At 42.2% G+C, this 144179-nt stretch overlaps 1 protein-coding gene across 1 annotated transcript; it reads left to right on the top strand.

Annotated features, from left to right (window-relative positions):
• The first annotated feature begins 65230 nt into the window (after positions 1-65230).
• HRS1 (Histidyl-tRNA synthetase 1) lies at positions 65231-128425 on the top strand. The gene is made up of 12 exons (XM_087382496.1): positions 65231-65463; positions 65541-65734; positions 65897-65992; positions 91467-91555; positions 92358-92487; positions 96648-96740; positions 96824-96898; positions 97207-97324; positions 105777-105919; positions 127411-127539; positions 127720-127883; positions 128024-128425. The coding sequence occupies exons 1-12, from the start codon at positions 65283-65285 to the stop codon at positions 128175-128177; spliced, it is 1566 nt and encodes a 521-aa protein (XP_087238622.1). The 5' UTR covers positions 65231-65282; the 3' UTR covers positions 128178-128425.
• Positions 128426-144179: the final 15754 nt, after the last annotated feature.

Raw genomic sequence — 144179 nt, 5'->3', positions numbered from 1 at the left:
ATGGATGCATCCATGCACACCAGCATCTGTATATATGTGTGATAAAAAACTCAATCCTTTGTGTATATATGTGTGATACAAAATTCAATCTTTTGTGTGTGTGAGGAAAAACTCGATCGTTCGACACCTTTATACTATGACTATATGATACTTATGTAAAACCTTGCATGCATGGATGCCTTTGTACACATTGTACTTGACCCTTCAATATTTTCCTTATTTTGTAGGAGGTCGATTCTCCATTGCTTTACCTTCCCCTAACACGAGATGAAGACCAAAAGAGCTCTCTAAAGTTAACAACCCTCTCCAAGTTTATCTTTCAAGAAGTCATGTATTGATGTTGCTTTGTTACTACCATATTAAGGTCGACGGGCCCAAGGTACTAACTACACCCATTTGGATTATGTCGATTATCATGAATATGTGGAAAGTGACTGATTCACAAGACCATTGCTCAGGTAAACATTCATAGTCATAATCACACATACTTTCTTAGGGATATGCATGGGTAGTGTCTCATGATCTATGTATGCAAATGTTAATGCTCTCATGTAATAGTAATTGAAACAAAATCATGATCATTTCCACCTTAAGACAATGATTTGATACATGGCTTCCCATGTAATAAGGAAAAGACTTCATAAATGTTATTGAATTGTAATATAGAAGGAAAATCTTGAAACGCATGCAAAAATATAATTAACCATGGTGCACAATATGGGGCCCAAATGGGGGGAACCACCCAACAAAACTTAAGTTTACTTTCCAAGGAAACATCGACTTAAATCCCTTGATCACCCATCAAGGCAACATACCCACAACATACCCATGAATCCCTCATAATCTTGTATGGTTTCCCATTCCATCATCCATGTCTCATGCTTCTTTCAATCCAAGAAACACACAAAGGGAAATAACTATTTCAACATCTAGATGGTCATCTAGAACTCAAGGTAGCTTCAACGTGCAAATAACAAGAAGAAAACACTATGACAAGGAAATATCTTTATCCTTTATTGAAGAGTTCATCTTAGTCTCTAAAAATAGAGGAGACAATACATTGTGAAACCATTATCAATATGCAAAATATTGCACCTATGATATTTGGCACTCTCAAGGTCAAGTATATAACATTGTGCCACATCGCCGATACACAACTCATTTTACTATAATATTAAGATACAAGGAACTCTAGAGTCATTCAACAAAAGAGAACAAAATTAGAGCTCTCCATAAAGGACACTCAAATTCTTCAGCAAGCAATCCATTGAAGGTGATCTTACCAATTGGGGATTATAATAGGTAGAGAATCCTTCTAACTTTTTCATATGTGCAATACATGACTGAATCCCTCAAGGGAGAAGACTAAGGGAAGTTATGGGAAGTTGTAATCTCAAGGGTCCATTCACACCCCTTCATATCCCCCCATGTGACTACTCCCTAACCTTATTCTAAGTGCCTAGTTATCCCCTACCAAGGATCTAATAGCCAACCAACCTTCCAGGTCCCTTTCATGATAAATTCTTATGCTTGAGGAGGTGGAATGCATTCTAGTTAATTCTAGCAATGCTTAGGAAGAATTTGGGGACATTTAAGTTGATATAGTTTGGAAAAATTAAACTCCTCATGTGATAGATAAAATTGTTTGTTGAAATTCATTTTAATTCAGAGTCATCATAAATGTATTGCATATGTATTTCTAATAGATGAACTTTAAATGTACATACAGCATTGATGTTTCTTGCCACCCATATTGTATCATTGATGATTTTTTCAAGTTAGTTTCGTTAAGAAGCTAAAATTTTATATTGGCGTCGAAAGTTTGTATGCCCTAATAAAAATAAATCTTGAAACATTCGCCAGAATTTGAAACTTTTATGCAAAAAAATGTAAAGTTTCGCCAGGATTTAGATTTTTTCCTTCAAAATTCCAAATAATATATATATAAAAGTACTACATTCTACTAATATTGTGAAACTAAAAAAATAATCTTGAAAACTTTCGCCAAGATTTTATATTAATATATAAGCATAACTTCGATAAAAACATCCTTGTATTGTATATAATCTAAAATTGAATATATCCAATAGTGTTGTTTTCCCAAATACACATTTGCTAGTGTTATAAGACCTAATGCACCTTCGTTGTCACCCACCTTGTATATAATATAAAACTGAATAAATCTAATATTTTTACATTTCTCAAGCATATGTTGGCTCATGGGTGATGAGCAAAAAGATAGTATAAAAATTGCTTAGGCTAGTGTCCATCCCTTGGCCTATGATGGAAATATCAAGCCACAAGTGATCATGGTTTAGCACATTGACAATGGCAAATTTCCACCATGATTCAAACAAAGAGGGAAATCGATGCAAGCAAACTTAGAATACAAAAGGTCAGCACTACACCCATTCCCAAGGCTTCAACTTTGCTCATGTGATGGAGATCTAAAAGCCATTATTTGCACACATTCATTATAAAACCACCAGTATAAGCATTATAACTATAAAATTATCCAACCTTGACATATTTTGAAAAACAAGGGTTATAAAACCATAACTATGACCATTCCATCTATTATTTTTTATACCATTCATATTTTTTGAGGAATATTCTTATATCTTATCATTGTTTTCTTGTAACATACTACATTCAAATATTACAAAAGTTACCATTTATAATTTATGAATGTTGCATGACCCAACCTCTTATATATAACAAGTAAAGGTTTGCACTATAAGCTACCCCAATAAGTAAAATGTCATAAAATTCATGTTTCTTTGGAGCATAGCAAGTAGTCAAAGCTTCTAGCTTTCTTAATTTCACAAGACACACCAAGTAAAGTTGGTGCTTGCATGGCAAATAATGATACTTCATGGTAGTATTGAAGCATTTTATATGTGTGACACACCACTCCAACATTGTGGTACATAATGGGCACAAGAAGGGAGGAGTCCTTTCTAATAGCTATGACCATGAAGTCAAGATCAATATCACCAATTATGCCACCCATATTTGACATGATGAAGGGCTCTTTGCACATCTACTATTTATACATGCTTATTCTCAAAGAAAGCTCTATATGTTGACTTTCTCTTAGCTATCTAAGTAATGAGTTTAGGCATTGAATCTCTTGAGATCGTCTGTTATCCACTACCTCAATGGATTGATATTTGAAAATTGCATGATCAATGGTGATGAGAGGAAAGGTGAGCTCTCCCTTGAGTGCCCTTGGCCATTGCAATCCTTCTCCCTCATCCACTCCCACAAAGAGAACTCAACACATACACACACACACACACACATGTATATATTATATATGTGTGTGTGTGTGTGTGTGTGTGTGTGTGTGTGTGTGTGTGTGGAAGACTTGACAACACCCCTTTGGAGAGTGAGAAGACAAAAGAGTGAAGGTAGACAATGGAATAGACATAGAAACTTATTAAAGGAAAGGTTTGTACACATCAGTGAACCTCTATTAAAATAAAAACCAACAGTGGGCACTTTTGAAAAAAATGATTTTGTGTAAACCGCATAGAATTTGAGCTTGGATAAATTGTAGCAAGCATCACTTTTATTGAAGAGGGGAGTCTGCATACCTACCACCATCCAACAAGAAAACATGGTAAGAACTAATTTAACTTTAATTGGGAAGACAGGTGTCATAAACACCCCTCCCTTGTTATCAGGGTCACAATAGAATTGGCACTTAACCACAGAATTAAATAGCTCAATGTGGCACTAAAGGTGTAAACAAGATGGGTTTATATTTTGTGGAGTGGGGTGAACCACCTTGAGGTGAATGTGGTGGGGTGAATCAACTTGAGGAAAATATGGAGGGGGAAGGGAAAGTGTACTAGAAAAAAATAATGAGAACAAGGAGAGTTAGAGATTTTAAGAGGAGTTTATAAAGGGAAGCAACACAAGGAGACAATAAAGGAAACTTATATGCATAGAGAACAGGAGAAAAGAGAAAAAATAAAGAAGGAGAAGGGAGAATATAGAGTGAAAAAAATATAAAGAAATCTAAAAATAGAGTGAAGCCTGGGGCCCAAAAAGATTGGGGAGGGGAGTTTTAAAAAAATAAAAAATAGATAAATTAAATGTAAAGGGAACGAAATGAGAAGGGAGAGGGGGGAGGGGGGTTTAAAGAGAGGTAGATGAAAAAATTAATTAAGGGGGAAGAGAGGGGGGGGTGATTAAAGAGAGGTAGATAAAAAATTAAAGGGGAAAAGTGGGGAGAGAGGGGGGGGTGTTAGTAAATTTAATTGAAAAGCAAGGACATGCGAGTTCATTGTAGTCAAAGAGGCCCCTTGGGACTCAAAAAACACTCTTCAATGTACACGGGCGGTGGGTTGTAGGATGGATTGCATTGAGAGGAGGAACAATGCTTGACAAGGAAGCGCAAAACATGGAGGAGAGCATGGGTGAACTGGTGAAGGGTAGGTGAATGAGCTATAGCACTACATGCACAGAGGCACGGCCGCACGTAAGGGAGACTAGAAGCCATGCATTGTAGGAACATAATGGAGATCATGGTAGAGGCAGAGATTACATGAGATAGAAGCAAAGGCAAGAGCCATGTATTCATGAATAGAGGGCCATTATATAGGCACCATGTTATAGCCAGTGTACATCATATGTGATGTCACAACAAAAGCCACCAAGATCCTATGATCAAGCCACCACCTCCATGAATCTCTCAATCACACACGACACACCTAGATTCACTCAATCACACCTACTGACACCTAACCATGCACACACACACACACTCCTAGTATAGGACTCCTAGCCCTTAGGCACACACCCATACATCAATTTGACTCTACATACCCCCCCACAAATTGATGATCTCATCCCTCGGCAATAGTACATGGGATGCTCCATGATAGCCCCTACCAATACCTCACTCCTCTCTTGGTAGTAGTATCTGGGATGCTTCAAGTCATGGCCCCAACTAGTACTCACTCCTAGGACTCTTGGTTTCTTATATATCTTGGGGTTTCCTTGGTAAATTGACTAAGGGTATAGACCTAGGACCTAGACATCTTATAAACACTCAAAAACCCAATACAATCATTTTAGGAGGACTATCCATGGCAGAGAACCATTATTGACCACACACACATAAATATTCCTAATTTGAATATATGGGGAAAATTCCCCCCTTGATGGAAGTGCTTTTGCATCTTCGTTTCCATGCCACCATTGTATCAATCCCATTGTGCTTGTCCCTTATCTTGTTGTCCTCCTCATCCATATTCTTGGAGCTATAGTCTTTCTTCCTTGTCTTGGACCCTTTGCAATTGTCCTTGATTAAGGTCTTCATGATCTTCTTGAATTGACCATGCCTTTTCTTAGGCACCCAATCTTGTAACTCCTCATGATCACTCATCAAAACTATCATTACATCATCTCCATATAGATGCAAAGAAGACATGATATGAGCATATGATCAAAATAAAAAGTAAAAAATGCATAATAAGGAAACTTTTGCTCAAAGACACATAGGCTATAGATGAAGTCGGCTATAGAGATTTGTCACGACACTTCTGTACACAACATGCCCCATTGTCTAAAACAAATCACCACCACTTCGATTGTAGTGGATCAATTCCTCCATGTGGCATCTCGGTTGCACACTCCTCTTCTATTGCTTGCTTACAAGAAATCCGCATCAGGGATTTGATTCAGATGAGACAGCACTACCAAGCTTTCAAGCGGGTAGATCCAGAAATGTTGCACGGCTATACTCGGGAGAACTCCTTCAAGCTAAACTGAAAAAATGATTATATCTCCCTCGTTTCTCTACCAAACGCCTTGCAAAGTGGCTCATTTTGTTCGTCTTGTAGCCCAGCTTCTAGAGAATTTGGACAATGGTTCAACCAGCCAAGAGAATGACGAGGTAGAATGACAAGGAGAGATGAATGGTGGACTGAGGTGCTGGCATGGGCTATTGAGCTACGTGGGCAGCAGCACTGCTTTCAACAGAGCTACATTTGGAGCATAGCTACATAGAGCTGATAGTCTCTTGTAGATCACGGGTGTAGCATGCAAAATCAGGGTGGAATGGTGACTAGTAGAAGGAACGCCAGTATGAAGAGGTTGCTGGAAGGAATGTCACAGTGAAAGAGATGTAGGCTGAGGACTTTCTCCACAAGGATGGCAGGCTGAAGAAATTGAATGGCGGGTTGTTGTAGGTAGGTAGCTCAAACTACGGGTTCCTTCCAAGGAGAAGGAAGGATGGAGGAGAAGAGCTCAAGGTGCATAGGCTGAGGATTGAGCAAGGCTATGGAGGGTAGTATGGCTCTGATACCACTTGTAGGAACATAATGGAGATCATGGTAGAGGCAGAGAGTACACGAGATAGAAGCAAAGGCAAGAGCCATGTATTCATGAATAGAGGGCCATTATATAGGCACCATGTTATAGCCAGTGTATGTCATATGTGATGTTACAACAAAAGCCACCAGGATCCTATAATCAAGCCACCACCTCCATGAATCTCTCAATCACACACCACACCTAGATTCACTCAATCACACCTACTAACACCTAACCATGCACACATACACACACCCTCCTAGCATAGGACTCCTAGCCCTTAGGTACACACCCATACATCAATTTGACTCTACATGCATACGTCACATAGTATCTAGTTATGAGGACACTTCAGACCATGGATGAGTAAGAAGAACACTGCAGAGGCAAAAAATAAGGGCACACGGGAAGTAATGAAAGCAAGGGCAAAGCAAGGGCAGAACAAGGGCAAGCAAGCAGAGGTATAAGGGAAGCTATGATGCAGTTGATAGGTTAAGGTGGGGAGAGTAATACGACGAGGTAGGCAGAGATTGAGGGCAATGTGTGTGAGGAGGAGATTATGGCTATTTATAGGTGAGGTAGTCGGGTTGGGAGAGGATTAGAAGGGTTTAATTAGTCATGGGAGTGGGAAAGTCAGTCGGTTAGGGGAGTAGGTGGGGGGGGGAGTTAAAGGAAAAATTTAGAGGAAATTAGGGAGTTGGGGGGGGGATAGGAGGGGGGAAATGATTTATTAGGAAAAGACTACATTAGGGAAAAATAGAAAATTAAAAGGAAAAAAAGTAAAGAAGGAAAAAGTAAGTAAGAGTCAAAAATCTAGGAATAAAAGGAAATTATAATGAAAAACCAGGTAGGAGAAAAAATAAGAAATAATTAAAAAAGGTGAAAATTTAAGAAAAAACGTGAACCAATAGGAAAAAATTAGGGAAGAATAGGAGAATTAGGAAAATAAAGAGAATTAGGGGAAAGAAAGGTCAACAAAACAAATTAGGAAAAATTTTAGGAAAATTTATTTAAGTACAAATAGGCATAAAATAGGGAGAAATAATTAGGAAAAATTTAGAGGTAGTATAGTAAGGTAGGGATTGAAAAGGAAAAAAATTGGAGTATAAAAAATTAAGAGAAATTTATGAAAGTTAAGAAACAATTAAGGTAGAATATACAAAGCTAGAGTAGGAAAAAGAGAGGGAATAAATTGGGAAAGGGAGAGGTTTTAAGGAGAAATTAGGTAAAGGAGGAGGAAGAAGGGTAGAGAGAGAGTGGGGAGAATTTTGAGAGAGAAAGAGGGGAGAGGTAGTTTAAAAAGGGTTATCAAAGGATTTTTTAAGGGAAGAAAAGTAATCTGCAAGGTTGAAAGAAAATATGGGAATAGTGTGCGTGTGTGTGTGTGTGTGTGTGTGTGTGTGTGTGTGTGTGTGTGTGTGTGTGTGTGCTCATGCGCGCATGTGTGTATGTGTGTGTGTGTTTTTTTAAAAATAAAACCTTTTAACAACACGGCACACAAAGCTTAAATAAGGGTGGATAAAAAATTAAATATTATATGGGTGTCCATAAAACAAAATTTGGTACAAAAGTGTCGAATCCATCAGGTAGTCCAAGTTCCAAGGTCAGGGTCCACTTACCTACCACCATCCAAGAAAAACTAGGTGTTAGAACATCATAGTTTTAGTTGGGTAGATAGGTAATGCATGTATTCCCTGGTGTGTTATTGCTTTACCTAGGAACAAAGACATCTGTCTAGATTCAAAAATACCACAATTTTGCAAATATTATGTTATACGTATAATCAATGTCCCAAATCCATCATGAAGGGATTAGTCTATCACCAAAGTGTCTAAGAGAATAAGGGGGTAGTCCCCACTCTTAAAAAAATTGAAGTGGGGGGTAATCCACTCCCTTAGGTTAGTCAATCTCAACTAATTAATTGATAAACTAAAGAGAAAAAATAAAATAACAAATTAAAACGACAAGTCTACATCAATTAATAAAAAATCAATACTAGAATCACCAAGATATGAATCACTTTCTTAATAAAATAGAGTGCAATTGTTGGGGGTAATCCACACCCAAAGTAGACTATTAATTATAAACCCTTAAATAATGAAAGTAGTTGTAATAAAATCAAACTTAGTATAAAGAAAATGAAAGCCAAGTCTAAGGTACAATCAAACTGTGTGTCAAATTATTTATGATATATTTCAATATCAATTAATTTACTTAAAGGTGAATATTTCTGACATCTGGCTATAAACATCTAATCACAAATTTTTCCCTTAATTTAAGTTTAGAACTTGGAGCTTTTGGGTGGAAAAGAAGGGGGAGAAAGGGTTTCGAGTGAAGGAACCCACAAGAGGTAGCCAAGACTTCAAACGGAGAGAAGATTACTTAAACAAAGTACATTGATTAAAGAAAGAAATTAATTAAATGCAAGGGCAAAAAGGGGTTAAAACTGTTGGAGCAAAAATCAAATTAAGAAGACAAAGAGGACTAAAAGTTAATTAAGGAGATATATATATGAATATATATTTAAGTATGTATCAAAATACAAGAGCAAAAGAGAGAGTCTACTTAACTAAATAGCTAGGGGATAAAAATAGCATAAACCAAGCCAAGCCAAAAAGTGAAGAGCCATACCAAAAGGTAAAGAGAGAATAAAAGGTAGGGGAGAGGGGGGGAAGAGAGAGAGAGAGAGAGATAAAGAGAGAGAGAGAGAGAGAGAACAACGTCCTAAGAAACTTAAACCCTAAACCGAACTAACTAACTAAACCAAACTAAATAACTACCACTTACCCTAAACTAACTAACTACCCTAAAGCGAACAAGCTAACTACCACTTACCCACTTACCTAAAACTTAAACTCTAACTACCTAACACTAACCAACTAGCAGACACTAACCGACAAATAACAAAACATACTAACTCTAACTACTACTAAGACAAACTAAAAGGCGAACTAACCAAAAACTGCAAAAGCAACGCCGAACTACAAAAGAGCAAGGTTGTGGCTCATAAGTGAAGCTAGCCAACAAAGATGAAATGTATGTAAACATAATTACCTTTAGAGTCCATCTTGGCTATTATGGTGTAGTAGAGCTCGTGGAACGTGCGAAAGATGAAGGCGCAACAATGACATTCGAGGCCATCCTTATGTGTGGAAAGCGGAGCTCCATGCTTGGGCAACCCAGCAATCGAGGTATAGCATAGTAGCATCCATGCAATAGAGCCAGCAGATGAGGCAGGGGGCCATGGGGGATCGGGGGTCGCTAGTCTGCACTATGCAGAGCTAGTATGTAGAGACTAGGGAGTAGGGAGCACTAGAGAGATCCGCATGGGAGGGCTTGATTGTACAGGACAGTGCACAATCTGAAGAAGGTAGCCATCATCCGACTAGGGAAATAAGGAGGCTATGCGCATAATATGTAGTAGCAATTAGATGAGCAACGAGACTAGACATAGCTTAGAGCTCTTAAATAGGCTAGGAGTTAGTAGTCAAGGGAAGGGTGTCGGTTCAAAGAGGCGGGGAGAGGAGAATTAGCCTATCACATAGGCTAGGGAGTGGTTTAGTAGAGGGTTACATTTTTAAATGGGTTTAGTTAGTTTAATTTAATTCTTTAGAGAAATTAGAAAAAATACTTTTTATCTTTATAGCGTAAGAGTTTAAAATAAAAATATTAGGTACTAAAACCTAGCGCTCAGAAATTAGCAAAAAGTTTGGAGGAGATATTAACCATAAAAAAGGGGGAATTAAAATAAACATAAAAAGAGATTTTTTTGTTGGGAAAATCTTTATATATATATATATATAGAAATTTGTGATTAAGGGAGGTAGATGTGGTAGGGGAATTTTTAGGAGATTTCTTTTTTAAAAAAACGGGAGACAATTGTTAAAGTATTGAGCATAATATAAATAAAAAGCAGGAGGTCAACTAGAAACTGGGACAAATAAAGGGAAGTAGTTGTGGAGGAGATAGAAAAAGGGAGGGGGGTGGGAAGAGGCAGGGGGGGGTTTTAAGGAAGTGTTTGTGTGGGGGGGGGGGGGGGGGGGGGGGGCGGGGGGTTAGGTGGGAAGACAAGGGGCCAAGATCTTTAAAAAAGGGGAGGTATAGGAAGTGTGTGTGTGTGTGTACCCACCATTACCCGAGGGGACACCACATGATGGGGACAGGACACCCATCAAGTAGTGTCTTGCCTCGCACCCAAAAAGTCCAAAGAGGAAGCCTCTTATCAGTATTTGTAAAAAGGGATTATATCATAAGTGTTTCCAAGTGGTTATTTCTTTTGTGATCCACAAGTCTGTTCAATGTAATTTGATGCATACCGAAATTACCATAACTATCTTGAAACAATCACGCACTAGGCATAACGATTGCATAGTTATGACAATTCTGAAAAAAAGTAAAACCTGAAAGGCATAAGTCTTACCTCAAGAAGAGTTGTACAAGAATCTCATCCCTGGACAACTTGATAAAAGTTTAGCAAGCAATGTGGTACGAGGCATGTGCCATGCGGCAAACTCGACCAAGGGTTACCAATGTGGCACATGGTTAACCCAACCAAGGGTTAACAAGGTTTGGGTGTGTGTGTGTGTGTTTAAAAAAATAAAACCTTTCAACAACATAGCACACAAAGCTCAAATAAGGGTGGATAAAAAATTAAATATTATATGGGTGTCCATAAAACAAAAATTGGTACAAAAGTGTCAAATCTGTCCGGTAGTCCAAGTTTTAAGGTTAGGGTCCACTTACCTACCACCATCCAAGAAAAACTAGGTGTTAGAACATCATAGTTTTAGTTGGATAGACAGGTAATGCCTGTATTCCCTGGTGTGTTATTGCTTTACCTAGGAACAAAGACATCTGTCTAGATTCAGAAATACCACAATTTTGCCCTTTGAGCAACTTCCACCAGATTATTGAAATCATTTGCTCCAGATCTTCTTTCTACCCTTTGAACAGCTTCCACCAAATTATTGAAATCATTTGCTTCAGCAAGTTGGTCATGGCCTGCTACTATGGTCGGGTCACGTTTGCTTGGGTGTAGCCAATCGCAAAACTATTTTTGAAGCCATTTTGGGGCCACGACGTGATGTGCTTCTAGGTGAATATTTGAATTTTGCACAGACCCGCGCTCTCACCAGAAATTTTTGCGACATCATGAACGTGCACTGGTGTAATAATGAGACACAACCTAATAGCGCAGTGCTTGACATAAGGCACTATATGCATTTACTCATGAGCATAGAGACTGTTGCTCTGCCTCTGGCCTGATTACATCGGCCTGATTACATCACGTAGCCTTTGCCTTGCCATGTTTGCTTGCGCAGCTTTGCCATCTATCAATGTGTAACATGATCTTTTGCTACGCTGACCACCATGCTGGCTCGAGGACAACCACATTGGCCTGACAACAGCACCAAAATTTTGCCTTGCCACCTGTCATTATGCAACTTTGCCATCTATCGCTACGCAACACAATCTTTTGATGCACTGACCACCGTGCTGGTTCAAGCAATGATGTTGGCATAGAGAGACCACCATGTTGGCATGAAGACACTGTGGCATGTCAATCTCTAACGAGACCCCTCAAGTTCCATATCCGCAACTACCATGCTGGATGTCGAAGCTATTTTAGTTCTAAACCAAGGAAAATAGTGTTATTTAAGAGATATTTTAGTTGTATTACTCCTTATGCAACAATTTCTCAACCACGGCACACATTCTTGGAGCTTTTTCAGTTCCAAGCCAAGGAGGATGTAGCACTTACAATTTAGTATAGTTTCCTTGCAACCACCGCGCTGGTTATTGGAGTTATCATAGTTCTAAAGCACCGCGCTGGTTATTGGAACCATTTTCACTACAGTAAGAATAATTTTTTCAACAATTTCTTGTGCAACAATCCCTATGGTTAAAGTAAAATGTAAACGAGGGCAGAAATATGCCATTTGTTCTTCATTAGAGCCACTTTCACTACCGAAGTAACATCCAACAATAGTTTTGGCGATAATCATACTACATTGAAATTAAAACAAAAGAAATTACATCTAAGATTTTTTGCAATAATAGTATTACATCAAAATTGAAACAAAATAAACAAAACAGATTACATACAAAGATGCTAGCACTTTGTTTTTGTGCTACTTCTTTAAGCACTTGTCAACACCACCACTGTGGTAGGACTAGGTGTCACTTTTTGCACTTGTTAGCACTTTCATACACTTTTGACCTGGTGCTTTGTATGTAGGGGACAATACAAGCACCTCATAGTGCTATCCTAGGTAGGACTTTCTTACAATTTTGACCTGGAACTCCTCATACATAGGGGATAATACAAGCACCTCATAATTGAAATAACCTTTTTCATAGCAACTTTAGAAGTCAAGGCACTGGAAAAGGAAACTCAACTTGGAGGTGAGCTCGATTGAGCACAACATTTGACAGTGGTGAATAGGAAACTCAATATGGTGGTGACCTCCAGCACACTCACGCATGCTCTCAGTGCATTAGAGTTGCCCACCAAGTTGAGTTCCTTCCCCAGTGCAGAAGGTTGTGCACAATTACGAGAGGCTCAACACCAAGTTGAGTTCTCTCCGAGTGCCTCACGAAACAACGACTTGTTTCCCTTAGCTCCCCATCCTGCAACATGGTTGGTCATGAGGTTTTTCTTTCAAGTCTTTCAAGGAATTGCCTTCATCATAGCAACTTCTTTCTTGAGGAACTGGTGGAGTTATCAAAGAATTGCTTCTTTCAAGGCACCACGGGCAGAGAGAACTTAACAACGACCAGTTTCCCTTGGCTCACCATCCTGCAACTCCCTTGGTCATGTCTATGGCTGGTGGAATGTTGCAGGATGGAGAGCCAAGGCAAAAAATGGATCCCATGACTTGGGTAGCATTATGAATGGGCATCAAGGTTGCAGCAGAAGATTCATCATAGGGGTAGAAAGGGGCTTGGAGAAAGCGTGGAAGGCGGTAGGAGAGAAATTTTCCTAGGTGCGGTGAATTATTTCTCTACCCTTAAGGCCTTTATATAGCTAGACTTGCCGCCCTCCCACTCTTTCCCCCTTTATTTCTTGTGTTAGTTGTGTGACTCTGGGTGCCTATCGCTACTAAGAACACACAATCCATCAGCTGGATTTTGCTGGTAGCCCAACCTAGCGTAGGCAGTCATCTACATCATCGTCTAGCCATGACAACGTGCGATTAGATGGTTGCCATGCTAGAATTTCTTGGTCATAGGATCTAAGATCTTATGTTAGTTGTGTGACTCTAGGTGCCTATCATTGATAAGAGCACACAATCCACCAGCTGGATTTTGTTGGTAGCTCAGCCTAGTGTGGGCAGTCATCTACATCATCGTCTAGCCATGACATGTGATTGGATGGTTGCCATGCTAGAATTTCTTAGTCATCGGAGCCAAGATCATGATAATTCAATAGGATGAGGGGGGAGGAGCGATGGCACATACACCCAGCTTCGTTGGTAACCCAGCTTAGCATAGGCAGTCATATACATCATCAACTAACCATGATGTGCGATTAGATGGTTGCCATGGGAGAATTTCTTGGTCATCGGAGCAAAGATCATAATAATTCAATGGGATGAGGGGGGAGGAGTGGTGGCACATACACTTAGCTTTGATGATAGCCCAGCCTAGCATAGGCAATCATATGCATCATCATCTAGCCATGACATGCGATAAGATGGTTGCCATGGGAGAATTTCTTGGTCATCGGAGCCAAGATCATAATAATTCAATGGGATGAGGGGGGAGGAGCGGTAATGCATACACCCAGCTTTGTTGCTGGCCTAGCCTAGCATAGGCTACTATATACATCATCGTCTAGCTATGATGTGCAATTAGATGGTTGCCATGGGAGAATTTTTCGATTATCAAAAATTGCTAATCTGGGCAGCTTGTGAACTAGATGCCTTAGGCTATAATAACAACAATAGTTCTCATTCTAAACTATTGTAATTATATCATGATACACCGATTGAATGCTAATGTAAGCTTGTGAACTCGATGTTCCCCCATGCAAAGTCATTGTTATTACAGTTTGATTCCACCTCAATGCTAATTTGAGCCTGTGAATTAGATGGTCCCTCATGCACAATCATTGTTATTACAGTCTAATTCCAACTGAATGCTAATCTGAACCTATGAATTAGTCAGTCCCTCATGCACAGTTATTATCACTAAAACAAGCTCAGTAGCTATTTGGGATTAGTATACTGTTTGGGATTTATATTTTCCCTTGTTTAGGATTTATTGATTGGGATTTATTAAAACAAGCGCGGTGTTGTTTGGCATTTACTAAAGATTATATTTTGTGGGGTAGCAGTTAATCCTAAACCAACAAAAATACATTTCATTGCCATTGCCTACCTCCTCTAGCCTCAACTATCATACAACTAACCTTTCATATTCATCAATGTAATGTGTGGTGAATCTATTGGTACATGGGTCTTCAAAGATGGCAAATATCTCACTGGATTACATCGTTGAGCATGTCAAGATGGCTTGATTTGACAGATTAGAATATGTGAACAATTACATCTTGGATAGCAGGAGAGCAAACTAGTTTAAAAACCCAACAGGTCTCAAGTGAAGGAACAGCAGAGGAACAGAGATGGAAAGCCATGGAGGCAATGACATTTTTCCTACCGCTTGTCCTGAGCTTGATGAAGCCATTTCGCAAGGGGTCCCTCAACAACCCAAGATTATCGTAGATGAGATTGATCGCTTGGTGGAGGAACATAGAGTGATGGTCATATTGCATGAGGAACTGTGGGAATGCCTTCAATACTATAAGAACCCATAGTTTGTGAAGTATGTTGCTGAAGGCTCCCACTTTGCAAAGTGTCGAGCTTGCGTCCTGGAATCCTTGTGTAAATATAAAGTCCTTCAAAGATCTCAAACTTTATCTCTTGTAATCTTGGATATATATTACCCAGGAGTTTTTTAGGGGTTACCGCCCCTCTAATATAGTCGACTTTTCAATAGAACTTGAGTTAAGTAGTAAATTGTCTTCTTTGAAAAAAAATAGTAAATAGTCTTTGTATTTATCCATATTTAGATACAATGCTGGTCTCTTTTCAAGAGTAAAACTTGGTTGTATACTACCTGGGTATATAACTTTAGGGGCTGACTATACATTTGGCTTTTCTATATAACTTGAGTTTTAAAGAATTAATTTGCCACTTATACGTCCTTGGATACGATTGCTTCACTTAGGTGGACCTTATAATTTGAAAATGTTGCATTTAGTTGGATTCAAAGGTTTTATTTTCTTATGACTACTTTACTCATGACATGTGATTAGATGGTTATTCTAACCATGTGATGTGTTCTTATAGTCTATCTCATCTTAATGCTAGTTCTCATTCTAAACTATTGTTATTACAGCCTGATAAACTGACTGAATGCTAATCTAAGCTTGTGAATAGATGCAAAGTCATTATTATCACAGTCTGATTCCGGCTCAATGCTAAGCTAAGCTTGTGAATTAGATGGTCCCTCATGCATAGTCATTATTATTACAATCTGATTCCGACTGAATGCTAATCTGAAACTATGGTCCCTCATGCACAACTAAAACAAGCTCAATCGTTGTGAGATCGTTGTTTGGGATTTACATTTTCCCTTGTTTGGCATTTAACAATTGGGATTTACTAAAACAAGCACAGTGGTTGTTTGGGATTTACTAAAGATTATATTTTGTGGGGGTTGTAGTAATCCTAAACCAACAAAAATACATTTCGTTGCCAGTGCCTACCTCCTCTAGCCTTAACTAGTGTTTGAGCTGACCCAATCACGATTGCATGATGTTCCAACCACCGAGCTAGTTTAGGACAAGCACATTAAGTCCAGCCTGGTTCTGAGGTTTGAGCTGAACCAGCCACACAGTTGCATGATGTTCCAACCACCGGGTTGGTTTAAGATAATCACATAATTGGTCTTTGAGCTGATCCAACCACGATTGCATGATGTTCCAACCACCGAGCTGGTTTAGGACAATCACATTAAGTTCAAGCCAGCCTGGTTCTAGTGTTTGAGCTGAACAGCCACATGGTTGCATGATATTCCAACCACTGGGCTAGTTTAGGACAATCACATTAAGTCCAGGCCAGCCTAGTAAACTATCCAAAAGCTCAATCACAAACAACCACCGGGTTGGTTTAGGCAACCATTGACCTGTATTGTATCAAGAAATGAAACAAGTAAACTATCCCAAAGCTCAATCACAAGCAACCACTGGGATGGTTTAGGCAACCACTAACCTGCATTGTATCAAGCATGTGTATGATGTGCTCATCAAACATCTTGTATCCCGTCTACTTTCTACAGATGTCCTTGTTATTTGAAGAAACTCGGGAGAGATGCACAAAGAGTGGAATCAATGCCTGATTATCCCGATCCAAGTAGTCTATGGGCTTCAACAGAATGCAAGAAAAGGAGAGACAACCTAAGTGCAGAAGTGATTACAATAGTGGTGACGTTTTGGCACAAAAATACAAGGTGTTGGTAGGGTTGTCACTCTATGAACTTTAGAGTGCAGGCTAAATCTTATGAAGACTTGAGAATGGTATTTACCTAAATGGCCTGATGTTGCTTCCTCAAATGCTACCACCAATCATGACATCACAGCTTGTTTTCTTCACTTTGATGGCAATGATCAAATGCATGCATTTGCAACAACTTCTTCCTGCTACTACTTTGCAAGGAGTCTTCTATTCCTTGTGCCTTGATCAAGCTTTTCAGCTTTTCTATCTCACAACTTCTGTTTTGTAAGCCATGGCAAGCTGCATGTTGCCATGGTGATGATCAATGAAAGACAATAATGCCAAACCAAAATAGAGAGAAGCTAGCTGGTGAGGCAAGCAAACAATAGAAGACAACTTATCCGAAATAAGACAATGGCAAACCAAAGTCTGCGCAAGGTCACGTCAAGGTGCATGCGGTTTATAGGGCATTTGCACGGCGGGGGCAGGTTGCAGGTATTTAACGTTGGAGTTGCAAGAAGGATTGAGCAAGTGAAAAAAAAAGAGAGTGTTTATTCAAGAGAGACAGGCCCAATATATAGGCTCCAGTTACATCCAGTAGTGACATCACATGTGAGCTTAGTAGAGCATCTAGATCCACAAATTTCTCAATCAGTTCCATGATACTCTCAATCACATACCACACACCTAGATTCACTCAATCACACCTACTGACACCTATATCCAGGCACACCATGTGTTCACACACTCACAACCTTAGACCTTAGGACTCTAGATCCCATTACATCAATTTGTCCTTCATTCCCCCCCACAAATTGATGACCTCAACCCTAGCAGTAGTCCATGGGAAACTTCATGGCTTGCCCACCTCTAATGTGTGGGGGTTAAAGGTCACTGTGCCTTTACCCCGGTTACATACAATACTCAAATGCATATATAAATGAATGAAAAAGAAGATTAGGGTGTTCTACACCCACCAAAACTTGTGTGGCTCTCTGTCTCTCTCTCTCCCTCTTCCATTCTTGCTTCCGTTGAGAGCACTCTCAACTGGTATCAAAGCCCGGATGATCTAGCTGAGCGTGCGTGAATGCTTGGAAGCTCAGCAGCTTTGTGGGAGGAAGGAGAAGCTCCGTGGGAAGCTTTATGGGTGACTTTACTTGCATCCTAGTGTGTAGAGACCTTGGAGGAACCTTTGGAAAAGTCACTTTGGCTTTGCGAAGTGGTTTTGAGAGCTTGTTAAGTGTTTTCAAAGAAAAAGTCATTTTTTTGAGCTTTTCCCTGTTCCGTTCGATGACAGAGACTCCGTATTGACTTGTAGATGCAACTATTGCTTGCTTTTAGTGTCCACTTCACTTTAGGAGCTTGGAAACACCTTCATTCTTGAATCTCGAATCATTTCATTGGATTTCTGACTCACTGTGTCAGTTCCTACGTTTTTCTGCCCGAGTGTTGGAACTCAAGTTTGGAGCAACCATTTGCAGATCTGTCAGTTTTGGTGGACTCAGGAGGTCCTAAAACTTCTACGTTGCTCATCATTCACACTCCGATGGAGTTTACAAACAGCTCTGTTTCCAAAAACGTTTTTCAGTCGGTGTGTTGGACCCAATGATTGAGACCATGATTTCTAAAACCGTCTGTCCCATTGCATTCCGGATGCCCAAAAACTCCTACTTGTCAGTTCTTGCACGACTCGGTGGAGTATTTTTAGAGTTATAGATCTCTGTGTATTCGATTTCGTCTCTCTGTTATGCATTTTTCATTCTAAGGTTTTGAAACCTTACATTTATGCCATATGGCAGTGGATAAGTGTTGACTCCCATTTCTCACTCATCGGTTGGGATTTTGGAGTTCCGGCAGAAGAGAGATATTTGCAAATTTTCTTGTTGAATCTGATAATGCAATGGCGCCCATGTTTTGAGGCATCTCAGGTTCTATTTTCAGTAGCGGCCCTTTTCAGGGGGACCATGATTTCTTGAGCATACCTTATGCAGATCACTTTGGTTGTAGTTTGAGCCATGTGCGCTCATTCATGGTGTGCATTGGGTTGCAGTGGATTATTTATAGGCCATTTTGGATGCATTACGATCCTTATTGGATGCACTGATAGGCCTAGATTGCCTTGTGGGATGCTATTTTTATGGACGCTTTGCACATGGATGCTATATTATGCTGAGGGACAGCTTTGACACATTGCAATGGATGCACTGATAGTGTTATGCTCTCTTGGATGAGATATTATTGATGCGTATGCCCATGAACGGTGTTTATGCTTGAGCCATTTGGCACTTATTGGCATTTTGGATTGCCATTGCAGTTGGCATTTTCTTTTGGGCCAGATTTGCTCATATGGATGCATAGTACATGCACATGAGTCAATTGCATCTTTTGATGCTTTAAGCTTTGAGCTTTGGTGATATTTCAGTCTATTGTGGCATACACATTTGGGTGCACCTGGTATTTGGTGTGATTCTCTCTTACAGGCACTAGCATTTGGGATTTCACTTCATTTGCATCATGGCATCCTCTTCCATGTTTGAAAAGGAGTTTTTCAACATTAAAAAGTTTGATGGGACAAACTTTTCTTTGTGGAAAGAACAGATAAGGGATGTGCTTATTCAAAAGAAGTAGATTAAACCCCTGGCAAGGATTGATGAAGCTAAGCCTGCAAATATGTCTGAGGATGCTTGTAATGAGTTGGATGCATTAGCAAAGTCTACTATTAGACTTCATTTTGCAAAGTCAGTTTATTTCACAGTAGTAAATGAGCAGACTTCAGAAGATTTGTGGAAGAAACTATGTGCCATTTATGAGAAGGAAACTGCCTCTAATAAAGTTTACCTCATGAAGAGGTTGTTTGAGCTATAGATGAAGGAAGGGGTCTCCATTGCTTCTCACTTGAATGAATTTAATATTATTTTCAGCCAGCTTCAAGCTCAGAAGATGAATTTTGATGCAGAGACTAAGGCAATATTTCTCTTACATTCATTGCCATCCTCATGAGATACCTTCCGTACAGCTATCAGTAACTCTGCACCTGGTGGAGTACTGAAATTTGATAATGTTGTGGGTAGCTTATTGGCCGAGGAGATTCCACAGAAGTCTATGGATGGCAACAAGCAGGATGCAGCCTTAAATGTGCAAAGGGGCAGATCACAGTTCAGGGGGAAGTCCCAAGAAAGAGGGAAGTCTCATAGCAAAATCTAGGGCACAGAACATTGAGTGCTATCACTATGGCAAGAAGGGCCATATGAAAAAGGATTGCTACAAGATGAAAAGAGAGAAAAAGGATAAGAAAAAGAATGCAAATTGGGGTGCAAATCATAAGGAAGAGAGTCCAAGGGAGGACAAAGGAAAAGTGAAGATCAAGGAGATCAATGCAGTCACACATGATACTAACCATGATGTTCTCTTCATGTCTACTTTATCTGCAGAGTTCCTTACCACTTTAGATGATGCATATTCCCAGGATTAGATTTTGGATTTTGGTGCTTCATTCCATGTTACTCCCCATAGGGAATGGTTCTCCACTTATGACAGTGGAAAGACAGGTTGTGTGCATCTTGGAAATGACTATGCATGTGACATAGTGGGAGTAGGTGACATAAAGTTTTCTTTTGCAAATGGGTTTCCATTTATTTTGAAACTTGTGAGACATGTGCCTAGGTTGACCAAGAGTCTTATTTCAATGGGTCAGCTAGATGATGCTGGTTTTCACACCACTTTTGGCTTTCAGAGTTGGAAAATTTAGAAGGGCTCTATGCTTTTGGCCAGGGGGGCCAAGTGTGGGACTTTATATCCCTTACATGTATCAGGGGTATTTGATCATGTTGTTGCAATAACCGAGCAGCCAAGCACTTCTTTGTGGCATTACAAGTTGGGGCACATGAACCAGAATGGAATGAAACTTTTATGCCATTTGGATTATGTACCGCATTAGCTTTGCGACTGGTATACTAAGCAGGTTTTCCAATAAGCCCCAGGAGACCATTGGAGGGCAGGGATGTAGGTGCTAAAATACATCAAAGGCACACTTGATTATGGCATCACCTATACCAAGGGCAACATCTTGACCAGATTCTATGACTCAGATTAGGCAAGAGACATGGACAATAGGAGGTCAGTGATAGGTTACCGTTTCTCACTTGGATTTGGAGCTGTGTCATGGGTCAGCAAGAAACAACCTACAGTTGCTCTTTCTTCTACCAAGGCTGAGTACAAATTAACTTGCTTTGCTTCTTGCGAGGCAGTGTGGTTGAGGAGGATTTTGAGGGACATGGGTGTAGTGCAGAACAAGCCTAAGCAGTTATCATGTGACAATCACAGTTGCATGGCGATTACAAAGAACCCTGTGTTCCACGCTCACACAAAACACATTGAGATTCAATATCACTTTGTACGCAAGCTCATCATGGATGGAGAGGTTGACTTGGTGTATTGTCCGACTACAAAGAATGCTACGGACATCTTCACGAAGGCTCTTGGAAGAGACTTGTTGGAGAGGCATCTTCATCAACTTGGCATTGGGCCGAAAAAGTAAGTTCACTTACTGGTGGACATTGAGGGGGGGTGTTAGATATCAATGCTCCACTCTCGTGTAACTACGCGAGAACCAGCTAACTCTATTTGTAAGCCTCCCATATGAGGAGAAGGCATTTGAGTAGCTCAGTTATCCGGTAGGTCCTGGTTTACACCAAATGGGGGCCATGTGTGGCCTGATGGCTGGACAGAGTTGGCATACTACCAACTAGGCTACATGCAAGTGTGGGAAGGCATCCCATGACTAACCGCACTGAGGGTAGATAGAGTGTTTCTCAAGGCAGCCCACTCTCGGGTTGTGGGGCCCGTTTGGAGCCCCAGATGATCTTGGATGGCTGTGGGCCGAACGGAGACCGTAGGATAGTTGCTCTATTTTATGCCACAGCTCTATCGTGTGGTTGGTGGCCTTTTTTAGGACTGACCCCTAGTCGACCGTTTTGGGCGGACTGGGTCGGTCACCCGATTGGGTCCAACCGACTATGACTAGTGGCTATATAAGAGCGAGCTCGTGAAGCCCATTTCATCACCAGCTACAGCAACCCTGATTCCTTAGCATCCAGCCTCCATCCTCTACTATTTCCAGCTCACCATCAAAGCTTCTTTCACGGGAGCGCACGGCTGGGAGGTAGCGCCATCTATTGTATCAGTTCTACAGTAATCAAATTTTTGATTCTCCATACTATCTGGTTTCCTCTCTTGTGTACGAGATCCTGTTATGTGTTGAGCACAGACGTTGTATTATTTTCTTACAAAAGGTCACTATGCCTTTACCCCGGTTATATACAATACTCAAATGCATATATAAATGAATGAAAAGAAGATTAGGGTGTTCTGCGCCCATCAAAACTTGTGTGGCTCTCTGTCTCTCTCTCTCCCTCTTCCGTTCTTGCTTCCGTTGAGAGCACTCTCATAGTGGCAACACTCATGATCCATAACCTGGTACTCACTCTAGTTGCATCAGTAGTAGACTCATTTGGGCATCCTCATCCCAACATGTTCTCACTCTGGCTTTGGTTTCTTGGTTTACAATTGGGAGATAGACAATCACTATGCATGGGAATACCCTTAGATCCAACAAGGTAACACATAAGGCTAACAATCATTTGAGGGGGACATCCCAAGGCAAAGAACCCTTATTGACCACACACACAAAATTATTTTAAGTGGAAGATGTGGGGAAATACCCCCCTTTGATGGCATATCTTGTCCTTTTCCTTCTTCTCTTCCAAGCTACCATAGTGTGAGGTGCATTGTCATTGGAGACGTTCTTGGTGTATCCAATCTTGTAGCTCCTTTCCTCTTTGTCCTTCTCCACACTCTTTAATGTATCTTGTCCATATTCTGCAATACAAGATCCTTGTAGTCCTTCAGTTTCTTTGAGTGTCCAAGGTTTAAAACCATTTTGTGAATTATATGGACTGAAGAGGGTCTTACCACTTGTCATGCAAGGGTAGTTTCTACTCTTGTACAAGAAGTGGTCATGATTTTATGGCAAGGTATAGTCAACCAAATGCAAGTACATTTTCCACATCATGAAAGATACTGAGACCATAACTAAAGCATATTCAAAATAAGATTCATAATGGTTGTAGTTGAAACCTTTGTTCCAATCATATCCATTGGAAACCATCATGCAAGTCATGATATATTCTTCCTTCATGAAAGCTCTTATTATGGTGGTTAATCAATCCACACTAGTCAACTAGTCAACTAGTCAACAAGATAGTATGACTTGAAATCCACTTCAAAGTATCATAACCTCAATCCTCAACATAAAAGGTGAAAAATTCATTCAACTAAACTTAAAAAGTAATCTCAGAATCTCTGATCTATACTTTATTCCTCAAGCATCACCTTAGCATTTAGTGTAACATCAAACTTCAAAAATAGTCTAGAAAAGCTTGCAAAAAACAGAGGAACCTTAGAGGATTGCTACCTCACTCCACAAAGCATCAAAGTTGCCAATTGCTAAAACTTCTCCAGAGCAAGATAACATCTCTACTTTTTCCCCCTCAAAATAAGTTTTCTTGATATCTTGAAAGTATGTCTTTGGAATAATTTCATCTTGGTCCCAGAGCATTCTGTGTGCTTGCATATCAAATATGTCACATTGTAAGATATCTCACAATGTTTCAAAGACTCCATGTGGATATTTTAAATGTACTTCAGGATTTACAACGTTGGTTATTATCACTACACATCTTCTCTCACCACAATGTTGGAAATGACAAACATTCATAGGATCAAGACTATGAATTCGTCCAAAAGCCACCACTTTATTCTTCTTATATAACGCCACATTCATACCCTCTGTTAGCATGAATACCTGTTTTATGTACAAAAATAGATTAGTAACTCAAAAAAAGACACAATAAATAATCATTGAGCTTATTATTACTTAATAACTTTTATATCAAAACTAGCAGAGAAGGCATTAAACCTAAACCCTACATCCTAAACTTTAAACAATTAATACCAAAACATCTTAACCACCATAAATCCTAAACTTTAAACATTTAATTCCTAAACCATAAACTCCTAGACCATAAATCCTAAACCCTAAACTCTAAATCCTAAGTGCTAAATCCTAAATCCTAAACCCTAAACCCTAACCCTAAAATACAACCAAAATTTAATGAATTTTTTTGATTTGTGCAACAGGTTGGATATATCAACAGGTTGGGGGATATATCCAACCTGTTGCACAAATCAAGAATTTTCTTGATTTGTGCAACAGATTGGATATATGGTTGGGGGTGCATCCCCAACCTGTTGCTTGAGCAATAGGTTAGGAGATATATCCAACCTATTCCACAAGTTAAGAATTTTCTTGATTTGTGCAACAGGTTGGATTGAGCAACAGGTTAGGGGATATATCCAACCTGTTGCACAAATCAAGAAAATTCTTGACTTGTGGAACAGGTTGGATATATTGATTAACAGGTTGGGGGGTATATCAACCTGTTGCACAAATCAAGAAAATTCTTGACTTGTAGAATAAGTTGGATATATCCCCCAACCTATTGCTTGAGCGACAACTTGGGAGATATATCCAATCTATTCCACAAATCAAGAAAATTATTGATTTGTGCAATAGGTTGAATATCTCCCAACCTGTTGCTCAAGCAACAGGTTGGGGGTGCACCCCCAACCTCTTGCAACAGGTTGGGAGGTATATCCAATTTGTTGCACAAATTAAGGAATTTTCTTGATTTGTGCAACAGGTTGGATATATCCCCCAACTTGTTGCTCAATCCAATCTGTTGCACAAATTAAGAAAATTCTTGACTTGTGGAACAGGTTCGATATATCCCCCAACCTGTTGCTCAAGTAATAGGTTAGGGGTGCACCCCCAATCGTATATCCAATCTGTTGTACAAATCAAGAAAATCCTTGATTTGTGTAATTTTCTTGATTTGTGCAACAGGTTGGATATATCCCCCAACCTGTTGCTCAAGTAACAGGTTGGGGGTGCATCCCCAACCGTATATCCAATTTGTTGCACAAATCAAGAAAATTCCTGATTTGTGCAATTTTTTTGATTTGTGCAACAAGTTGGATATATCCCCTAACCTATTGCTCAAGCAACAGGTTGGGAGATATATCCAACTTGTTGCACAAATCAAAAAATTTCATTAAATTTTGGTTGTATTTGAGGATTAGGGATTAGGGTTAGGGTTTAGGGTTTAGAATTTAGGATTTAGGGTTTAGGATTTAGAGTTTAGGGTTTAGGATTTAGGATTTAGGGTTTAGGATTTATCATTTAGGAGTTTAGGATTTAGGGTTTAGGGTTTAGGAATTAAATGTTTAAAGTTTAGGATTTACGGTGGTTAAGATGTTTTGGTATTAATAGTTTAAAGTTTATTCAAACAACCGTATATCCAATCTGTTGCACAAATCAAGAAAATTCTTGATTTGTGCAACAGGTTGGATATATCCAATACTAGGTACGATCCTTTGCAAAGGCTTTACTTTAAGTAATTATAAGTCTACCTAGTTAAAGTATCCTACTTATTAGGAATAAGCACATAGGCTAAAAGCACACCGATTCATATTTTCTTACATTCATGCTACATGGTGTATCAGAAGAAATGAAGAAGTATGTGATAATAAATATTCATAAGAAATATGTATTCCATATCATGGATTCATATCATGGATATCTGGTGGTTGCTAAGGTAGAAAAATGATATGGATTCAATGATACTGTAGTTTTGTGCAAAGCCTTAAACAAAGTTTAAGGCTTTTGCAAAGTATTACATATTGTAACAAAGATAAGCAAGTTTGCTAAACCTCTTTCAGATTCTATGGTTTTAAATACCTACCTTACAAATACATTATCTAATTCTTCATTCTTCGACTAACAAGTATTATACACATGGAAGAAAAGCATACATGCTAAAAGCACTTGTGTAAATTTTAATATTTTCTTATTTTTTAAATTAATTCAATTCTTTGATTGACTACCTTTTTGAAATTTGAAGGTTATTAGTATATAATATATATAATTTTAAATGTTATTAATGTATAATATTAATAATTTATATATTTATATAAATTTATATAATAATTACATTATATTTATATTAGTTTTTAAGTTAATAATGTATATTTTTATTAAAACTAAAATTTAATATCTAGTTAATAGCAAGAAGAATATTGTAGAGATTTTTCATATTAAGAACTACCTTACAAATACATAATATTATAGAGATTTTTCATATTAAGGACTACCTTACTAATATATTCACTAATTCTTCATTGTTTTAAGCATAAGTATTATATAAAGCACATATGCTAGAAGACCTCCCATTCAAAAATATTTTCATTGTTATATTTTTTTAATTAATGTATTTATATATATATTTATATAATATTTATATTAATTTATAGATTAAAAATATATATTTTTAGCAAAATTATATTTTAATATTAGTTAATAAAAATTTATTATATTATGGATTAAGAATATTATAAATATTAATAAAGTGTCATGGGAAGAGTTTTTGGAGAGATTTATGGTGAAATTTTGTTTTGAAGTTCTTGCGTACACACAATAGGTAGGGAGGTTTGAGTGGTTTTAAGGTTGAGAGAGAAATTTGTAATAGATTGTTTTCTAATTTATTTATTTTGAAAAATTATTACGTGCCCAATAGGCTGGGAGAGTTTGAGATTGAGAGAAATTTGTGACAATAGGTTGTGAGAGTTTGAGGTAAAGAGGGAAATTTGTGGAAAAAAAGATTTAATGCAAAAGATGGTTTTTTGAAGTCGCGTACGCAATAAGTTTTTGAGAAAAGAATCGGATTTGAAAAAAAACTCAAATTTACAAAAACTTGATTCTTAGAAGTTCTTGCATACGCAATAGGTTGGAAATGAACTCACCTCTTACAACATTTTGAAAATTTTGAGAATCTTGCAACAGGTTGATGAGAGGAGAGAAGCGTGGAGTGTGAAAGAATGAACTTTGAATGAAAGAGAGGATGAAAAACGTTCTACTTATAGTGAACCTAAAAGAACTAAAAAAACCTTAAAAACTAAAAAAAGCTTACTTGACCTGAAAGCTACCACTTTCCTATAAAACTCTACTCATTCTCTCTCACAACTTTCTGGAGCTCCTCCACCACCTCCCCACCCAGGTACTCCCTCCCTCCCCGCCTTCCCCTCTCCTCCCTCCCCTCCCTTTCCCTCTCCTCCCGCTTCCCAACCCCTCTTCTCCCTCCCCTCCCTTCCCACCTCCTCCCGCTTCCCATCCCCTCTCCTCCCGCTTCCTCTCTCTCCTCCCTTCCCCTCTCCTCCCGCTTCCCCTCTACCCTCCCCCCTCCCTCCTTTCGCTTCCCCCTTCCCCTCTCCTCCCTTCCCCTCCCTTCCCCCTCCCTTCCCCTGTCCTCTCCCTCCTCCCACTTCCCCTTCCCCTCCCTCCCCTCCCCTCCCTTCCTTCCTTCCCCCTCCCCTTCCCTCTACTCCCGCTTCCCCCCCCCCTCCCCTCCCCTCTCCCCTCTCCTCCCCTCACCTCCCCTCTCCTCCCCCTTCCCCTTCCCTCTTCTCTTGCTTCCCCTCCCTTCCTCCCTCCCCTCCCCTCCCTTCCCCTCTCCTCCCACTTTCCTTCCCCTCTTCTCCCGCTTCCCCCTCCGAGCGGTGAGGGGGAGGTGAGGGTAGGAGAGGGGAGAGGGGAGGGGAGGGGAGGGGCAGGAAGAGGAGAGAGGAGAGGAGGAGGGGCAAGCGAGAGGGGGGAGGGGTGGGGAGCGAGGAGGGGAGGCGAGAGGGGAGGGGCGGGAGGGGAGGAGCGGCAGGGTGGGGAGGGGAGGGGAGGGGAGGGGTGGGGCGGGGAGCAGGGAGGGGAGGCGAGAGGGGAAGGGCGGGGAGGGGTGGGAGGGGAGGGGCAGGGAGGGGTGGGAGGGAAAGGGCGGCGAGGTGTAGGAGGGGAGGGGCGGGGCGAGGCAGGGCGGGGAGGCGGGAGGGGAGGGGCGGGGCGAGGCAGGGTGGGGAGGTAGGAGGGGAGGGGCGGAGCAAGGAGGGGAGGAGGACGGGAGGGCGGGGAGCAGGGACAGGAGGACGGGAGGGGGGAGGGGCAGGGAGTGGGGAGGGGAGGCAAGAGGGGAGAGACGAGGAGGGGCGAGAGGGGAGGGGAGGGGCAGGGCGAGGAGAGGAGGGGAGGGGAGGGGCGGGACGAGGAGCGAGGAGGGGAGGCGAGAGGGGAGGGGCGAGGAGGGGTGGGAGGGGAGGGGAGGGGAGGGGCAGGGCGAGGAGAGAAGGAGGACGGGAGGGAGGGGCGGGGAGGCAGGAGGAGAGGGGAGGGCGGGGGGATTAACCCCCCCTAACCTATTGCGTGCACGAGGGGATTAACCCCCCCTAACCTGTTGTGCACGCAACAGGTTAGGGGGGGTTAATCCCCCTGCCTCCCTACCCTCCCCTTCCCTCCCCTCCCACCTCCCCTCCCCGAGGAGGGAGAGGGGCGGGGAGGCAAGAGGGGAGGGGAGGGGAGGGGAGGGGAGGGGAGGGGAGGGTGGGGAGGAGGACAGGAGGGCGGGGCAGGGAGGCGGGAGGAGAGGGGAGACGGGAGGGGCGGGGAGGGGAGACGAGAGGGGAGGGGAGGGGAGGGGAGAGGCAGGGAGGCGGGAGGAGAGGGGAGGGGCGGGGAGGGGCAGGCAGACGGGAGAGGAGGGGAGGGGAGGGGAGGGCGGGGGGACGGGGAGGCGGGGGGATTAATCCCCCCTAACCTGTTGCGTGCGCAACAGGTTATGGGGGGTTAATCCCCTCCTCTCCTTAAGTGGAGGCCCTTTGGGGCTCCTTTAAAAAAAAAGAAAAAGAAAAAAATTAATTTAAGTAATTTAATTTTTAAAAAAATAAATAAATAAATAAAATGCAAAAAAATTAAATTAAATTTTTAATATATAAATAAATAATTTAAAATAATTTAAAAAATTAAAAATTAAATTAATAAATTTAATTTAATTTAAAAATTAAAATTAAATAAATAAATAAAATTTAAAAAATATTTTTTTTAAAGAAAAAATAAATTACATTTTAAATATATAGATATATATATAAATAAATAAAATAAACATTTTAAAAAATTAAATAAAATTTTAGGAAAATTAAATTAAATTCTTTTATCTATGTTTATAAAATATTTTTAATTAAATTATTTATGTAGAAAAATATTAGATTAAAAATAGTATCTCGCAATATAAAAATATTTTTTTAAATATATTTAATCTTTTGGAATTTTAATTAATTTTTAATTTTTAATATTTAAATATTTAATTAGCAATTTTTTTAATATTTTGAGTTTGAAAATCATTGTAATTCTCATTTTTTGTTTTTGATTGCTTTGCAGAGAACTATGGCTTTGAGTTTTGGTTCCAAGGTGTCTTTTAAATATCTTGAACATGCTTGGTATTTTATGAAGCGCAAATCAAAGTATTTTTTTGTGATCACTGCCAAGAATGTGTCAAGCGTGAAATATTCTCCACAGGCAGTAAGAAATGGTGGCATGGTCTCAACCATTAACATTAAAGAAAACAATTTGATAGAAGTTGTGTGCAAAGGGAAGAATGATGATGTGGTCTACAAGCACTTCTTGAAGCCCTTACCAAATTTAATTGAGGGATCCCAAGAATTACTTAGTGCCTTGGAAGCATTGAAGAAAATGTGGGATGCATTTCCAAGTGGTGGTGTTGTACCTTCAGCAGTAGTAAGTATGCCATCTATAACATGTAACCCTCAAGTTGTTCTGCCAATATATGTGGTGATAACTACAGTATCTCTGACAAGAGTAACTACAATATCTATAGTAGTAACTACAGTATCTCCAACTGTACCTACACCATCGACTACTACAACTATAGGAACAAGGAGTGATCGTGGAGCAGATTCAAGTTCCACAACTATTCCCAAAAAGAGAGCAAAAATAACTCCTACTCCATGCACAGATCGTTCAAGTGTAGGTTATTTAAAACCAGGCGAAAAATTGAATAGTGATGATCAGGAGGATCCGCAAGAAGAAGATACAAGTCTCGCAGACTTTTCTATAAGTGTGGTAGACTTAAATCCTCCAGAGGATGAGGGGTATATTTAGGGATTTTCACAATTCCGCATGGCCACAATGCTTATTGATTGAGCTTCATTGTTCATAAATCAAAGAAAGCTAGATAAGACATTTGCATGCAAATTGTATGAAGATACGAGGAAAACAAGAACTCCAGTTGCCACTAATATGACTCTTCATCCTATGGTGTTTAAGAGACTTCAAGAAGATGATCCTACATTGCCTGATGTCACATTTCAAAAGCGCATGGACTTTCTTGATGCTTTTGAGAACCTTAGAAGGAGTGACTTTGTTCGTGGAGAGTTTTTGTACCAAAGCCAATATGGGACTGACATCGAGAAGAGATACATGCTGGCAAAGAATAGATTCTTGGAACGATGCAGGTTTGAGCCCATTGATGGGCAACACTTTTGTGAAGCTTGCAGGATCGCCTTTGATGAGGGAAGAAAAGGAAACTTGCCATAGATTGAGTGGATGGAAAAGTTTCAATGGGTCATTTGTCATGTATGCATATTTAACGATGACTCGAAGTTCATTCTAGAATCAAAAAGGCTAAATTCTACTCCATTTAGGTTGAAAAATAGCTCTTCTCTTTTTGAGATCCTGATAAAGGCAAGGGAGTTATGGGTGGGCTATGGAAAGCCACAAACAGTGAAGGGCAAGAGACCTACATCTGAGTACATGGCAAAGAGCACACCATTCTATAGATGCTTGAAAGGTGTTGTAAAGTAATACGCAAGGCATACCAAGTAATAAGGTTGAGGCAAAGGATCTGAACACCACCGTTGTAAGAGACAGGGATGTTACTTGCATTGTCTTCCGCAAGGACTCAGTGTTTTAGAGCATGGTGGATGTTTGCCAACCATATGAAACAGGAAAGATATCCTTTGAGGCACCAGAGCACAGTGCAACTCAGAGGAAAGAAATAATGAAACCGATGTGTATTGTTTGGTGGAGAGCATTAAGGTTTGTTCCAGATGCAATAACAGAAGAAGTATGCAAGAAGATCCTAAGCGGTGACTGCTTCTTTGGAAAGAAGAGCAACCATAGCAACTTGGATGAAGTGGTCACCCGAATGATTCAAAGTGAGGCTGCTCTCTCGACACTATTGTTTTTATTGAAATCTGATGATGAGTTAGTTGGCAAGTCAATTAATGTGGATAAGAAGAAAGCACTTAGCCTAGGTCAACTCCTTGATAAGACATGGGCTAGAAAGTGATTGGCTTCAATGGATGCAGATGCCACACCAACAATGGATCTAAGAGTTAAAATGCCAAAGGTTATTGAGACAGAATATATGGACATCAAGAAAAAGGCCTTGCAATCCACTGCCCAAGGTAGAGCAATTGGTGGTTTAGATGATGGTTCTCCATTCAGCTTCTCCTATGATATCTTGCTATCAGAGAATGATACAAATTTCGCACACATCAATGGCATTGATACATACATTTCATAACAATAAGCGGTCATGCTTGGGAGAAGCCATGTGTATTTTTCATAGATGAATTGCAAGACCTTGCAGTGTAACAGATAGTTGAACTTGTGCGGTTTATCATAGAAGGTCCTATGGCAGATAAGAAAAGATCAACGTTGGTCCTGTTCATGATAGAATCACAAAGGGATGCCTTGTATGCAAGTTTGACATCTGCATTTGGGTATTTACTTTCAAAAGTATACCATGGTATAGTCCTACGCAATCATATGACTGTAGAAGGCACTGCCATTCAAGTCTTGTAGCCTTTCTTGATGTACTACTTATCCAGGGGTGGTGGCAATCTAATCAAAATTCCTTTAAGGACTCTCGAGCTTCATTACTTTGAGGACAATAAGGTTAAACTTGATGCAGCAATGGTGGATTACCGAAAGCCGATGGATCCTAATGTGATACTAGAAATGACAAATAATTTACTGAATGATGGATGGGAAGTAGCATTGTATCGAATGGGTTTTGCTGTTGAGAAATTGCTACACCAACGTAGAAATGTAAATGTCATTGATACCCCCCATCAGATTGAGTTCTTTGACACATATTGCAGTTGCACTACCTTCTTTGAAGAGGAAAATGTCAAAGAAGAGGGTAGTGAGGAAAATGTCGAAGACGAGGGTAGTGAGTCTGAGGGTGATGATTCTAGCTTAGGTGATGATGAGGATGAAAGCTCTGCATCCGATGACTTACAGTAAGAAGAAATTCGCACAAATAATAAGGGTGATCAATTGTTAACTAGAGTCAAGGAGGTTCAACTCATCATATGGGAAGGCTCGCAGCAACAAGAAGTAGTAGTATGGCACGTCATAGGAAAAGGTAAGGCTAAAGAGGTGCAAGCACTTCCCTTGAAATTATGAGTGAGGAAGGCACCTTTGATCTTGGGTGAAGGACATGCAAGTGGATCAAGCAAGGAAGCCTTACCCAAAGAAGGTATGGATGAGGCAAAGCATGACCAGGAGGAGTTACCAGGAGGCATAGATGGTTCTTCAACCATGATCTTACAGACTCCAGAGCAACCTACTAGTTAGGAGCCTAGTAGCCAAGATCCTACTCACCAAGAACTGGGACATGAGACTTTAGAGCAGCCTACTAGTCAAGTGCTTGGAACTGAAGAGCAAACTACTGAGGACCTTGCTACTGAGACTCCAATCTTAGAGCAGCCTATTAGTCAAGACCCTGGTAGTCAAGGGTGCATTGAGAGCATTGGTATTGTCTTAGAGCAGAGCAGCCTATTAGTCAGGAACCTGGTAGTCAAGGGCCTAGCATTGAGGACATTTGTACTGAGGAACATGATGGTTGACGGCTTTGTAATCACAAGTTTTGAACTTCGCAAGTTTTGAACTTCGCAAGTTTTGAACTTCTATGTAAAGCAAATATCTAATAAAAAGTTAGCTACTTTTTTTATTTCTTTACTCTCATTATTGTGTATAAAGATTGTTTATGAGGTCCATTTTATACTTAATGGTGTATTTTAAACTTTATGTCAATGTATTTTTATAGTTAAGGGTGTTTTTTAATACCAAGTGAGGCGTATATGTACACCACTTACACATAAAAGGATCTATGTACACTACCTTTGTAAGGGGTTTATGTACACCACCTTTCTAAAAGAAATGGTCATAAAGGTGTGTGCACACCACTTATACATAAAGGTGTTTATTTACACCACCTTTCTAAGAGAATTGGTCATCTATTGATGTTCTTAGGTGATAGTAGCTCAATTCATAAGAAGTTATGAAGATGTTTATGTAGACCACCTCTGTAAGAGATTTGGTTATGCATTTATGTTCTTAGTACTTAATCACCAAATCTATTGTTTGGAATTGTCAAATCTAGTTCAAAAAACAACATTACTAGTATATTCAAAAATTTTGGACTGTTTTTTAGTCCATTTCTCAAATTGGACTTTACACAAGTCCAAAAATTTTGAATAGTGTGTTTTATGTAATTATGATTCAAAGGATTGTAGTAAGGGAGATATAGATTTTATTGTTCTATTAGGCAACACACATCGTAATACGCTCGTCAGGATTACAAAGATCCTAACTTAATGGGTTTGTTTCTCTCTCTCCCCCAGGCACCCGTTTGGTTCACGGACCTCACCAAAGTTGGTTACGAGGATCCATTACCAGCCCCATCTCAAGCTTGCCAATCTATCATGACCATGTTCCATCAAAGGGGGCTCCATGAGACCATTATTTGGTTGGACACACAAGAGCTAAAGGATCACCCAGACTTAGGGAGACTTCTAATAATGCAGCTGTCTTTCAATGACTGGTGCAAAGTCTTGATACTCAGCAAAGGGAAAATAGAGGAGTCAATAGCACTCATAAAGAAACTCCATGCATCATTGGATCAAATCATCCATGAAGACAACAAGGCCCTCTTGGACTTCCTGGAATCATCCCCAAACACTATGAGGAGTCTCTTCCTCAATTTCAATCTGCCCCCCTAGTCCTCCCGGTGTCTACAGAAAATATGGGTCTCAAATGCTTTATTCCTCCACAAAATCTGCTTTCTACCCTCCAACATAGTTTCTGCAATATGGAGGGACTTTCTCAAGATGATCAAGACAAGATCTTCTCAGATCTGATGGTGATACCTATGACAAATACTAGGAAAAGCTCTTGCCCCACATATACAAACCCATTATTCCCACTCAGAGTGCTAGAAGCGGAGCTTATGGCACATGATAACAAAGTATGGGATGTGCATGATATGAATCTCTTGGCCCCATTCCACATTGACACTTGGTTGTTCCTCATAGATTTAATACAGACCACTACGAGTATCAAATCGGAAGCAAAACATGCAGCTCAGAATTTTGATATCCACATTGTATATAGCCACACATTGGCCAGCTTCTTTCCCATGGCTATGTTTGCATCCGACAGATGCCCATCCCTGGTAGGATTCTTTGGTAGATGCAAGAGTAGGATTAATGAAGCAAAAAGGAGAACTCTGAAGTACGTCAATGACATCTTTAACATGGGCAGGCCATATATAAAATGCAGATGCAATGAAGAAATAATGGATTGCAAAGCCCAACCACTCTAGTTCGACCATGCCATTTGGTTCATCGTCAATAACTTGGTTACCTTCTATCCTGGCGGACCATTGAAGGCAGCATTTAACTCCTTTCTATTATTTATGAAGACCCCCGATATGATATTATTTGGGAAAGCCTCCATTACATTCATGTACATGAGAGAGCTGATGCTTACAGCAGTACATAATTTAGAGAAGAGCCCTTCCTTACCCTTGCTCCCACACCCCTCCCAGGGATCTGTTCTTATGGTGAAAGAATTGTAAGAGGGCAAGACACAAGTAGCCATAGAGCAACCAGCTCCTTGAAATAGGGTAGATTTCAGTCACGTGGTGGAATGGGCTATGGGAGAGCCAGAAAATCACAACCAATCCAATCACATACCCCAAAGCAAATTAAATGGCAGAACAGTGCAGAAAGATCAGTCCACCTAGACACTAGAGAATCTCAAGTAGGGCCTTCAAAGATTATGAGGGGTGGAAAGACAATGTCATTTACACAAGATAGCAATGTAAAGTTACCAGTCAAGCACCTTCTCTATGATGAAAAAGATTGATGTTTTGCAGGTATGCAACTCCCCCCTAAAAAGCTTTGTTTACCTTCCTCGTGGAGAGCTTACTTTAATCACTCATCGCTCGAAAGAAAATAAAGGATTCATAACCTTGGAATTTGATAACCCCCTTCTTGACTATTTTTCAATAAAAAAGCGGCTTTTTGAATTCTTTTTGGACCACAATTTACCAATGCCTTAAACATTCATAATGAATGTGTCTATTAGCTAGTCATTTAAGGACAACTTGGGAGCAAAATTAATGAAGCCATGGTTATACTTTAGGGATAAAGGGAACATATCTTGCCATTGCCATGAAGTTGACATGGTAGCCTTTAGAGACAACAACTGGAACCACGTGGTAACACTGGATATAGGCCTAGTTAAAAATGAACAGCTTTGCAATGAGCTGCAAAAAGGTTTGAACCATATCCCAAGAGAGAATATATTTCAAAAACTAAAGGGACCTTTTGAAACATTTGCAAGAAGCTTCTTGGAGCACTTGATTGCATCCAAATCACTTACAAGAGTGGAAAACTTAACCTTTTCATACACTCTAGAGGTGCATACCAGATTGTATCCAATGTCCTAGTCAACTCCATAGATAAATCAGCATCCACACCAGCATTCATATGCACAAAACTGGCCTTCTCCCTAGCATATGAGAGGCTACACAGCCCAGACTTTATCCAAATCGAACATGAGAACTCCCTTGATCGACTAGCAAAGGGCATCTTATCCTTCTAGATATGTCCACTTATTGAGAAACACTCTTGCCCTACTTGATGTGCACATACAAAGCACACAAAAACTCCTTTAGGTGGATAACAAATGCCCATGCATGTGTCTTCTTAGAAATAGCCAGATTCATAGCATCTTCACTACAAGCATGCCTAGAACCCCTTATGGTTGCTAGTGCAAGCCTACAGGAAGCAATCAAGGACGATCTGAACATCCCTTCAAAAGCGAACATCCCTTCAAAAGCCTTTTGGATAGTCAAATCAATATATGATAAAAAAATAAACCTGTGAGACTCCATAACATGCATATTCTCAGCTGACATTGGCAAATGTTTTGAGAACATCCCCCTGGAAGGAGAAACAGGCCCCATTTAAGTGATGGAACTAGTGATTTCACTTGCCTTCTCTTTTTTAGAAAAAGAGTTCATTTTCCCTCGAAAAAGAAAAGAAGCTGATTGGTGGGACAATAGACCACGACATACCACCTCAGCATCAAAACAAGAACTGATTGCAATAAACACATGGCTCCTCAGCAATATGCACCTCTCTCTAGGAGGGGTGACATACAGACAGGTATCTGGCATTCCTAATACACTGACAAACGATCCGTAATTGACTCTTATCTCGCATAGCAATAAGGAGAAGCAAAGGGAGCTCGGGAGGCTCCATGAGCTGATGACCGAGGAGACTCGATGAGCTGATGACTTGGGAGGCTCCATACGCTAATGACCTGCCACGTTCAACTCCTGGACTGTAGGGTTGACGACAGAAACTCCACACACAATGGAACAGAAGAGATTCAGCAACCAAAGGATTTTGCAACACTTGTTTGCAAAGTGCCAATGGGTAGAAATGAACCTTCTCGGTCTTGGGAGTTCGATTTCTTTCTACGTGCCACTTACATTTACCTGCAGTTTGTTGCATGCATCCAAAATCAACGTTTACGTGAGTTGGTTACGCATACTTTTGGAAGCTGCTTGCTCGCAATAGAGGTGAGTAACTAGGAAATATATAAAAACTCATGAAACTTTGAACGCCCTGCGCACTTTGTTGTATTGATTTGTTTCAATTATATACGAAGGATAGATAGTGTAAAGAGATTATCACCAAACACCAAGCTCCCTAGACACCATGGGAGTGAGATTACATGTTGATTGTTCACTTGAACACGAGGATACATTATTGGGTTGGAGCAATGGAACTGTACCCCTTAAACCCACATCCAGGTTCGCTATATATGCCTGAGCCCAAAAAACTATGGCCATCACTATGGTGGGCAACGAGGAGGAGCCCAATACCAGATGCATAACCCTAAAGCCCGGGATCTCGATGCTATACTCCCTTGATGAGTATAGGGTCAGCTTGTAAGCCCGAGCTCCAAAAGGGAGTTGCTCTCCACGACTATTTAAAGTGGAGTTGCAAGAACAGCATGGCTCAGAAAGCTGGGTAGCAGCTCGATACCTACAACGCCACCTATTAGCCTCAAGATGTTGTTACTATTTTAGAAGAAGCATGTAGCATCTCTACTCAGCGGTTTTAGCACATGACTCACTCAATACAATTGAGTTACACGGATCTGATACTGCAGACACTAGGAGTACTCGAACAACCCCTTTGAATACTTGTTTTAGTAGTATATGAAGGGGTATTTGCTTTACTAGGAAAAAACCAAATTGTATACACTCTCAAATGCATGAGACTTAGAGAGTAATGGATAAGACGAGTCCCTCATTCCCCAAGTTAACTAGGGATAGGCAAGCTCTTAAAACAATTTGAGACAACTGATGATACACTTGTGTATGGATTAAGCTTTCTTGGACTAGGAGACCAGCTACATATATCTGTTTACATTGAATACATGAGAAATAAAATGGTCTCCCATTTAATTGAGACACTTGCTGTAATTCTATAATTTACTACTGCTACTGTTACACTTATGGATAATGTCTATCTCTAACTTAGCACATTTCATGAGAACTTTTCTGTAAAATTTCTGAGGACTAATAATACTAAAGAACTCACTGCTACTCTGTTAATCACACTCATCTTATTGCAACACCATTTCTCAGCTATAACCTTGGCCACCCTTAGTAACCACTACTATTGCTCCATTTTTAGAAATTGCTGAGTTTGACAAGGATAACAACCGTGGTTGGGCCTTCAAGCCTATAGTCCCACATTGCATTGAATTCATGTCCTAACATGCGATGCTTGTGGATGGATGTAGGTGAGTCCAGCTACTTATCTCGGTGTTTTGGTTGAAAAAAAAAGGAGGATACTGACACACTGGCTTATAAGACCGCCGGTCCACTCCACGATTTTCCAAAAGACAGTAGTGACTATCAAATGGAGCCGACTTTTGATTCCATCTTGACACCCCTTATGATTATTTTTGTGGGGGAGCCCCTGCTCGATATACATGAGTAAGGGGAAGATTATCCACTGTAATGCCTGTAATACAAAAACAGGACAAGGAGACAGTTATATACAGTATGATTAGCCAAATTAGCAATTTTGATTAAGATATATATATATGACAAACATAAATTTCTTTTTGCAGAATTCTGTTGATAATAGTTGGGCTGAAATGGCGTTAATACAGTATAATGAACTTTGACTTGAGGATTTCCTTAAGCATTTTTTGATTTACTGATATGAACTATAGCATTGGCTGAATGAATTACATGGGATTGAAGTTGCACAAATGAAAGGGCATTTATGTAATTATGAGCCAAATGATTCTAGTAAGGGACATATAGATTTTATTGTTCTATTAGGTAACACACACACACACACACATAAAACACATACACACACATGCAAGTAGGCCCCCCCATGAGTTTTATTTGAGTTTCCCCATGCAGGGAAATATTAAGCTATATAATGCAAGGACAATGAAAATTTAAGGTAAGCAAAGGTAAGCAAAAATAGAGGGTTTTGGACTCCTCTCGAAATGCCTTGCCTCCCTTATATCTTCCCTCCCATCCTCCATTTTGGGTGCCTCTCTCTCACTCTTTACCTTGTCTCTCTCCCTCCCTTCTCTGCCTTCATTCGCCACCCTCTCCCTTGCTACCTTCCTCTCAGGCTTACCCAACGTCATCTCCCGCCTCCAAACCCATAAATTAAGCTTAATTTATCACAAATACAAATGTAAAAACAATTGAGTAGGGTCCCTCTCTCGCTGGTGTCACTCAAGATGTAGCAAGCACTTAGAGTGATTATGTGAATTTTGTCCTCAAAATTAGCTCTTGTTTGCAAGTGGTTCGGGTTGGATTGGATTCATTTTTTGAGGAGATACAAGGTAACATCTTATAGAGACTTTCATATCCTCTTCATCTAGCATATTATAACCATTAAATACTATGAAGGCAATCATATATTCCCCTACTTAAATATCTCTCTAGGAAACTTAAACATCATCATAAGTCATTTAATATAATGCAACTTAAAAAAGAGCATCATGAGATACTTAATATAATTGTAAAAATTCATGAGTAGAAATTTACTATAATCAGATATATTAAAAAAACATGAGATATTTAATAAAATTTAATAAGAGATCATGACATATCTGATATAATAAATCGTACATTTAATATAATAACGCTTAATTTAATGATAAAAGTCCATTAGGAGGGATTAAATACAGTTATATGCATTTGAGACATTTTATGCAAGTGAAAAAATACATCATGACATATTCAATAATTAAATAAAAACACATGAAGTAAACATCATGAAAACATGGTTAGTATTGTGGGTGATTCCACATTAATATTAATGTCACTAGTGTTACTGGTATTATTGCAATTGGTCACAAGGTGTGTATTTTGATGTTTGTATATCAAGCATACAATTGCGTTGGGATTAGTTGGTGTAATGATTCATTAATTAATTGTAACAACTAACACAATTGGTGGCTTGAGTACAGATGATGCATTAGATAACAATGAGCAGAGATGGTGAAGGTGATTTGGATTGATCGAAGTATCAAATGGTTGCCAAAGGCCATGGGCCATATTGTAAAGTAATGAATAATAAGCCGTTGGCTAATTTATTTGGATGAAGGCATATTAAGCCTTGTGATATTTTGAGCTCGTGGAGTTATGTTGAGCAATCCCTTTAATTATGGACAAGAGATGCTTTTGGATGTACTATTATTGGTTCTTTGATTTTTGGAATTACAATTATAAATACTCTAGATGTGGGAAGCAATAGCCACCATCTAGGGGGAACAAATTGGACCCCATGTAGTGTCTCTCTCTCTTTCTCTTCTCTCCCCCACTTGTTTCCTTGTTCTTGATTTCTATGGTTTTGGTAAATCATGAATTTGTGATCATGTTTAATTTTAATTTTCATAACAATCACCCTTGCTAAGCCTAGTTTTTTTGCAATATCTTGCATCCAAGGAAAGAAAGAATTGGTGATGATGAATATGAAGAGAAAGAAAGAAAGAATTGATGATGATGAATATGAATATATCTTGCATCCAGGGAAAGAAAGAATTGATGATGAATATGATGAGAGTAGTGCCTAGGTCAACAGGGAGCTTCTTCACCTCAATTCTTTCATTTGGGCCCTTTTCCAAGTCTTAGATGGCATGGCACAACAACAAGAGCTCATCAAGAAAGGATACAAATGTTGGGGAGGTAAAAGGAAGATGTAGAGAAAGGACTATCGGATTTGACCATTTGAAGGTCAGATTTCTCATAAGAATAAGAGCATGCTTAGAAAGAATTGAGAAGGGAAACAAATGTTTGGGAGGTCAAAGGGGGATGTATGGGAAGGATGTCCAGTTTGAGCATGTGATGGTGGGATTTCCCAAAAGAATAAGAGCGTACTTCATAGGAATTGGCTGATGTTTAAAGCTTCCTTTTGGCCACAAATGATCCAAAACAAGAAGCAATCAACAAGCCGTTTAGACAAGGCTTGATAAACCTACCTACTATTCCACAAAAGGGCTAATCAAAGCCTTTACTGAGCATGCAAGAATTCCTTGGAGGAAGGGCCAATCAATGCCTTTGCCGAATGTCTCCAATGCACTCACTTGAGGAACAATTACATAGCATAATGAAAGTAGGTATTGTAAACCTAAGGTAATGAAGCAGCCATGTGAGGAGAGAAGGACGGAGAGGGGAAGGAGAGGTGGAGCATTGGATGGATGCAATCTAAGCAGGGAAGGGGAGAGCCAAAGCATGCAGACAAAGAGGTGGTGTATCCATGGCTACTAACTCCAATTGTGAGCTTGCTTCAATAGAGAATTTGCATTGGTATTATATCAGATGATCTACAAAATCAAACCATGATAAAGCATATAGAGAGTTGCAAGGTGCTGCCACCTTGGGCAACCTATGATCTTGACCTTGAGATTTGATAGAGATGGTCCCTAACCCACCATAGACGGGTCATACTGCATATTTAATTTAAATATATTTAAATTACTTAGTTAGTATATAGCTAGTTAAGTTAAATATATTTAGTTAGAATTATACTTGGATTAGAATATAGTCATTAGAGTTAGTTTAGGATTATATAGAGACTCAAATGAAGCATAAAAAATCACTAAGTCCTAGTCTATTGTAAGCTCAAATAAATTGAGGAGGCATGAAGAGGAAGAGAGGAGAAGAGAAAAAGATAGGAGGTTGGCTATCATCTAGATCAATTCTACAAATGTGGTTGCATTCAAGCAAATGGGAAGCTCATTTGATGTTATGTTGTCATTAAAAAACAATCTCAGTATTTTCCATTTGGTAGAGAGCAGATTTTAATCCTATCCAACCGTAAGAAAGAGGTTAATGACAAAGTAATGATGGCCTTCCTTAGGTTTGATACAAAGTTTTTATTGGCTTGATGCTTCAGTATCTTGATTGAATCTAATGAGATAATTTTCACTTATTTTTTAGTGTAGTATCGTTATATCACAGTTTCCTAGATTAGTATAAAGTAGTGTATATATGCTCAATTCCCTTTGTTCTACACTTCTTAGCAATAACAAAAATTCAATTTAGGATGTTTATAATTGGTTGCAGCCTATAAATTTGGATGATGTGTGAACTCACATTGGAATTTATTAGTTCTAGGCATTCAAGCCAAGTGATATTTTTTTATCAATTCAATTGTAGGCTATCATGGCACTATGAAACAATAAGTGTTGTACACTTAATGTGTTGTAACTTTTGTCTTTTGTATCCTATGTAATGCACATATTTAGTTTGTTATGATGGGCAAGCCTCAAGAAAATTGATATCTACAATTGATGCAATCATGCAATAGGATGGTGATTTGCTAGACAAAATGGAGCTCATAAGACACAAAGTAGTGGAGTAAAGGATGGCCACACCTATGGGTGGAGAGTTTTCTGCAACTAGATCTTGCTCCTCAACCAAATTTTTAAATTGTACTCATATCCCTCAAAAGGATGGCCACATCTATGTGTGGAGGGTTTCCTACAATTGCATGTAACTCTTCAACCAAAATTTTGAATTTAGCTCAGATCACTTAATGTCAGCATATACAAAGATGGATCTACATGCATTTACGGTCGAGACCATTCAATTGATACCATTGGGAAGTGCCTTGCAATTTAACCAGAGGAGATTTAATCTACACCCCAAAGCATCAACCACCTCTAGAGGTAGAATCATAGGAGTCTACTCCACTTTCTCCATAGACAAATCTACCCTTATGGAGCATGGTCAAAAAATTTCTTCAAGAGATCTTAAGCTCTCATTAACCAAGAGATAATGAATTTAGCGAATTCAAAACTTATGAAAGATTATTTTTATTCTTATCCTGTACCAAGAGAAGGTACTCTATTGCATCCATTCATTCCTTATGTTATTTTGGTATAGGTTTAAGCATTATATTTATCATATTACTCAATATCTATACCCTCCCATACCAATATGATATTGAGAGATAATGAATTTAGCCAATTCAAAACTTATGAAAGATGATTTTTATTCTTATCCTATACCAATAGAAAGTACTATACTACATCCATTCAATCCTTATGTTATTTTGGTATAGGTCCAAGCATTATATTTGTCATATTACTCAATATCTATACTGTCCCATTCCAGTATGATATTGAAATCAATAACAAATACAAAGCATAATACTTTTTCCTTATGATGCGAGTAGTAATGTTCAGGTGACATATACTATTCTGTGATCAGCAGAAGGGTATATGTATGCCATTGTCTAATCACACATTTCTGATTTAACTTGGTAGCTGGTAATGATCCAATATGTGTTTTCTTCAGCTACTAGAAAATACATAGAAGATATTATCTAACATATCAGCTATTTTTCATTATCTATAAAAGCAATTTTGTAAAGAAATTATCAGAGCAAAAAGCTTGCCATAGCAAACAATAATGCCTTCCCTCTTGCTTAGCAAAAATGTCATATGCTTTTTCTTTCCTTTAATTTTATCCAATTCAATTCACTTTAACAACACTTTATTGAAGCATACCATATGTATCACACAATAATAATTTTGTTATCTACAATTAAGCTAGGATTGGCATCTACTCAAGCAAGCTATGACTTGCTTTTCATCTAGAGTATTTATAATTGTAATTCCAAAAAGCAAAGAACCAATGATAGTACATCCAAAAGCATCTCTTGTCCACAATTAGAGGGATTGCTCAACATAGCTCCATGAGCTCAAAATATCACAAGGCTTAATATGCCCTCGTCCACAATTAATAAAATAAATTAGCCCATGACTTAATATTCATTACTTTACAATATGACCCATGGCCTTTGGCAACCATTTGATGAGCATTCGATACTTTGATGAATCCAAATCACCTTCACCATCTCCATTCCTCATAATCCAACTCATCATCTATCCTCAAGCTGCCAATTGTGTTAGTTGTTACAATTAATTGATGAATCATCACATCAACTAATCCCAAACACAATTGTATACTTGATATACATACGTCAAAATACACACCTTGTCACCAATTGCAATAATACTAGTAACACTAGTGACATTAATATTAACATCGAATTACCCACAATACTAACCATCTAGCTTGGCAAAACATAGATAGTTAGGAGTCCCAACTAAACCCTACAAACCATCCACTAGGACCCCCGCCATGTTTGGTGCGCTCCTATGGAATACTTTGCCATAGTCACACTTGACTAAAATAAAATAATTCCCATAGCAAGAAATATAAAAAATACAATTCTGTAATAGTGATTCTTTGGATTTCTAATATGACCTCTTGGTATTCCTCTAGGAGAGTGTGCTCCCAAGGTTAGCCTTTCATCCCTTTTCCAGCATTTAAATTGTTGGATCCTTAAGAAAGGAATTGATAAGTTTGCTAAGCTCTCTCATCATTTGCATTTTAACAGTGAAAAAGGTCTCAAATTGGACATGTGCATAGGAGTCTCAATCTCAAAATGACTACACTCCCACAAACACTTTGCTGGAGTTTTGTAACCTAGTTAGGAAGGAATATATAAAGTTGCATTATTTGAAATATGGTGTCCAAGCTCAACACGTGCTAGTATGGATTTTTGAGAAGCAAATGAAATTGAAAAAGAATAGTACCATGGAAATAAAAGGACTAGCATACTGAAGCTTCTCAATGTGGCAAGTGATTTGAGTTGACTCATAGATGGACAAATCTATTGCAGCTGCAAAAAGCATGTTGCAAATGATGGTGTCCTTTGGGTGTCCCAAGTAAGATGTACTGAGGATAAGCTTTAATATCATGTCATGAATATTGTTTTATTGCCCCTCCACAGGAACTTTTGTGGTGCTTAGAAGATCGATCAGCCTCAAATCGGTAATATTGTTCTATTGCCCCTCCATAGGAACTCTTGTGATGCTTGGAAGATCGATCAGCCTCAAATCAGGAGCTGCTAGCCTGTTGACATGCACAATTATTGATTCATTTGCAACCCCTCTTCCATTGCCACCAAGCTCATCCATTGCATATATTAGAGCTTGGGGGCTTGTGTTCTACTTGATATACTGCATCCTCTTATCATACTCAAATGTGATTTTGAACTTCTCTTCTTGCTTCAGCCTTAAGATGAGTGGCACATGAGTCACTATCCCATGACCTTTGAGCGATGGATGCCTATGAACAACTCTAATACACTCATCTTGCCACTTTCTTGATCACCCATAATGACAAATGGTGGGTAGATGCATGCTCTTGTCCATGTCTCCAAGCTCCTCAATCCAACTATGTTGGGTGTTAATGATTACTCTTTAACACATGCACTTGCATTGGCCACCACCCACTCTTGCAAATTTTGCAATGTTGTTTATGAGGTCACTCATAGGGTGAGAAGTCTTGGGAGTAATGGAAATAGTAGGGATGCTGTGTAGCTTGTCGAAGTGAGGGCAATGAGTAGGAACTTAGGAATAAAGTTGCAAAAAGCAAGTTTGTGACATCATTTTTCATGCTATATTTTCTTGCATCATTGTATTGAGAGGCCATGGGGATTTCCTTGAGTTGTCCTACATCAAAAAAGCCTTTGAGATGGAAGGAATCAAAGCGATGACAAGATGAGGAAGAAAGAGAGCAAGATGAAGCTGAAAGATGGGAAATCTACAAGCAACTAATGTGAGACATAGTACGTAAAAGAAGATCAGACCAAATTTTGACTGAGGGTGATCATTGCCTTCATGGAGGATCGAGTAGCAAATGTCAGACACAAGAGAACAAAAGACTTCTACCTAAAGAAGCCACACCTATTTTACCAAGGCAAGAGTCAGGTCCAAAGCCTCAAGTCAAACTGACCTCCAACAACAACAAGATTGAGAAAGCAGTGAAGATGTCAAATATGTCCCAAGTAGAGAAGGATCCTCTGCAAATTCTACTTAGACTTCACAGTATTTAGAAGTGGAGGAAGCAAATCCAAACTTGACCCTAGCATCACCATCATAAGTTTTCATTAGAACTACCTATGGATCTTATGTAGAAGCAAGAGTTTGTGTTGCAACTTGAAGAAACTTGTTCAATCCATTGCCACCTCAACTAAGGAGACAAATTGCTCCACCACTTGTCATCATGGCAAGTCCAAATCCACTGGTAAAAGCTACAAAGTTCAAACAGAAAAAAGGACAAGACCCTGACAATCATGTAGGGCAATTTGAGACCCGATGGATTGCAAGTGGTTTCCAGGGTTTAGCAGATGCAGTAAAGAAGGAGCAGTTTGCAGCCACACTAGAAGGGAGAGCAATGATCTGGTTCATGCAGTATGGGCTACCACACTTTTGCTACATATGATGAGTTGAAGGGATCTTTCTTACTACATATGATGAGTTGAAGGGATCTTTCTTGGGAAGATTTTGGAAGGAAAAAACATTGGAGGTAGTGCTTAAAAGGCTTTGCAACATGAAGCAGAAAGACTTATTAGTGGAGGATTATGCACACAAATTTAAAATTTTGTATCGAAGGCTTGCAGCACCACAAAGACCTTTTGAAGAATAGTTGGGAGACTATTTTTACACAGGGCTCAACAAGGAGTTGTGGACGGGGTCATTGTTTGCTTGGGTGTAGCCATTTTTGGTGAGGTTCAGAGACTTTTCTGTATATGGGTATCTTGCATGACCCATAACTTATGCATTTCTCAACAAAATTCGGTAAATTTTGACTTCAAGTTGTAGTACACATTCAAACTTGAACATGAGAGCAAAAAATTATGGAATAAGGATTTGGAATGAGATCATTAAAGCATTACAAGTGTTATGTTGCATGTGAAGCATGTGCATCTTGAAGACTATAGGATATATCAATTTATTCAAAAACATCAAAATTTTGTTCTATACATACATGCAACCAAGTAATCATTATAAAGTACACTATGTGAGCTTCTCCTCAACCCAAGGAAACACCTAAATGAGATCATCATGCATGGGTTAATGGGCCTCCAATGTTGTGCTAAAGTGATGCATACCCATTTGAGGGCACACTCCATAACTTTTTTTTGATTTATTAAAAACCAAAACAGATTGAAAATTTGGAATCCAAACTATTGCGACTAGTGCATGGTGGTCCTAAAACATTGATAGTTGTTGGTATTGGTATCTAGATTCACCCTAAAATGGAAGGAGTTGGAAAAGTGCAATTTGTGCATGTGAAAAGATATTTTAATAAATCCAACACTATTTACAATTTTGAATTGTTTCTTTTTCCATGCACTTGCTTCCCATATGGCTCATAAGCATGCCAAAATGTCATTGCATTTAATAATACACAGCACCAAACCTGATACCGTGCCCTTTGGCCTATTTGTGTTTTCAAGTATTTAGGCCACATTGCACTTGTTTGGGATATCCAATTCTGTTGATGTGTATTGCTGGAGGGAGAAAACTGGTTGCTGAAATTTCACTACTACGAATTTTGAATTTTCACACCTCCCACCCATCAAATCTTGGAAGATTAAGTGAAGGACAAATTGAGATAATGGGATCTAGAGTCCTAAGGTCTAAGGTTGTGAGTGTGCAAACACATGGTGTGCCTAGATAGGTGTCAATAGGTGTGATTGAGTGAATCTAGGTGTGTGGTGTGTGATTGAGAGAATCATGGAACTGGTTGAGAGATTTGTGGATCTAGATGCTCTACTGAGCTCACATGTGATGTCACTACTGGATGTAATTAGAGCCTATATATTGGGCCTGTCTCTCTTGAATAAACACTCTCTTTTGCTTCACTTGCTCAATCCTTCTTGCAACTCTAACATGTGGTATCAGAGCCTTGGTCCACTCTCCTTGAGACCTCCTTGAGTGCCATGTCATCATCTTCTTCACCAATGAACTTTTTGAAGCTTTTCTTCCTCTTCTTCCCACAAAATTTCCAAGTGCTTGTTCTCTTTCATCTTTGAACCATTGCTCCAACCCTTTTAGGTGTAGATTACCCTAGTTAAGGCGCACTTCCACTTGAGAGGAATTGAAGGATTATGGCCTCTACAACCCATGCTTACACTCGCCCTATCCTGTGCCATTTTTGATGATACAGCTTGTTGGAGCCACCATTTAAAAAATGGTCTGAGGTGCACTTAGGAACTATATGAGCTACCTATTGGTGAATTTTGAGGGCAAATGGTCAAGGGAATGAGGAGAAACTAAGGAAAAACCAGTCGGGTTTTGAAGAAGACATGTTTTTGGAGGTGGAGAAGATGCTGCTGCCCCTGGAGGTGTGAAGCTTCATTTGGTCTGAGACTTGCAGCGAGCCTTATACTTCCAAGTACCTTTGATTGTGTAGCAAATTCCCTCTATGAATCTGATGACTTTGAACGAGATTCAGATGCATAAGATAATGTTTTGTATGCTTTTTTCCATACAAATGGTGTATCTGTTGAATTCAACAAATAAGTGGTGTATAGATACACCATTTTTTTGAAAAAAAAGAGTTGAATTCAATATATAAGTGGTGTATAGATACACCCTTTTTTTGAAAAACAAAGCATACAATACATTATCTTATTGGTGGTGTGACTCTAGATCTGCTAGCAGTGTTGTGGATTGGGTCAACTCTTAGAATCAACTTTTAATATCCACATATCCTAGTCTATACCACAATGTCATAGTACGAGTTACATCAATGGAAGTCACTTTACTAATATCCCACAAAAGTGAAAGCATAGATCATGTAGTTGAAAAAAGAAGGTACATGCCAAGTCAAAATAGGGCCAAAACAATATACCTAGGTCTCCACTTTTCTTGGCTTGTATTACAAAAATATGTCAAAAATGTTGAATTTGATCAAATAATGTCACTCCAAACATTGACTAACATACACCCTAGGTGATGTTAAAAGTTGAAATACATCAAATCATGTTAACCGTGGTTGATATATGGTCATGCAGTCCATATTCTACCCTAAGACATGAATATAAATAAGTACATGTGCTTGCATGGAACAAACATGCCATGTGTGCCATGCTTATTGTGAAGTCCTTGCAGGTGCAGGATGGTCCATTGCATATACACATCGTTTATGTATTCCCAGTAATGGCAGAGTCAAATCTTGTAACTGAAAATTTCTCATCTTCATCCACAAGCCACACTCATCCAATATTTATTGTAGCCCTCATGTGCAAGGAGCAATCAATACAGTTAGAGCAAGCCTTAGAGATACTTGAGCATCATTTCATTTTATTTATGATGAGTTGAAGTAGTGTACTAAGGTGGATGGTATCCCAACATTATTGCGATCAACAAATGGGATCTCCAAGTGGCATGATGTTTGAACTTGAAAGCCTGATCTTTGTAGTTTTTGCAATTTTGTAATTAGCATCCAACTCCCTGCTAGACCATATGGTTGGTACTCTTGGAACTTCAACAACCTTATTGCTTGGAGTCCAAGCATGTAAAACATCATCTCCCATAGAACCAAAAGAATTGCACCCTCTGTCCTTGGCTATGATTGATGCTTCTCTTAAAGGATAGGACTACACACTGACTCAAATTATTCTCATTGATAAGCTCCCACATTTGTGTCCCTCACTAGATGGCCAAGCTGCTCACAACGGTAGATGGCCCAAAAGATATCATGGATTTCTTGCTCTTCCATAGTGAGATCTACTTGACACCCTTCCTTCTCCCTTTAAGAATTATGGTTATATGGCTACCCCTCTTGCAAGCCATTAGATTGCATGGCTCCACCTGGAATTGCGTGACTCCCTCTTCTTGGATGAACCACATACTCGTAGTCATGGCAATGGGTGTCATTCATTCCAAAACCTTATGCAATCCTCTTTTTTCATCAAACACTTTCAACATCCCCTGGAAGATGATTTGGATCCATATCAACCCTTGTAATATTGATGGCAGAGTTACAACCTTGAAAGCTTGTTGTGCGACGATATTGCTTGATCTAGTTTGGCCAATGGATGAAAAAAGTTCTCCAAGCTTGGGCTAGATCCAATATGCAATATTTTCACATGTTGCTCACACCTACTATCAATTTGCATCAATGCAGTAGCCCCAATGCATGCACCATACAAAGAAATCAGTTGAATGTACCCTTCTGATGCTAACAAACTCCCATGATTGGACTCAAACAAGTTCATCCATGGAGTATTGACTTCAGTTCTTGAGTCCATCACCTGACAAGGTATCCTTTTAGAATGCAATCCTAAAATTTTCATGTAGATGAAAAAAATGAAGAAGTAATTCAACTTAATGCCACTTACTTGCACCATAAATGCACCCCAATGGGCTGTCCTATCCTCCCACCATGACATCCGCTGGTCAAGGAATCGAATGTCATTTGTAGCCACAAGGGCATTCCTCCACCACGTTCTCACAACACATGTTTGTTCATGGGCTGCATCCTTTGTCTTTGCAACTATCCATGCTCTACAGTGTTGAAGATGTGTATTGTGACATGCAAATGGGGGTAATGAAACTTCACGCACCTCTTAGCTTCCTGCTCTTCCCAATCTTAATAATAGAGACCCTTATCACTTGCAAAGAGAGATGAAGAAAATATTTTCATGCAAAGAAAACCACAAAATATCTTTCTCCTTGCTTCCCTTAAAGGAGAATGAATATGGTAACATCCCAAGTGACATTGTAGTCCAACATCGGGAGAAGAAAAGGATCCGCAGAGGCCATTATCTCACCAAGCTGGTCGGCGCCAAAGAGAAGAGTGATGCATTGTTGGAAGAAGATCTTTCGGCTCAACATGACATGAACTTATATATATCTAGGGGCTTCAAGGGGCTTATTTGGCTGGATGGGTAAATTCTGGGAAATCATGGCACCTCCTTCATAGAAGCCTCTAGAAATGGCTCAGATTCATTCTACAAACTGTTAAAAAACACAAAGGTCTAAAACTTCCACCAAAGAATTGATATAAAAAATTAAAGTAAATACAAGGATGTGCCTTGAAGTGAGCTTTGTACTGATATAAGTTTCGTTGAAAATAGATAACTAGTTGAAGAGATATGGATAGTTTACTGAAAGGGGGTAAAAACTACCATAGAAATAAATAGTCATACACAGAGACTCATAACTTCTTGTCTTAGACCCAATGTAAGAAACTAATTACACAAGAGAAAGACCCTTACAGAGAGCTTAACATTGATATAAGTTTCATTGAAAACAGATAATCGGTTAAAGAGATATGGACAGTTTACAAAAAGGGGGTAAAAACTGCCATAGAAATAAACAGTCATACATACAGACTCATAACTTCTCATCCTGGACCCAATGCAAGAAACTCATTACATCAGAGGGAGATCTTAAAGAGAGCTTCGCATGATATAAGTTTCATTGAAATCACACCATCGAGGAGAAAGTTATAGGCCAAATACTAATAGGGGGTCTAACTGCTATATTAACTACCATCTGCCCATGCAGATTTCGCATAAGAAAACTACTCCCTCAAGGCTCGACAATTATCAACGATCCAATACCCCTAGAATTAGCCTAAAAGAGAGGAAGAAGTTTGTATGGTGGCTTGAGAAACGGATGGACCATGTGTGCACAGTGAGTGGCTGAACAAGAACTACTTTAGAGACTTAAATAGAGAGAGAAAAAAACATAGGAATGGAGACTCAAGGAAAATGATAAAAAGTGACTTTCATTGCCATGAGAGTAAGATTCCACTCAAATATACTACAAATACATGGGAGAAGAAGACGTTTCATACATACAAGAGGGAGGGGAACATCCAAGACTACTCATAGAGAGAGAATAAACTAGAGAGAGATGGACTCAAGAGTCTACATAAGAGAATATCTACAAGAGGGAGAGAAGGCTCGAGGAGACTAGAGCTACAGCAACATGAGGCCTAATGGTGGAAGAGATTTATGAACAAGGGAGAGGAAGGCTCCTTTTATAGAGATTTTGTCACCCTCCTTGCTGCTTGTAGATTATTTTCCCCATCAATCACATAAGCCCATATCTCACCATCCATGTCCTTTTTGGGTACTCTTGCCATGTGTCCCATCAAAAGATGCTCAAGACTCTTAAAATATTGAGAAAGTCAAGAGTCTCCCCACATGGAGCCCATAGGGACCCTCTCTTTACCATATGTCCACGTCCTCCTTATTCCACATGGGAATTCTAGAAGGATTCCTCTTGACTCCACACTCCTCTACATGCCTTCCACATGCTTGGCATGTGGCCTCTCTTATATTAACGGAACACATGGACATGAGCCCACCTCTTTATATGACTCACTCTTCCTATTTTCTAAAAAACCCATAATATCCCATACACAAATAACTCTCACCCCATACCAAGGTATTTATAATTCATACCTATGGTATTTACAATGATCCATTCTACTCATCCTCTCAATCCCATACAATATCTTAAAAAATAGAAATAAGTGAGAGCCGCTAGGCTATCACTTGATACTCAAACTCTTATCAAACATAGAAGAAAACAATACTAATGCCAAAGAAAAAATATTAATTTTTGGCGTCACATCTTTCCCCCCCCAGCAGATCCTCCCTAATGATAGAGAGGGTCTGCTGGCCCTCAAGGTGGTCGAGCATAGAAGAATTTAAGGCGATACTCATTGGTGCATTTGGGTATCACCATGCCATCAACATCCTCAAGCTGATAGGTTTTTATTCATGAACTTCTTTTTGACTCGATATGGTCCCTTCCATCGGCCGATAAACTTTTTATCTAACCGGTTGTCTAGATAGCTATCAAATCTCATGACCAAATCTACTTCTGCAATAATTTGGTTCAAAATGGGCTTTGTGCCTTTTTTTAGAAGCTTCCAAGTTTTGTAAGGCCTGTAATCTGCATTCATCCAAGGCTTCTAGCTGTACCAAGCATTGAGCATAGGCATCCTCCTGTCCTTTTCTTGCAATAGCAGTGCGAAGACTATGTATCTCCAATTCAATGGGTAAAATGGCTTCTATTCCATACACTAGTTGGAATGGTGTAAACCCAATAGCTAGCTTGTGTGTGGTTCTGTAAGCTCATAAAACTTCTGCCAAGTGCCTATCCCAATGCCTTTTCTTGGTGTCTACAAGCTTTCCCATTGGCTTGCACAACAATCCATTTGTTTTCTCAGCCAAGCCATTACATTGTGGATAGTATGGCGTAGACATGCTATGATTTATCTTTAGCTTATGCACCACATCTTTAATTAGTTCATTTCTAAAAGAGGTTCCTCTATCAATGAGAATTTCCGAAGGACAACCAAAGCGTGAACAAATTTGATAAAAGAGAAATTTTGCAATTGTGCTTGCCTTGCTATTGACTGTGGCCTTGGCCTCCGCTCACCGAGTCGCATAATCTGTGGCCACCAATAAATAATGCTTGCCATGAGATGAGCGAGGGAGTGGTCCCACAAAGTCCAACCCCCACCTCTCAAATGGTCCATATGCTGGAATAGGCTTCAAGGGCCCAAGAATCAACTGTCGCCTTCCAAACTTTTGGCATACTTTACTACTTCAACACCATTCATATACATCCTTATGGAGGTGTGGCCAAAAGTAACCTGTATTGAGAATTCTCCTAGGTGTGCTTGCTAAAGCAAAATGACCAGAGCATTCATGACACATTTCTAGGATTCTCGTAGTCTCCATGGGATGGACCACCCGACATAGCACCTTATCTTTTCCCAATTTATAAAGAATGTCATCAACAACAGCATAGGAACAAGCCTTCCTTACCAATCTCTGCTTTTGTTGTGGAGTTAACCCTCGAGGAAACATGCCTTCTTCCACATATTACTAAACATCTTGCAGTTCTGGCCATCCAGTGTCTACCAAAGAAACCACCCCTCAGTCTTGTACTACAATGGCTTGAGTAGCCAACTCATCTGCCCTTTGATTTTCTTTTCTATTTATATGAACAAACGTGCAAAAATCAAACTAACTACATAGTGCCATAGCCTTCTGATTAAGCTCCTTCAAATGAGGGCTTCTTGTCTTGTAATGCCCTTGCATTTGCTATATAATAAGCTGAGAATCTCCTTTTACTTCTAATTCTTTAACTTGACTTTGAAGACAATTCTCCAAACTAAGAATCAAAGCATTATACTCAGCTGCATTGTTAGTTGTGATACCTGGAAGCTCTTGTCGTCTTGCCCACACCTCTTGACCTTCAAAATTCATCAAGACTATCCCCCCAGCCCCTTGTTGGCATGAAAGACTAAAAGCCCCATCAAAATACAAGACAAAAGTTGTTGGTGGTGTCTCCCTTTCATCATTAATGTCCTCCTTATATTTCTTTTCTTCTCTTAGATCCTGTCATCCTGTGAGCAAATCTGCCATAGTGGACCTAGTGGTATTTTCAGTGACAAAAGAGAAAGAGAACTCTTGAAACTCTGACAACCATCTTGCAAATCTCCTTCCAGGATTAGGCTTGTGAACTAGATATGCTAATACAGACTGAGAGGTAAGGAAGAAAAATGGTCGAGGTAATAAATAGGAGCGAAACTTTCTGACTGAAAACACCAAAGAGAGGGCTTCCTGCTCCATTTCTTCATACCTTGTCTCCACCTCTGTAAGCTGTCAGCTGGCATAATAAATGGGTTGCATTCTTCATGCCTTTCCTTTTTGCAGCAATATAGCACCAACTGAATGCAAAGATACACTTGGATTTACATAAAACTCTTGAGACCAATCAGGGTAATACAGACTGAGAGGTAAGAAAGAAAAATGGTCGAGGTAATAAATAGGAGCGAAACTTTCTGACTGAAAACACCAAAGAGAGGGCTTCCTGCTCCATTTCTTCATACCTTTTTTTTACCTCTGTAAGCTGTCAGCTGGCATAATAAATGGGTTGCATTCTTCATGCCTCTCCTTTTTGCAGCAATATAGCACCAACTGAATGCAAAGATACACTTGGATTTACATAAAACTCTTGAGACCAATCAGGGGGCTTCAATATTGGGCCCTTACTCATGGCCTCCTTAAGTTGCTGAAAAGACTCTTGTTGCTCCACACCCCATTGGAAAGAAACTCCTTTTCTTGTCAACAAGTTCATGGGATGCACTATCTCTGTGAAATCATCACAAAAGTGTTGATAATACTTACTCTTTCCTAGAATTCTGCAAACCTCAGGACTTGGCAATGCCATGATTGCTTGAACCTTGTTAGGATCTATTTGCAAGCCTTTTTCAGACACAATATGCCCCAACAAGACTATTGTTTGAGCCAAATGACACTTGCTAGGATTTAGACACCCTTTTGCTTCATCAATCCTAGCTAAGGCCATCTTTAACTTCTCCATGTGATCTATGCGCCGAGAATAAATGCAAAAATCATCCAAAAACACCCTTATGAACTTTCCCAAGTAAGGCTCAAGCACTTAACTCATGAACCTTTGAAATGTAGCTGGTGCATTGGTCAATCCAAAAGGCATCACTCTGTAAGCAAAAACTCCCCAAGGTGTGACAAATGATGTTTTATTTTGATCTTCCTCCCGAATACGAATTTGAAAGTACCCAGAATACCCATCATATACAGAATACATCTCATGCCCTACTACTTGGTCTAGTATTTCATCTTGGAATGGCAAAGGAAAATGATCCCTCTTAGTGCATGCATTCAAAGGACAAAAGTCCACACAAACCCGCCACTTATTTCCTTTCTTTGGTGTGACAACTACAAGAGATTTCCATTTTGAATCATCAACAAGAAAGATGAATCCCACCTCAATGGTTGTGTAATCTCTTTCTTTAGTGCCTCAGCTTGGATCACCCCCAATCGCCTTAAGCATTGCACAACTGGCTTGCTTTCTGGCTTCAACTCAATCTTGTGCTCCACAAGAGAGACTGGTCAAACCTGTGAATAGCTTGTTGCAAAGAGACATGGAAAATCATGTAACATATCCAAGTACTAGAGCTTCTCACTACCTGATAGAGAATCACCAAGAAGCTCCTCATTGCGTTGGCGTCATTTAGTGTGCTCCACATCCTCCACATGAAGTGTCTCTACAGGATCTTCTTGTACCACTACCTTGTTCCCTCCTAACTCATCCTGATTAGGCACTAAGACAAAGACCAAAGGCCACTCCTTCCACCTCACCCTCTAACTGGACTCCTTGGAGCTACACCCTGTCTCTTCTTCTTCATTGGTTAAGTCAGAGATCACACTCTTTGATGTTGAAGACTCCTCCTTGACAACTTCCTTTTTGTGACTTCTGATGTCGTAGCGCACTTTCTTATCATTTTCCTACAAAATCAATTCTCCAGTATCCCACTTTTAAACAGCCTTCACCTTGCATAGCCAAGGCCTTCCCAAAATCAATGGATAGGCACATGCATCTGGCTTAGTAGGGATCACCTGAAAAGTAGTCAGCATAGAAATTCCACACACATCCACTTCTAGATTCTTCACAACCCCCAAGGTCTTTACCCTAATGTTGTCAGCCAATTTGATGTGATAAAGAGAGGTAGTACTAGAGTATTTTAAATCAGCATCTATAGTGGTCTTCTCACTCATGACATTAATCGATGCACCTCCATCAATGTACACATTAGAAATCACTTGACCATCAATAATCACATCAACCACAGGTACATCATCACCAACATCTATATATACCTTTTGAACAATAGGAATGGAACTTTTCTTCTTTGACACTCTTGTGCTTGCTAGCTTTCCCCATTCCTTCCATAGTTTTGGAGACAAAGTAAGTAATTGACCAAAGGTGATATGAGTTTCCTTTTCTTTAAGGTCGGACAACAAGTCATAGCTTCCAATGCCTTGTCCTAAAGGAAAGTCTGATCGGCTAATTCTCCTTCTAGATGCCTTCTTTTTCATACTACGATGTTCCTCTTCTTGATGTTCCTCATCTACTTCTTCCTTGCTTTCTTATTCTTTTGCTTTACCACGCCCCTGTTTAGCCTTCATTACCTCTCTTTCCTCATCACTTGAAGAAGCTTCTGACAAGAATACTTGTTTTTCTTCTTTTTTTCTCAATCTAGGACACTCTGGGTGATAGTGACCTTTTTCATTACATTCATAGCAAGTGACCCCACTCTTATCTCGAGGCCTATCTTCACTCTTTGGTGCTCTAGGTTGTCGTGCATTAACCAAATGCAATTTCAAATCAGCAAACTCTACCATCAATTGGGAAATATTATGATCTAACTCAGAGGACTTTGGTACCTGAGGAGTGCCCATTACCTCCACCTTAGAAGTTAAAGCTGTTGAAGACACAAAAGAGGATTCGATCTTTATAGAAGCTTCTTTCTTGGTCGCAATGCGAAGTGCCTCCATGTATGTTGTTGAATCTTTACTCATTACTTTTGAGCAAAGACGAGGCTCCAAAGTGATAATAAATTTGCTCATCTTTAAGTGCTCCATCCCTACAAGACTTTGAGGGGCCGATGATGCAGATGCCATAGCTCGCAAAGCTTCCCTTTCATATTTTGTCCATAAAGTTTCATATCGGATTGCCAACGCAGAGAACATATCACCCTCTCCTTAATAGAATCGGTCCAACTACAACATCAAAGCATGGCGACTCCACTGCCCCAAATCTCTGGTTCATTGCTGCCACCACTTAGTCCCAGTCCTCCTTAGTAGAGTCCGGCAAGGCCTCATGCCAACTCACCAACTTATTCAAGAGTGCAAACATAAAGGATATGATCATGATGATCGTGCAAATAGCTTGAGCATCACCTTCACAATTGTCTAGTTCTCTTAAATAGGCTGCAATCTCTTCTAACAGAGTTCTTCCAAGCATCTTCTTTATCACATTCGAAAACATGCCTATACTAAGCATAACATGCAATCAAGTACACCCGGGACCGTTTAGTAAGGTGGAATGAATTCAATACCAAATGTACCTGGCATCTCCACCAAAAATATGTGACATGAAGTTGGGGGTAATGAAACTTCATGCACCTCTTAGCTTCCTGCTCTTCCCAATTTTAATAATAGAGACCCTTATCACTTGCAAAGAGAGATGAAGAAAATATTTTCATGCGAAGAAAACCACAACATATCGTTCTCCTTGCTTCCCTTATAGGAGAATGAATATGGTAACATCCCAAGTGACATTGTAGTCCAGCATCGGGAGAAGAAAAGGATCCGCAGAGGCCATTATCTCACCAAGCCGGTTGGCGCCAAAGAGAAGAGCGATGCATTGTTGGAAGAAGATCTTTCGGCTCAACATGACATGAATTAATATATATCTAGGGGCTTGAAGGGGCTGATTTGGCTGGATGGGTAAATTCCAGGGAAACATGGCACCTCCTTCAGAGAAGCCTCTAGAAATGGCTCAAAAACATTCTACAAACTACTAGAAAACATAGAGGTCTATAACTTCCACCAAAAAACTGATATAAAAAACTAAAGTACATACAAGATGTGCCTTGAAGTGAGCTTCGTACTTATATAAATTTCATTGAAAACAGATAACCGGTTGGAGAGATATGGACAGTTTACTGAAAGGGGGTAAAAACTGCCATAGAAATAAATAGTCATACAAAGAGACTTATAACTTCTTGACTTGGACCCAATGCAAGAAACTAATGACATGAGAGGAGAACCTTAAAGAGATCTTCACGCTGATATAAGTTTCATTGAAAACAGATAATTAGTTGAAGAGATATGGATAGTTTATTGAAAGGGGGTAAAAACTACCATAGAAATAAATAGCTATACATAGAGACTCATAACTTCTCGTCCTGGACCCAATGCAAGAAACTCATTACATGGGAGGGAGACCCTTAAAGAGAGCTTCACGCTGATATAAGTTTCATTGAAATCGGACCACCAAGGAGAAAGCTATAGGCCAAATACTAACAGGGGGTCTAACTACTATATTAACTACCATCTGCCCATGCAGATTTCGCCTAAGCAAACTACTCCATCAAGGCTCCACAATTATCAAAGATCCAATACCCCTAGAATTATTTTAAAAGAGAGGAAGAAGCTTGCATGGTGGCTCGGGAAACGGATGGACCATGTGTGCACAGTGAGCGGCCAAACAAGTACTACATTAGAGACTTAAATAGAGAGAGAAAAGAACATAAGAATGGAGACTCAAGGAAAATGATAAAAAGTGATTTTTATTGCCATGAGAGTAAGACCACTCAAATACACTACAAACACAAGGGAGAAGAAGAGGTTTCATACATACAAGAGGGAGCGGAAGTGCCAAGACTACTCATAGAGAGAGAATAAACTAGAGAGAGATGGACTCAAGACTCTACATAAGAGAATATCTACAAGGGGAAGAGAAGGCTCATGGAAGAGGCTTGAGGAGACTAGAGCTACAGCAACATGAGGCCTAATGGTGGAAGAGATTTATGAACAAGGGAGAGGAAGGCTCCTTTTATAGAGATTTTGTCACCCTCGTTCACCCATTTACAATTGCTGCCTTCCTTTTATAGAGATTTTGTCACCCTCATTCACCCATTTACAATTGCTACCTGTAGATTCTTTTCCCCATCAATCACATAAGCCCATATGTCACCATCCATGTCCTTTTTGATTACTCTTGCCATGTGTCCCATCAAAAGATGCTCAAGACTCTTAAAATATTGAGAATGTCAAGAGTCTCTTCACATGGAGCCCATAGGGACCCTCTCTTTTCCATATGTCCACATCCTCCTTATTCCACATGGGAATTCTAGAGGGATTCCTCTTGACTCCACACTCCTCCACATGCCTTCCACACGCTTGGCATGTGGCCTCTCTTATATTATTGGAACACATGGACATGAGCCCACCTCTTTATATGACTCTCTTCCTATTTTCAAAAAACCCCATAATATCCCATACACAAATAACTCTCACCCCATACCAAGGTATTTATAATTCATACCTATGGTATTTACAATGATCCATTCCACTCATCCTCTCAATCCCATACAATATCTTAGAAAATAAACATAAGTGAGAGCCGCTAGGCTATCACTTGATACTCAAACTCTTATCAAACATAGAAGAAAACAATACTAATGCCAAATTAAAAATATCAATTTTTGGCGTCACAGTATCTTGAAATCTATGGTAGATGTACTTTTTTGTGACTCTTTGTAAGCCTTGCTCCCAATGAAAAATACATGAGTGTTATCCGCGGTCCATCACATTTTTAGGAACCCCATTATAAACAGTACGAATACCCACCAATTGGCCTATGCTTCATCATCTCTGATTGTAAATTCACTATGAAGTGCTGTGTTAGGGCATATGGGTTAGTTACATATTATTTTTTTTTACAAGCTAATTGCAAATTCATTTTAGGGTTTCCACGGTTGATTTTACAGCTTGTATTTACTCAATATCTTTTGATGCATTAATGGTGCCTAGAGCGCTGGAACACTTAGATTGAGGGTTGACATTCGAAGTAAGTTGTTCATATGCTTGTGGATAGAGGGAGCACACATAGTTCCATCAACACTAGGACCCTCTAGAAGGTGGGGCTTGTTGCAATAGAGATTGGGTTGTGAGTTAAGGTTGCTAATGGGCAACATATGATTAGCAGGCTATGTTGCCAGAATGCACGGATCCGAGTCTCTTATGATTATGATTTCACAGAAGATCTTTTTGCCTTGCAAATGGGTCCCATTGATGTTGCCCTAGGATTGAGGTTTACCGAATCCACACTTTCCAATATCATTTAGCATAGTCCAAAATAGTACTTGGGAATCTGTCCCCTCCTTTTCGAACTCATAAGATGCAATGGTTAGAAGCTCTCGCATGCTACAAACATTTTTAAAAGAAAATAAGAATTTGATTCCATATGAATAAAGCTCATATGAAGGAGGTAATGGGGATGCAGATCCAAAACTTGGATCATATACATGAGTTGCCATAGTGGTCCAACCACGAACTTTACGAACATGGTCAAAATGCACCCAAGATTTCTGAAGGTGACCTCTAGGATGCGGGTGATTGACTATATCCAACCCAAAGTCTCTACCCTTTGTGGACATTTTCATGACATAACAAGATTGTGAATCCTCTTTTGATTATCCTGGGAACATGAAACCTTATAGGAAATCATATCTCAAGTGCTCTCTTAAGTACATGATGGAATCAAGAGAATCTCTCTTAGGATGCAAAGAATCTAGTGCTTGATGTATCCATCTTTGAAACCTGAAAGAAATCTCCCGTATCCTTACTTTTCACAAACACAACAAAACATGCAGATAAATATGCAAACAATAATAATTTTTAAATCACCTTCTTTGGTTTGTGCTTTCTTGCAATTGGCAAAGAATGTCCTCCCACATGTTCATTGACATTGTAGTTGAAATATCATCGATTTCCATTGTAGATAAGAGATTGTGGGATACAATTTACCCAGCCAACTCCTTTTGTAAATGTCCCTGCATTTGGCATTTCATTCACCTTGTCTTGAACTAGTTGTGTGGCCTTTGCTAACTTTCTTCCTATTCTCCACTTGGCCAATGGGATTGCTATAATACCCACCATGTATTGTCAAGCCAACATCTTCAGGTTCATAGTGTACATCTTGATTTCTAGAAAGGTTGCTCACCATGCTGCAAACACTCAAGACTACCATGTTTGTGGGTAACCTCTCCAACATCCACAACTTAATTATTCTATCTTTCCATTGTCGATCATTTACCCTATCACGAGTCAGAAGACAGCCACATAGAGGAATGCGCATTCAAAAGATCCACCAGAAGGGCTTAGCATCACCTTCGCAATCCTCCTGAGGACATAAGAGAAGTAAGATTGGTTCTTGACCAATTGTGAGGATCATATAATTGTTGCATTCCATCCATACCACTAGCATTAGCATCCACCGGTGGCAACTCAAAGACAATGTTCCCATTATAATGAGTAGGAAGTTGCCTAGCAACATGATGCTCATCAGTCTTGACTATGTGTCTTCCTATAATTCACCTTGGAGTGCACCTCAATATTTTTTCATGTAAATTATTCTCATAAATATATGTAGGGCGTTCCACCTCTCCATCCTCGAAAATCAAAGTGAAGTCCTCATTTGCTCTGCAATCTTATCTTTATCAGCAAACAAAAGTGGGATGCCATCCTTGTTATCTATATTTAGTAGCATCACAGTTTTGATAAATGGTCCATAAGAGGCATTGAGTTCATAATAGTTGTCCCTAGAATCATTGGGTAGAAAAATTTGAAGTCTTCTCTTGTCAATACATTTTTGGCCCTCTAAAATCATTCAGTAAAGATTGAAACGACCATGTGTTTGGTTGAAATGTTGAGAGAGGCTATCCTCGGTAATCTTGCAATGGTTGCCTAGTTGGTTTCACTTGTAGCCTCTCCTCACAACTTGCACAAAAGAAGGTCATGTAGTTTAGAAGAAACACTTGTATGGAACTACCAAATGGGGGCATGGCTACTAAGCAAATGGGAAGGAGACAACATTTAGCTTGTATAGAAATATGATAATGGGGTGTGGTTGCTAAGCAAATGGGAAGAAGCACTTCTATGGAAATACAACAATGGGGTGACTCGCTAAGCAAATTTGGTTAGGTCTAGCATTCTATCAGTTGATGAGCCAAGCCAAGGTTTAGGTTTATGCCTAGGTTTAGGATGAGAACCCAAGCCAAAGCCCAAGTTTGACCCTAGGACGTGAACCCACGTTTGTTGAAGTGCCATCATTTTTGTCTCCCTCCTCCATGAATCCCTCATCCAAACCATTACCCCTCGAATCCCTCATCCAAAATGTTATTATTGCCAAAATATTACCTATGCCTCTAATCCCTCCTCATCCATGACAATAAATGTTGTCCAAGCACCTTTGCAAACAATATGCTCCATCATTCTAGATCCATACTTTCTCATACCCATTGATTCCACCTTTTTAAGACAAGGAATACCTTGAAATTAGAGCCCTTCTCCTTAAAGAACACAGTAGCACACCATTATAAGGGCTTTGCAATCATTCTTCTCTAGAGTTGGCATTAGATCGATCTCTTGATACTTCTTCTTCTTCTAGCATCAATATTTGCTCTCTTTTGTATACCCTCTCATGGCATCTGTATTTCGTCTAGTAGCCTAGGAGGCAACCGTGTCTTTAACTGTTCATCACATACTATGATGGGTATGAGCAGATGTGCAAACACATTATGAGGCAACGTTTCTTGTAAATACATCAAACACATCATTTAAGGTACCCGAGAAATATGTACTAAACCTCCTACTGACCAATAAACTGCAATACATAAATAGAGGTAGCCACATAACTAATGTAATATCAAGAACAAAGCATCCTACAAACAAAGTTGTGGGACTTAAGCACATAGATGAAAAATTGGAATTCATGCATGAAAGAAAATGGAGAGATTCCATTATATATTTTGTTTATAAAAATAGAGTTTCAAATTTATTATTCTTACAAAAGATACCTCCATGAGGTAGGGACCTATCCAAATTGAAGGGCTAGTAAGGGGTAAAAAAGAACAGCTAGAATCCAAAAAACTATGAGCTTCCTAGAAACTATGAACCTCAGAGTTTCTTGCATGCATAAGGTTTGAAGGATATCACCAAAGGAGATTTGGGTTTTGATGTGTATCCCATTCCTATACTTAGTCAGCAAAGGAAGAAAGCCGGGCACCATCATATTGTTGTTGCTCGTATCCTAATCATCGGCTTCCATAAGAGGCTCTTTACCGGGATGGTGCATAAGAGGTGCAGTTGCATCAGTGTCAGCATTCAAGGGGCTCTCCTGGCACAGCAACATGTCTTCAAAAGCATTCTCCACCCAAGCATAGGTCCCCACAACAACATCAACAGGACCATCACTTCGAGCAGTTAGCACCGGTGAGCAAGGAGTTTCCAAGTCGAAGTATTTGGGAGCATGCACGTCCAGCACTCCCTTGATGTGCTTGTCAAGTCTAGGCTGCACTGATCAGGAGTCGCAGGAGAAGAAAATAGTACCAACATTTGATCTTGTCAAGGCGTTGGGAGAGATCATCGCCTTCCACAATGATTGTGCTTTCTCTGCCTCCATTCCTTTACCCACATATGGAATCACCCACGCACCAGACGGGTAATACTGACCTATTCACAGCATTTTGAGTAGGCATCTGCTAAATGTCGTGCCAATTCTACTTCCTAACTTATACTTTCAAAACCTACAAGAATGGTCAAAGACATTTGCGCTGCTCAAACACACCCGATTTTTAATCTCATCTGAACCATACCTTACATACAACTCAATACCAGCTTTCAAGTCGTCAAAACTCACATTCTTGGACACACTTTTGAGGTGTGGTTGCCCAAAGTCCTTCAAGCAGTAGCCTAACATGCCATGAAATGTGTGCATGTTACGTTGTTTCAACTGACGGCACATGATCACGGCTCCTACCAGTTTACTGACATCCCACCCGATGTATTTCTTTATCATCCTATTATTTGACACTATGCTGCGAGCGTACACACGCATAAACAATCTGAAGATGCAAATGGGACAAGGCCCCTCCTCTTTCCACAGTGCAAAAACCCGAGACGCATGCCTCTTTAAAAAAAGCCTCCACTTTTGACAACACAATTATATCAATATCACACCCACCGTCACGCTTAGCTCAAAGACTCTAGGACCCGATGTCTTCCCCTTCACCTTCGGAGGCCTTCCTCTCCCACGCTTTATCCTAAAACACACATACAAAGGTTACTCTTGCGTTTCTCTCCGTGCTACCCAAAATCCAAAACAACTCAAAACTTACAAAAGCATGTTGTTATTGTCTCCCACACGTCATCCAAAACATCAAGATCTCTGTCATTGGCATCAACCTCGCACTCCTCTGCTGCAACGTGTTGCCTGGCCATCATCTTCCCTTTCATGCCCGATCTCCGCATCACACTTCTCGTACTCCTCCACAACATCTGATTTAAACACTACCTTGCAGTTGGCGACATCGTGGGAGGTCGTGGAAATCATCTCTAGGGAGGTCGATCAAATGATTGCCTCCTTTACTCCCTCCTCCTCTTTAGTGAGGTTGGATGCCTCTAGAAACCACATGGTCAGCCATGTATTGTGGCTGCCACACATCATATAGCAATGCATACCCCCCCTCCCCCCACACCCCCCACACCGCGATCCCTAACTAATTGGAATTTCTACTAACTGGGGGGTCCTATTGCTGTGGATTAGTAAATATAATGTACATGCATGCTTCTCCGGTCCCCCAAAATGCTTAGAGAGGGAGAAGGAGAAGGTGCACCGCCGCCGCTCGCAGCAGGTGGTGACACATGAACATGCAATGCACTTGGGTTTGCTATTGCTTGCAGGTTGGTTGAACTTGGGACAATCATGTTGTGTTGCCGCAACACGATGAGTCCCCTACGAGTATATACAGGTTGAGGGTCGGTGGAGATCTAATCTCATCACGTGACTCAAAAATGCAAAAAGTGGCATCCAAAAATCGAGGGCCGAAAATGCCATGTGGGAGTGGCACGATACCGCCAAGTGTCACGTGACGGCCGAGAAAGGCCTTCTCTTGGGGGGGATCCGGCCATTTAGGGGTCAAATGAAGCAAATCCGGGGAGATTTGGCTTCGGGCATGAGAGCCGGTGGTGGGGAGAATCCTGTGGGATTTACTGAGGAGTCCCATGAGTGCGGATTATATATACTTATTAGAGAGAGAGAGAGAGAGAGAGGGAGGAGGAGGAAGAAAGATGAGGCTGTTGAGTTGTTCCTGTGCTTGTTCGTGCTCTACGAGTCCATGGCCTCTCTCGCGAGCTGCAGCCCTGCGCATTCGCTTACTCCTGCCCTCCCCTCCTTCCCCCCTCTCACGTCCATGGCACCTCCACCTTGCCTCCTCCATCCTCCAGACCTCTCCCTCCTCCCTCCTCCCAGGTATTTTCATCCTCCTTTACCTTGCTTCCCTTTTTCCTCTTTCCCCCCGCTGATTTCCTTTCCTTCCCCATCTCCAGCCCTGCCCAGATGTCGCACCTTGGACACCGTCGCTGCTGCTTCCCACGACGTTGGCAGAGGACCCGCTTCTGCCGGTCCTCCTCCTCCCCCCACTCAAGACGAGATCATCGATTACAATCCGCCTCGCGGTACTCGAGACTTCCCACCCGACGAAATGCGACTTCGCAGTTGGCTCTTCACAAAGTTTAGGGAGGTGAGATACTCACGTTATCAGACTTTGCGGCCTTTAGAAATCAGAGGAGACGTTCAAATAGAAGAGGGTGACGAACGGAGAGTAACAACGTCTCGGCAGGGTCGTGGGTTTGTACTCTCTATGCTTTCTGAGCAGGATATGATTATTCTTGTTGACCCAAAGGTGTCCAGGTTATTTGCATTCGAAGAAGTGGATTTCCCGGTTTTGGAATCGGAGGTGTTGTTTGTGAGGAAAGCAGGCGAAGAAATTACGCAGCAGGTAATGTACTATTTTCATATTGTGTGCTTAGCGAGCGGATGTAGGCATGCACAGATACATCGACAGTTCAGGGGTATTTAAGAGCCACATGCATGTTCATATAGTACGCTTATACAGGGAACTTGAACATGATACTAGAACCAAGGACCCATTAGTAGTGACATCAGCAGAGACCTTATTCAACATCACCTCTCCATGAAATTTGTCGCAAACTCCCTGGATTCCTTCTTGCTGCTTCAATGGCATGAGACGTGCTGCAAATCACTTACAAGGCCAACACTTGGATGTGCATGATGGCTGGTCTATAAAGGTCAGAAGCAATCATTGTCCTAGCAACGAACAGACTACCACCACGTGGCCAAAGAATGGAGGAATCAACTACAACTGGGATTTCATAAACCTATGAGTAGATCCCGCACGAGAAAGGAGACAATTTAAGGAGTCCATATACTTGGATGACATTGTAGGGGAGCACCATCTTTGGTTACGAGTCCGCTATTGTTCTTGAGCAATCTTGGTACAAACCACATCTAGTTGTTCCCCTCAGAATGTGAGGACAGCCTGGATTCTTCCAAGCACTGTGCTCCCAAATTTGTGCATGCATGTGCTTGTGACATTCATTTGAAGATTCATTGCTTTCTTTCAAACATTGCATGCATGATGAACTGTCTTCACTTTGGCTAAATCCATAAACAAATCCTTTGCCTGAGCAACGAGATCCCAATAGGTGATCCATAGAGGCCTCCAAAGCTAAGTGTGTTTCCAGAAGTCCTAGACTATGAGCTCCAGATGAGCTCTCAAGTGGGTAATCCTCCGGTGGTACTAACAACAGCACGATAGAGTTTTCAGGACAGACAATGAAACCTTAAATGCTTTATTCACGCTTCATAACGACGCTTCGATTAGAAAAGTATTCGTCAATTCTTGTGCACAATCTTTTGCTCTACAAATGGCTGGCTCTCTCTCTCTCTCTCTCTTACCAACATGGCCTGGACCCCTTGAAAGGTTTGTATTTCTGATTGATTAAAAAACCTGAGTACAATCTGCAGCTCGGAAGCTGATCCTTACAAACGTGAGAAAAATGAGATTTTAAGGGAGAGAGGGCTCTCCAGTCTTGGCAATTGCCACGTATCAATTGCCTAGTTACATGCCAAATAGATTGGCAGCTATAGAGGCTTCCAAGCCTTTGGTCACATGCTCTTGTGATCTCCTCTTCATAGGCAGCCTTAGCTCCTTAAAAATAGGGCAATTTACCCCTCTCTTGTACCTGCAACAATTAAATAAAGCACATAGCCATTGCACCCATTATTTGTTAGCCTTTGCATGAAAAATAAATCTCTAGACTAATTTCTAGTCTTTGTGGGCATCCCCACCAGCAAACCAATGCATACGCACAAACAATAATTCTCTGGTTGACTGGGGTCAATCTCTTTGACTATAATTAAGGGCTTTGACTGAGAGTGAGCCTTAGTTCTAATCAAGTCTCTCCAACCGAGGTTGGAACATCTTGGTTGACCAAAGTCAACCCTCTTGGGTTGAAGTTAGTTCTTTGATCAATTGAAAGAACTCTTTGATCCTGATTAAAATAAACCAAAAAGAACTCTTGGCTTGAAGTCAATTTTTTGACCAATTAAAAGAACTCTTTGACCATAATTAAAATAAACTCAAAACTCATTAACTATGGTCACATTAAAGGTCAACTCAACATTTGACTTGGAATATTTACAGCTTGGTGACATCCCCTTGGCTTCTATTCAGTTGACCTCAATTGGAAAACGTCTTTGTAAATATCGAGAACTTGCGGATAGTCAAACAACATGTCTTCATCCATCCACTTTGCATTCAATGCCGAGTAATTCTTGAACTTGACAAGGTACCTGTAAAATACCTTGCCTTATAATACACAATCTGTTCTGGCTGGAGAATTTCCTCTAGTTCTTCCACTTTTGGTGGATGTTCCATTATAGGCTCCGGCCCTTGATATTTCTTTAGAGGACTCACTTGAAAGGCATTGTGAACCTTCAGATGCTCTGGCAGTTCCAATCTGTATGCAACCTCATTAATCTCATTTGAAACCCTGAAAGGGCCATAGTACTTGGGAGAGAACTTGGCATACACTTTCTCTTTGCCCTTAAGCTTGCGGAGCCTGACTTTTTCAAACTTTAAAAGTACCCAATCCCCTTCCTTAAGATCTAGCTATCTCTTGTGCTTATCTACAACTTTCTTGTGCTTGCTTGGCTGAATGCTGTCTAGAGATCTCCAACATACTGATCAGATGCAAAAATGTTGTCTTTGGTCCTTAGGATTGGTGGCAGAATGACCTTTCCATAAATGACCTCAAATGGGACTTTCCATGTGGAGCTGTGAATTGAATTGTTATATGCAAACTCCACGAGAGGGAGGTACTTTTGTTGGAGGTCAACATCTTCTGATGCCACCTAGAGAGAGAGGGCCTTGCTTGTGGGTGTGCCCGCCCTGTGTGAGGTTAGGGTAGATGAGTGAGGGCCTCTGTTGTGGGTGTGCCCTCCTCCTGTGAGGGTAGTGTACTGTGAGGGGTGCCCCTATATAGGCATGTGTGCAGCCCCTTTGTATGCTGGAGGGGGGTCGGCCAAATGGCCTGGTTTTTTGGCCACTATTCAGGCTGGTCTGCCAGCCTGCTATACCCGACTAGGGAGGGGTTGGGGGGCTATATATAGGCCCCCCCTCAGCCCTCATATCATCACCAGCTGGAGCAGTACTTCAGATTCATCCCCATATTGTCAAATAAGGCTCTCCAGAATAGGTTGGTCATCTTGGGGTCTCGGTCACTGACAATGGACTTTGGCATGCCATGATGTATAAAGATGTGTGCCATAAAAACCTTGGCCGTATGATCTGCCTTCATGGTTTTGCGTACTGGAATGAAATGGACCTGTTTGCTGAATCTATCAGTGATAGTCCATATCCCTTCATTCCCTAACTTTAATCGTGGCAAATCAAAGATGAAGTCCATTGCTATACGTTCCCATGGTTCTTGAGGCACAGGAAGAGGTATTAGTAGGCCGGGTGGGTTCTGTCTATCATACTTGACTTTTTGACAAGTGAGGCATTCTGTCACATACTTTGTGTATATCCTTACGCATGGCTGGCCAGTAAAAATACCTCTCTAAAGCCTGAGTGGGTAGCTGTAATGGCTCTATGCCAAGCGTATGGAGGTGTATGGCATTTCTCCAAAATCTTTTGTCTCATATCTCGGGTGATACATAGGCAGTTATCCTTCATTAAATATCCCTCTTTTAGGTGTAGAAAAGGGGGTAGGGACAGATTTGGAAAAGGGGGATAGACTAGCAGAAGGAGAGAGAGATAGGGGAAGAAGGGAGGAGAAGGGGTAGGAGAGAGAATGAGGTAGGAAAGAGAGGGAGAGATTGAGAGGGAGTAGGGAAAAGAGAGAGAGAGTGAGTGAGCGTAGGTAGGAAGGAGGAAGGAGAGTAGATAAGATTAGATGTCACATCAAAAAGTACATAGTGTGGGGTGGATGGAGACTTATATAGTCCCTCCACATTTTCCACCAAAAGGGCCTCTAACTTGGCCTCTTTTTCCCCTTCATTACAGCCATCCCTTCCCATAGAATTTTGCCCTCAAAACTTTATATGCGGGCTGTTAAATAGGTGCAGCAAACAGCAAATAATAGTCAGCCCGGTAGGAGATAGGGGTTGTCCTGGACAATGCTCTCTGGCTGCCATGAGTTCTCATCCTCAGGGAGTCCGTGCCATTTGATAGACTTTGTTTCGGAGTACGTGATCCCTGAAACCCATGATGCGCTCCGGAACATAGAGTATGTGGCCCTCCTCATCCATAGGTGGTAGCTCAGGAAGGACTTGGACATGCTGTCCGACATGTGGCTTCAGCAAGGACACATGGAAAACATTATGAATCCTGGAGGTCCTAGGTAGCTCCAACTCATACGCCACCTCGCCAACTTTGCGGATGATCCTGTATGGACTGTAATACCTATGAGCAAGCTTCGTGTTGGTGTTACCTTTCAGCGAGGCATAACGGTTCTTATGGAGGCATAAGTGCACATAATCCCCTACTTCAAAAGACAGATACCTCCTGTGTTCATCCACATACTTCTTCTGCTTGGCTTGGGCATCTTGCATATTCTTTTTAGCCAATTGCAGAAGGGCATCCATGCTCTCCAAGTCATTTCTTGCTTGCTGATTTTTCACAGCCATATCTGCAACTAAAGATGGCATACCCATTGTGCATCCATACATAGCCTCGAAAGGGCTCATGCCAATAGAGATGTGCTTTGTACTGTTGTAACAAAATTCAGCAAGTGCCAACCACTTATCCCAAGACTTCTGTGTGTCATGACAGAAATGCCTCAAATACTCCTCTAGCCATTTGTTCACCCTTTCTGACTGTTCATCTGTCTCAGGGTGGTAAGCAGTGCTAGGTGTTAGAGAAGTACCCACTGCTGTAAATAATTCCTGCCAAAAGTGACCCATAAATCTTTCATCTTTGTCGCTGACAATCTCCTGAGGGAAACCATGATGCTTAAAAATACTGAGCACCCTTGAGTTCATCCAACAGGTCATCTATCCTGGGGATTGGAAACCTGTTTTTGATGGTGACCTTATTCAAGTCTCTGTAGTCAATGCACATACGGTAAGAACCATCCTTCTTTTTCACCAGGAGCTCAGGGGATGCAAAAGGAGAAGTGCTATGAGTGATGAAACTCTTCTAAAGTAAGTCCCTCACTTGAGTTGCCACTTCTTCCCGTTCTACCTTAGAGAGTCGGTATGAGGCCTTATTGATTGGCTTACTGCCAGGTTTCAGGACTATGGCATGATCTACATCTCTTCTCGGAGGCAACTGTGATGGCAAATCAGCAAACACATCTGCAAACTTTGAGAGCAATCTCTGCATATCACAATCATCAACACGGGGAGTCGCCACCCTCTTTAGTTACTGACACATTTAATGCATATATGGGGCTGCCCCTCTTGAGCTCTTTGGCCAACTGCCTTGCTGAAATGACCTGCAATTTAGGAGCTGCAATACCATGCAATGTAACTGATCCATCCCTGTGGACAAAGCTGAGTGTTAAGGTATTGAAATCCATGCTGATTTTGCCCAGTGATTGCAACCAATCCCAGCCCAAGACAACATCTATTGGGCCCATGTCAAGTGCTAAGAGATCACCTGCAAATGTATAGTCATTAGAGAACTTAATCCTTGCATCTTGGCAACAAGATCTACTGATCATATGCTGTCCATTGGCCACTTCTACTCTCAGCCCATGGTCTATCTCAGTAGCAATCAGTCCCACCCTCTGTAAGGTCTTGCAGTTAACGAAACTGTGGGTGCTACTGCTGTCCACCAACACATGCACAATCCTGCCATTAATCATCCTGTTAATCTGATAGTATCAACACTTTTGGCACCCATCAGGGCATGCATGGAAATAGTATAAAGTGTTGGCTGGGCATCCCAATAAACCTCATCCTTGTTCACAGGAGCATTACCACCTGCATCTTCACGTGTATAAAAAGGTATCGCATTGTGATGCTCCACAGAAAAGAGTGTTGGCCTACGGCCTCTCATGCCACCAGTGGACTGAGTCTCATACGAATGCGAAGCATAAGTGTCATGCGTAGTAGCACCACCCGGATCAAAAGGAAAGTCAGTGCCCTTCGTGGCTCTAGTGTCAGGAGCCTCATTTGCATCATGTGTATTTGCCATCTCATCCTGAGATGTGTCCAAAGAACTTGGGGCATCAAACATGACATGTCCTAGCACTCCTGAAACCTCTGATCTGCAAGCAAACACAAGAACACACACAACGTGAGGAAACTGAGCAGGCTGCTCACCACCCAACCATGACATCTACAGGATGTGATCCCGAATCAAAAGATGTCCCCTCCGAGCCACGAGTTGAGCTACTGGCACGAACTCCCAACCAGATCCTAACCCGCCTGGTATCCCATACCACCAGGTGGCGTTGTGAAGCCTGGGATCTGCTGCTGGGCCTTGGGCTACACTATGATGCAGGCGCGCGTCCACGACTCAATCCAGGATCAGACCTAGCACCTGGGAACGAAACTTGCTCCCATCGGCTCTCTGAGAACTGAACCCCTGGGCCCCTTATATAGACTTGGGCCCCAAGCGCCAAAAATAGCGAAGACCTCTAACTGGTCCGTACCCTTGCCACTCAACCCGAGAATCAAGCCTGCCTAGCTCTAAGCCTCCCCAGGCTACCTGAGCTAGTCTTGTGTACCTAGCACACGTCGGATACCAATCCATGCACATGACATACTTCCCCTCCTTTAAGAACTCACTCCTGAGTTCGCTAAAATACCCGGGAATGTCCTTTGGAGGTTGTGTAATGTCTCCCATGTTGCATCCTCCTCAACTTGATCCTTCCACTTGATCTTGTATTTCGTGATAGTTCTATTACGAATCTGTCTTTCACAAAATTCAAGAATATACTCAGGTTCGTGGGGAATAAAAGTCAAATCAGTAACTTCTATTATTTCTTGAGGAGAAACAAGCTGATCATCCGTACCCAATACTTCTTTCAGTCTACTGACATGAAATACTGGATATACTTTAGCATCAGGAGGCAATTCTAGTCGATATGCAACTGGTCCAATTCTTTTAATGACCTTGAACGGACCACAGTATTTGGGGGATAACTTCGGAACCAAACCAGTACTTAGGCTCTTGGATTCCTTGGGAATTCGCAAATATACCATCGTTCCTTCAGAGAACTCTCTAGGTGAACGATGTCTATTAGCATAAAATCTATCCCGATCTTCGGCACTTCTAATAGACTCCTTGGCAAACTGCAACATTTCCTGCATGTCTAGCAAGGTCGTCTTTGCAGCATCATTTTGGATTCCCTTTAACCCAACCATAACTGGTGACTTAGGTTGAAACCTGTACATAAGCATAAAAGGACTGTAACCAGTACTCGAATGCTTTGCACTGTTATAAGCAAATTCGATCATAGGTAGATAATCTTCCCATGAAGACTGTCTCTTAGAAACATATGCCCGAAGCATATCTTCAACCAATTGGTTGACCTTCTCTGTACTACCATCGGATTGTGCATGATCTGAGGAACTCATACTTAGAGTAGTTTCTAACTTCTCAAAAACAAGTGTCCAAAAGTTACTTGTAAACTTTGAGTCCCTGTCACTGACTATGTCAGAGGGCAAACCATACAGCTTAAACAAGTGGTCCACAAACTCGTGAGCCAGCTGAACGGCTGAAATAGTTGTTCTATGACCCAAATGGAGTCATGACCCTTGCGCATTCGAGGCAAACCAGTAATAAAATCCATGGAAATACTTTCCCATTTATTATTTGGAATTTGCAATGGCTGTAATAAACCCACGCTTCTAAGGCGTTCTGCCTTAGTAACCTGACAAACCCGGCAACCTACCACATAGTTTTCAATAAATGCACGCATCTTAGGCCAATAAAAGGTATGCTTCACAAGAGATAGAGTCCGATGTATACCCGGATGTCCAGCACTAGGAGCATCATGACACTCCCTGAGAGAATCTTGGATGGAAGTTCCAAAACATGTGGCACACAAATCTTTCCATTCCGGAACAGCAAGCCGCTCCTAATCATCCACTGACCTCCCGCCGCCTGTACGGTAGGTGGCACAATCCCTGAGTCTTGGTCAACCATGGAGCTCCCATCCTGGACTTTCTGCCAATAAGAATTGAAATGACTATGAGTTGTGCAAAGCCCTTTCAAGGATTGAAATAGGTCTGAGGATATTTCCGTAAATGACATAGCATTTACAAACTTGACTCGACTTAAGGCATCCGCCACACTATTCAACGAACCCTTGCGATAAGGTATTTCAAAATCAAAATCTTGCATTAATTCTGCCCATCTAGCTTTCCGTCCCCTCAAGTCAGACCCAACACACACATACTTGATTGACTGATGATCGGTCAATACAAGAAACTTCGAACCATACAAGTAGTGTCTCCAAACCTTCAGTGCATACACGACTGCATAGAGTTCTTTTTCTAGTGTGGGCCAACGATATTGGGTGTCGTCTAGCTTCTTACTCTCAAAAGCTATAGGTTTGCCCTCTTGGAATAAAGCTGCCCCAATCGCAAAATCACTCGCATCGGCCTCTAAAACATAAGGCCAGGTAGGATCGGGTAATGCAAGAACGGGTGCTTCCTTGATAGTTAACTTCAAGGTTTCAAAAGTCTTGTTCAATGCGTCATTCCAAGAGATCGGTTGGGTAGACCTGCGTCCACGACCTTTCAATATGTTTGTCAGGGGTGCCGTGATGTGTGAATAATCACGCACAGACTTCCGTAGAAATACCGTAAATCCTAGGAAAGAACGAAGTTGTTTCACAGTCTGAGAGATAGGCCATTCTAAAACTTTCTGGATACGATCCAGATCAATGCTAATACCTTCAGAAGAAATCTTGTGTCCTAAATAAATGATCTCCTTCATAAAGAAGTCACATTTACTCATCTTGGCATAGAGCTTATGCAGTCTCAGAATAACTAAGACAATCCGGAGGTGTCCTATGTGATCCTCTAGCGTTCGGCTATATACCAAGATGTCATCTAAGAACACTACAACAAATTTGCCCAGAAAATCTCGGAACCAATCGTTCATCATTTGCTGGAAGGTGGCAGGAGCATTGGTCAAACCAAAAGGTAATACAAGAAACTCGTAGTGGCCATACCTAGTTCAGAATGCGGTTCTATCTATGTGTTTAGCATAGATACGGATTTGGTGATAACCCGTACGCAAATAAATCTTAGTGAAATACTTCGCTCTAGCCAAACGGTCTATTAGATCATCGGAACGAGGTAGAGGGTATCGATTCTTAATTGTCACTTTATTCAATCGTTTTTAATCTATACACATTCTCCATGTAGAATCTTTCTTCTTTCTTAGGAGGACAGGTGCTCCCCAAGGTGATTTACTCGGGCGAATATAACCCATATTCAAGTAATCCTGTAGCTGTGAAGCTAACTCATCCTCCTCAAGCTGGCTCATCCTATAAGGTGGAACATTAATAGGTTGAGCCCCAGGTACTAAATCTATGTGATGGTCTACTGCCCGTTCTGGAGGTAAACCTTCCGGCAATTGAGCAGGGAATATATCCATGAAATCATCTAACAACATTCTCAATTCAAACATACTTAAATCATTCTTGTTATTAACAGAGATAACAAATGAAGAAAGCGGAATCAAAACACACTGATAGACATCATAATGAGAAGTGTTTAATATATTCCGAAGCTGCATCGCAGATACAATAGGTCCCTGAGAAGAGGGAATATTATCACACTGGATACAAAATTGGGTGTCCTTAAAAAAAAAAAAGAGTATGTTCCTTCCATATCATGGGTTTTAAACCACTCTATTCTGATTAACAAGTCCACATGCTCCAAGTGCATGACATAGCACGTAAGAGCCGCTGTGTATCCTTGAATCCGGATAGAAAGGGCTTCAATCTTGCGATCCCAAAATTGCTTCCCAGCTGGAAGCTACACCTCATAGGTGTGATCGCTAGGTATCGTGGACAGCCTTATCTTCTGCACAAGTTTGTAATCAACAAAGTTGTGAGACCTGCCCGGGTAAAAAAGAATGTGAACTCTTTGGTCCCTAACTTCTCCATAAACTCGGAAAAGATAATGGGAACCAAATAACGAAGTATTAAAAGTGCAATTACAAGAAAGTGGGCAGGTAATGACATTTATAGAAATACTTGTCATCGAAACTTGATTAGCTCCCTTAGCTTTGGTACCCGGACCCGACTGGAGCTTCAATCCCGGCACTTGCTTCTAGTTCTTGCGCTTAGGACTATCATTCTTAGTGTGGCTCCGCTCCTCGCAGAAGAAGCAACGTCCTTCCTTCTTTAGCTTCAAGGTACGAAGGAAACGGGCACGACCATTCTTCGCCTGAATCAAATGTTTCTTGGAGGCGTTGTCTATAGACTTCGACTCCCCGGTACCAGTGGTAGACTGGAAGAACTTCCCTGGGAACAAACCTCTCATGCCATAGCTTAGTGTTGCTCACATCAGCTCGAGCACTGAAAGATGAGAGTTCGTAGATGTTGTTGCGCCATGTACCTTTACCAACGACCTTCCCTTGAAGATCCAAAATCTGTGCGCCATTCTTATCGAATTGAACTTTGAGGTCCCGATCCGTGATCGCAGAAACGGACAACAAGTTCCTCTTGATATCTGGCACATAAAGAACATCGGACAACTGTTTTACAACTCCATCTGACTTGAGAGCAATCGTACCTTTTCCTTTTGCTGGACATTTTGCATCATTACTGATTGTTACCAGGTTGGCATTCCCTACCGGCTGTAGAGAGGTATACCAATCCTTCCGATTGGTCATTGTGGTCCTAGAGTCCTAGAGTGTCCTACAGTTGTGTGAGTGTGAAGAGTCTTGAGGCCACTTGTGCCACCTCATGTGGTAGGTGTGATTTCTCCCCTAAATTATAGGATCTAGATTCTCTTGTGTGTGACCTCATCTATGAGATGTCAGTGTGGGAAGATAAGGCTTGCCCAGCCTATAAATGAGGCCATGTACTTGCTACGATTCAACCATCTATCAACATCGGCTATTGTGCCTCAGCTCTTGTCTCCAATCATGTGATGAGTGTCTCTCACCCTCTTCCCATTTTCAACAAATGGTATCAGAGCTATGGAGAGGCTAGCTCCTGCACTCCCTCTCCTGGAGCTGTAGCTGCCACCATTACCTACAGTGGCTGTCTTTGGGTCGTCATCAACAAGCGCTACTTTGACAATCTGAGATCTTTGCCATTTGCTACTCAACATCTACTGTTCGACTGACGATCTGATGCTGATCGTGACTTTTGCTGCTGCCCGAAACTCTACCTGCGCTGTGTGTTGATGTGGTCCTGCACTGATCATCTGCGCTGCCCTGTTTGCCGCTACCCGTTCGTCAGAACTTACTGTTGGGATATATCAAGGTGTATGCCTTAGGCACACCTTGGTTTCTATGTGTGAGTGCTAGAGGCACAGTTAGGTGCCCATAAGCACAGTTAGGTGGTGGTAAGCCACATAGGATGATTGAGAGAATCTAGGAGCAGATTGAGGAGATGATTGTGGAGCTCTGAAGTCATCAGTGATGTCAGTGAGCATGTAAGAGGTGCCTACATAAGGACCTCACTCTTCTTCATTCTATATGCAAGTATTCTGAATTTGTGTCCACTCTACTCTTTCCTTTCAGTTTACCAACATGGTATCAGAGCCATTTAATCCCCCTTGATTCCATTTCTGCCACATCATCATCTTCTTCTCCATCTTCTTCTTCACCATCTCTTCCTCTTCTTCCCAAAACTTGCTTAAGCCTGTTCTCCTCCGTTTCTCTGCCATTCTCCACGCCCTTCCTGCTGGAGATACACCTTGAAGGGGCGAACCCCTGGCTGCAAGGAATTGAAGAATCACTGCCTCTGCTCGTCGCCATTTCACGCAGATCGTCGACCCTTCTTCCTGCGTTTTCTCTGAGAATGCTCCATGCTTCTCTAATTCCTTTCAGAGGGAGCTTCTCCATACCTAGAGCTATCCTGTGCTGAAATCTGAGCAGCAATGGCTGCATATTCAAGCTGAAAACAGAGAAAAACCAGTCGAAAATGGAGAGCCAAGCTATGGCGCCCTGACGCGATTTTGCACTGCTTCTCCTCAGTGGACCTTCTGTGGTATATAAGCTTTCTTTTGCCTCAGAAACCCCCTTTTTCTTTGCTCTGGAGAGTGAGATTCAAGCCCTCCAAGTTCAGTCTTTTGATTTTGACAGTTTTGACAAGTTTTTGAAAGTGATGCTACATAAGATGCTACTCTAGCATTTCTGAGTTTTTGAAGTTTTCAATAACATCAGTACAACTGTGGCTTCAGCTTTGCTTTGAGTTGCTATATCTGGTTTTGATTGGAAAGCTTTCATTTTAGCCACCTCTATGAAGCATGTAAGAAAAAGCATTATTGATTGTATTTTGGTCACTAGTCTTTGCTACATTAAATGCTTATATTTGGAAGCCTTTCAGTTGTTATTCTAGCCTTGTAAGAGAGAAGACACTGCCCAATACCTGGGTTAGACCCTCTCATGGCTACCATATTGAATATAGATAAGTTCAATGGAAAGGGCTTCCACACATGGCAGATGAAGGTGAAATTTGCATTGATGAGGAAAAACCTCTGGGGACTTGTCAAACCGACTTCAACTTCTTCTTCTACAGCCTCCAATGCTGGAGAATCCTCAGCTCTGACACTCCCTGCAAGGGATCCTGCTAGAGAGGAGAAAGCATATGGTATCATTGCTCTTGCTTTAGGAGATGATTATATTCATCACATCTCTAACTTAGAGTCTCCTTCAGAAGCTTGGCAGAAGCTTGACATGATTTTTGGTGCTAGCTCTCACATCTCAAAATTATCACTTAAAATCTCTTTCTTTGAATTGAAGATGGTTAGTGGCACTTTGCAGCCCATGTCAATTACATGCGGAGTCTTATGACTCAACTTGCTTCTATAAACTCTCCTATCACTACAGATGATGCTATGGCAGTGTTGCTTAAGAGTATGCCTAAAGATTATGATCATATTGTTACCACTTTGAAAAATCTTCCTAATCCTAATCTTGAAGGTATTATCTGTGCTCTCCAAGAAGAAGAAAGGCACATGGAGCTCAGGAAAGGCAATGACACAGCTTATGCTATAAAAATCCAGAAGGGCAAGTTTTCACCTTGCAATCATTGTGGGAAGACAAATCACCTTTCAAAGGACTGCTTCAAAATCAATCCATGCAAACACTGTGGCAAAAACAATCATCATGAGAAGTTTTGCAAAGCCAAAGCAAAGACAGAAAATGCTAATCTACTTTCAGTTGATGTGCCTCCACAAGATGAGGCATCCTTTGAAGATTATGCATTTTAAATCATCTCTATGTATGCTCCAGATCTCTCTTTTTATGTTGAGTCAAGGTACTCAGCCTGGATAGTCCTCCAAAATGAATGAAATAAACTATTGTGTTTTGTGTGTTTTGTAAACACCTCTGGTCACCTTATGATGTAGGCCATGTGTATCTGTTTTGCTCCATGGTACCTCCTGCAGACATTGTGTGCATGTACATACAGGGGAAATAACCATTCGAAGGTCTTTTTGTATCCCTTTTGTTTACCTTACACCCATGGGAACCCTTGCTAGCTTGAGATCCTAGCCATTGATAGATCCATGACCACCATGAGATGGCATGAGACACCTTGTGCTAGCTGTATCCTTGACGTAGCCTGAGGCATTCCCTTGAGGGGGGGTTTGTTGGGATATATCAAGGTGTATGCCTCAGGCACACCTTGGTTTCTATGTGTGAGTGCTAGAGGCACAGTTAGGTGCCCATAAGCACAGTTAGGTGGTGGTAAGCCACATAGGATGATTGAGAGAATCTAGGAGCAGATTGAGGAGATGATTGTGGAGCTCTGAAGTCATCAGTGATGTCAGTGAGCATGTAAGAGGTGCCTACGTAAGGACCTCACTCTTCTTCATTCTATATGCAAGTATTCTGAATTTGTGTCCACTCTACTCTTTCCTTTCAGTTTACCAACACTTACCTGCGCTAATCTCTACTATCAACATTGTATAAGGAATCGCCTGAAAGCCTTTGCTCTACCCGTCCTCAATTTTTTGCTCATGATCAGCAATACAGCCCGCCATTCCCTGCCGACTTGAACTAATCTGGACACCATACTCGAAAAGGATGGCGTGATGGTCTGATGCTGTTTGCTGCTTGACGAGCGGACGCCCCCTCACTATGCAAACTCGCCAGGATGATCGTGGTGTGACTCGCCACCAGTTCTCCAACAACATTTTGCTTATTCTTTTGGGATCTCTGTCCACGATCTGAGATCTCTCTCAGGCAGCAGCACGAAGGCAGAAATTGCAGATTTGTTCTTTCAGTTCGTGGGTTCACTTGTGGTCTAGATCAAATTGTGTGCTGCTTGCGGGATGAAATGACCTGTGACAGCTCCTGCGAAGGTGTCGTGATCTGTGTCTTGTAATAAGTGCGATGATTTGGCGGCGTCTCGCATGCACCGGCGACTGATGACCTTGTGAAGGCCGTGGCCATCGACTCACACGTCACGGTCTCACCCGGCCGCCAAAACTGCATCAAAGTGCCTCTTCACGCCATCTTGGAACTGTCGCCATGCCATGCTTTCTGAAGACGCCACAGTCAAATCTGCTCCTGTTCGTCTTCTCCAGCCCTCTTCATCGCCTTTAATTCAGCAAAGGGGCGCACTGTTTCCAACAGCTGACCGTGAACTGAAGAAGGTGCTGCTGCAAGTTTCAGTCCGGACAGGATGGCTCACATGGTATGACATGAAAATTGCTGTTTTTAAGCTACTGTCGAAGCATGTATCTAGTATAGCTCCATGTCTTCCAATTCCATTCCTGGAGTTATGCTTCTGAAGGCTGAAATCAGCATTCTTTCTTGATAATCTGAGGTCTCCTCTGTGCCTTTTTTTTTGGTTTTTTGGAGTAAACATTGTAAGGGATTTAGACACTGGCTGTAATAACAGCTAAGACCTTCCCACCAATGGATAGCATAAAATTCTCCTCGTTCATCGAGAAATTCTCAGGGAACAATTTCCCAACTTGGCAGACGAAACTCCGGCTTCTTCTTTTGCGAGAAGGCATATGGAATATCACCAATGGCAAGGAGCCAAAACCCCAAAGTGATGATGCTAGAATCAGTTGGTGGGAGAACCAAAATGATAAAGCAATGGCTATCATTGGCCTAGCTTTAGCTGACAACTTTATCCACCATGTGGATTTTGATAAGACTTCAAATGACGTTTGGGAAAAATTAGAGAATTTGTTTGGAAATAAGATTAATAATTCCAAAGTCTTTCTCAAACAAAAACTCTTCAAGCTCAAGATGAAGGAAACTGAAACCCTCAATGAACACTTGAGCAATCTTGGGTCAATTCTCCAACAATTATCTGCCATCCGAGCCATTGTTGAAGATGATGATCAAGTTGCTGTACTTCTCTCAAGTATTGAAGACATTTCCAAGTACAGTGAGATCCTTGCTGTCCTGAGAGTCAGCCGCAATATGAGCTTTAAGGATATGGTAGCTCATCTCATTGATGAGGACCGTAGGCTTACAGAGAAAGCAGAATCTTCTTTTGAACGTGATAAAGCATTCTTTCTCAAGAATAAGCCCAAGAAGAAAGGAAAACCTCTTAAATGTAATTACTGTCAGAAGCTTGGCCTGGCCATCCAGAGGATCGTTGCTTCAAGAAGATGGCAAAGGTACAAGCCAAAGAACATGCCAATCTGGTTGCGGAGCAGAGCGAGGACGAAGACGATGAAGCTACACCTTGTGGACCTGAGGAACAAGCCTGCACTGTTGTTGTTTTTGGTCTATCCCTCCATGAGGTGATAGATGAAGAGTGGGCTTTCTAGAATCGTGTGTGTGTTAGGTACTCTGCCTTGGGTAGTCCCCCTAAAATGATGTAATAATTTGTCATTTTGTGTGCCTTGTCCTATAAAAGGCTCCACTTATTCCCATGTACCCAGTTAGGAAACAGGGGGGTTGTTATGTCTTTCCTTTATCAGGCCTGGCCGAGTTTAAGGATGTTGGTGTACTCCCTAGACCTATGAGTTGGTCATGCATCCATGCTCAGATTTGAGTCTCTGATCTCGTTGACACCTAAGCCATGAGAGTGCTTGGTTCAACCTCTGAATTATGCTCAGTTGTTAGCCTCTGAGATTGCCTGGGATGCACAGTCTGGATGATGTCATAGTTTCTCACCCTAGCTCCGAAGGGGGGTTTGTTGGAACTATCGGAGTCCTAGTATGTGTGGTCCTAGAGTCCTAGGAGTGTCCTACAGTTGTGTGAGTGTGAAGAGTCTTGAGGCCACTTGTGCCACCTCATGTGGTAGGTGTGATTCCTCCCCTAAATTATAGGATCTAGATTCTCTTGTGTGTGACCTCATCTATGAGGTGTCAGTGTGGGAAGATAAGGCTTGCCCAGCCTATAAATGAGGCCATGTACTTGCTACGATTCAACCATCTATCAACATCGGCTATTGTGACTCAACTCTTGTCTCCAATCATGTGATGAGTGTCTCTCACCCTCTCCCCATTTTCAACAATCATGTGGCGCGATGCACCACTGTCAATAATCCAAGGTTCATCCGCAGGTACATGAACTGCCTCCATGCAAATCTCCTCAATTGCTACGAATAGCTCTACTTCTGCTTGTGCCCTGCCTTGTTGCAATAGAAGCACTTGATCTTCTTCCTTCTCTTTTTATCATCAGAAGAAGATGGGTTACCAGAGTCCTTACCCTTACCTTTCTTTGATCCAGTTCAGAAAGCCGAATCTTCTCCAGTCCTCGTCTTTTGACGCATCTCCTCCTCTAGAAGCATTGCGCTGAAATCCTCAAAGTTGAGGGATGGATTTCTATTTTGCGTATTCAGCGCCGTAACAAGACCGTCGTACTTTGGTGGGAGGATCCGTATGCACCTTCGTGCTAGATTCTCGCTGGTGATGGTGATACCAATCGTAGTCATCTGATCGCGCAGATTTTTCACCCTGGTGATGAACTTCTCTGTCGCTTCAGACTCAGACAGTTTCTCGTTCGCAAGTTGAGTCTCTAGATTTCGAATTCTTCCCACCCGTGTCGGCAACTGTGGTTCCCTTTGCGCTGGCCATGGTATCATCATAAATGCGCACGTAATTCATGGCCTCTTGTAACGTGGTACACTTGTTGTTCTTGATCTGTAACTTGTACGAGTCAGGCAAACCATCCACAAAGAAACCTAACAAGGTCACTGGATCCATCTTTGTAGCTCTGGTCTGCAAATCTCGAAACCTTTGAAGATAAACCTCAAAAGTCAAATTCAGCTTGGACATATCGAGGGCTTTGAGCTTGCGTACGATATCGTTATCTTCCTCCTTTTTCAGAAACTCTTTCCTGAAGACCCCTTTGAATTCTATCCATGTTGCAGGCTTGGGTTGGAGTTCCTTCCACCACAATAAAGCCTTTCATGACATAAACCTGGCTGCAAGCTGTATTTTCTTGTCATCTGGATAAGGGTGAGACTGGAAGTGTACTTGCCACTTGTGCAACCAAGTGTCAACAACCTCCTTGGTACGAGACTTCTGGTCTCCGGGAAAATGATCTGGAGTGATGTTCGGACCTAACACTGAAGCCATGGCATCCACATGCGTGAGCGCCTGAACAGTGCTAGTCAAAAGTGTGAGTGTAGTCTGAATCCCTTGGAGTTGCTGTGTCAACCCCGTTTGATTCGTGTTAACTTGCTCAAACTTTCCATCAAGAGCAGTGGTGAATTCACTAAAGGCTTTTTTCGTAATCAGATCATCATAGAGACCCTGATCATCCTCCGCATGGTAGTTCAAATCCTGGTCTCCCATCGCAAGCTCAGGGTTTACAGAATTAGCCATGGCTGAAATCTGATCTGAAAAGAAGATAGGCTAGAGAAGAGAAACAAGCAGGTGGCCTCGGAGCTAGGAGGTAGAAACGAAGTGAAAGCTGGCCAAGAAGGAGGCGATGGAAGAAGGGAAAGCTGGTTGATGAAGAAGGTAAGCTGGCTGAGCTGAGCTGACGATTCAGCTCAGATTCTGGAACGTGGGACTCCGCTCCTGGCTGTCCGTACGAAGGACTGTAGCAAGCCGTACAAGTGTTCTGGCTCCCGGGCGTGAAGGTGTAGAGGGGCTGGAATTCTGCGCAATTTACAGGCTATGGGAGAAGGCAATTGGGCCGTACTAATAGCGGGAGAGCAGGCTTTTAGTAAAGCCCTGCTTTTCAAAAAGCTCACCCTCCAAAAAATGGAGGGGTAGCGCTTTTTAAAGCCCCAGGCCCCCCCGAAAAGCAACTGGCCTAGATTACGATCTAGCCCTATCCTGTTGCACACCTTCCTATGCTCCCCTTCTACCTACCATCACAACGCCTGAGCAGCCAGCCGACATGCGGGATCCCCTTTGGTTCGCCCCAACTCTACGCTCTCTCCTGACTCCCTTTTGACGCCTCTACCTGGACCCCACTACTTCCTCTTAACTACACCTCTCTCCCTCTCTCTCAACCTGTCACTTCTTGCAACGAAATCACCTTGCACTCTCCCTCTCTCGTTCCTTCTATCCCAATCTAATACCACTTCCCTTAAGCGATGAACCAACAGACACTTGCAGGGTTTGAGCACGAATTTCGAAATTAGGGCATACCTGGAGAAAGAATCATCCAAAATTTTCGCAACAGAAGTTCCTACCTCAGGAGTTGGCTCTGATACCAACTGACACGTCCCAGCACTCCTGAAACCTTTGATCTGCAAGCAAACACAAGAACACACACAACGTGAGGAAACTGAGCAGGCTGCTTACCACCCAACCATGACATCTACGGGATGTGATCCCGAATTAGGAGATGTCCCCTCCGAGCCATGAGTTGAGCTACTGGCATGAACTCCCAACCAGATCCTAACCAGCCTGGTGTCCCATACCACCAGGTGGCGCTGTGAAGCCTGGGATCTGCTGCTGGGCCTTGGGCTATGCTATGATGCAGGCGCGCGTCCGCGACTCAATCCAGGATCAGACCTAGCACCTGGGAACGAAACTTGCTCCCATTGGCTCTCTGAGAACTGAACCCCTGGGCCCCTTGTATAGACTCGGGCCCCAAGCGCCCAAAATAGCGAAGACCTCTAACTGGTCCGTACCTCGTCATTTGAGAGGTCACTGATCATGCTGAGCTTGGCAGTACCATTGTTGCGCATCTTGCACACATTCCTGTGCTTAGGAGTCCATTTCTCGCCACATTTAAAACATAAGTTGGCCTTCTTTCTGCTGTCTATTATTGCCCGTGTATGCTGTTTTATCTCAGCCTGCTCATTTCCAGCAGTAGGCTTGCCTCCAGGCTTGGCATTAGGATACCTGTAAGGCCTGGCATATGGCATCTTACTACCCAAGACAGTAGGAAAGCGAGGAAATGGTGCTGCTGCAGATTTCTTGTCAGTCCACTCAGCAAACTTAGGCTTCGACTCAGCGTCATACCCCGTAGCATGCGAGCTGCCCATGGCATTTCTGTGCTTGCCAGCATATTTAGGCTCGAATACTTCTGCAAGCTGAGCTGCCCTCTCAATTGTTTGAGGGTTATGTGCCTTCACATCTGCAGTGAGAGAAGAATTAACCCATGGATGAAACGCAACAGCTTTACCTTTTCAGATACGTCCTGCACAAACAGGGAAAGCCTCCAAAAGCGTTGCAAGTACTCTAGGACCGTACCGGTCTGTGACAAGGCATAAAATTCAGCCAAGTATTGATCCAATATAAGTGGAGATACAAATGTAGTGACCATCAATTCTTTGAAACCCCTCCAAGTGATTGGTTTCTGAGGCGAATCCCTCATGTATCGCCACCATGTGTGGGCATAGTCTTGCATATGCATACCTACAAAAATGATGCGCTCCTCCTCAGACTTGGGGTAGAAGTGGAAATAGTCTTCCTGCTTCGTGAGCCACTCCTCCAACTCATTGGGAGTGCGAGTGTCCCCTTTAAACTTATGCACTATGAGTTTGTCCTTGATATCCTGGGCTGCATAATTCTTGTGTGTGTAACTTCCAAAAGTGCAAGCATCATCACGCTTGAGCTTCACATAATTGGAGAAGGGCATCTCAAGTTTGATGGCCTCAGGTAGGGCCCTGTATGAACGCAAAGAATCTGCCAACATGTCATCAAAAGTGGCTTGCTGCCCACCACCAACCCCTTGCTGCGTAGAAGCCACTTCCATTTGATGCACTGGCTGTGTCTGGCTATATGTGCTTGTTGGCGGAGCGATAGGTGCATGAACCCTGGGTTGGGTCTCTTTGCCAAATGCATCTCTCCGAAATGATGGCATACTAAAGGGCTGAGAAGAGGACTGACCTCTCTCCCAGGGGTGTGGGTTGCCATATAAACCCAAGCCAACTTCAGGCATACTCGTTGGTGCAGTTAAAGGAGCACTAGCCGGATGCACACCAACGGGTCGGCCCAATAAAGATAGCTCAGCCTGCATAGATGCAGAAAGCTGAGAGCCAAAAGATGGCCTGACATCCTACAAGAAGGTGCTCTGTGGCATAGAAAATGCATCATCTATGTCCAGATAATCCCCAAGTTGGGGTACATGCAATGGTCCAGAAGATTGATGCTCATAGGCACGATGGGCATCTGCCATAAAACCCCTGCGTGGAGCAGACAAAACATATTGACTGTCTGAATGGTCCGCGTGCTGGGGTATGGGCTGCTTACCCTTATCCTGCATAACAATGGCAGATGTGATCTGTTGACCAATTTGCTGTCCCATCTGGACAAGAGCCGTATCCTGCATAGCCATGGCTGTGGTAAGCTGCTGGCTGAACTCGTGTCTGGTGGAAAGCACCCTGGAGCATAAAGGAAAGGGCATCCAGAAACTGCGTCTGCTCTGCCTGCACTTCCTGGGATGTAGAAGAGAGAGGCTGAGTGGAAGGAACCTCTGCACCACCAGTGGATGCAACCATTGTGGCAGGCACTTGCTCATACTGAGTAGCCTCATCAGTGTTATGCGATTTATCACGAGGGACACGCTTCGGTGCCATGGTGACTGGCCCTGGAGAGAGGAGCTCGAATGTAGGCAAGGAGAAATGGATAACAAAACCCTGCTGTAATGAGCCCCTGAGATAGTGTGTGGAAAACACGAAAATGTCGATGGAGAGGCTCATAAGAAAGGTCGTCGAAGAAGCTTTGAAACGGATGAGTTTGGGAATGTTCCTGGATTCATCTAGGTATAAGCTTCGAAACGGAGCCAAAATGGCTTCAAACGGGCTTTGAAACGCCCTAAAAAGAGGCTGAAAGTTAATTGTTTACCCTCTTTTTTTTTTTTGGGGGGGGGGGGGGGGGGGGGGACCTAAGTCACCTAAGACAGCTAGGACAGTTCTAGCCTAAGACCTTTAGGACTGTTAGGGCACTGTCTTAGATCAACCTAACCCAGCCTTTTACCTTAGTTAGTACTAACTTGGGCCTGACAGGAGAGCTCCGTTATGGTATGCTTGCAGACCGCCTTTCAAATCTTAGCCAATGGGGGCTTTCCTCGTTAGCGACCTATTAATGATGGCAGCACACCGATGGCGTGGCATTCTTGGCTGGCTCTGCTCCATAGTCAGCAATTGAACTAGCATCTTTAGCTAGCTCTACAGCAGTTATAGTAGCGTAGGTGCAATCCACTGCTTGGCCCTCTAGCATCAATGAACCGTAAGTCATGGCTGCCAATAGCTGAAGGTTGTGTTGTGCGCCTGTCTGGTGTTGGAGCTGGCGGAGGAATTGGAGTGAAAGGTGAAGCAAAGGTGCCAGAGTCGGTGCTCTGATACCAATGTAGAAAAGGGGGTAGGGACAGATTTGGAAAAGGGGGAGAGACTAGCAGAAGGAGAGAGAGATAGGGGTAGGGAAGAGAGAGAGAGTGAGTGAGCATAGGTCGGAAGGAGGAAGGAAGAGTAGATAAGATTAGATGTCACATCAAAAAGTACATAGTAGGGGGTGGATGGAGACTTATATAGTCCCTCCACATTTTCCACCAAAAGGGCCTCTAACTTGGCCTCTTTTTCCCCTTCATTACATTAGGGAATACTGACTTGAAGACTGCCCCTTGTGCATTTGCTGCAATATTTCACCAAAGTCTGCTCCCTCATGTCTTGGAGATCCTTGTGATAGGCAATAGTCACATTATTGACCTGAGGTCTTCGAGATAAAGCATCAGCCACTCTATTATGAGCTCGCGGTGTATGACAATCTGAAAATGATACATTGACAGCATATTTGCCCATTTCATGTGTTTCTCTGAGAGCTTAGTGTATGTCAAGAAGTATCTCAGACTTTGGTGGTCAGTCTTTACAGTAAAATCTGCCCCCAAGAGATAGCGCTTCCATGTATTAATGGCATGAATCACAGCTAACAATTCTTTCTCATAGATTCCTAGATATCTCTCAGCATCCCATAGTCTCCGGCTTTCATAAGCCACTACATGGCCATTCTGATGAAGTGCAGCCCCAACACATTCTCTGCAAGCATCACAATCCACATCAAAAGGCTTGTACAAAATAGGGACTACCGAATTGGTTTTGTAGTTAGCTTGCGTTTGAGTGTATTGAATGTTGACCTTTGTAGATCATGCCATTTGAAGGCTGTATTCTTTTTAGTCAAGTCATGAAGTGGGGCAGCTATATGAGCAAAGTGCATGACAAACCTTTTGTAGTACAAACAAAGACCCAGAAAGCTACGTACTTCATGAACACTTTTCAACTCAGGCCATTCCTGAATAGCTTGAACCTTAGCAGGATCCATCTGAATTCCATTCTTGGAAATTATATGCCGGAGATAGTGGATCTCTTCCAGGAAGGATTCACTGTTCTTGCTATTGGCATAGAGCTGATGATTATGTAGAACTTGAAAAACAATAGCAAGCTGCTCCCGGTGCTCTTCTTCAGACTTTGAAAAGACTATAATGTCATTGAAGAAGGTACTGGTGAAATGCCTATATGGTCGAAAGTGTTAAAAGTGGCAGGGGCATTTGTAAATTCTGTCGAAATGGCATCACGAAGTACTCATACAGACCAAAAGTAGTGGAGAAAGCTGTCTTGTACACATCGGTGGTTGAACTTGGTGGTAACCAATTTTCAAATCTATCCTTTGAAAACTGAAGCTCCATTGAGCTGATCTAGCACATCATCTATGCGTGGAATTGGGAATCTATTCTTCATGGTCATCTTGTTTAGTGCGCGATAATCGACGCACATACAAAATGAACCATCTTTCTTCTATACAAGAAGTACAAGGGAGCAAAATGGAGAGGAGCTGGGCTGAATTAAGCCTTTGTCTTGTACTTGAGCCATAATCTCCTCTCTCTAGGTAGGACTGACCATGTAAGATGGCTTGCTAGGTGGCTCCATTGCCAGACATAAGCTCTATCTGATGATCCTCTGGTCTCTCAGGGGTGGCTCCGCTGGTAAGGCATCTGAAAAACAGTAGCAACTGTTGGAGATATCATAGCCAAAGAGTGTGTCGTGATGTGATGTGTTGGTGTGTAGTACTAGGTGTATGTGATGTGTTGGTGTGTAGTACTCGGAGTTCTAGTACTAGTTCATGTGTGTGAGTCATGTGTGAGTGCCACGTGTCACTATGGGACTTATCCCATATGCACATGGTGCTAATGTGTGAGTGAGTAGCCTATATAAGGCTTGTACTTCACTTATCATGTCATACTTGATGAATGAATGAAAGCCTTCATTATGTCTTCATTTGAGTATCACGTCTCTCTCTCTCTCTCACACACACACACACACACACACACTTTTTTTTTAGTAATATCCAGTGCAGTATATTTATATGCTTATAAATTTACATGATGGGAGGTCTCTCTCTCTCACACACACACACACACACGCACACACACACACACACACACCCCCCCTATATGTTTAAAGCAGCGGATAGATGGTGGATTAAATAGCAAAGGGATGGTGTGGCATCCACTACTTGGGAGGGGTTCAAGAAAGAATTTAGAAAACATTTCTTACCTCCTGCCGAAGTGTCCTGAGCTTGGAATCAGTATAGAAACCTTTGTTAGTGGCTGAATACACTGATAAATTTAGAGAATGTATAATGAAGGTTTATGAACCTCCTCCTTAGTTGGTATAAGTAAAAGACTTCATTTTCGGACTGAATGATAGAATCAAGATGGAAGTTCGGGCTCCACAGAAATGCACAAAACTTCCCCGAAATGGAGCAGAACAGCTTCAAAATGGAGCAGAGCAGCTCTGAAATGCATAGAAATGCCTCGAAATGGAGCAGAACAGCTTCAAAATAGAGTAGGAGAGCTCCAAAATATTGCAGGAATAGAAGTCACCTGGTAGATGCCTCAAAAACGTGATTCCTTGGCAGTAAGGACTCCGAAACAACAAATGTCCAGCTCAGAAGCACTGCAGCAGATGTCGCACAGCAGAGAAACAGCCCTTGGAGTGCAACAAATGATTCGCCTATGTGCAGAAGGGTTGCTGAGGGTGGCAGCTGCTGCAGAGCTGGCCGACTGAAGCTGTAGCTCACACTTTCGCACTATTGAAACACCCTAGACAGCTTGGACACATGATAGGGCTGAAACCTGCTGTGATACACTAAAGGGAAGTGTGAGAGCAAGGGAGCAAAGGACATAGCATGAAGTCATCTGATCTGATGTATAACAGCAGCACTAAAGTGCCAAAGGAGTACAATTGAACTGCAAGTACAAGCCTATGAAGACTAGTCCTAAACCCTAGCTTGGTCAACTCATGGGGCAACTCATGTTATAAGACTTCACTTAGCTATTAATGAACTAATAGGACCTAGTACTAGCGTATAAGGCCATACCAAAGACTAACTCTAACCGACACAAGCACAACATAAGTGGACTCAAAGAATCACAAGGTAGGTAAAAAAGCTTATGATAGAAAAGGAATAAAGAGGGAGGTTAAAGGACCAACTAATACTTAGATGCACGTTTCTCATATATTCTTTGCAAGTCTTTATTTAAGTAGATCATGTTCTTTTTGTTAGCCATGTTGTTAGGATGCTTCATTAAAACGTACTTTTCATGACAAATTCTTTGTAATTATTTAAATATTAAAGCACCTTAATATATTATTTGAAAATATTTAAGTTCTAATATCCTACATTATTCCCTTAGGAATTTACTCTAAAGACATGTAAATCATAGTTTATGACTTGTGATTATGCATTATGAGGTTAGCAAAGAAATGTGAACCATGGTTTATGACTTGTGATTCTGCATTATGAGGTTAGCAAATAACCATTGGGATAGAAGATTCTAACCATAACTCATAGCTATTACTATGGTACCTTCATAAATTTACCATCAATTATCACGGGCTAGCTTTGTTTTTTTTTTGGGGAATCATCAATGCCCTAGATAATAGAAAGGACATAGGGCTATGTACATGAGATTGAGGAAATTCAAGAATCCCAATCAACCAAGGATATTTTATGAGATTGAGGAAATTCAAGAATCTCAATCACACAATTGTCCATGAAGTTTGATAAGGATTATAAAACCATGAACTATAGGGTTGATGAAAGAGAGTTGGATAAGCACTTAGTCATTGTCAAGGTAAAAGTAAAGTGAGATTGTAATCCATTGATCTCATTAACATATGTGATGATGTTATATACTAGTCAAGAACGATAAGATTTTGTATGTGTGATCATATCCTATGATCTTTTGGTGTACTTCCATGAGTTCTAAGAGTTCATAGCATGTTTGAGACTTGAGTAGATGCTAGCATGGTAACCTCAGATTGTTTTAAATGATAAAAATACTGCTTTTTAAATTGTTTTGTACATATTGTATGCATCAATGAATTTGTTTATAGAGTCCTTAAATTGTGTTTGTGCAGCTCTACAACTTTGAAGATAAGGGTGGCCGGCGGGTTACGTTGCGTCCAGAGTTGACACCATCATTAGCCCGGCTAGTGTTGCAAAAAGGGTTGGTAACATATCTTTTCCGTGATTCATCTGTTTTATTTGGTTCAGGGCTCCAAAGGATTGTACTTATTTTCCAGCATGCTCAACCTTTTGTGAGCTCCCATCACCGGCTATGCACCAGCTAGGGCAACATGACATACGGAGGATTCCGCTCCGCTCTAGTCTTTTTCTTTTCATTGTTACATCCAGATGTATTTGATTATGTATGATCAGACTTAGGATTCAGCACGGGTGATGATGCTCGTTTCAGTAGCTCCACCCTTACTATGATTTGTATCAGGTTTTCTTTCAGTCTCATAGACCCATCGGTCTTCCGAAGACTCTAATAAAATTTCTTTCTTTCTTTCTTTCTTTCTCTTTTGAGGAGGTAATCTTTCTTGGCATGTTGCTTTGTTGGGCTATATTATAAAGTCCTTTCATGGTTCCTGATCGGATTCCTCTTTAAAAATTGTGAATGCTTGCATATGTTGCTTTACCAAGAGCAGAGGCTCAACCATGGTGTAGATGTTTGGTTACAATTGTATTCAACTATTCTAATGCTCATGTTAATTTAGGACAATCAACCATCTTTTGAAGCAGTGTGACTTCATTTGTAAGTATAATATGGAGTTTGGACTCGTTACTTGATGTGGAGGGTGTATGTTTTCCCACATTTTGCATTCATTTGACTTTTCATGTGACATGCGCCATTGCAAGTATTTTCCTCACATCATGCATTAACCTGATGATATCACCTATGTTTGTCAGTTTGATTACACGATGTCGGAGATAAGGTAGTTTGATGCGTTGCTTGTTTTGTATAGGAAATCCTTGTCTTTTCCATTGAAGTGGTTTGCAATTGGACAATGTTGGAGGTATGAAAGGATGACAAGGGGTCGAAGGCGAGAACATTATCAATGGAACATGGACATAATTGGTGTTCCAGGTGTTGAGGTATGCTTTTTAATTAGTCTCTTGTTGCCTTACTCAATTCACATAGTTTGATTAGAGGTGCCTTTTAGACTGAAAACCTCTTCCTTTGGGTCCAACTCTTCTCTAGAAATCCAAACCATTTTCTAATGAAGTTGGCAACATTGTTTTTACTATTTCTAGTATTCTTTCTAGAAAGGGATTACGATAGCTTGAACGGTAGTGAGGAGTGAGATAGCATGGACCGAAGAGTTTTATAAGAGCAACATATAAAAAAGTAGGTTGCAAAACAACTCCTTCATTAAATCTCAGCTTATTTCAATGGCACCCTATACCCAATGGTGGCTGTAAAACATTAACACATTCATGCACACCCATGCACATTTACATCACACAAAGGTCCACGGTAGACATACAACCAATCGTATACCTGGTTGACACACCAGGGAGACAATGGCCTGTACTGAGTAGTCTGTCGAGTAGCACTCTCCAACTCTAGTCCTCCCTCCCATGCAATTGGTATACCAACACGTATCCAATTTCAAGTCACCTTGGGTGTATCACTACTCTTCTTGAAAAGGACCCCAGCTAGCAAAGTAGATGGGTTGCTGAATGATCCTAGTAAGGAGACATTTATCTAGATATATGAAACCAGCCTTAACAACGTAAAGGTTGGTAGGATCCACTTAATTACAGCATACACAGTAAATTGACAAAAAATTATGCACCACAGATTAAATCACAAGGGAGCTAGAGTGGTCCTACTCAGATACAAGGACACCGATTGGCCCCAAAGGTTGGCACCCCTTGCGGTATTTATGTATATTCATTTGAAGCCAAGCGGCTGATTACAAAGGTCTCTAGGAAGTTGCACCATAGGCAAACCAACGCCCGCAGACTTCCCGTCCAGCCCACCTTGTAATTCCGTGCTCAACTCCAAATGGTGAAATGGCATCCAATTACTAGACAACCTTGTGTCCTCAGCCCAACCAAAGCATGCAACATATACCCCAAAAGCATCCACTGTCTGGGCCACACTTGCAATTGCACAACCAAGTGCCCAACCAGCCAGACACGGCTGAACAATTGCAGCCAAGCCTGCCCACATGGAAGCGTCTCTCTCTCTCTCTCTCTCTCTCTCTCTCTCTCTCTCGTAGGCCGGCGAGGCCTCCCAAGGGGGGGGGGGGGAGAGAGAGAGAGAGAGAGAGAGAGTCATATTAATGTCCGTAGGAGGCCTCACGGGCCTATGGGACAAAACGCAAAATGTCGAAATGACTTACAACATCTGGAATAACCAGAGAGTCGAGGAGTGCACGTGGCATCTCAGCTCAAAGTTATTATAGCACACATCTAATTCTAGTCCTATCATAAAATGGCCTTCATTACATCAGTTTAAGACTAAGGGTCTTTGGGTTTAGATTTGAAATGTCTACTTAGTGCCAATCCATTTCGGTAGACTGCCCATTTTCCAACTTTGCGTGCATCTTTCACTTTAGTAAGCTGTGAATCTTTACTCTTCCTGCCCCCTCATTGAAATAAACTTGTAGCTGTTTGCCTTTTGTATTGATTCAACCAATGTCATCTACATCCCATTCAACTTGTGCTATCTCCTTTCTTAGGCATGTGATTCTCTCCTCTTCATTCTATCCTTCATCTTGAAAGCATCTTGAAAGCAGCCAAGACAATCTTCTGATACCCCACAATTCGTAGTATTTTCTTATTATGTATTTTGGCTTCCTGCTCCTTCACTTCTACATAAACATCTTCTTTGTTGATTTTGTTATTGGCCACAATGGCCATCTCTTGTTTGACTGATATTACTTGAGTAGTAATCATCTCTTTGATTGTGGAGACAAGTGTTGGTGCTGGTGGAGATGTGCTGCACTTTTGTATCACATCTGTAATGATCTCTTGCTTACCATTTCTTCCTTCACTTTCCTATCAAGAGCTGCAACCATAAGCCTGAGCTCTCTTACTTCTTGTTGTAGAAAGTATATTTGCTCCTGTGGGTCAGATCCAATCCTCCGCTTGCATAGGGATTGGGTGTCGTTGTCGAGGCTGCAAGGTCAGAGTAAGAGGGCTTTCTATTCAGTGTAGTGGCAAAAGTATTCATTTTCGGGAGTTCCATGGTGATGGCCTGTGCAGACTTTGATAAGCCTTTTTGCTGAAGTTAACAACCCAAGCTGAGCCAAGGGCTCAACTCAGCCTGGGGGAACTAGAACTTTGCTGCTTTGCTTCGTTGTACGGCTAAAAGAAAGCTGACGGGATGTACAGAGGGCTGTACGGGAAGCTAATAGAGATATATGGAGATCTGTACGGGAAGCTAATGGAGTTGTATGGATGTACGGAGAGTTGTACAGAAGGCTAACAGAGAATAGTAGGGGATGTGCGGAAAATTGTACGGAAGACTAACGGGGTGCATGGAAAGCTAACATAGAGATGTACGGACTGTACGGGAGAAGGTTGTATGGGGGCTGTATGAGGGGGGCGGGGGAGAAGAAAGATGTATTAACGTGTGCAAGAGGCCTCGTGGGCCTATGAGACAAAATGCAAAACCAAAAGGTAACTAAGGGCTGAAGGAAAGGGCTCACGAAGACCCTTGCTGAAAGCTAAAGTGCTAAGCTAGTGAACAAAATAGTAGAGTAGCAAAATATTAGAAAAGTATTAGGTGATCAGAGCTAATGCTCCTAGTACATGCCCAAGTTCCATATATCCAGGTAACCTGGTGGCTCTCTGATGAGATGTGAGGAGCTCTCATATCTGTGTCTGTCGAGCTGTCTCTCGATGCAGTGGAGGGTGTGGTCTCCTCGATCTCTGTATTTGATGGGCTACGTCAAGGGTGATGCCTCGTCTCTGGTGGTCAACTCTGAGGAGGGCTGAAATAGATCGGACCTCAATCATGCATGCTTTGGTCCCTCTCCGTGTCGCATGTGGAGTTCGTGTCTCTCGTCGGGCAGCATCGTGGCGGGGACCTCTACTGCTCATCCATGATGCTCTCATCTCGTCAAGCTCCTCTACCTCAGCCTCACCGGTAGCTGGCTCAGATGCATAGAAATCTGTAACAAGTGTCTGTGCTCTGTCGATCTTGGTGATCTGTGGCATCAATCCTTGTTGCTCTCTGGTCTGTCGCATCAGTATATCTCTCTGTCGTTGCATCTCAATCGGATAGAGCCCAACACAAACCTGATCGGGAAAACGGATCAGCTGTGTAAGTGGACCAAAACCATGCTTTTCTTGGAAGAGGCAGTGATACCGCCCTCGGATCTCATAGTAGATTGGGCAAACACATAGAAAGTGCTCCTCTGTCTCGATCTCCTCCATTCGGCATAGTGTGCAGATCCTCCGCTCTCTGGGTGTGCCTGCAGCTCTTGCTGTCTCAATCCTCAACTGGTGTGACGAGACTCGCAACTAACCGATGGCGATCTTAATGCATGTGAGACTTCTGTCCTCCAGGTATCGAGACCCTGCTCCGAGACCTTGCTCCGAGACCCTCAGGAAGTGGTCATGGTAGAACTGGATCTCGGTGGGAAACTCCTCTCCCCCCGAGCCCTATAAGTATGGAGGTGGAGGAGGTCCAACCGTATGATATGGTTGATCTCATCTCGTGGGATCATCTCGGGTGGTGCATCCATGCTATACTGAAAGGGGAGAAGTCTGTCCATCTGAATGCCATGACTACCAAACAATGTGGATACCCATGCGTATCATGCTGCATCAACACCCCTCTCTGCTAGTCGCTTGGAAGACTCCAATGCTAGCCTCGGTAATCTCCACTGGAATAAGGCCCAAACTCTTGGGAGGAAAGTCACGGTTTGAAAGATGGCATCAACCTGGAGAGGCGTCATGGCGAACTTTGCCTGTATAATCTGATGGGGGACCGAGGGCTTGCTTCAAATCATCTTGGATCCCATAATTGCCTGTAGCCTCTCAAATCTCTTCCACTCTGTCGCTGAAATATTGCATAGTACTTTCTGGAAATGAAGTTCTCAACTGTGTTAGGAAAGTGGATCTGCAATTTAAACATACACTATCCTTGTAAAAAGGTGTTTCTACTGGGTGATCCTATGTCTGAGGAGTATTGTAGTGTCTCTGCATTTTTATAGAAGTTTTTTAGCCAGGTGGTTGCATGTTGTGTCCCTATGTGGTTTGACAACTCAAAAACTTGTATGTACTGTTTGGTGCAGGCAGAAGCAGAAGTTCTCGCTGCTCTTGTTACCTTCTTCAGTAAAGTTGGTATCACATCTGATGATGTTGGGATCAGAGTCTCCAACCGGAAGGCATTACCTTTCATCTCTTTTTGAATTTTCTTTGTATATGTTTTGACGTCAATGCAGCTAAATGTGACTGTCTGTTATTGTAGGTTCTTCAATCTGTTATTGGTCGCTATGCAATTCCTAAAGACTCATTTGCTGCGGTCTGTGTCATTGTCGACAAGGTATCCCTTTATGTTTTAGTTTTAGTCTTTATTTGGACAATGAACTTTGCTCATGTTATTAAATTGTACCTCAAAATTCAAAAAACAAATTGTACCTCGAAATTCAAGAAACATACATAGTATCTGTTCTTGTAAATCAGTGCTGGTGTGATGCTTTTTTCAAACTCATCTATGTAAGCTGTGCTTCTTTCATGTCATTGGTGAATGCATAAACCAAATGCATGCTTGTTTTTTTAGTTGAATTTACTGAGCGTAAATTGCTCTACAATCAAGAATTTTCTTTTTTGTCTTTACAAAACTTGGGACAGATGGAGAAAATTTCACGTGAGGAGATTGAGGAGGAGCTCATGAAGCTTGGAGTCTCTAAGGTAGCAGTTGACGGCATTCTTAATGCTTTGTCTCTTCGGACACTTGCTGACCTTGAAGGTGAAGCAACTGCCATTAGTGCAAACACATCTTTTGAAGTATGAATCCAGACTTATAGGTGCAAAGGTCCTGGTTTTAAGATTTTGTCTACTCTCTAGCAGTATCTGTATACTTGATATCACATTATATTTTCCATTGTGTTTGGCGTCAAGATGGGAATGTACTATTCAGTTTGTGAATGTTAAGTTTGAGAGGAGGAGATCCATGTGAGTGCAGCACATTATGTGTGCGTGTCTCAATTCTCCTGAATATCTTCCATAAGCATTTTCTATATGCTGTACACAAGATCAATGTTGAATACTGTCCCGGTGGGCAAGCAAGGATAAATCCTATAAGAAGCATGCCATCTTTTTTAATGGAATACCAATGATTTACAGTTTTGTAAGTGTAAAAGAATAATGAATAAAATAAAAACAAGTAAGAAAGAAATAAATGTAGCATGCTGAATGCTAGAAGGAGCACGTTTGACGGAGGTGATGTAATTAGATAGCCTTTTGGGGGGAATTCAATGGGTACTTCATATTCCTAGAGGAAAGGTTCCTGCTCCCAACCAGCTAGAAAAGCATATTAATTAAAAGCAGCATATTTCTAATCCCCTGGGACCCACCAAAATGAACAAAGGAAAAAGAGAAAATACAAACCTTTGTTCAAAACATTTATGCCTGTGAGGGTATTCAAAGGAGTGACCAATAGAGCTGACTGTTGAGCCATAGGAAGAAAAGGTTACTTATGCTTTTCTATTTGGTGAGCATACACAGAGCTGCTACATTTCATGATAACTTGAGGGGATATGGCCCTGAGTTATCCTTGTTTCTATCATAACTAGCCCCCTATCCTGAGTAGGCAATCACAGGCAATGTGAAGGCGAAAATAACAAAAAAAGTGAGTTGAGGTTTTAAGGTGGCATGCTGTGCCTCATTAAACAAGTGAATGTTTGCTTACTAACTTTTGACAGTCATTTTTGTGGTGACTTAAGTCTTCCTGTTTTTTACAAATGTACATTGCAACCACCTCATACGAATGAATAAATGTGTGTCTTTTATCCCAAGACCTCTATGTATTTTGATAAAAGTTTGTGCTTCTTTTCCACCAATTCAGACACCCTCTTAGACTATCCATCTGTGTGAGGACCACACGGTAATATGCTCAAAACTGCAATTGACTCATGCAAAAGTATCTATTAAATTCAGGTCCTCTTTGGCTGGCAATCTTATGTGGAAGAGCCAGGTGTAGTAAAATACTTCTAATGAATTGTGAATCAACTTTAGATTCTGGAAATTGGATCTTGGTTGGAATGCAATCGGCTTGCTTGATAAGCCTATCAGCCTCACAAATATGCTATCCCATCCTCTCTTTCTAGAGAGCAGCCCTGTGATAAAATTCATGGCTACATAAGTCAAGTACAGTTTTGGATAAATAACAGCAATAAACCCTCTGACAATTAGTGACCACATTGTTTTTTTGACATGGCAAAGCAGTGGATGCCATACTTATCTGCATTCTTCTAGTCTGTTCTGGTCCCTTTGCTCAAGAGGGCTCCAAGTATTTTGCAATCAAAACATTGTATCATCTTTGTCATGTTCATGTGGAATGCCACATGTGATGTGTCTCTCTCTTGCTTAACAATATTTGTATACTCTGGGGAACTGTTACAACACATTACAACAAACATATGCTCTACTTGTTACTCATCCTGATTCCTGCAACAGCAAATCTTGATGGCTTGTCAACCTTCAGCCCGTGGACAACATTGTTCTGCTCCACTGGTGCTAGATCTGAGGTCTCCACATGCTGCCAAATCTCCTGCTCTCTCTTTCTGCTGCGTGCCTCACAACAAGGTCTTCAGTGGCTTAGTGAGAGGTGTTGGACAATGGGAGCCGAGAAATGAGTGATGGAGCAAAAACGAGATGCTATATTGAAAATGCTGCAACAACAAGTGGAGGCTCAAGAGTGAGCCAATATGACAAAACCCTAGGGCTAAATGCCCTAACTGGACTAAGTGTCCTAACTAACCTAGGTGGTACATGTACTAATTGTACTAATAGTCCTAACTGACTATAACTAGGCCTACAAGGCACATACCAAGGAATAAGTGGCACTTATGGATAGCCCATAGAATGGCCTACAAACCCCCCTCCATGGTATGGGCTGAAGTATCCTAGACATGGCTCAAGATACGTGAATATCTAAGGGCATGGTTGCGCATGTTCATCCTGTAGGGATATAGCAACTTATGACTGTACAGAGTACAACAGATCAAGTTACAAAAGGTACTAAGTTTACAGCTTGCTGAAAAGCCTCAAACTTAGGTTGAGGTAGAGCCTTCGTAAAGAGATCTGCCAAGTTGTCTTTAGTGGGAACATAAGACAACTGAATATCATCTGCTGATACGTGCTCTTTGACATAGTGATAGTGAACCTCAATATGCTTTGTGATTCCGTCCAACAGCCAAAGCACTCTGACTATCAGTGAAGATGGTTGTAGGAATAGTCTGACATGCATAAAGATCTGCAAGTAGCTTCTGAAGCCAAACACAGAAGTAGCAATTGTACTTTGCTTCTTGCTGAACCAAGAAATGCATGAAGTACCGAGCATGAAACAGTTGCCACTATGTGACACACGAGTGTCCGAACAACCAGCCCAATCAATGAATCCATGCATGATAAGTGAAGTATCAAAAGAAGGCCTAAATGTTGTCTGTCTTCGAGATATTTGAAGACACGCTTCATGGCATGCCAATGGTGCATAGATGGGCTGTGCATATATCTACTCAACTGTGAGATAGCATACTGTAGATCAGGTCTCGCATGGCATAGGTAAATCAAACAACCAATAGCCTATTGATAGAGAGTGACATCACATGTACCGCTGCCATAAAACCAGGCTCTAATGGTGTGGATATTGGCTTGCAATCCTCAAACTGAAAATGCTGCAAAAGCTGTCCAATGTACTTGGATTGTGACATCAAAATGCCCCCCTCACTGCTAGCAAATTGGATGCCCAAATAGTAGTGCAAAAGACCAAGATCAGACATAGCAAATGTCTTCTGCAAATCAAGCTTAAAATCTGCAATTTGCTTAGCAAGTGTCCCAATCACAAGCATGTCATCTACATAAAGGACTAAAATCAGCAAGTCTGTCCCACTCTTGCAGATGTAAAGGGTAGCCTCGGTAGGGTTGTTCTGAGAGCAAATGAGTATGAATCCTGGAATTTCATGCTTCAATCCATAGAGGGCTTTCTTCTAGCGGCATACCTTGCTTTCAGAACCTTCAACCTCAAAGCCAGAAGGTTGGGAAACATAGACCTCTTCTTGCAAATACCCATGAAGGAAAGCTGTCTTGATATCAAGTTGATGTACCTCCCAATGAAAGTGGGCAGCAAAGGCAATAACAATACGAATAGTAGTGATTCTGGAAGGGGGAGCAAAGGTCTCCTCAAAGCCAATGCCTTGCTGCTGAGCATAGCCCTTAGCAACAAGACGGGCTTTGTAACGGTCCACTAACCATCAGCTTTCCGTTTAATTTTATAAACCCACTTAGTTCCAATGGCATTCTTCCCAGGAGGCAAATCACATAACTCCCAAGTGTTATTCTGATGGATAGAATTCAATTCAGCTTGCATAGCCTTCAACCAACAATAATTCTGAAAGGCACCTTGATGATATAATGGCTCTTCATTGCATGCTGTAGCAACCAATGCATAATTAGCAAAACTAGCATGCTCTTTCCGGACAGCTGCTCTAGTACAGGTGCTCTAGTACAGGCTGGCAGAGGAGTATCTTGTTTGCTGTCTTTTAATGTTTCAAAGAGCCAACGAGGGACCTTTTTGGGCTCCTAGATTTCAGCTCTTTCCTGGTCAAGAGCCCTGTGCAAATGGTCCTGATCAATCAGAGGCATATCATGCTGAATATCTGGGCACATGTGGCTGCAAATGACCAACAAATGGAGGAGGTACAACCTTAGATGGAACATCATCCTGAGCATCGGATGGAAACAAAGGCATGAAGCTGTCAAAAATATCTGGGGCATCAACAACGAGCTGTTTTTGACAGTCCAGCAAAGGCATAGTGGTAGATTCATCAAACACAACATCTCGACTAATAAAACACTTGCCCGTGTGGGGCTGATAGAGCTTATAGCCCTTGCTCTCTAAGCTATACCCGATAAAAATGCACTTGACAGATTTATCATCCAACTTAGTGCGTGTCTGTGAAGGCACATGAGCATAGGCTAAGCATCCAAAAGTCCTCAGGTGAGAAATGTGAGGCTTACGACTCGAATAAGCCTCATAAGGTGTGATGGTGTGCAATGCCTTTGTGGGACATCTGTTCAAAATGTAATTAGTACACATGACGGCATCCAACCAGCTGGTCAAATGAAAAATGGTTGGCATTGCCACCTGCAACCAACCTCATTGTAGTAACAAAGCCTTGATAAGAAGCAGGCAACCCATCAAGTGTATTAGAAACAAGCTGAGAATCAGGCATAATCTCATCAAGGTTGGCCAATTGCTTTTTCAAATCTTTCACATCATGACAGCATCCAACCCGCTAGTCAAATGAGAAATGGTTGGCACTGCCACGTGCAACCAACCTCAATGTAGTAGCAAAGCCTTGATAAGAAGCAGGCAATCCATCAAGGGTATTAGAAACAAGCTGAGAATCAGGCATAATCTCATCAATGTTGGCCAATTGCTCTTTCAAATCCTTCACATTAGTGAGATAGGCATCCATGTTACCACCCTCTTCAAGTTTCAAGTCTTTCAACTACTTGCGGAGATAGGCAACCCCCGCCTCATTCCGCACTTGATTCAAAGATGCAAGCTGATCCCATGCTTGCTTAGCCGTCTTGCAAGACCAAATGTGAGGGATAGTAACCCGTTTCATTGAAAGAGCAATCAAGGCATGTGCTTTGGCATCACGACCATCCCACTGAATCTGCTCCTGTGTAGGAGGCAAAGTACTTGTAATAGTAGCTACATGTGTTCTAGAAGTAGCATTAGAACCATCACCTGAAGACCCATCACCTGAAGTAGCACTAGAGGCGGTAGGTGTAGCACCAGAAGCGGCATTACGTGTAGGCCTGGCCTCAGAACCTGAAACACTATGCCATAAATTCTTGGCAACCAGAATATTTTCCATTATGTATGACCACATGGGATAATTGGAGCCATCAAGCTTGTCATCATCCCCAAGCATGCCAAAAAGATAATCTTTGTTGCTAGCCATTGATGCAAATAGAGAAGCAGTACCACAATGGAGAAAAGCAAAGGAGAGATGCAACTCTTAACTGCAAGAACTAATGACTGCACAAGCCTCAAGGCTTTCACTGCAAGAGTGCAATAACCAGTCCCAAAAGCTGAAATATATGACCTTCAATGCACCTATCCCCAGCAGCAAGAACCAAACACCAAGGTAGGTAAAGAGAGTTGCCTCAAAATGCTATAGCAAGCGCCAAACTGCTCCAGAAGACAACAACAGGCAACCCAAGTGGAGATGTGACATTTGGCGGTAGTTGGGTGACTGTGCAGAGGCAAACGTGCCATATGATGATGATGGCACATAGTGTTGCAATGGGCTTCTATCAAGTAAGGTAATTTGCTTGATGGGCCACTTAGCTAGGCTGAGAGATCCGACATCTTGCATCGAAGACCCTAAGTCACTTCCTATAATTTGTTCTTTCTTTTCAATGCCGACACCAACGCAATTGTTACCCAATAAATCAAAGTTTTTAGAGTCACTTGGGAAAACATACAAGATCACACCTTCCTCCATGGTCTTTGTTTTGCTATCATCCCACAAGACAACCTTTTTCTCGTTCTAGGATTCACGAATGCAATTGTCCAGTTTCCAATGAAGAAACTGGTATTGCCTCAACATAAGGTTGCTCAAGCTCACTTGGTGTGGATTCTTGAGTTATCGGATCATCTAAATAATCACCATGTTTTAGAGAGGTCTTAGGCCACTTGACAATGCTCCAAAGTGCCTCACCAATAAGCACTGCATCCATAGTGGCAAATAGCAAGAGCATGTCACTATTGATAGACTTCTCTACTATCACCGATACATTTTCTACCCCAATCTTCACACCACTACATATCCCTCTGGATATATTACACACCCTGCACCAATTGCAACCACTTCATTTCCCACCACCATCATGACCTTGTCCCCACATTTGGTAGCTGTCCCCTGCCATTATGATTACAAGAAATGAAAATTTGAAAAAATTACAAATAGAGAATTTTGTGAGTCTGTCCTTGCCATGGGGAGAATGGCACTTATGCCATTCTAGTTGTGGGATTGTGGAGAATGGAGCTGGAGCCATTCTCCATGTGAGCCTAGATTTCTTACAGAGAATGGCACTGGTGCCAATCTCCATTCTGGGTTTTTGGAGAATGGCATTGGTGCCAATCTCCAGAATCCATAGGTCTAATCAAAATTTCCATGAAAGCATGAATTATTTCCCTAAAAATTTTTGCAATTTGATAAAACTTTCTGTAAATTCCAAACGTAGAGATTGGCACCAGTCCCTCATAGTAATGCCTGAGTATGCAAATGCTTACCTTCTAGATTAAATGTCCCTCGGCCTTCTAGGGGCTAGGAGTTGGATCCCTGGTCTGACCAGGCCCATCTACAGACCCATTTTGTTTGTCAGATGCTTTCCAGTTTGTGTGTCAGCTGACCCTAAGACCTGCTGTTTTGCCTACCTATGCAGGCCTACACTGACCCTCCAATGAGTCCTTGTGTTTGCTGCTCTCCAACCCTTTACGAGGGGCCATGTGTGGTCCAAAGAATGGCCAACATTGTGGCTGTCCCAAGAACGACAAATGTCCTCTAGAGTGCATCAATACCAGTGACCGCTTGTGCACTATCTTTCATGTACTCACACATTTGGAACAACATTGGTTCCCCAACTGGCAACCAAGGTTTTCGAAGAGCATCTCTTTGCCACAACCCTCCAGCATCCAATGATCTTGCGTATGATTCATTGCGTACTGCATTATATGTATGTCATCTTGCATGGAAAAATGAAAATGCAGTGGCTTCAAATGTCCAATTCATTTTTGCTCCGTCTGAGCCGTGCTGGTTAACAGGTCCCTGATATTGCCACTGGAAGTCTAGGGTCAATGCCCCTCTTGTGAGCACGGTCTGAGCCATGTTGTGTAACAGGTCCCTGATGTTGTTGTTGGAAGGCTAGGGTTAATGCCCCACTTGTGAGCTCCCAAATGAGGAGAGCAATGGGGCTTGACACCTACAGGATGTTGGGTGTAAATTGTGCCACGGAGGCACAGGTAGGGGGACTGAGAGAGACTGCCACTGCCATGTGGGCACGTCCTCTTTAAAGTGCTTTTCTCAGCTTACACACCTTGGTTTCCTGACCAGGTACATCAAAACCAATGGGTTGATTCACAAAAACTTCTTCTTGAAAATCCCTATTCAAGAAGGCTGTTTTTTAATTCAACTAGTGCACATTCCATCTGTGATGTGCAGCTAGTGCAATGTTACATCTAATAGTGGACAGTGTAGAAGTAGGAGCAAAAGTCTCTTCAAAATGTATGCCCTGTTTCTGAGCATAGACTTTAGACACAAGTTTGGTCTTGTATCCATTCTCTTGAGCTTGTATATCCACTTAGTGCCCATGGGCTCCTTGCCATGTGGCAGATCCACTAGATCCCATGTGCTATTTTTGTGAATTGCATTCATATCCTATTGCATGGCTTCCTGCCAATATTCATTTTTTTGACCTTCTTCAAAACAAAGCTAGCTCATCTGCATCTTATAGAGTGCTCATACAAGCCATATCTGCATGCTCTCTAGCATCTCTTGCACCAGCCCTGTCCTACTGGGTAGAGGAGCCCTGCAGAGTTCAGATGAACTGTTCTAGCTTATTCTATGGCTGCTCTCTCTTCCTGTATTGCTTCTCCACGGAGTTTGAGGCTGATTATCTGCCTCAACATGTTGTCCATTAGGCATTACAAGTTGCTGATCTTCATGGACTTCTGTGCCCAATTGAAGTAGACCTTCAAACATATCTTGTGAGCTACTTGTTATCTGTCTACTGGATTCTGCAAGTGGGCTGAGGTGCTTTATTTTGAATTAGTTGTGCGCCATTATGTACTCTCCTTTTGAACCTTGAGTTCATACCTTATGGATGAATGCTTTTCTACCCTTGAGTGGATTTTCTAATAATATGGCCTCCATTGTTTTGTGTTTAATGCTGTGATGCTCTTGCTTCTGTCTGGGCTTATGGATTATCATAAATGGTTTATGGCAGCTTGTTCTTGCTGGGACAAGAGTATCTTTATCAGTTTGTTTGATCTTAGCTCGTTCTTTGGGAAATTGTTTAAAAGTAGACCGATTACCCTCTTTCTTTATTGTCTGTGTAAGTCAGCATCATACAGCTTGAACATATTTTAATGTTCATTTCCCTTTTAAATTCTCTTATGGCAGAATTACTTGGATCTGAAAACGAAGCTGTAATGGACCTGAATCAACTCTTTGCTCTAGCCAGGGGATATGGTTTCTCTGAGTGGCTGCGCTTTGATGCATCTGTTGTTCGAGGACTTGCTTACTACACAGGCACCGTGTTTGAAGTAATAGTCAACCAGTTTCTTTAAGTCAAATACATTTGTTTGGCACTATGTCAAGTCTATTACAATGTGCAGATTGTGCGTAAAGGATCTGCTTGAGACTAGAAGTTATTCTTCCAGTAATTTGAAAAATTTTGGAGAAATTTTGGGAATGTTTTCTTATGGATGCTGATCGATGGTGTAGAGAAAGGGGAGGGATAGATTGGAGAAAGGTGAATAGGAATTGCAGAAGGGAGAGACTAAGAAAGAGAAAGAGAGGGGGGGGAGGTGCATAGATATGAGGACAAGGAGAAGCTGTAGTACATTGAGTAGATGTCTTATAAAAGAATACACGGACTGTAGTGGAGTGGGCATATAGAGACCCTCTTTTGAGCCCTTAATGTTCACAACAGCCCTAGCGCATTAGCTCTAACTCCACTAGCTAGCTACCTGTTATACTTCATTACAGCCATCCTTTCCCTATATTTGGCTCTCGAAAGTGCAATTGATTGCCAAAATCAGTGGCTCATAGCATGAGTGCGCCTGTCATCCTGGCAAAAGCTGTAGACTCAATTCTGAAGTACTGGATCTTTGACACCAATGATTTTTGTTGTGGCAAGTAGAGAATGTGACCCTGCTGTAACAAGGAATTACAACAATAGAATGAAGAAGAGAAGCTCATATCTCGTCATATATATATGTAACAGTGAGTCCAGTGAGTATTCTCTGCTGCAGCTGTCAATAGTCCTCACTAGTGCATGGCAGCAACAAAGATGGTGGAGCAGTAGGTAGATCAGTAGGTAGAATAGAATAGAAGTCTCAGCAGCTCCACACAGCTGAATAATGATCATATCTGTCCAAAGTATCAACTGAGCAGATAAGGATATTGATCCACTATTGAAGATAGCTGCCATGATGACTCATCATCTGGTAAGCCACGCCACTTTTGATGTAATACTCAATATTCTGAGAATATGGTCTCGGAATCCAATAATCCTCTGGAGTATATACTGTATATGGCCCTCTTCGTCCATGGGAGGAAGCTCTTCCATAACCTGATCTGTAGGCCCCAAGTAATTCATCAAAAGGGAGACATGGAACACATTATGAATCCTTGATGAAGGGGGCAGCTCCAACCTGTAGGCCACATCCCCAATTCTCTGCACACCTTGTAAGGTCCATAATATTTGTGGGCCAACTTAATATTGGTGTTCCCTTTCAATGAAGCATATCTGGACTTATGGAGCCTAAGGAAGACATGATCCCCTTTTTCAAATGCAAGCTCATCTGCATATGCCTTTATGCATGCTTGGGCTTGCTCCATGTGGTCCTTGCATTGCTGAAGTAGGGCTGTCAATTTTGCCAAATCATCCATGGCTCGCTGGTTAGACATAGCTCCATCAAAAAGAGTAGAGGGAACATTGACTTTATACCCATACATGGCCTCAAATGGGCTCATCCCTATAGAGGTGTGCTTGGTGGTGTTATAGCAAAACTCAGCTAAGTGCAAGCACTTGTCCCATGTGGTCTAGGTATCAAAGTAAGACTGTCTAGGTACTCCTCCAGCCACCCATTGACCTCTCAGACTGGCCATCAGTTTGTGGGATTAGCTCTACTTGAAGGGAGAAGTGTACCCATTGCCTTGAACAATTCTCTGGCCCATGAATTTGGTATCTCAGTCACTTACTATTTCCAGTCTATGAAGTTTGAACACATTCTGCATTAATTGAGTAGCAACCATAGAGGCTGAATATATTGTCTTAGTGGGTATAAATTGTGCTGCCTTAGTGACCCTATCCACAACAACAAAAATACTATTCCAGCCCATGGCTGTCACAGGCAAACCAGTTTTGAAGTCCATTGAAATATGGGCCCACTTACCCTGGAATGGGCAAAGGCTGAAGCAAACCTGGTGGCCTGAGATTTAGTTTCCTGTATTGCTGACAGGGCCTATAGCTTTGAATATACTTGTAGATCTCTGTCCATAGCCCCTTCCATATGAAACTCTGCTTTACCCTTTCATACGTCTTAAACAGTCCAATATGTCCAGCCATGGGAGAGGAGTGCATCTCTTGTAGGACCAGCAACTTGTAGGTAGAATTCTCAACAAGAAAAATCTTCCCTTTGTGCGATAACAATCTATTATATAGTCTGTAAGATGGTATTCACAAGAGGGATTTTGCAAGTCCTGGAATGTGACTACAACCTCAGGATCTGAGAGATACTCCTTTTGGATTCCATGCATCCACTCCTTATACCTCTGCAATGGAGCTTAAAGTGCATGCCCACATCCTAGATAAAGAATCTGCCACTACATTCTCCTTCGTTGCTTTATAATCAATATCAAAATCATAGTTTTATTGCCAACATCTCTTGGTCATATATATGATAGGTAAGCTCCTTGGCATCCAACTTTCTACTCTCATAGGCAATCACTCCATGTGGCTGTTTTAGGATTGCTCCAATACCCCTTCCACTAGCAACTACTTCAATGACGAAGGGTAGGGAGAAATCAGGGCATACTAATATAGGTGCTGAAAAGAGGGCAATCTTCAATTGTTGAAAGCTCTTTTCTACATATTTTGTCCACCCAAAGGAGTCGTTGAGCAAATCAGTCAGTGGTCAAGCTGTCTTGGCAAAGTGCCTTATGAATTTTCTACAAAAAGAAGCAAGGCCAAGAAAACCCTTAGCTGGATGACGTTGGTAGGATGTGGCCATTCTATAATACATATCACTTTGTTCTGATTCCATTGCTGCCCACAATGTGTCCCAAATACTCCAATTCTCTTGCCATGCAAGTACACTTACCATAGAGCTGCTGAGTTCTTAAGACTTCCAAATTCTGCTTCACATGTGTGAGATGATCCTCTTTAGTCTAGACGAGTATATCATCAAATACCAAAGCAGGCTTATAAAGGTAGGGCTGCAGAGTTTTATTCATTAGGGCTTGGAAAGTGGTTGGGGCATTGGTGAGGCCAAATGCCATCACCTTAAATTGGTACAGCCCCCTTTGTTGATGGCAAAGAAAATTGCTGTTGTGGAAGTATAATGAGAAGATCATTTTCTATGTGCACGACAAGGCTAAACTCTTCGACGGTTCAAAGGAAAACGGGGTCTTTTTGGGAATAATATGTTGGGTGTAGGGAGCAATGGATTGGAGATGGAATGCAAAGGAGGCAAACAACAGATGAGAGAACTCGAAGTACTTGCAAATGGATAATGAGAAAGTAAAAGTGCTGGCCAATATAGCCCCCAAAGTGTGTTGACCAATGAAGTCAACTTGAGGGTTGACTGATCCTAACCGGCCTACAAGGCCATACCCGGGATAAGTGCTAACAAAACCCCCTCCATGGTATGGCTGAAGTATCTTGGATACATTTCAGGTATATCTGAACTATATCATGGTTGCACACATTCGTCCAAGATGGATATAGCGACCTATGATAGTACAGGTTGATTAACATCACGTAATGAATGGTGCCAAGTGTAAGGAATGTCGGAAAGCCTCAAACTTGGGTTGTGAGAGAGCCTTCACGAAGAGATCTGCTAAGTTATCCTCCGTGGGAACGTAAGACAACTGTATATCTCCAGCTGACAGGTGCTCTCGAACATAATGATAGTGCACCTCTATGTGCTTGGTACACACATGAAAGACAAGATACACGCAATGGCCAAAGCACTCTAGCTGTCAATGAGATGATCATAGAAGTGTCTTGGCTGACATGAAGATCTGAGAGTGATTTATGGAGCCAAACACTCTGCAAATCAGGCTAGGTATGACATAAGTAAATAAGGCAGCCCACAGCGTGCTAATAAAGAGTGGCATCAAATGGGGCACTCCCATCTTTGGAGGAGAAACGGCAGCCAGATTCCAATGGAGTAGAAACTAGCTGCAATTCTCGAATTGAAAGTGCTGCAAGAGCTGTCTAATATATTTGGATTGACTCATCCTTATGCCTCCCTCAACATTAGCAAACTGGATTAATAGTAGTGCAACCGGCCCGTATCTGACATTGCAAATCTGCCTTGAAGTTAGGCCCGGTGATAAGCATATCATCCACATAAACAATCAAAATCAGAAATTCTGATTCACTCTTCCAGACATAAAGAGTGGCCTCTATAGGGCTGTTTTGAAATCCAAGGCATAGCAAAATGGAATGTATCTTTGCATACCACGCCCACGGTGCCGTCTTCAAACCATAGAGGGCCTTTTTCAGCCTGCGTACCTGATTTTCAGAACCTTGAACCTTAAGCCTGGAGGGTGGGTGACATAGACCTCTTCCAGTATATCTCGATGAAGAAAAGCGGTCTTAATGTCCAACTGGTGGACCTAACAATGCCTGTGGGATGCAAGAGCAATGACACACCGAATGGTCGTGATGTGTGAAGTGGGAGCGAATGTCGTCTCAAAGTCAATGCCATGTTCCTGGGCATAGCCTTTTGCAAAGGCGGGCTTCGTAGCGGTCAACACTACCATCAGCTTTCCATTTGCATGAATGGAATCAAGTTCAGCTTTCATGGCATCCATCCATTCTCTGCTATCAAATGCATCCTTATGACAGAGAGGTAGCTCATGGTTGTAGCAATCAAATCAACATGAAGCAAATTGGCATCCATTTGTTTTTGACCACCTCTGGTGCGGGCAGCCAAGTACTCAACTTGCTTGCTATCCTGCTTGCTATCCTGTAGAGTATCCAAGAGCCACCTTGGAACTTCTTTCTACTGTCTAATGACAGCCCGCTTTTCTAGTAACTGCCGGTTCAATAAAATGATCATCATGTGGCTGCAAAGGTTGAACATTGGCAATGGAGGCTGTGAGCTGCTAGAAGCATTTGGAGCCGGACTTTGCAAAGTGTCGTTAGAATCTGTGAAGGGGAGTTTGGCATCAAATACATTAGCGGCTTCTATTGATGGCTGTTTTTAACAGTCCACCCAAGGTAAAGGTGCATGATAAGCAAAAACCACATCGCTAGTGACAGTTACCTAGCGTGTGCTAGGCTGAAACAACCTGTATCCTTCCTTTGTTGAGTTGTAGCAAATGAGAATGCATTTGATGGCCTTACCATCATACCATCAAGTTTATGCCTCAGGTGAGAAGGTAGATGCGCATATGCAAGAGATCCAAACACCCGCATGTGAGAAATTACAGGCTTGCGGCCTGTCCATGCTTCATAAGGGTCATGGTCTTAAATGCTTGAGTGGGTGCTCGATTGGACACATAGTTGGCATACAGAATAGCATCCAACTAGAATTTATTAGACAAAGACTTCCCCTTAAGCATGCACCTGCCCATTTTCATTTCTGTTCGATTTTTTTGCTCTGCAAGTCTTTTTTGTTGCGGAGTGTATGTCATTGTGCTTTGATGTATGATTCCCAAGGCTGCTAAAAAATCCAAAAATTCTCAAGGTAAGTACTCACCCCACCTGTTAGTGCGGAGGGTCAAGAGTGTTTCCCCACTCTCATTCTATGCTAAGGCAAGAAAATGCTTGAAGCTAGAGGACATCTGACTTAAATTTCATAGGATAAATCCGAGTGAACCTGGTGAAGTCATCCACAAAAGTAACAAAGTAGTAGTATCCTCCAAGTGATGCTATCCACATCGGCCCACATACATCACTATGTATGGGGTGCAACCAGCTAGATGCACCAAGGGTCTTGTCTTTAGGAATTGGGAACCGATGCACTTTTCCCAACAAGCAAGCCTCATAGACATGCTTTGTAATTGCATGCATGGGTGGGAGATCTACCACCATGTCCTTTGAATGCATTTTCATCAAACTATGAAAGTATGCATGCATGGGTGGGAGATCTACAACCATGTCCTTTGAATGCATTTTCATCAAACCATGTCTTTTGAATGTGTTTTCATCACATACATCACTATGTATGAGGTGCAACTACTTCGATGCACCAAGTGTCCCATCTTTAGGAAATAGGAACTGATGCACTTTCCCCAACAAGCAACCCTTGTAGACATGTTTTGTAATTGCATGCATGGGTGGGAGATCTACCACCGTGTTCTTTGAATGCGTTTTCATCAAACTATTAAAGTTCAGATGCCCCAATCTCTACATAAGTGAGTATCGAAAATCATAGATTCAGCAATGGCATCAGCTTCTATAGCAGCCTGTTTTTAAAGGTATCAAGGTGATACAGCTCGTTGTCAAGTGTAAGAGTGAGTACAATACAGTTACTGCATCGGTTATCATACATGACACAACAATGACGGTCAAAAACAGCTCTGAAGCCACCCGTGGAGATGGGTGAAATAGAAATGAGATTCTTCTTGATGCCTGGAACATACAAAACCTCCAAAAGGGTCACTGGATCACCTGACAGTGATGTTATCAGCACCTCATCAATCCATTTTACGGGATAAGCTGCATTGTTCGCACAAGTGACCCCATGTGGAGCATCATTCAAGGAGATTTGCAGGAGGTAATGTGCTTAGAAGCATCGTTGTCAAAATACTAGGATGACTTCAAATCTGAAATATGTAGTGGCAAGTTGCAACAAATGCCCATGTATCTTATGAGAGGTGGGAGTGAGAGAGAAAGATAGAGCACACCGACACACACAGTAGACACGAGAGTGTGGGGATAATGAAGTATGTGTGTACCTCCCCAAGCACACAGTCAACCTTTTATATCAATGGATAAGGTTACAACACTAAGTACACCGTACTTAGTGTACTTAGCAATAAAAGTACTAACTGTACTTAAGTGTACTAACTGTACTGGGGTGGCCATAATGCCTTTACCCCAACAACCTCCCACTTAAAGGCAATATGCCTTCAAGTAAAAATAAATGAGAAAAATACAGCATATACACAATGGAGTACATGGCCAAATGAGGCTCAACCTATACCCATCAACTGTCGGCAGTGTGCAAACCGCTCTGCAGGCAAGCCTTTTGTCAACAAATCTACTGGAGTGTCATCCGTGTGAATCTTGACAAGCTGAATCAGCTTATCATCTATCACCTCTCTGATGAAGTGATACTTCACATCAATGTGCTTCGTCTTTGCATGAAAGACAGGATTGTGTGCCAACTGAATAGCACTCTGACTGTCACAATGCAACAATGGAATATCACCTGTAATGCCCAAGTCTCCCACTAGCCGATAGCCATAAGGCCTCCTTGCATGCCTCTGTGGCTGCAATATATTCAGCTTCCGTGGTAGACAAGGCTGTGCACTGCTGCAGCCTTGATACCCATGACACTGCACCTCCAGTGAATGTATAAACATAACTGGTAGTAGATTTCCGGTTATCTGGATGACCAGCATAATCTGAATCCACATAACCATGCACCTTTGCATCCTGCTTGCCAAAGCATATGCACAACTCCTGTGTGCCCTTCAGGTATCTCATGATACCTTTCACTGCATTCCAATGCTTCTTGCCTGGATTTGCCATATACCTGCTAACCACTCCCACTGCAAACGCAATATCAGGTCTGGTAGCAACCATGGCATACATGAGACTGCCACAAGCTGAAGCATACGGAATTTTGGCCATTTCAGCCCTATCAGCATCTGACTGTGGGCTATCCATTGCACTGAGTTTCACATATGGAGGCAATGGAGAACTAAGGGTCTTCCCCCCCTCCATATGAAACCTGTGCAATACTTTGCCAATATACTCGGTCTGAGACAAATGCAACAAACGCTGTCCCTTGTCTCTCCGTATCCGCATGCCCAGTATGTGATTTGCATCACCAAGGTCCTTCATATCAAAGGCCTCATGCAATCTCTTCTTAAGGTCATCAAGCTCCTTACGAGCCTTACCAGCAATAAGCATGTCATCCACATATAAAATGAGAATGATTAAGCTGCCATTTGCAGCCCTTTTGGTATATAAGCAGTGATCGACATCACTTCTCCTGAAACCTTGGGACTTCATGAAGGTATCAAATTTCTTATACCATTCCCTTGGTGCCTGTTTCAGCCCATAAAGGCTCTTCTTAAGCTTGCATACAAGTGACTCCTTGCCCTTGACTGCAAATCCCTCTGGCTGCTGCATGTAGATCTCGTCATGAAGATCACCGTGAAGAAAAGCTGTCTTCACATCCATTTGGCATAATTCCAAATCCTCACATGCAACCAAAGCAAGTACAATCCTGAGTGTGGTCATCTTAACCACTGGAGAAAAGATCTCATCAAAGTCGACACCATACTCTTGCTTAAAGCCCTTGGCAACCAACTTGGCTTTATACCTCGGCTTAGCTCCAAGTGTGACTTTCAATCTATACACCCACTTGCATGGCAGTACTTTCATGCCCTTAGGCAACTGCACCAATTCCCAAGTACCATTTTTATGGAGACTGTCCATTTCGGACTTCATGGCTAGTTCCCATAGCCTTTTGTCATGCATTTGCACGGCTTCCTTGTAACAGGAAGGTTCTCCACAGTCTGTAAGCATAATAAAATCTGCCCCTGGAACAAATTTGTCTGGCTGCCTCGTTGGTCGAGTGGACCTTCGGACCCATTGGTCTTGCTGTCCAGCCTGCTGTTCACCTAAAACAGGTGGCTGTTCCAGTGGATCAGGCTGCAGAATTATGCTTGGGAGATCTTCCAAAGGTGGTATATCCTGTAGGATATCTTCCGCCACTGCGGGCTGTCCATTTGGACCTGCTGCAGCATCATGCATTGGCTGATTACGCTGCTGTTGTGGCTGATTTGCAGCCTGCCTGAATTGTACAGGATGTCCCGAGTCATCAATGTCAACCTCTGAAGCATCAGAAGACTTATCTACTGCCTTAAACATACATGACTCATCAAATAAGACATCATTGCTGCGTATAAGCTTGTTATTCACAGGATCCCATAGGCGGTAACCCATCTCACCACTGTCACCATATCCAAGAAAAATGCATTTAAGAGACTTAGGATCAAGCTTGCTGCGATCTTCTCTACGTATATGCACGTACGCAGTGCAGCCAAAGACCCTCAAGTGCTTATAGGAAGGAGGTTTTCCTGTCCAAAGCTCCTCTGGCACTCTGCCATCCAGTCTCTTATTTGGTGACCTATTGATGAGGTGTACTGCTGTTTTTACAGCCTCAGCCCAAAATCCATAAGATAAAGCAGCATGTGACATCATAGAGCGGGACTTTTCCTGTATGGTTCTGTTCATACGCTCTGCAGTGCCATTCTACGCTGGACTGTAAGGAGCAGGGAGTTCCCTTTTAATACCTCTAGCATCACAAAATGCATTGAATGCATTAGATATATACTCCCCACCGTTATCTGACCACAAAGCCTTCAGTGTTCTGCCTGTTTGGTTCTCAACCAAAGCAAGCCATTTCTGGAACACTGGAAAGACATCACTCTTCAATCGAAGAGGATACACCCACACCTTCCGTGTGGAATCATCTATAAATGTGACAAAGTACCGTGCACCTCCAAGTGAAGGACTAGGCATCTCACACACATCTGTATGCACAAGCTCAAGTTGAGCATCTTTATGTCCTAATCTCCTCTTATGAGGACACTGTAATTGTCTACCATATATGCAGTGCTCACAAAACTTTAAATCAGAAAATTTCAGAGACGGTAAGTAGCCAAGGCGAGCCAATTGCTCCATTCCACTTATGCTCATATGTCCCAACCGGCTACGCCACATAGAAATATTCGGCAGCTCGGTGGCATGAATATCAGTATGATTACATACTTTAGCATGAAGGGTATACATCGTGTCAACCTTAGGACCTCTGGCAACAACCAGGGCACCTTTGGTGACCTTCCAGAAACCATGACCAAAGCTGGTCACAAAACCTTCGTCATCCAACATGCCAGTAGAAATCAAATTTTTCTTGACTTCGGGTACATGCCTGACATTGTGAAGCATAAGCTGAGTACCATCAGCAAATACAAGCCTGACATCTCCAACACCGACAATACTGCATGCATGATTGTCCCCTAGAAACACGACTCCATTACTGCCTCCTGCATACCTGACAAACAACTCTCTGTAAGGTGTAACATGGAATGAGGCACCTGAGTCAATGATCCAAGAGTGCATGTCTGCAAAATCGCCTGCATGGAGAGCATGAGCATCCAAAGTAGAGAGAAATAGAACCTCTCCCTCACTGTCATAACCGTGTGTAGAATGAAGCTCTTCAATCTTCACACTGCTCTTGCCCTTGCTTACTGGTACAATTGCCTTTGCATGTGACGCATCAGTGTCCTTGGCTTTGTCTCTCTTATCATTTTTCAATTTAAAGCACTGCTTTTTGGTATGTCCCTTTTTGCCACAGTGTTTTTGCCACAGTAGTAGCACTCAACATCTTTGTTGGAGCGCGACTTGCCCCTGCCTTTTCCCCTTTCCTGGGATTTGCCTCTTTGCTGACTTCTCCCCCTTGCATTCAAGGCATTGTTAGGCTTTACTGCATCTTGAGCTTTCAGCTTGTGCTCTTCTTGCAAAATCAGCCCTGTGATGTCAGCAAAACTTATGAAAGTGTTTGCATTTGTTACAGCTGTGGTGAACGTATCCCAACTCTCAGGAAGAGAGATCAAGAGTGCCATACCCTTGGTTTCCTCATCCACCACATACTTCTGATTCGCAAGCTGAGTAACAATTGAATTAAACTCATTGAGATGTGCATCCATGGAGGTCCCTTCCCTCATCTTCAGATTGAAGAACTTGCGCAACCAATATATCTTTGTGGCTGCACTTTGCTGCTCATATGTGTCCTGTAGCTTTTTCCACACACCCCAGGCTGTTTTTTCACCGTCCACATTCCAAACAACACTCTCATGGAGTGACAATTCAATTATGGACTTTGCCGACAGATCGGCCAGTGCCCAAGCATCATCAGATGTGCCAGTGGGCTTCACACCTTTGTATACAATAGGAGCATGAAACTGCCTGAGGATTAGCACATTCAGGACCATCTTTTTCCACATCGGGTAGTTAGCAGCACCCTGCAACTTCTTAATATTAAGAAGAGAGGACTCCGAGGATGAAGCCATTACAATCAGCAGGAAATATAACCCACACTTGGGTGCCTGACTCCCTGCAAACCAAGTGCACACAGGCACTTGAACTGTGCTAAAAAAAAATTTAATTCCTGCAGCGGAACAACAGGAACTGCACCTGCAACTGTTTCTCCCACTTAAACAGAGAATTATAACTGTTTACTGCTTGCTGCAGTTTCCGAACAGCAACTCTGTTTGCATCATTAAATGCACTGTTGTACAATCAGCAGTACTCTGATATTAAAGCAGCATCTGCCCTGCAATTACAGTGAAAAACAGCAGTGTATTTTGCACTCTGTACTTCTGTATAGTGATTGTAATCAGCCCCACAGTTGACACAGAACAGTATCTGACTGTACCAGAAAGTACAGAATCAGTAAATGACTGTTTGACTGTTCAAACCTGTCAACTTCAAGCTTCAAGATACCACTAAAACTGTATAACACAGTTTAGAGTAGGATTTAGGCAAAAGCCCCTTGACTGGAGGAAAAATTCTTGCTTCACTGACCACTGTGAGGCATTTAATTGCTTCCCCCAGCACTGATATGCATCCAATTGCAAAACCCCCAATTTGACTGGCACATTCAGTGCTCAAGTCTACAATGTAGTGCTCAATGCATCTTCCACTGTCCCGTAGGTCAACAAATGCATACGAATCCTGCAAGAATCAACTCCAAACAGGAGGATAAATGCAATGCGTGCGTATACAAGCCAATACTTGGCACTGGCTACAAAAGCCCCTTGATTCTGCAATCCAATGTTGAGGATTTCCTCACACAGTAGGCATAGAGTGTATATCCGCTCACTGTACTTGCATTTGACCAGTAATGCTCACAATGAGCTCGAAGACTGCACCTGTATCGCTGCCGGAGCAGTTGGCGAGCTCCTGGTGGGAGCTCGTAGGCCTGGCGGGCTACTGAAGGCGTTGCCTGGCTGGCGACTTGGCGGCATTGCTAGCTGGCGTCGCCTGGCTGGGCGACGCTGGCCGCGTTTGCTGGCGCCGCTGTTGTTGGCGTCGCCTGTGGGCGACGCTGGCTGGCTTCGCTGCCTGTTGGCATTGGCAGCGCTGGCTGTTGCCGTCCATGCTGAAGCAGCAGCTCGCTGTTGCTTGCGGCGAAATGCAGCAGCTTAGGCTGCTGCTGCTACTGCTTGAAGGCGCTGATGCTGGCAAGCTCCACAACACGATGCTGCTGCTGCTGGACGAATGGGAGGGAGATGTGCAAGCTCAAGCTCTGATACCAGTTGAGAGGTGGGAGTGAGAGAGAAAGAGAGAGCACACCGACACACACAGTAGACACGAGAGTGTGGGGATAATGAAGTATGTGTGTACCTCCCCAAGCACACAGTCAACCTTTTATATCAATGGATAAGGTTACAACACTAAGTACACCGTACTTAGTGTACTTAGCAATAAAAGTCCTAACTGTACTTAAGTGTACTAACTGTACTAACTGTACTGGGGTGGCCATAATGCCTTTACCCCAACATCTTGAGCCGAGTTATGAGGATGACCATGGGCAGCAAGAGCATTTGCAACTGCAAGACCTTGCTGCGGTTTTTGCTTCTCTGAAGCAATGCGCTTGCGACATTCAGAGATGTCATGGCTGGGCTTCCTGCACTAATTGCAGTGCTTCTTCTTCTTCCCATCAGCAGGAGAAGAAGATAATGAGGTACCAGATGAAGGTTTGGGCTTGCTGGAATTTTTTCGCCCTTTGCCTTTGCCACGGTGATCCATGGCAAAGGCGTGATCTGCATGAATAGTAGCAGCAGCCCTATTTTGACGACTCTTCTCCTTCTGCAGTAGTAGGCCAACAAGCTGATTGGAGCTATAGTTGTTGGGGTTATCCATGGCCACTAGCTGCAAATGTCCTAGCAAATCTCTTATATGTGTTAGGGAGCCCATTAAGTCTTGTAGAAACTACCTATGAATTTGGGACAATCTCATGAACATTGATGAGCTGCTCTCTAAGATCCTTAATCTTGGTGAGATAGCATCGATGTCCCCTTCGTTTTCTTAACATTATCCAGCTGCCTACGTAAATAGACAACCCGGGCCTCATTGCGAATCTGGTAAAGACTTGCCAAAGTATCCCATGCATCCTTGGCTGTCTTGCAAGACCAATTGTGAGGTATAACCTCCCTCTTGCTATTCATGCATGTGCATGTGCATCTCTCTGATCCCAACGAATTTGTTCGGGTGTTGGAGGGTTTGCGGCAGACACTGTGGGAGTAGTGTAGTGGAAAATGAACCAGAAGTGGTAGTAACTGCGGTGGCAGTAGGTGCTCGTGGTGAATAGACAGGTCTAGTCTTTGATCCTCGACGATACCCCCAAAATTTTGCGACACCAACAGGTGGCATACCAAGTACACCCACATGGGATAGTGGGTACCATTAATCTTGTCTTCATGGGCAAGCATTCCAAGAGACTGATGGTGTGCCTTGCAAATGTGAAAGCCTCAAGACTACAATGCAATGAGCTGGTTGTTCCAAAGCTGACTGCAAATGTGCAAATGCCAACCCAAAAATAACAACAAAAGCCCTGCACCTGTAAATGCCAAGTATGCTACTCAAACACTGAGCAAAATGTACAAGCTGTACTGGCTTGAAAAAAGCTATCCTGTAAAAGTGACCAGCCCAAATCAAAGGGCAAATACCTGCAAATCTGAGTAGGATGTGCCCACAAATAGTGGCCAAATGTTTCCTCCCAAATTCTGAAGGCATAAAGGGAGGTGCTTCGAAGCAAGGCTCCAAAAAGTCGCTGCTGCTCCCCGCTCCCTCCTGCTGCCCTTCTCGCTGCTCCCTCCCTCCCCTCCTTGCTGCTTCCTCCCTCCCCCCTACCCTCGACTCCCCTCCTTCTCTTCCGCTGCTGCAGCCCCCCCTGCGCGCTGCCTCCTCCCCCTTGCGCACTGCCTCCCCCTTGCGCGCTACCTCCTCCCCTCTGCGCACTGCCTCCCCCCTGCGCGCTGCCTCCTCCCTCCCCTCCCCCTTCTGCTCCCCCCTGCGCTGCTGCAGCACCCCCCCCGCTGCCTCCCCCTTGCGCGCTACCTCCTCCCCTCTGCGCCTGCCTCCCCCCTGCGCGCTGCCTCCTCCCTCCCTTTCCCCTTGCCTGCTGCTCCCCCTTGCGCTGCTTCAGCCCCCCCCTCGCTGCTGCCAGCCCCTCACCCTCCCTCTCCTCCACTCCTCCTCTGGGCTTCAGGAAAGCGGACGGAGTTCTTTTTTTGGTTTTGAATCGGCCTTTCCCACCTCGATTGACGAATGGATTCCCATTGAGTCAATCCGTTACCGCCCACATCGGCCGCGAGAACCATCACTTTCTCAAAAGACGAGTTGCAGCAGCTGCAAAAGGATTTGGAGCATGAGTGTTCCACTACTCTCTTCGCACGCATCCATGGCTCCCACCCCTCCAGGTCACAAGCTAGAGATTGGATGCTTGCGGCACTTCCCCAGGAGCTCACCCCCCACCTTAAGGATGTTCGTTTGTTGGGACGAGGTTTCTTTCAGGTGTGCCTAGATTCCCCGGACGTCACGAGAGACCTGCTACAGGCCGATTTTCTTTTTCTAGGCTTAAGGAGGATTTTTTTGTTTCCCTTTTAACTGGGCTTTGACCCAGTTGAAGAGGACAAGGAGGGAGTTTTTGTTTTCATCAGATTCCCTAGTCTTCCCTCAGTTTATCACCGGCTACTTTCAGTTATTGGCGAGGGTTTGGTGTGGTAGCAGAGATCCCCCCTCTTCCTGGTGAACCCTCTTCGGCTGCTGAGGGGGTCAGGATGGATGAGGTACCTAGGGTTAGGGCCATTGTCTAGGACCCCAATATTTCAGATAACCACATCATGCTACAACGACCGATGGGTCCTTCTTCCGCCAGATATTTGAGGTTGCAGGTCGGCAGGACCAGTGCAGGATTTGCAGATCCTCAGGGCACTTCGCCAGAGATTGCCCAAAGAAGAAAAAGAGGCCCAGAAAGCAATAGCTCGTACTAGCTTACGACAGAGAGCTGGAGCAAGACCTACCGCTCCATAGGCACCGCCTCAGACACGGGCTCCCCCCCCTCCTAGGGCTACCCGAGTCCCTCCTGCACCTTGCACCATCTTTGGCTCACGGTGGGTTCCGGCCGCGGTTAGGCCCTCTACTTCAGATCACACATCCACCGCTTCGGAGGCTACCCCCTTGGAGCCTCGGGGGGAGACTAGTGTTCAGGAGCCTTGTTCGACCCCATCCCTGGATCAGGCTGTACCTTTCTCAGTAGCCCACGTTGTTGGCACCTCGTCCGTAGCACTTCTCGATCAGGATCCAGTACAGGTGCCTCCTTTGGATAGAGGGAAGGGGGTCTTACATTCTATCCCTGCTTCGGTAGGAATCCTTCGTACACCCTCCCCAGGACTGGCTCAACGGAACTCCTTTTTCGCTTTGGAGGACCTCTTTGAACTCCCAGATGATGATTTTATACCTTCTACTTTCGGAGAGCCAGTTATCGGCATCCCTTGTGAGAGATCCTTCTCTCTTTCACTTGTGGACTTTACTCCCCTTGGACCTCGTGTGTATGGCAGGATGTCAGCTCCGGTGGAGGGTTCTTTTTTCGCTACTAGGTCGGGTAAGGTATTCCAACCCGCTTCCTCCCGCCGATGAGGATAGCCAGTTGGAATATACATGGATTGGGCGGCATCCCTCATCGCCGTCATAGACAGTTGATCATGAATCAGCTCCATCTAGGTGTTTTAGGTGGTTCCCTAGACATTCTTTTTCTTCAGGAACACAAATTGGATGTCAGAGATTGCTCCAAGTCAGGTAAGTTGCTTTCAGGCCGGACTTTTTGGCTTCCTGCCTTGGGAACTAGAGGAGGTACATGCATATTAGTTTCAGATTCTTTTCTCCCTCTGATCATTGGACACGGCATCATAACCCCCTCTAGGGCCCAGTGGGTTTTACTTCTGATTGACGGATGTAAGGTTGGTTTCCTCAACCTCTATGCTCCGAACAACAGAGGGGACCGTGTTCTGTTCTGGAAAGAGTTGCTCTCGTGGGCTGACATTGCAGATTCGTGGATTATTGGAGGTGACTTCAACATGGTTGAGACACCTTCTGATAAGCAAGGGGGCAGAGAAGGTGGTATTCATTCCCTTGAGAGAGCAGCTTGGGATGCCTTCTTATTCAGGTTCAGTGGCAGAGATGTTTGGTCAGATGATGCATTTCATATTCAGTCTCAGTCCCTTTTGTTTTCTTGGTCGAACCATAGGGTGTATATGCCTATCCATGCTCGGATTGACAAATTCTATGTGGATGACTGGGCTCTTGATAGAGGGGGGACAGTTTGAATTGCACCTGGTGTTTCCACTTCTGACCATTTTTCAGTAGTTCTGTCCATCTCAGAGGCCCATCTGAGAGGACGGTCTCACAGTATCAGGATCCCCGATGCTTTATACACGGATGAGACTCTCACAGAGGCAGTCTTGGAGATCTGGGTTTCTCACATGCAAGGGGGGGTGGCCGGTCCTTCACATGTGGCCACAGCACTTGCCAGTAGTAGCGACTTTTATCACTCCGTTGCTAGTGCTCGGCGAGGTGAGGTACTCAGGCGGGAGGTTGGTATCCGCCGGCAGTTGGCAGCCTTGCAGAGGGAGGAGCAGAGATGACCATCATATGCTTGGATACAGGAGCGCCTTGTTGTGGCAAGGGCTCACTTGCAGACATTGCTTGATCAGAGAGCAGAGTATGCCTTCCATGCACGGGAGTCATTTTGGATACAGATGGGTTGGAGAGTCAATAAACACTTTTTCTCTACACTTGGTCCCAGAGATAGTAGAGAGAGTGTCAGGTAGCTTATTGACTCTGATGGTGTTTTGCAGTCTCATTCGAATACCATCTTGCACTTAGCGACAGCTTTCTATGCCTCCCTCCTTTCCGCAGATCCTGACACACAGGCCAGAGATGTGGCTAGAGAGGAAGTTTGGCAGAGTTTACCTGTGTTGGTCTCACCAGAGATGACATGCTTACTTGATGCACGCTTTACCAACACAGAATTCAAGTCTGCCCTCTCCGCCCTTCATAAGGGGAAATGCCCTGGTTCCGATGGTATTACTCCTTCTTTCTTTATAGCCTTTTGGGATATGATAGGTGATCCTATTACTTCAGCCCTGCAGGGCATTTGGGACTCGGGTGAGATGCCTGACTCACTCACCGAGGGACTCATACACCTTATCCCGAAAGGTGGCAACATGAATTTTGTATCCCATTGGAGACCCATCACTCTGTTGGGCACTTTATAAGTTTATACAAAATCCTTGCCAAGGCGATCAGCATTCGATTGCAGTCCCTTCTTCCAGACCTCATCCATGATACTCAGACAGGCTTTGTGCATGGCAGGAGCATATTTGACAATATCTTTTCCTTTTGGGAAGCCACTGAGTGGGCTATGCAGAGCGGGCAGAGGCTGGCAGTTCTACTCATGGACTTTGAGAAAGCCTATGATAAAGTAGATTGGGGCTTTCTTGAGGGCACTCTTCTAGGCTTTGGTTTTTCAGATGCATGGATTAGAGGGGTGGCCTCCCTTTATAGATCAGCTCACAACCAGGTTTTGATTGGAGGGGTAAGGGGTGACAGATTTCAGATTTTCAGATTAGTTCGTCAGGGATGTCCTTTAGCCCCCTTCCTCTTTCTTTTTGTGGCAGAAGCTATGAGTATCTTCCTTAGATCTTAGGCTGAGCTTTTTGGGTTGAGATTGCCCTTGAGACAGGAGCAGGAGCTTCTTGATTGTGAGTTGGCTGATGACATTGCTATTTTTATTGAGGCCTCTTCGCAATCACTTGATTCTTTCTAGACAGCCTTGAATATTTTTTGCTCAGCTGCAGGGGCACACATTAACTGGCATAAATCCTTCGGCTTTTGGATCAGTGATGAGGAAACTCCAGACTGGGGAGCTGACCTTGGCTTTTCCTGGATTCAGAGGGGTGTTCCTGTCAGGTATCTGGGATGCCAGGTAGGGTTGGGCATCTCTCCAGCACAGCAGTTTGTCCCAGTACTAGAAAGTACAAGGAAAAAGCTACTTTTTTGGAGTCCAGCCCAACTCGACTTGTGGTAGTGAACCAGGTTCTTTTGGCCACCGCCTGGTTTGTGTGTTCTTGCTGGTGCCGGTCTAGGGATTGCATCACTCAGCTCATTAGATCAGTCAGGAATTTTTTATGGAGTGGACTTGATGGCACAGCAGATGTTGTAGCGAGGGTGGCCTTGGAGACCATTATTCTCCCTACATCTGAAGGGGGCCTTAACATCATTGACTCGGATTTGCAGTGCAGGGCATTGCTTTGTAAGGTGGTGGTGAGGGGACTCATGCCTGGGCAGGAACCTTGGAAGGATTTCTTTTTTGGACGCATTCAGGCTTGCACACCAACCTTGGGAGATGATTGGGTGGACAGCCCAAGATGGATTTTTACTTCAACCCCTCTCAGATCTCCTGCTTCTCCTCTCATGTCTGCCATCCTGAAAGCTTGGGGGAGCTTCAGGAATACTCTTCGAAGGGTTCCGTCCTCTACCCTAGAAGAGATTGATAGGCAGCCGGTCATTTGGAATGATAGTATACTTGATGTGCATGGCAGACCACTGGGCACTTCCCATTACATGCAGTGGTCTAGATGGGAGAGAGGCCCCGCCTACACAGTAGGTACTTGGAAGGCATTTATCAGGCTACCGGAGGATGAGAGACTGCAGTCCGTGAGTCGCCTCAGAGGGGTAGCACGCAGGGTTCAGCAGATAGATGCAGCCATCCCGGTGGAATGGGCAGTTGAGTTGCCTATTACTTCCACCACTTGGATGGGAGCTTTTTCGAGGATAGCAGTTCCTCTACAGGTGATCGCTCTTCGAGGTCTCGGAGAAGATGCACTGGTCTTTGACGGAGAAGATGCACTGGTCTTTGACGTTGGGGATGGAGGTATACTCTCTAGATCCACGGATGATATTCTTCTAGAGGTTGCCTTTCAGGCTGTCAGGATTGCTGGTTTTGTGGACCATGGAGCGGGCTTGGAGTGGTACTTAGACCCCGACCCTCTGCTTTTAGCCTTGGGATCTTGGAGGTTGTGGTTGTATGGAGGTGCACCTATCAGGTGCTTGCAGTGGGACCCAGGAGAGTGGGAGTGGATAGATCATGGGCACCGAGAGAGGGGAATTCCCTTTTTTCGTTTCATGGTTGGTAATGCCAGGAGATTTCAGCTGAACAGTGGGGGTTGCGTTCCTTCCAGAGCCCCCCATTGGGACAGCTTCTTCATCACTGCAGATTTGCGTAGGAATTTCTGGAGGAGGCTCTGGAAATCCCTCAGAAATAGAAAGATAACTCTTTTCTTTTGGCTTTCTATTCATGGAGGGATTGCAGTGAACTTGTGGAGATCACCTTTTGGGGCTGATCCCACTTGCCCTCGCTGTCATTTTGCAGAGGAGTCAGTGCGACATTGCCTTTGGGACTGCTCGGTCGCGAGGTTATCCCTTAGTGGGCCCCAGGTGTTTTATGAGGGCGAGCCTTCTTCTTGGGCACTCTCGGTCCGTCGGCAGGTGATAGAGCCCTGCTCTCTTGAGGATGTACCACTTACTCCCTTCAAGGCTTCTCATGCTTCAGTGGACACCTCTTGGGAGATCTTGGCTAGCATTTCCTCTTGGCACATTTGGAGAGCCAGATGTACAGAGGCCTTGGATGGCACCCAGACACACCCTTCACAGGTGTTCACGGGTATTTGGACTGACACGGTTCACACTTTGATAGCCATTTGGGCTAGCATGCAGGGCCCTTCACGGGCAGCCTCTTCTAGAAGGACTGTTTTTCTTCAAGTTTGGAAGGGTTCTCCCTTTTTCTCGGAGGCTTCTACTAGATTGAGATGGCACTATCAGCCCCAATTCTTTCTTTTTGGCTCTTGAGCTTTTCATGCATTGCATGGTGTATCCCATATGGAGCTTGCTCTAACAGTTTTCTTTAGTACTTAATAGAAGTCTCTTTTTGGAAAAAATAAATAAATTCTGAAGGCAAAGTACCCAAATCAAAGGGCAAATGCAAATCAAATCAAAATTTGGATGTATGCAAAGGTCACTGCAAATAACAGCAAATTTGTCAGAAGCCGCAAATTCTGAGAGGACAAATCTGTCAAAAGGAGGGCAAATTTGCATTGGGTGCGGGGAGCAAGGGAATGGAGATGGAATGCAAAGGAGGCAAACAATGGATGAGAGAACTCGAAGTACTTGCAAATGGATAATGAGAAAGTAGAACTGGTGGCCAATATAGGCCCCAACGTCAACCACAAGTGTTGACTGATAAGGCAACCTGAGGTTGACTGATTCTAACTGGTCCACAAGGCCATACCAAGTCTAAGTGCTAACATATTAACCCATTGCGTATGAGTCAGGCCTAGACCATGCGTTGGCACACGGGTTCAGGGAGCAGGGTATTTAAGGACCCAAGCTGTATGAAGTTGAACCATAATTAAATTGTACCGATGCATAGCTTGGCCATGGTAAGATGGTCATGCGATGGGAGGATAGACTAATGATAACAACTAGTATTATTCAGATGCCAGGGTTGTGTGAGAAGGTATGTTGGGTTAATTTGAGATCTGTGATTATTTTGGAAGGTTAATTTAGTTTAGTATTAGTAGACTCTGTCCAGTCTACGATTATGGGCTTCTATTGCTAGTCAATGTGTTACACAACGGATGCCATCAAGGCTCATCTGAGACGTGGAATGCTAATTTGTGCTTAAGCTATGGCACTCTTGTACTCGCACAACTTTACAGTTGTATATCTGGGCTCAATAACTATGGCCTACTTAGGACAGTGGGGCGAGGGGAAATGCTGTGCTATACAATTCCAGTGCTTTCTGCCCGATTGGGACTGAAAGAGCACTTCTTTCTGTGTGATTCAAGCTCCCACGCATTCTCTGTGATCATATTGCCTTGCAACAAGATAAGACTGGATGGATTGAGAATACTTTTAGTTACTTTATGAGCAGGTGTTTACCCTGGAAATGGAGCAATCATCACATGTGAGTTATTCATTGAAGAGATCTGTCTTTGGTTCAAAACCAACCCTACATTTCAAGAATTTGGTAATATGAGGCTTAAAAGAAATTACATGCACATATCCAAAATGTTTTGTAATTTGTTTTTCTGTAGTTCTTTCAACTGCAGTGCACATAAGCTCTCCAATGTTGTACGTTGTTGCATTTGAACAGAAACTCAGTAGAAAGATCTTTGAAGTTTGTGTAGATCTGTTGTTCCGTATGTGCATATATGTTTCTACAGAAGGCTACACGGAGTCCCTATGTTGCTTGACAGAGTTGATTGCTTATTGGTGACTATGCAGAGTTAAGTACTTGAGTCTGTTCCCTGATTCGTGTAATTATATTTATGTTTTTGTGGCAAGGCTTTGATATGTTCTGAATAACATTACAGAAATTTGGTACTTTCCAATGTGTGTTTTTTCTTGGTACAGCTTTGATAGCATGGGTGGATCTGGAACCTTTAGCTTTTGGGTTGCTATTAAAGAGCCATGCATGTGCTGTTACAGGGGTTTGATAAAGATGGAAAGCTTCGGGCAATATGTGGGGGTGGGCGTTATGATCAGCTTTTATCAACGTTTGGGGGTGCTGAGACTCCAGCCTGTGGTTTTGGTTTCGGTGATGCTGTTATAGTGGAGGTACAACACTGGTCTTTCGTTCAGATTTCTAGCTGTAGAGCTTTTACTGGTCAGGATCCATGATTTCAATTCTGATATAGCTCGAACATTTGCATCCAGAAGTAGTAGCTAGGCTGATGGATTGCCTTAAAAAAAAGGAAATTTCACATATTTATATGATAACTGCATATTCCTGGGCAGTTATTGAAAGAGAAGGGATTAATACCATCTCTTCAACTAGAAGTGGACGATATCATATTTCCACTGGAGGACAACCTGCGACCACAAGCTGGAATGATTGCATATCAACTGCGTAACTCAGGACGTATTGTAGAGCTTGTGCTGGAGAGCAAGCGACTTAAATGGTGAGTCACCACTTACCAGCCTTGTGTATATCCATACCTTGACTTTCCTATGAATTTTGCATTGATTTCTTCTTGACAGATTCAGAATTTATCCTCTGTGGCTCAGTTAAACCTGTGGAACATCTTGAAAATCTTTTCAGGGCATTCAAACATGCTGAAAGGTTGCAGGCCAAGCGAATGATTTTGTTGGGCAGCACTGAGTGGGAGCGTGGTTTTGTGCGTGTCAAGAATTTAGTCTCAAGAGAGGAGAGGGACATTGAAGTTGATGAGCTCATTACAGAAATTATTAACTAATGTGATTGCATTCTTGTAGTTTTCGAAAGGAAATTCAGCCAAAAGATTGTATCTCAGGCTCCCTTGGTTCTCATAGTCAAAATAGCCTAATTTGTATTCTAGTTCTTTGAAATTTGAAGCATATTTCAAAGGCTACTAAAAAAAAACCAGGTAGCATGTGAGAGCAAGCATGTATTTTTTAAAACATAGTCGTTCACCACCTGCCATATGTATAATTTAGACTACCCCTCTATATATTTATATAAGTAAATATCTTTTAAATCCCCCCTTTGATATGTAAATGTTCTCATTTGAAAATCCCCCTCTATTAACGAAGGTTGTCATATAAGTGTAGAAGAGTTCAACATATTTATGATGTTGCATTGACCCTCCAATGGGGAGAGTCCGTGTATGGGTGGCACTCCTATTTTTTCTTGGACATGCAAGGAATCAATGAGTGAGAAATTCTTAAAGGAATGCAATTGAGTGAGTGAAAGGATACCCACTCTTCCAAGAGTCTATTCTTCACTGAGACCACCCTTAGGCGTATGACACATTAATGCCCTACCTATGCATCCCACTCAATTCTACTTTCCTTGGACCTAACATATGTGAGTGCTCACCAATGGCTCGTGGTCATATATCTACCTTATTTATATTCTAATTAACATATGTACATGTAAGCTTGATATAATCTAGCCCATAAATCTTGTCGTGTCATGCATTCTTGTTGAGTCCATCTCTGCATGACTTCAAAGTCAATATAAGACCTCATAGTGCAATCTTAAGCTTGTTAGCTTTAAATTTCTCACCACATGATAGTTGTCAAAAGTCAAGCAGACGTATATCTCTATATCTTTGACATCTAAATTAACGCATCCTCTATTGTCTTTCTTGAACTCCATATTCGTTCATGTCAAGATAGTTACAACAAACCTTTTCTTGTTGTACTTGGACGCTCTAAAATTTCTAAAATTTGGACGAGCATGTAGAGGTTCTCTCGAGAAACTTCCACCGAGGGGACTTTTTCCTCTAGTGAGTGGAGTGCCTCTCGGTCTTTCTTCGAGTCCTTCATAGGTTCGAGGTGGCTCAACCTTGGATTTTTTTTGGCTCTCATGCATGAGCTTGATTGTGTCCCTTTAAATTGGTTTTGTCATGCGCTTGGAGTTTCTCATATTTAGTAGAGCTCTTTTCTTTGAAAAAAAATAAAGAAAAATGTAATTCGTTCATTGTTATGTTAATAATTGTGTGATCTTTGAAAGAATAGATGTGGTCCTAAGTTCACCTTGTATCTCTTTCTTTTGGCCTACAATGCATCAAGGATGTAATGAAGTTGTATTAATAAAATCCTATGAAATACAATAGTTTTAATCACCCTCTTTATTTTAATCGCATGAACAGTTTAGGGGGGATATCTTAGCCTTATAACCTACTCATACGTTTTGAGTGTATTCAATCACCGAGACTTGGCTTTCGTTATGTAGGTTTTTGCAAATAGGCATTAGGAAGTTGTAGGGTTTTTTTTTTTGGTGTGGGGGAAAGAAAGATGTAGGTTTTGGTCTTTGTGGGTTGAGTTAGGAAATGTATCTTTCAAATTGAGTGATGTTTTTCTATTTAGGATGTTGTCTAGTTGGTCTTGTTGGGATTTGTCGAGTCTTAGCTATTCCCTTTCAATGTGTTGTGTATCCTTGATTATCATTTAGGTACAATGAGATTATTGGTGGGCCAAATGCTCCTCTCTTCAAGTTAACTCTGTGATTGATTTTATGGTCGAATGACTTTAAGTGCGATTGGAGGGGTAGGTTAGGATCCAATAATGTTCCCTTAGGTAAGTAGCTTGATTGGGTTTGTTTATAGCACATTTGATCGCTTATGAGCAAAATTTTGTGCTATTTTTTACATTACATTTCTTTTGAAACATTCTTTGCATTTTCATGAGACTCTTTAAGTATTAGGAGAGGGTCTCAAGGACTCAAAAGTGAAGTCAAACCATGGGGACTAATACTACATATGGTTTGGGTTAGTCAATGTATACCCTTAGGTATATTGTGGTCTTGAAATTGCCTTTAAATAACTTTTTTAGACATGAACCAAAATAGTTAGGAAGAAACTAGTATAGTACGGATTTGGGATTTGCAAATTTAGATTTGGGGTGGTCAATAGCTTTGAATATTCTAAGTACTTGCATGTATACACTCTATTGCAAAAGTTAGCCTTTGGTCAATTGCATGTCTTGACTTTAATTTTAGAGGATGATTTTGGGCATTTAGTCTTTGTTCCAATCATAAGCTCTTATGATTTCCCAAATCCTTCTAGATGAAACTTGTGAATTTTTGCAATGCTTGCTTGGAGCTGCTGTTGCTCCCCGCCTTCGATGCTGCCCTCTGCCTCCCTTCCTCGCCCCTCTCTCCTCTCTCCCCTCAGCCCCCTCCCTACCTTTCCTTCTCTCTATCCTCACCCCCTTTCCCTGCCTCCACCCCCACCTTTCCTCGCCCCTTCTTTCGCCCTACCCTCGCCCCTTCTTCCGCTCCTACCTTGCCTCTACTCTGCCCTCCATAGCCCCCTCTCTCAGCTCCTACCCTCGCCTCTACTCCTACCCTCCTCAGCCCCTACCTCCGCCTACCCTCTCCTCTACACTCAGCCCCTTTCCCTCTCCTCTACCCTCTTCCCCTCCCCTGCCCCCTTTAGTCCCTTTTCCGCCTCCTTTCCCCTGTCCCTATCCTCACCCCTCCACCCTCCTTCAGCCCTTCTCCTCCCCTCAGCCTCTCCCTACCTACCTCATCTCTCTTCCCTTGCCCCTCTCTAGCCTCCTTTCTAGCCTCTCTCCTCCTCTCTTAGCCTCTCTCCCCCTCCTCTCTTTCTCCTTCCTGTCTCCTCCCTTCAGCCTTCTCCTTCTCCTTCCTTGCAGCATTTTAGACGGCCGGAGTTTCAACTGTGTTGGTGTCAGCCTCTACCTCGATTGACGATGGCTCAGCCTTTAGCCAATCCTCGCTCGCTTCCACCGGTCGCAAAAACCATCATTTTCTCAAAAGATGAGTTGCAGCAGCTCAAAAAAGATATAGAGCAGGAGAGCTCGACTTCACTCTTTGCTCGCATCCATGGGTCCTACCCTTCCAGGTTACAGGCCAGGGACTGTATGCTCGCCGCTCTACCTGGAGACCTCGCAGGGCACTTCACAGATGTTCTCTACTTGGGTGAGGTTTCTTCCAGATTGTTTTTGACTCCTCGGAGGTAGCATGTACAGTGCTTCAAACAGTGGACGACGCCTTAAGTGTACCATTGAGTGCTACATTCCATTGGAGCCACCTTTAGAGTGGTTACTGAGATCCCCTCTCTCCCTGAGATGCCTACAGCAACAAAGGTAGTCAGGTCTGATGGGGTACCGTGTGTTAGGGTCATGGATGTTTTTATTAAAGCTATGATTATATATTAATATAAAATCTTGGCGAAAGTTTATCCAGTCCAATTTTTTAGTTTCACAATATTAATAAGATACAATACACTTTTATATATTTTCTTTTGAATTTTGAAGTAAAAAATGTAAATTCTGGAGAAACTTTTAAATTTTTTGCATAGAAGTTTCAAATCCTGGCGAATCTTTCAAATGTTTATTTTTATTAGGGCATACAAACTTTCGAAACCAATATAAAATTTTAGCTTCTTAACGAAGCTAAGTTGAAAAAATCATCCATGGTTAGGGTCATTGTCTTTGATCCTAACATCTCGGATGACCACATTATGCTTCAGTGTCCAGATGGCTCCTTCTTTAGACAGGGAGTCGAGATTGCAAGGAGACAAGATCAGTGTAGGATTTGCAGGATCCTTGGGCACTTTGCCAGAGATTGCTTAAGGAAAACGAAAAGAGCTAAAGGATCCACGGTATGCCTCATAGCTTCACCCGACCTGGACCTTCCTCACGACCAGGTCCTACCGCTTCACGTGCTGCTAGACCGGCTTCACATCTAGGACCATCAGCCTCTTGACTTAGTACTTCTACAATAATGCGGACATGACAGTCAACACGTCCTGCTTCGGCCATCCCCCATTGGTTGCCTGTCAGAGTTGGGGAGCCAGTACCTCAGGCTATCGCTGATGGGGCCACGGACCCGTCTCTTTAGGCAAGAGACATTCCTGTCCTAGTTCCATGTGCAAATGAGACTGCTCCTGCCCCTATTTAGGTACAGGAGCACTCACCTAGGGAGAACCTTTCTGCAGAGACCCGTGTCTTGAGAACAATGCCAAAGTCATGGTTGAGGTCATGCTGATTCATGCCGAGGTCATGTGGTGGCACCCCTCTTCTTCTCTTGCACGTCTGTCTACACTTGACAGAGGTAAGGGGGTTATTGGTTCCACTTCTCCTTCTGCAGGGCTCCTTCGCACTCTTGCGCCCAATGTGCTACTTCGCACTCCTGTGCCAGAGGTACTTCGCAGGAATTCATTTTCAGTTCTGACAGACTTGGCTGAGTTTGAGGTAGAGGAGGAGTTTGTACCCTCTACGCTCGGGGAGCACATCTTTTAGACATCTGTGGAGAGAGTTTTCCCCTCAGCTTGTGTGGGTGTGCTTTCCCTAGTTGACTTCCCTCCTGTTGATAGGAGTAATTTTTCGTAGGAGAGGGCTTTCTCCACTACCAGGTCGGGTAGGATCTTTCATCCGGCCTCCTTCTCTCGCATATGAGGATTGTCCCGTTGCCGCAAGTAGCTGATTCATAACCAACTTCATCTAGGTGTTACTGGGGGTCCCATGGACATTTTGATGACTCAGGAACACAAATCGGATGTCATGGATTGTCCCAAGTCGAGTAGTCTTCTTTCAGGCCATACTTTTTGGTCACCCGCCTTGGGAGGTACTTGCATTTTTGTTTCTTCTTCTATACTCCCCTTGGTGATTGGACATGGGATCATAGTCCCTTCCAGAGCTCAGTGGATTATATTTTTGATTGCTAGGCATAAGGTTGATCTCTTAAACATTTATGCACCCAATTCTAGAGGGGATCGTGTTCTTTTTTGGAAGGAACTGCTCTCTTGGTCACATATTGCAGATGCTTGGATTATAGGGGTGGTAGGGAAGGTGGCATTCACTCCCTACAGAGAGCAGCGTGGGATGCCTTTCTTTTTCAGTACAGTTGCAGGGATGCTTGGCAAGATGATGCTTTTCACACTCAGCCACATTCTCTCTTTTTCTTGGTCGAACAAGAGATTGCAGATGCCTATACATGCACGGATTGACAGATTTTATATGGATGATTGGGCTCTTGACAGAGGTGGTACTGTTTGCATTGCACTTGGGGTGTCCACTTTGGATCATTTTTCAGTGGTTTTGATGATCCAGATCCCCATGTGAGGTGCCGCTCTGTTAGTGTTAGGATTCCAGATTCCTTTTATGCAGAGGAGGGCCTTACAGAGATAGTGTTGAGGAACTGGGTATCTCATTTGTAGGATGGGCAGCTTTCTCCTTCAGCCTTAGCCGCAACCCTCTTTGATATTAATGACTTTTATCTTTCAGTTGCTCATAACCTCACATGCACCTGTAGTGAGTGCTCTATATTTTGCTTCAGTCGAAGACAAAGAAACAGTTGGCTGTTTGTTTGACAACCATGATATAGCACCTTGACCAAGGAAAAATGCATATCCCTGTGTCGATCTCCTGGTCTCATGATCTCCGGCATAGTCACTGTCATAGTATCTATGCAACCGTGGATGACTTCCTCTGTATTCTATCCCAAACTGTCCTGTACCTCTGATGTATCTCAAGACTCTTTTGGCTGCATTCTAGTGAGACTGTTTTGGATTTGCCATAAACTGTGCTAGTGAGCTTACTGCCATAACAAATATCTGGCCATGTGATTGTCAGATATATAAGAGATCCGATGAGCTGCCTATAGTATCTGTCATTGACTGTAGGCTTTTCTGAATGTTTAGTAAGTTTCAAACTCTGTTCCATGGGAGTGGCTGCAATCTTGCAATCTGCCATATGAAACTTCTTCAGGAGACTATCAACATACTTGAGCTGACTCATGAATGTGCTATCTGAATCTCTCCAGAACTCAATTCCAAGACAATAGTGCATAAGTCCAAGATCTTTCATGTCGAACTCTGCAGATAAGTCTTGTTTTAATTTTCTGATGAAGCTATCCTTGCTTCCTGTCACAATCAGATCATCTACGTACAAAAGTGCAATAGTAATGTCTTCCCCTTGAACTTTGTAGTAGAGAGTATGATCTGCATTGGATTTCATGTATCCCAGATCAGTAAAATACTTGTCAATTCTGCTGTACCAACTTCTGGGTGCTTGCTTTAAGCCATAGAGACTTTTCTTGAGATGGCAAACCTTATTCTCCTTTCCTGGTTCAACATAACCTACTGGTTGTTGCATGTAGACTTCCCAAGTGTTATATTTATACAAAGCATCCATTTCTTCATTCATAGCAGTTTGCCATTCTGGCTTGTCTACTGCATCTTCGAAGTACACTGGCTCTTTTGTAGCCATGATGGTAGTCATAAGAGCATAGTTGGTGGTTTCCATTTGAATTGCTTTGCCTTTCTGAGCATATGTCAATCTGGTTGGTGGTCTGCTTTCCCTAGTAGACCGTCTGAGCTGCTGAGGCTCTGCTTGGGGTGTTGCTGGCAATTCTTGCTCTTCTTCATCAACCTGTTCTGTAGATGACTGTGAAGTCGATGCTTCTATCTCCTGTGTAGGTGAGGTTTTCCATTCTGATTCCTCATCAAAGATTACATCTCTGGAGATAATGACTTTGCGGTTGATGGGATCATACAATTTGTATGCTTTGCTTTCTTCACTGTAGCCAACCATGATGCATTTGTGTGACTTTGCATCCAATTTTCTGCGATGATCATCATGTATGTGAGCATATGCTATGCAACCAAATATGCGGAGATGCCCAATGCGTGGCTTGTGTCCAGTGAATGCTTCATAAGGAGTCATACCTTGTATGGGTAAGGAAGCCGATTAAGCAAGTAGTTTGCTATAGCTATTGCTTCTGCCCAATACTGATTTGGAAGATGCTTTTCACTAAGCGTTGCTCTAGCACTGTCTGCTAAAGTCCCATTCTTCCTTTCAGCTATTGCATTCTGCTGAGGAGTATCTGCACATGTGAATTGTCTTCGTATGCCGTGATTTTTGCAAAATTTCATGAATGCTGAAGACATGTATTCACCTCCTCTGTCTGATCTCATGACCTTCATCTTTCTGCCTGTTTGGTTTTCTACCATGGCTTTGAATTCTTGAAATCTGGAAAACACTTCAGATTTCTCTTTTAGAAAGTAGACCCAACAATATCTGCTGTAGTCGTCGATGAAGGTCAAGTAATAAAGTGAACCATTGATGCTGCGGGTCTGGGCATAACCCCATACATTTGTATATACCAAATCAAGAATACCTCATGCACGAGAGGTACTCCTAACAAAGTTGGTTCGCTTTTGTTTGCCGAAGCAACATACTTCACAAACTTTTCAAAGAAACTGTAGCTTCGGAATCCCAATTACCATATTCTGATTCCTTAGATCTAACAAGTACTTGAAATTGACATGACCATATCTCTTGTGCCATTTTGCAGATAGTGGCATCTGTTGCATTTGAGCTGACATGGCATGCTTATCTGGTATTGTAGCTAGCATTCTGTATAAGCATCCTTCCTTGACACCTTTTGCTACTAGCTGACATTTTTTGGATTTGTCTCTGATAGTGCATTCATCACCGTCGAAGATGACTTTGTAATTGTGTTCTATCATTTGACATACTGACAAAAGGTTCTTACTGAGCTTTGGAACATAGAGCACATCTTTGACTAATCCTTTTGTACCAGTGAAATTGTTCATAGGGATAACACCTGTCCCTTGAACTAGATTCGGTGTATTGTCTGCTGTGTAGATGACATTCTTCTGTCCTCCTTTTGTCCTTCTAATGGTTTCATTTCTATGAACCATTCCTGATGATTTGTCATATGAGATGATGCACCGCTGTCGATGTACTAAGGATCCTGTTCCACTTGGTCGACTTGATAACTGAAATCCTCTTTGGGATTGAAATCAATGTCTAGGTGCACTGTATCAGTCTGATGCAATTCCTCGCTTGCAAGAAACATATTTCCATGTTCATTTGCAAAATGACTGTGACTAGAATGTCCACCACGATGATTTTCTCTTCCTCGGGAATTCCCTCGATTACTGCTGGATTGATTGCCTTGCTCGTACTGCTTCTTGCGGCAATCTCTTTCATAGTGTCCAAACTTGTGACAGTAGTTGAACTGAATGTTTGACACATTGGTGGATGCATTTCCTCGTCCTTGAAATCTTCCTCGGTTGGAATGATTTCCTCTTTGCTGATTCTGATTTTGCTGATGCTGATGCTGATGCTGACTTTGATTTTGTTGATGATGACCACTTTTCTGGTATGATCTACCTCTGCTTCTGCCTTTGCCTCTGCTTCTGTCTGAAGCTGTGAATGCCTGATCCAACATAACCCACAACACAACAAGGTTCTTATATGAGATAATCTTTCGATTTGGGTGTCCCATTGAGATCATGTCTAACCAAGGAGTTCGCTTCATCATATTGGTCATCAATGTGATGAGACAAAGGGATTCCTCATTCATCACAAGGAATTGATGAAATACTCTCTGCATGCAAAAGCGATGATAAAAGTTTTGAAGATGATCCTCTTCAAGACACTGAATGAGCATCAAATCATTTGGGATCATAGGTTGCAAACAACACTCTGGGCCTACTAAATGGTTTTTAAGGTAGGATGATGCATACCCCATTCCACTTGGCATTAAGACTTGAAGTAGTCATACTAGTGGAGTTATTTGTGTTGATCCTAAGGGTGGCTCATAAAACACATGAATGGCCAAGAAGAAGCCATTGCAAAGAGATTGGACAAATTGTTTAGAATTGATGAAGTCAAGTTGAGGGCAGCCTAGATGCAAGGTGTGATCTAGCAAAGGAGGAGGAAGGTGTGGCATGATTGACAAATCAAGAAAGAAGCCCTAAAAGATGGCATGCTTGTGCTACTATGAAAACTTCCATTGGGATCAATGAAGCAAAGTCTACAACATTGAGCATGGATGGGATCATATAAAATCAAAGGTGTTGACAATGCTATGGTCCCTCTGGACAACCTAGAAGGTACTAAAGTGCCAACTTAGAAACATTTTGGCCACAGGTGAACTTCTTGTAAGAAGAATTTGTTGAGGAAGTCCCAAAGTGCCGATTTGTGGGCATTTGACCTAGGGAAGCCGTTACATATCATATCAAGATAAGGAGTCAATCATGTGGAATCATGATTAATGGGATCATCAATTTTGGGCCAGATTCTCATGTGAGGCCCTAATCATGAAAAGGAGAGGCAACAAAGGGCACATTGAACTGACATTAACAGACTATCGGGGAGGTAAGACGTAGAATCCCATATATATAAAACCCCCCAAGGCAAGAGATCTCACTTTATCCATTCACAAGCCAAGAAAATCTCTAACTCCTTTTCCGCCATAGCATCCAAACCCCTACTCCCACTCTTTAGCCTCCACCCTATGGTTGAATCAATTGTGAACCAACCATCAATGTGCAAGGGCAAGAAGGTTGAAGGCATTATGCTAAAGAAGCTAAAGTTGGAGAAGCTGAAGGGGCTTGAGCTGGTTGACAATGTGACTAAAATGGATACACCTCATTGGGCTTGAAAAATTTCACAAGCTACCATGGAGAAAATCCTTCAAGCAAAGCCTTGCCATCAAGGTCATTGAATCCTATAGTAGCCACATAAAGACGTTTCATGCAAAAGAGAACATAATGGCAATCACCGATGACAAAGGATCACGAGTCCTTAAGCTCCCCAAGATTGACAATTACTCGATCGACCCCATAGTTAGCCAATTGTGATGCTTTATGCAAAGATGGTGCATGGCTGTAGGCTATGTGACTAACAAGAGGAAAAATGAGGAGGCAAATCAAATTTGTTTGATTTTTTAGGACAAATTCAATTGTAAGACACTTGACACATGCATGCCATGGGTATTAGTTCAAAAGGCCTTGAGAGACTGGGAGGAGAGCTTGTAAATTGGGTGAATCTCATAGCTTCGAAGATCAATGACCAAGTTGCAAGGATTCAATATGGACAAAAGAGGAGAAAGAGTCAAAGCTCACCTTTATCTGCTAGGACGAAGTGGAGAGGAGCTCAAAAGCCAACCATTGCCCCCATCATGACTGTTATCTATGACCTATTCATGGAGATGCCAAAGAGGAATGATGAATGAATGGTGACTCCAACCATCGAGTAGCAAAACAAGAACAATAAGCACTAGTCACACTACCAGTACCTCTAGCCACTAGCACCACCAAGCCATGAAGACAAGGAGAAAGGAATTGTTGAATCCAAAAGGCAACAAAAGCAAGTCAAGACCTAGGAGAATGACCATAGGAACTACATCCAAAGACCAAATATTGACCCACTGACTCTACCAATAAGGCATGAGTGGTTTCCCTACAAAGGTTTTGATGGCCCCTTCTCCCCAACTTGACTTTAATTCCTACAATCAGGCCAATCTAATCGAGTACTATAACACATATTTGTAGAAGATTTTACAAGAGGTGTGATTTGCTACGTTGCTAAGAACTTCCTACCACTTGGAGTTGTAGACTACCAATCCCAAAGGTTAGAGGAGATCCATGAATTGATGCATGCAAGCTGTGTGTCCTTCTTGTGTCCTTTGAAGAGGACCAAAGTCACAACAAGCCAACATTGTGAAGGCCATTGAGTAGTGAGGCACAACCATCCACAAGGCTAATGGTGCAAAGAGGGAGATAGTGGCACAAGTCAAGCATTTTTGAAACATCAGAGTTGGCACACAGAAAGACCTAGGATGCACAATGATCAGGTGGATAGAGAGAACAATGAATTGAAAACTTGAGTTAGCATCCTCGATGCACAATGAAAGAAGGTGGGGGACAAGGTTTCCATATCGAAAAATAAGCTAATGGATGTCCAAGCTACACTCACAAAGGAAGGATCAAATGTGTCTGAGGGGATTCGGTGGTAATGAGATGAGTTGTAGCAACAAATGCAAAGATCCTACATCTGCTTACCCAACTACAAGACCCTAAAAAGACCAAACCAAAGAAAGATGAACGCAAGGAAGGTGCTGGTGGTGCGAGAGCAACATGCACATTACTATCCATAACTTTGGGATCTTTCAAGGTAACCCTAAAAGGAAAGACACCAAGTGTGAAAGTGAAGGAAGGAGGGTCAAGAAAAATAGAATGCCAAACCTATATGGAGAAAAGAGAAAAAGGAATGAAGAGATTGAAATTCCAAGGAAGAGAAAACACAAATGGACGAGAAGCAAAGAAGCAACTAGCTAGCAAAGTAGAGAACCAAGAGGCCAAGAAAGTGAATGAGCAAGCTGCCCAATGTAGTAGATTAGGAGGCACAAGAAACAAAAGTGCACGCTAAGGTAGGGAATGAGGTATAGAAAGATTGAGAGGCAAAGGAATGAGTAGCCAAATAGGTGTGGCAATCATCCTAGGGTTTGACAAGTGGCATAGGGGACACAACACAAAGCAATAAGAGAGGTTGAGAAAAAGTGAATCATGAAGCTACGGGAGAAAGAAAGGGCATGACTATCCCCTAAGGAGCCCAATGAATTGGTTGTTCCACGACCCCCGTCAAGGACCTACTAGCAATAGGTCATGCATGAAGTGAATTAGCTTGGAAGAGGTAGAGCACAAAAATGAGGGTAGTCATCTCCCCCATCTCCTAGTTATCTCACAAAGGGGTTTGATCTATGTACCAATGGAGCAACTTGGTCCCTTAGTAGCTTTCAACTAGCATTGAATCATCCACTTCATATATGTATTCTCAACATAATAAATCATGACTTCATTACTTTAGCATTGATTTTACTTAACTTATCCAACTTCTATCAGCCCAATGCTATATGCTGCTTCTCACTTTTTGCTAGGTGTATTGTGTTAGGATTCACTATTTAGAACGAGTATAGGATTGAGGAAAGGATTAAGGATTGAGCTTTGATGATGGAGATAATGGAAGGAAGAGATAGGAAAGTTTGGATAATGGTGGATTTTTAAAGTGAGAGAGGGATAGTGGGAAATCAAGGAGAGAGGGAGAGGATTCTAGATTGCAAGAGGAGGAGAAGGGAGACTGCAAGGTTGAGAGTAGGACAAGGAGAGTTGCAAGGTTGAGGGCATGCTAGTGCATGGTTAAGATAGCAATGTAGCATGGATAGTTGGAAGTGAGAATAAGTTAGAGAATGGAAACTTGGTAGAGTGCAAGGTATCCTAGACATTCAGGAGAGAGTACAATCTCCTTAACTTAAAAAATAAAATTGGTGTTAAAATTCAAGGTCTTGATGTTAAAATGGTCCTGCACTAGATGGAGTCCCAATTAGAGAGTATCCATCCTTTTCTATCAGCTCATAGTCTCTTAGTAGGCCTATAATTTTCTCTCTAGAACATATATTTACAAGTGCCTAGATCTTGTTCAAGAAATGTATTGGTGGTGACTTCGCTTTTATTTGGTGCTATTAGGGTTAACAACTTCAAGTCTTAGTGCCTTAAGACTAATGCCTATCTCCTATAGGATTCCCTATATGTTCCCTTGTTTAAAGCACATAAGAAATCCCTTAGATGGGTCACTAGTGCATCTAGTCATTTTTTTTCAAAATTATTTGGCTTTATAATGTGAAAAGCTAGGAGTAATCTTCATGAGCTGACCTTAATTGTATTATTTCACAATGAACTATTTAAGAGCCTATGTGGAGGTAATTCAACATTACTAAACCCTCTTTCATAACCACCCAAATCAAATAGGTTGGACTTGGCAACTAAAGAGGTTTGCTTGGTCATGCTCATCTTCACATGCTTGGAAGGTGTAACACCTGAGAAAGACACTAGGAGGTCACTTTCTAAAGCCCTCCCCTTTTTTATTACAATCTTGATCTTCAATGGTCTACAAAAGAAAGGAGGTAAGAAATTGGTGATTGAATTAAAAGCCATTGTAGATAATGAACAAAAACACAAATAAAATAGAAAGTGGACTTCTCAATGCAAAACAACTAGTCATTGATGGAAAACCTTTATGAAAATGGAAAATCAAACACATATTGAAGTGATGACGATGAAAAATTTGAAGGAAAAAGTCCTAAATCAACTGTGAAAAATTTGAAGGAAAATTTCCTAAAATACAGTTGATTAGTGGTATCAAACTAGTACATGTTTGCACAAAAATCCGATCCTTAGGACCAACTTAGCATGAGGTTGGACAAAGATATGATCCTTAGGAATGGCAAGGTGTGTGTGCATGCCTGCGTGTGAATGACAAAGATTTGATCCCTAGGAATGGCAAGGTGTGTGTGGACGTATGTGTGTGAATGATAATTCAATACCGAGGATCTAATTTTCAAAAGGATAATTCCATTTTGATCCCCAAGATGGAGCTCCATGCTTATTTTGATTCCAAATGTTGGATCTAGATGGAGCTCCATCATCAAATTAGCAAAAGCTTATGTAGAGATTCACACAATTCCAATCCCTAAGAATGGATTAGCATAGGCTACACTCTAATTTGATCCCATGGATTAGTATGTCATGAAGACTCTTGTAATGCATTGCACTCAATTTTTAGAGAAATTGATCGGATTAATCTAATCCCCATGATCATGTTAGCATGAATCTATAGGCTAATAAAATCCTGGGGATCATATTAGTGTGAAGCCTTTAGGAGGGTTCACACTGGTCTGATTGGCAAGATCATATTAGCTTGTAGGTTCATGCTGATTCAATCCTTGAGATAGGATTAGCATGAGGCTATAGGCTAATCCAGTCTTGAGGATTTGATTAGCATGAAGCATCTGGGTCTCCTCTAGAGACGCTTCATGCTAATCTAATCCCTAGGATTGGGTTGGCGTGGAGGCTCATAGTAATTTGTCCTTGAGATCAAGTTAGCATGAAGCCTCTGGATGTTTGCATGTGATTCTAGTCCCTAGGACAGATGAGCTTGAAATTCAATGATAATAGATTAATGAAGGAAATTTGTTTTTTTCTTTTTGTATACAAGTTGATTAATGGCATGTGATTAATGAAGGATATTTTGTATTTCTCTCTTGTGTACAAATTTGAAAATTACAGGAAAATCTAAAAGATATCAAAATAGAATCCTTTTATTCTACCTAGTTCTTTGGATTTGAGGCCATTTTATTTGTAGATGTGGGTTGTAAGAAGTTAATAGTGGTGGAAGGAAGGGAGATGTCAGATCTGGTGAATAGTCAACAATGAGAAATTAGGGCAAATTTTTGGGATTTATAGATTAAGATAATCAGCTCAACATAAACAATATTGTGAAATCCAGAGTTTCTTCTTATAAATTAATTAGTTATATTTTCTTTTTCAAATATGGACCCAAAAGGCACATTTCTTTGCTTAGTTTAGTACCTTTTGGGTCCCATCTTAAGGTTTGGTGAGGATGCACATTTTCTATCTTTGAATGCCATGTCTCTATATAACCCAACACCTCTTTATGGGGCCTTCATTCCTATGGATGTATTCAATTCCTCTTTCTGTATGGTTTTAAGCATTGTAACATGAGAGAAATAGATGCTATATTCCTCCCTTGCAACCTGATATATCCATGTAGCTACAAAGGCTTGGGTGAGCTTCTAGGGATGCTAGAGAGAACATGAGAACACCCGAGAAGCAAGAATGCTGTAGAGTCCTTAGCTAGGGGACATGCATCAAGAGCATAGCTTTATTGATGTAGGAGACAAGGAAATGGCACAACAATTGTTAGATCCATGATAAAGTGCATGTCATACCCGAGTCAAAGAGTAAGATCCATGACAAAGTGCATGCATGCCATACCTGAGTCTAAGTGTAAGATGAGGGAGTTGCAGTCTAATGGAGAGGAGGTCTTATTGGAGAGCAACAAAGAAAGGGAGAACATCAAAATTGTGGGTGCTAACTCACCCAGATCAAGGTAAGCTCTTATTATGTATGTATGGTACAAAGGCGTATATACTAGGCCATTGGCCTTTACCCCAAAAACCTCTCACTTAAAGGCCAATGCACCTTTAAGGGAGAAGATGGGCATCCTAATGTCATCCGCATCCGACACCCATCAATACTTTGCAATGTGCAAACCGTTCTAAGGAAAGACTCTTTGTAAGAAGATCTACAGGGTTCTCATCTGTGTGAACCTTGACAAGTTGGATGCGCTTATCCTCAATCACCTCTCTAATGAAGTGATACTTCACATCAATATGCTTTGTCTTCGCGTGGAAGATAGGATTCCGTGCCAATTGGATGGCACTCAGACTATCACAGTGCAAAACTGGAACCTCTCCTGCAATGCTCAAGTCTCCCACTAGACGAGTAAGCCATATAGCTTCCTTGCATGCCTCAATGGCTACAACATACTTTGCCTCAGTGGTAGGCAAAGCCATACATGGCTGCAAACGAGAGACTAGTGAATGAGAAAACATATCCTATAGTAGACCTCCTGGTGTCTACATTCCCTGTAAAATCAACATCTGCATATCCAACAACAGATGTGTCCTTCCTCCCAAAGAAAATGCACATGTTCTTTGTACCATTCAAGTATCTCATGATACCTTTCATTGTCTCCCCATGCTTCTTGCCAGGATTTGCCATATACCTACTCACAGCAATATCTGGACGTGTAGCAACCATGGCATACATCAAGCTTCCTACTGCGGATGCATAAGGTATCTTTGCCATTTCAGCCCGCTCCTCATCTGCTGTCCACTTGGCTGAGTTTCACATATGGAGGCAACGGAGTACTTATGGACTTCCCCCTCTCCATATTGAAACACTCAAGTACCTTGCAAATGTACTCTTTCTGTGACAAATGAAGGAGTTTCTTGTTCCTATCCTGAACAATCCTCATGCCAAGTATGTGACTGGCATCACCCAAATCCTTCATGTCAAAGGTCTCATGCAACCTTTTCTTCAAGGCATCCACATCCAAAGTAGATTTCC

Source organism: Dipteris shenzhenensis, chromosome 1 (genome assembly GCF_047967505.1).
Source record: "Dipteris shenzhenensis isolate YYH24624 ecotype China chromosome 1, Dip_SZ_1.0, whole genome shotgun sequence".
Taxonomy (NCBI): domain Eukaryota; kingdom Viridiplantae; phylum Streptophyta; class Polypodiopsida; order Gleicheniales; family Dipteridaceae; genus Dipteris; species Dipteris shenzhenensis.
Note: the sequence above shows the minus strand (reverse complement) of the source record. Positions and strands in the feature narration are given on the sequence as shown.

Excerpts from the sequence above, each read along its gene's own strand:
- HRS1 (XM_087382496.1), top strand. The coding sequence starts at position 65,283 with ATGAGGCTGTTGAGTTGTTCCTGTGCTTGTTCGTGCTCTACGAGTCCA. Across the intron at positions 96,899-97,206 it reads TCTGTGTCATTGTCGACAAG|ATGGAGAAAATTTCACGTGA; the intron begins GTATCCCTTTAT and ends AACTTGGGACAG. Across the intron at positions 97,325-105,776 it reads GACACTTGCTGACCTTGAAG|AATTACTTGGATCTGAAAAC; the intron begins GTGAAGCAACTG and ends CTCTTATGGCAG.